A 144,179-nucleotide genomic window follows, 5' to 3' on the forward strand; every position below is an offset into this window, starting at 1 on the left:
TTGCGCGTTGACTTTACCTCTTCCTTCGTGGTGCAATATCATACATTACTTCTACTTCATTACCATCATGGTCGGTTGTTGGCATATACACTTCTATTATCACAATATCCACTGGTTTTGCATATAGTTTTACAAACATCAAGCGGTCACTGCAGCATTCCACTTTGGTTACACTTCTTGCTACCTCGTTCTTCATTGCTTTCGCTACACCATTCTCGGCCTTATCACCACCTGAATAGTATATTCTGTAATTTCCCGATACTATCTCATCTTTCCCTGACCATCTCACTTCACTCAAGCCCACTATGTTCACTTTACATGTCTCCATTTCTACTTTAAAATTTTCAAGTTTTCCCTCATGTCGTAGAGTTTTCCGGAATTTTGTACCTCAGGAAGAACCATTATATATATATATATATATATATATATATATATATATATATATATATATATATATATATATATATATATATAATTATGTTTTCCTTTTATGAAAAAGAATATTACAAGTGTGGATTTTAGGAAAGTGAATCACTACTGTACGCTGCAGAGTGAGAGAGAAAAGAATCTTACCTCACACGTTCTTTGAAATCCGTCTTACACCTGTCTTAACTTCAACCGAACACACTTCTTTGTAACAAAATGTTGGAGAATGAATTACTTGTGTGTGAATGAAAACGTAAAGAGAAGAGGAAAGAAAATATAGTATATTCTATTCTTATTGTTAGATCTTTCAGTATGCTGGAGTTTCTTGAAGGGAAAGGTTACGAAAACAATCCTAGAAGTATAGAATCTGAATTATCTTTTTTTTTAAAAAAAAAAAAGTTATTCAAATAAAATGGAAACAATTACCAGGGAGTACCCTTACTCGTAGAAAATTTTACGGAAAATGATAAGGCGTATAAATAATCTGCAACAACGCGGAAGCCATCTTGAACACTTAATGTAAAGCGCCTTAATTTTCTTTCTTCAAGCAGTACGGGTTGCCAACTGCAAAAAGGAATGAAATGAAATCCTTAAGTTTTGCTCCCACGGTTATACCGGTTAGGCTAAAGGAGTCGGTGATGATCAGCGATGAGTGAAATGAAGAAGGTGGGAGAACGAGAAAACCCACGAGCACGGTGTTTGTCCACCACAAAATCCACACGGCCCGAGCTGGGATCGAACCAGGGACCCCAAGTATCGGAGGTGAACGCTCTACCACTGAGCCACCGCGCTACCTTGCCAACTGCAGATGAGTAATTATTCTATCTTTTTTTTTCTTTCAGAAAATCAATTTATTATTTTATTGATAAATCATATTGTTCAACATGTACAAGGATCAGTTGCATCTGTAGTTGTATTTTTGCTGGAACATTGTTGCCAGGGCCCGCTATTTTATTTTAAAAATGTGTTTTTTCTGAATACAACATGCAGTTTTTGCTCCAGCCAATATTGATGCGTGTTAAACATTTGCATTAAGAATTACCGCGATTAATTCTTTTTCCTTCTCCTCGCAATTGATTATAAGCAATTTGTAATTTTTTAAATTGAACTTCTGGTCATTTAAAGTATTGCTAAAATTCAACGTGGGTTTGTCTCATTGGTTTTATTCCCAAAATATCTTCATAATACTGACTTTTGTCAGAAAAATCATGTTTCTGTCTTCTTACTTCAAAAAATATACTCTATCAAAATTTTGGATTTCATTTGTTTTGGGACACTGTATTTATGATTACATTTTTAAAAAACTGACACATGACTCTGCGAGAACTAAAAGTTCCAAATATTTGTGGAGTGTTTATGGGTGTTAGCAAGTGAATATCTGTTAATTGCACCTCTTTTATTCAATTCTTGTGTATCCTGTCTTTTCATATTATTAATCTACGTCTTCACTTTAAGTCTTTCATTTTTCTTTCCGATGAGCAGTTAGGAAAAGTAAGTAGCCAGATTATTCATACTCATTTTCTGTAGACAGAATTTCACAAGTACAAGGTAAATAGGATAGTAAATAGGGTAGTACATTCCTTTCAATACAACCTTCGACAAAATATTAATTATAATTTATTATGTGATTACGTTGTACTTTAGTGGGGGCACGGTGGTTCAGTAGTAGAGCGTTCATCCCCGGTTCTTGGGGGTCCCTGGTTCGATCCCAGCTCGCGCCGTGTGGACTTTGTGGTGGACAAACACCGTGCTCGTGGGTTTTCTCGGGGTTCTCCCACTTTCTTCATTCCACCATTTCATTCATTTCTCATATTCACAGTCTCCTTTAGCCTAACCGGCATAAGCCTGGGACGTAAAACAAAGGTTTCATGTCATTTTTATCTTGTACTTTACTTTTGATATATTGAGATTATAAATTAACATATTGTGAAAATGAAAAATAACAAATTAATATTTCAGCATTTTTACATGTTTCATGTCGAACAAGTTATTTCTGAATATCCGCTTGTACTTGGACACATCCTAATGCATCTACCTACATTTGCAGGCCATACTGTTTGATGCATCTATGCCAAGTTTTAAACATAAGTATTTTTTTTTTAAGATTTTCCTTGGAATTTCTTGAATTTTTATCCTATTTCCATAAATAAGAATATTTTACTGATACATAAAAATGGAAGATTGCGATTTTCTTGAAAAGTGATATAACGATTTCGTTTATACTCACTTACATCCTGATAGTTTGGCATAGGTAATAACTGATGAAGAAATCCACGAGGTGATTTTTTCACAATATAATAATAATAATTCAGGGAATTTTATTCATATTTAACGACACAAAATGACTGAGTTATTTCTCATGAAAAAAATAATACGGGGATTAGTTTTATCAGACATTTGTTTCTTCGAAAACAAGTACACATGATTTTCTATATTTCAACAACAGTTCTGGAATATAGTAATACTTAAAATTCACAGAAAGGGTGATTTACGGGTGGGTTGTCTGTGATTTTCAAGAGATAGTATTACTGATCATAGAAAAAATAAACGAGAATTTTTTACTAATTTACATATTTAATGACATGTAAAGATCTACGAAGTGTTTTTCACATTCCATACGTCTGTTCATTTCTACATATAGAGGCTGGAGATTACAATGTTCAGCGCATCAAAACCAATTTCCAAACATTGAATTAATAGATTTACAAGGTGGAGGTTTTGAATTTCGTTTTACATCAAAATTCAGTGGTAATTTATTGGAGAATAATAAAATCAAAGTCGGCATTTTCTCACAACGTGTCAAATTTTAAAGGTATTAATTGTTCCCCCCACAAGCCTTTGGGTTGTCAGTAATTTGTTTGTACGAAGCAGCATCTCTTGGCTACAGGTATGTGCAGCGCAACTACCGACAACTGTTAGCCTAGCTGCAAACATATTATTTCCCACGTTTACGACATATCCTGTCCATATGAGATGCCTCAACTTAACTATACTCAATACATTTCATTCATGAAAACAAGAGTGAAATTTCCTCATTATATAACTTCTCTATGTTTATTTCTTCGTTCTATTATGCTCTAAATATTTTCTCAAATCTATTTGCTTTTTCAAAAATCACCAATCTTATGCTTGCACCAGCAGTTAACGCCCAATTTACAGACAACGGATGAACATTTCTTAATTTCAATTTCTTCAGTATTATAAACATATGATAACAAAATAGTTTGTACGAAATTGTTGAGTAGCTCCAAAGTTTGCTAGTTAAGAATTTATTGTAAAGATGTTGAGTAAAGACAAAGATAGTTTAGAGCTCAGATAAATATCATTATATTCATTTTGCTACTAAATATATCTTCTGAAGCACTTCCGTTGTTAGGTTGTGATTACTATATTAACAATTATTTCGCTTGACTACAATAGCGTAGTTCGTTGTGTGTAACAATGATTATATTAGATACAGAGAACTGTCGCGAAGCAAAATAATAGTTATTATAGTAATGAAAAGCTAACAATGGAAATGAGTCAGACGAAAGGAATATAACAATATCTAGCTGAGCTCTAAACTACGTAGCTTTTGCATTTCATCAGTAAATTCTTAACAACACGACATTCGTGATCATTGTAGACACTGAGAACTACGTGATTATAGTTAATCAAAATACCAACGTACTAACTACATTCAAGTTCAAACTCCTAGTTTACTATCGGTTCAATTTCTTTTAGATGCTGTCGTATAATCCAGAGATTTTAAGGGCAGTAGAGACATAAAATCCAATCGTCTTTATAATTTGAAACCAAGAATAAATATTTAACAAATTGTAAACCTGAGGTTCAGCATCACTGAGAGTATCAAAAGATGCTCCTTGTACAAAAAAACAATAGTAGTACTTAATTTTCTGTTACATTAAACGAAAGTAAACTGAATATTACAATGGAATTATCTAGATTTTAAAAGTTGAATTCTTTTTTCTTTCTTTTTTATCATATTCTCGAAATTATTGTTCATATTGCTTGATATTTTTTTTTCAATCACATTTCAACACAAAGGAGATTTTAAACTCGAACTTATATAATAATTTAACACAGAGTAGGCTGCCCATGTTCATGAAAGTACAGACGAGAGAAAGCAATGGCCAAAAAGTGGAAAAATCTAAAGGGAAGCATTTTTCGTGGATAAGTCTGGCAAACTTATGACAATTTTGACATGAAAACAAGGACACTAAAAATTATAAACTTATAATTTATTATTATTATTATTATTATTATTATTATTATTATTATTATTATTATTATTATTATTATTATTATTATTACATAATTATGTGATTCTGTGTTCTCAATCTCGACTGAAGAAGAAATATATGACATTCATTTAAAGAAGTCAGCGATAATAATAAACGAAAAATATAACTACACCCACTTTAATTATTGGGATTTGAATCCTTATCTGATATTATATATATAGCTATAAAGACGAGGTCTCATTTCTCAGATGAGGAGTGATGAAAGTTTAGTTTAGTAGACCAAACTAACAATATAAACATAACATTCTACATATGAAAATGAAACAACAATTACGCAATTAGCTTAATAGGTTTATTTATGACATCTTACTGTATATTACCCTATTGGCTACCTCAAATACAGACTAGTACTATGCCCTATCTCCTTCAATATGTCTACACATATATCATAATAGTAAAAATTCTTTTTCTACGATAATAGACACTAATACAACTACCTCCTTTCTGATAAATAACGACTTCCATCTTCGTAAAATATCACTCACATAGATTCAACAAACCAATTGATGAAAAAAAAAAAACTAAAAATGAAATGAAGTTCTCCAATTCAACGATTATGCCTTTTAAGCTATATGAGATGATACAAAATGATCATCGTACTGGTTACTATGTAACTGTACTTAGAAACTATAACAACTACGACATCTTTTCTGTAACAGTTCATACATTATTAACAACAGATTAAGGGAGAAGAAAGGGAATTTAGGTAGAAGCTCAATTATTTCAGGTAATAACAACAATAACTTGTATGTTTGCTTAATATAATTTCCCAAAACTTTATCTACTTGCAAAATTAAATTTTGAAACGTGACTTCCTCCAATATTTTTTCACCTTGATATGCATTTAAAATATTCTAAGAATATAAAATAGACGCTTATTGTAAGTTTGCCCTAGATACCTAATGTGATATCAAAAGAACTTTCGGATTAAGTATCGTAATAATTATTCAATCTTTATTTTATGTACAGTATATTCTACAAAAAAAAACTTGTTTGAAATATATTTAAACAGTTTGTAATTTGTAAATGTATCATACAACAATATTGGACCGGAATGTGAGTAAATGTAAATTGATCCAATTTGAAGGCACCGTTTTCCTTGTTTAAAGCAATGTGAGAAAAAGACAGTAGAAATCCACAAGCTCCATACTTGAATTGGGAGCCACGGTGGCTCAATGATAGAGAGCTTATCTCTGATCCGTGGGGAGTTTGGTTCGATTCCCGGCCAAGTAAGTTTGTGATGGACAGCATCGTGTCCATGGATTTTCTTGAGGTACTCCCGTTTGTTCCCACTTTCTTATTCCACGAATTCTTCCATCACCACTCATTTGCATAAATCATCCATCTCGCATAGCTTAAAGGGCATAACGTGGGACGTCAAACTGAAAAATTTCATTTCATTTTTCATTCTTGAATTGTTGAATTAACAAAACTACGTATGTTGTATGATACTACATGTACAGCTTAATGTATACAATTTCTTGCCTTCCTGAAAACTATTATACTCATACATAGGTATCTGCTTCCATGGGCATTCAACATCTCCTTTTTTTGACATTGTAAAGATTGTAAAGTGTGCGTGAGCATTGGAAATGCGCATATACTTCAACATCCATTTTTATCCTCATGAGTGCACTCATAAAAGATGACAAATTTAATATAATAGTTTCAACTTGATAAAATTTCAAGAATCCAATACGTATCCTTTCCCATTCAGATTTGTAAACCGAATAAATAAACTAATCATTGATTCATGTTTCCAAGAACCAACACCAGGCGAACATGTTTTAGTACTCTTCTTCTTCCTTCTCTTCTTTATTGAGTGTCTGAAGAATATCCTCTCTGGTAAATGATATACTTGTAACATGTGGAAGATTTTGTAGTTTTAAGCTGAAAATATATATAATGTATTGTAGCTTTCAATACATCAAATAATGCACCTTCACAACAATATATTTTCAATAGCATATACATTGCGTCTGTTTCTACTCAGGGCCGAGAGTGCGGCGAAAAATATCGATGAGTGATATGGTAGTTGATTGCCAGCTAAGTCTGAGTCCTAAAGCACTTAGGTAGTACAATTGAAAGTAAACAATATTTGTGTTTTCCTTAATCTAATGATTATTTGGTAAGATGTTACCTTGGAATTTGAATAATCTCACTCGGCCTTGAGATGAAAGAAATGCACTAAAAAACAAATTCGACTGTGTTGTTTGCAAAATTAATAACCTATTTAGTTTCCAACATTGTTATTAAAATTAATATATTTAATATTATATTCGAAAAATAATATGAATAATTACCATTCTGTTAACTACATTTAATATATCGAAAAGAGTAATACAGGAAAATTTCAATTCAATTCACTAGATATATTTTGATCTTTTTGGAGGATACTTTAATACATTCCATCTCGACATGCATTTCCATACGACCAATTTGGAATGTCTATTATCACGTACTGGGATTTATTTGCCGAAAACCACCTTCACCTTTTCTTCCTCTATCTTACAATTTCCTGACTATCATTGGCACCCGCAGACCAAACAAAATGATATTTATTGGTTGATTGGACCTATTATATTCTACATGTTACAATATCCTACCAAGTTGTCATATTTGGATTTCATTTAATACTTACAAACTCAGATGTTCTATTTGTTTAAAATAGCTCTTGAAAATGAGACAAAAAGTTTGCAAAATTCTCATGCATTTTGCTTGTTCAACATTAATATAGTTTTTTCTTCTTTGTAGTGAATTACTTCTCTTGATTTGTAGTGTAATACAATATACTTGTCAACATGGATGTGAAATTTAAAAAGTTGTAAAAAATGGGCTAAAACGCGTATATTCTGCCATGAGATTGATGGTTTGAAAACTAAACAAAGAAAACATTTTTTTTCTGTTTTCGGTGAATATTTTTCTTTCGTCGCATTCATTAGTACTACATGGATATGGAAATTAAATGGATAAGTAAAAGAATTTAGAAGATATTAAGAATAAATGAAGTTTTCGAAGAAAATTAGGAATAAAATTGTGCTATTTTTATATGAGATATATTGGTGGTAAATATAATTAACTTCACAAGCTATTTAAAAGTGTATATCATTGGAAGGTAATCCCCAGTCAGATGGAAACAGTGTAACATGCGCGCCATGTAATTAACTCTGGAATTTCACGATGTGGAAGCATAGAGGATGACCCAGTATATGGAAACACAAGCCATCAAAGATTCAGCATCAAGGATTTTGAGAGCCTGTTGAAACTTCGTATTTAGGTAATGGATGAACATCAGGTATTAGAGATCGTAATTTGGTAGGTTTGGCAAATGAATTATAATCTCATTTGGACATAGCCCTCTGGCAGATATTTAATTAAAGAAGTCTCCCTCTTGTTCTAGTGGCTAGTACGTGGCCCTTCGGTATATGGGGTCCTTGATTCGATTCCTGGTGTGAGAACCCTTGCTATTTTCACGGTCCTGATAACTGTGAAAAGTCAGGAAGTTTTTTTCAAAGAAAAAGTGAATTACGGCTCGTATATACTGCAGTAAAGTTGGTGGTTCGAAATCCAGACAAGGAAAACATTTTTCTCGGTGAATACTTTTCCTTTCTTGCATACAATGGTAATAAATGGATATGGATATTAAATGGATAAGTAAGAGAATGTAGAGGTGGAGATATTTACAATTAATGAAGTTTTCCAAGGAAATTAAAAATCCAATTCTTTAACTTTTATATAACATGTATTGGTGGCAAATATATTAAGCTCACAAGCTATTTGAAAGCAGTGGGCCACAGCTGTTACAGTAAGAAATATAGTCAGAAAGTAGAAGTAGGATTTAGTTGCGTACACAATGCGGATATAACTAACTAACTCTATGGCCTATGGAACCCGCAGGTTCAATGCCGCGTTCACAAAAGCTCTCCACTGACTTCTATCCTTAGCTAACTGCATCCAGTTTCTACTTTGTATTCCAATCTCCGCGAGATCCATCTTAATATTGTCCTCCCATCTGCACATAGGTCTTCCTAATGGTCGTTTTCTGATTGGTCTTCCAGTCAAGACTTTGAAAGCGTTTCTACTTTCTTCCATTCTAGCTACATGACCCGCCCACCTAAGTCTCCTAGACTTGACGACCCTAACAATGTTGGGTAAACCGTATAAATTATGTAGTTCCTCGTTATGAAGTTTCCGCCATTCCCCATTCCCGTTCCTCTTAGGTCCGAATATTCGTCTCAGGATCTTGTTCTCAAATACTTTCAGTCTATGTTCTTCCCTCAGAGTAAGTGACCATGTTTCGCAGCCATACAGAACAACAGGCATGATTATCGTTTAGTATATTTTAAGCTTCAAATTCCTCGACAGAATTCGCGACAACAAGAGATTTTGAACCGAATAGTAACACGAATTCCCTGCTTTTAGTCGACATTTAATTTCTTCGTGAACATGATTGTCCTCTGTTAATATTGTCCTAGATATTTCAAACTACCCACTTTATCAAAGGTATTATTTAATATTTTAACGCATCTATAATTTGCTGTATTCCGGTCCCGACGCACTTTCATGTATTTAGGTTTCTCTGCATTTACTTCTAAACCCATGGTCTGCAAGCGTTTAATAAGATCTCTGCATTTCTTTCTATTGTTCTCCCATCATCCCCTATTAAATTTACATCATCAGCATATGCCATAATCTGGTGAATACCGTTCAACTGTAGGCCCTGATTGCTATCTTTGATTTTCCTTATAGCGTATTCCAGAACGAAGTTAAATAATAATGGGGATAACGCATCTCCTTGTTTCAAGCCATTTTGGACGTGAAAGCTCGTGGACAAAAATTTTCCTACCCGGACTTTACTTTGGGATTCATTTAAACAGATCTTAATTAGTCTAATTAGCTTTCTCGGTATTCCAAGTTCTGTAAGAACGTTGTATAATGTTTCTCTCCTAACCGAGTCGTACGCCTTTCTAAAATCAATAAATAGTTGATGTACCGGGGTATTGTATTTCCACTTGTTTTCGAGTGTTTGGCGAATGGCAAATATTTGGTCGATAGTTGATCCATTTCGTATAAATCCGAACTGATAATCTCCAATAATTTCATCTGCGTATGGGGTCAGTCTTGCTAATAGAATATTTGAGAGGATTTTATAGGATGTTGACAGAAGAGAAATGCCTCGATAATTATTACAGTCAGTTTTGTCGCCTTTCTTGTGAATTGGAACAATGATCGATTCTTTCCACTCTTGTGGTAATTCTTCCTTGTTCCAGATAAGGAGAATGAGTTTGTGTATCTTGTTCCACAATGTTTCGCCTCCAGCTAAAATTAACTCAGCTGCAATTTCATCTACACCCGGAGATTTGTATTTCTTTAATTTCTTTATAGCGGTTTCTACTTCTATTCGGTTGGGTTCTGGAATATACGGTTCTGCGGTGTGTATCTCCTTTTCTCCACGCACACTAGTTTTTGGTTGCGCGTTAAGCAAATCGTCAAAGAAATCTTTCCATCAATTTAAGATGCTATCCGTGTCAGTGAGAACTGTACGGATTTTGTAGCCAGCGTAATTTTGCCTGTTTTCTCTTTTCTGCTAGTTTTGTGCATTCCTGGTCGAACCATGGTTTGTTCCTACGTAGTTCCGCGTGTCCTAATTTTTCTTTTGCTGAAATTTTAATGCTATCTCTAATTTCAATCCAGGTATCCTCAACACTAGTGCACTCCGAATCTTCTAAAGCCGAGAATCTATTCGAAACTTCAATCTGGTATTTCTCTCTTACCTGGCTCTATTTTAATTTCTTTAAATTGAATCTCTCCGTTTTCGGACAATGAATATTACCTTTATTCAACGATAACCTCTCTCGTATTATTGCTGCTACCAGGTAGTGATCAGTGTCACAATCAGCCCCTCTAAACGACCGGACATCAATTATGCTAGATTGCCTTCTTCTATCTATTAAAACGTGATCAATTTGATTATGTGTTTTCCCGTCTGGTGATGTCCAAGTGTATTTATGAACGTCCCGATGTGGGAATTTTGTACTCTTCACGATTAGGTTTTTGGATGTTGCAAAGTTCACGAGTCTAACACCGTTGTCATTACTTTCCTTATGCAGACTTTCGTTCCCTATAATCGGTTTGAAAATATCCTCTCGCCCTACCTTCGCATTGAAATCCTCTAATAGAATTTTCATATGGTATCGCGGGAGTTGGTCAAATATCCGTTCCACTTCTTCGTAAAAACTGTCTTTTATATCGTCATCCTTATTTTCAGTTGGGGCATGTACATTTAAAACAATAATATCACACCACCGTCCCTTAAGAGTAATAAAAGAAAGTCTGTCAGTAACAAATTCAACCCGTTTAATCGCTGGTAATATACGTTTATCAACGAAAAACCCTGTTCCTCTAACTGGTGATTTTTATTTCCTTTTCCGTAAAAGAACGTAAAATATCCGGAATTCATAGATCCATTTCCTTCCCACCTAACTTCCTGAACTCCTACTACGTCCTTCTTGTATTTCTCTAACTCACTCGTTACGGATTTCAACGCGCCTGCCCTATAAAGACTCTTAATATTCCATGTTCCAAATCTCATGTCCATTTTCTTTCGCTGAGGTCGTGCCAAGTTATCAGTCCTTGTCCGAGGCTTTTGTGAATACTTCTGAACAAGTGCTTTTTTTTTTTACAGGATGAGGTTGTTAGCCCTACTCAAACCCCAAGCTGGAGGACCACTCCTAGTCGGCTGTCCGCGACTGCTTATTCAGTATATTCGCAGCTAACCTCTATATCTAGAGGCCTTCTCCTCGATCCGCAAACTGAGGACGCGCCATGCCGTGGTGACAGGAGCCCACGTTGCACGGACACAAGGAGTTTAAATCTCCCAATTTAGCAAGACATTCTGAAAAACTGGAAAGTTACTATTGTAAACATATCAGTGATTGCCATTTATTAATTAATATTAAACTCCCAACTTACTGGAATATTAATCAATTAGTAAACGTGAAACGTTTCCCAGAGTACGGAAATTGTCGTTATTTTGTAATACTGCTCTTTAATCTTAGTAATCTTAGTAATTAATTCGTTGTAGTCTTGAAATTCATGCAATGTTTACTTTCAGCACATTTCAATGTTTTCCTGTAGTGCTGTATAAAATTTGTTATTGTTTTGTAATTGTTATATCAGAATTTTCATTTGTATAATAACACTAAAACATCTCCTTCTCTTTCCGACGTAACAGATATTTGTCGACGTCAAGGATCTGTTAACAAGATATTACTATATATATCATCAACACCAGAGAAATATAGGCTTTATAAACTCAGGGAAACCAAAAAGATGTCAGTCAGCCGGGAGAAACAGTACAGATAGTCGGTATATCGAAATAGTATAGCTGTACCGTCCAAGAGTCTGCCGAGAGAAGTTAAACAGTCACAATGTCTGTTAGTGGTTGGTCAATCATACTACCTTTCTTTTAGTCTGTCAAATGTAGCATCCGACTCTCGAAAGCTTACACGAATCTAAAACATGGTCATATCTAAGCTAGAAAAAATCAAACATTCGGAGTTCAACACGCCTGACGTAGAACGAAAAGACAAATCGGAGTAGCCTGAAGGGAGTCAATAGAGAGTCCAGCAAAACCATAAAATGTCATCGGTACCTTAATCCGTTGTGTTTACTCCTTCTCAGAACCATTCTTGCCCCTATTTTTCTCTCTCTCTGCATTTTCTCAACTCTCATTTTTATGTATCTTTCTCCTGAATTTCTCAAACGAACGCCGCTCGAATCCAAGTACCTACCTTCAATGTAGTAACATATCAAGTCTCTTCCCTGGCGGCGCAGCTTTATTGAAACTTAATCAGTAATCGTAAGATTTTATTAAGATATAACGTTGATGTGTGTTCTGAAAGAATAAGAGATTAAGTGCTGGGCTCCCATTCAGGCCGGTAGATAGCCAAAAAAAAAGGGGGCGGCTAAAGTTAGGGGGGCCCAATCCAACCATAATATAGTTCATTTGCAAGCCTAAAGTGATAATTTTAGGGAGGGGCAGCAAAACTTTAGGGGGCTGGGCCTCCTAGACCCTCCCTAGATACAGGCCTGCCCCACTTTGATGAAATTCTACCGGTAACTGGACTCGTTAAATAATCAACATAACTTTAGATCGAACCTTATTCACAGTTTCTAATTTGAAAATTTGAGGCACTGAGCAAACAGCTGGAACAGAATATTGTTGTCAAGAGACAATCATTCATAACTATGAATCGAGTTTAAAATTCTCATATTATAATTAAATACTTCTTTTTCTTCTCTATTCCATTACCTGCTGTTACGTTTCCTCTTTCTTTTTGCTCTTTGCAAATTGGACTTTTCTTGCTTTAGTCATCATCAAATTGATCTCTTATTACATAAATATTACTTTCTAATTTAAAATCGTCGTACAGAATAAGAGCTAATTTCTCTTTTGAGACTATCCAAACAAAATTTCAAAATGGCATTAATTTGTTGAAGAAAGATTCGTAATTAAAGAAACACATCAGTAGTTCTGCTATCTACTGAACCCTTAATATTTGGCTTTGAAAGTAGTGGAAAGAATCCTTCGCTTTCCTAGCTTGAGAGTGCCATTATTGAACTCAGTGACATCGTAAACTATAGATTGGGCACAATTATCAGCCATTATATTGATTATTTTCATAAGTCACCTCTTCCCATGTCTATCTCTCTCTCCTATGCTAATGGGAGATGAACTTAGACAAACGGCATTGGAAGTGCAACTATTCATCTGAATGACACCGACAACTATTGATTGGTCATTAGTGCCGAACGTTGATTTTTTTAACACATCGCTCTTTCTTATTCTCACCTTTTTTCCATGCCAATAAGGGATTAATTTAGACTAAAACGGTTTGGAAACTTTCAAGTTCTTCTTAGAAATCCTGACAATTACGCATCGGATATTGGTATTGGTTGTTTTCGATTACTTTTATGTCACCCCTTTCCACCCTCACTCCTCTCTCTCTCTCACATGCCGAGGGGAATGAATTAAAACTTTAACGCCATAGGCAGTGCCACTATATATCTCAGCGACCTCGAAAAATATGGGTAATAATATACAGTCGTTTTCAATTATTTTTACATGTTACTCTTTCCACCTTTATGCCGAAAATTGTCAATCTAATATCGTAATATAATTTGGAGGCCTAAGATTGATGATATGTCAAGTATGATTTTAATTGGTTTAAGTAGTTATTGCGTAATTAGAAAACATATAAACCACATTCCTTTGTATGTGACCTATTAAATTCCGCGCTTATCATTTGAAGGATGTGAGGCAAGAACATGGTAACCCACAATTTTACTATTTTAAGAAATTAGAGGTTTTCTGCTGCACAAATCATTTTCAAAGTCGAAAATCTAAGTTTTCACGTAAGACTATACATGATGGATTTAACGGACAAGGTTAATCGAAGCGGTATGGGTTGCTCTCTATCGGGTGCTGCAACACGCAGCTATTGCAAAATTGTGGGCTACCATGTCTCTGCCTCACAACCTAAATGTCTTTGTTACGATATCATTAATTATATTATTAGGCTTCAGCAAAGACGCGTGGCAACTGCTGAAAAATATGAATACTGCAAGAGAATTTTATTTGCTTATTTCTAGTAAATTTCAGGAGTATAATTTAGTGCGAGAGCTTACACGTTCACCGGAAACTACCGCTTTGCACGTGCATTGCAACGATCAAAGTCTTTAACTCCTGAGATAAAGGAATGTAAACTTAACATTCGCTCCAATTGTCCGTGCTGTAGAAGCCTGGTAATTGAAAGCTCATTGAAATTATTGACTCTGTGAGAGGCTATTTTGTCGTTTTTAAAACTGAATAATGAGTTCGATGGTGGCTAAGTGATTCGCGAACGCCTTTGGCGTGGGAGACCCGGGTTCGATTCCCGGCAGGAACTCACGTGTTTCGGATTCCACGTTAATCAGTAGGTCCCGTCTCATATAGCCTCGCTGCTGAAAGGGACGTTAAACTCAAAATCCACTCAAATCAAAACTGAATAATGGATTTTACAAGCATTGAAGAGCAAAATTATGCTATATTATGAGCGACATAAATATAAATTATTTACTTTAGTACAATTGTTGGTAATAATTTCACTTGAAACAACTTTGGTCGTTGCGCAACGTCGCAACACTAGCATTAACCACAACTGTTTGAAAGGTGTATGTCATTGGAAGGTAAACACTGAAACTGCGCAACATATAAGCCATGTATTTAACAATGTAGAAGGATAGAGTATACTCAGTATGTTGAAACACCAGCTATGTGAAGTAATGTAACATCAAAGATTCGGTATCAAAGGTTTTCGAAAGCCGTTGAAATTCTTCGTATTTAATTATGAAAATCAGGTGTTAGCGATCGTGATGTGCTAACTTTGTGGTTAGCGTGTAGGGTTTAAATGCTTAAGTAATTTATGTTCAAACGTCGGTAAGTCTTTGTGATAAGCTTTAAATATAATGACTTGAATTTGGAATAGGTTTGATATTTGAAGAATCTGTAACGTGATTTTTATGGGTGCAAAGCAGTCGTTAGCCAAACAGAAATTTAGAACGAAATTCTTTGTTTAACGCATCATGCGTCTGTAAAAACAGCCTTTTATGCAAGACTCGTGGAGATAGAAACGAAATGAATATATTGAAATAATGGTGACTGCCAATCGACCGAATGCTGAAGTGGGCTAAGGTATATACTGAAGTAAGGTTGGTAGTTTCAAACCCAAAGAAAGAAAGCTTATATTAAATGGATAAGTAAGAGAATGCAGAGGTTGGGATATTGTTTCAGGGAGTTATAGGGTAATGTAGCGGACATTGAAGTGGGGTTGGCGTGTGAAAACTAACTAGTTCATGTCTTACCAGCATTTTCTTTGACACCTCGCGTCAAGTTGTAGTGTTCGCCTCAAATGCAGCGGCCAAGGAACTTAACTCATGCATTCTCAATCTCAACAGTTTTTGAGGCTGATGAACTTGGCACCACTTTTTGCACCTCTGGTGTTTTTGTTCAGATATAAATTAAGAGAATGTAGAGTGTTGGGATATTGTTTCAGGAAGTCATAATGTATATATTTCGGGGAGTAAAGATTTATACTCATTAAAAGTCAAAATCAAATACTGGGCCATGTCAATAAATGTCGCACGAGTGTCACGAGAATAGATATCGAAAAAGACGAATTTGTTGGCTGGTAAAGATGACACACTGTGTTTTACGAGCAGAAAACTAAAAGTAAATCTCTTTTAACCGAACGAACAAAATGATTTAATGTCAGTTGAAACTAGCGAGTAATTCCCACAAGTTATATTAGGGGGCATTAAAGAAGAATATCGTAATATTATCAACACCGCATGCAGAAATCTGAATCTTCGAGAGAACGCTATTGATAGCGACAGCGAACACTATAACACTGAGAACACTGTCTAGTACGACACAATTTTTTATACATGAATCACTCTGAGACACTGAGACTCGCACGCACCTTAAAAGTACGTTCATCCAGAACGCTCTTCAGGAATTTCACCATGTGGGCTCGAAGATCCGAATTATATAGCTGTTTGAAGATTCAATAACGCCAAGTTATGTAATACTCTTCACCGGCAAGTTACCGTGAATGGAAAAAAATCTTCTTGAGTCTGGATTTCTAGATTGGTAAGATTATCTGTTATGCATCGGTAAGATCGAAAACACACTGAAATTTATTTAACAAAGAGTTTGGGTATAAATGTCAAAAGAGATGCTTGTTAACCATATACTCAATGAACTTACAGACCCAATTCTTGTGGGCGTTGTTGCAGATTTTCTTGCTTCAAGGTGAGAAGAACCCGAGTCTCACACTGTCGTTGTAAAACTGACTCCAACCAGAAATGATTAAACAGCTGCAATAATATAAATTGTGATTGGCGTTGGATCATTTGCATCATGTAATATGATATGTGACAAAACCTGGAGCAGTAGTTGATGACTGAAGTAAGGCAGACTCAGATTCGAAAACCGTGAAGGGAACTTAATCTACTATATAATCCCTAGTATTGGTGCTACATAAATTTAAATAGTTTCTCTCGGTATGAGAAGGAAAGCCATTGGATTCGATCAAATAGATTTAGAGATAGACGAAATGAGAGACCCAATATGTTAGCTATCTATATGGGGTTAGTATCCAGGACGCCGTCTGCTGATTGAGCAGGTACACTAATACTGGAATAATGGCCATTTAGGACTCGAATTTGATGCCAGTCAGTACTCATAGGATTTTATCTTACGTAATTTTCCTACTTTGGAGCTTCTAAGATATTATCATATATCTATCACGGGCAAGGAGAATGAGAAATTGCTTAAGATTGTCAGCAGCTAGATGTTAATTAAACAAAACTATGACAACTTCATTGATTTTCGATAATCACCGCGGAACAGACGGTTACGTGTCGTATCCTTCGCATTATGGAACGGAACCATCGCAGAATTGAGTACAGTCAAGTGAGATAGACCTGCAGCAACACACACAGCAATGATATCAGCATAATGACCTTCAGAAATGTTGGCTAATCAGCACTCTTCAAGTTGCATATCGGGAAATGACATGAATTATTAACATACGGACCTTCAATGTTCACTACAGAGATCTGGATGGATTCTGCATGTGAAGAAACCCGTAAGAGAAATACTATAAAGGAACACAAATATGATGTCGACAGAGGGGAATGGTGAATAGGACTTCCGTCAATAAGGACGGGCATAACATTCTTATTCAGAAATGCCATCCGACACCTGACAGCCACGGTCATCTGTGTGAGTAGAGCCGCATAATCGGTGGTACACATTCATATTCTAGACAATCAGCAGCATTGACTCAAATTGATAGTAAAGCTGAATCAACAAAGGTACCAACAAGTCTTCAGCTTGTGGAATATACCCATAGGGATGGTAGTGAGGAGGCGGAAAATAGCACATACTGTAAGTGCTTTAATTCGAGAGTTCATGTTAGTAAACCGAGAATGAAATTAATAAAGTAAAGCAGTGGCTGCTCTTCGTGTAGTGCTACTGCCACTATGTTTATCGAGATCACGCTGCAGGACTCATAATAATAATGTGTTGTTAGTCAATCCATACATCCGCCCCGCCCGCCCGCCCATCCGTCCGTTATTTCGTACACTAACATTGAATGGGGGCGATTTTCTAAATTCTGTGTTTTGAAATAGATAGCTAGAGCGATTATTCTAGTCGAGTTTGTTAACAAAGTAGATATGTTAACTGATTAACATATAACGTTGATTTCTACTGTGGACATAACGGACAAGGTGTGTACCTTTAGCCCATATTCTATATATGTAAGCGAATTTTTGATTGCTGTTTTAGTGCAGTATATAGCTAAGGCAAGTTTATGAACAAAATTCGTTAATGAAGTTAATTTATTAACGTATTAGAGGATTACAATACTTTAAGGGAGATCAAATTTTTGAATTCTGTATTCTTGCAACAAATAGCTAAAGCAATTACATCAATCGAGTTCGTTAATAGAGTAAATCAGCTTACAGCGTAAAGTGACTATCTGTAGTCCTTCGCCAAGTAAACTTTGTGCTGGACAAACATGGTGTGCGTGTGTTTCCTCGGTGTTCTCCCGTTTCCTCCAACTTTCTTCATTCTACCATTTTATTCATTCCTCATCATCAGCGTCTCCTTTAGCCTAATCGGCATAACCATGGGACGTGAAACTCTAGCATTTCATTTCATTTCATATCTATATTCCTTATTCCTTACATGCAAGTGAATTTTCAATACTGGTTTTCTCAACGATATTTCGAGGAATTATCTCAACTAAGTTACTTAATAAAGGCAACCTATTGAAGAAATAACGGATAATGATACTGTTACTTTAACGATGGATATCATTATGTTATTGAATTTTTGAATGATGTTTCGCAACAGGTAGCTAGGCCAATTACCTTGACCGAGTTCATTAATGGAGTCAACCCACTAACACCGTAACTGGTAACGGCAGTTATCTACTGCCCATGTTGCATATATGTTAGGGAATTTCAAAATTCTGTTTTTGCAATAGGTAGCTAGAGCGAGTATCTCGGCCGATTTTATCTGAGGAGTCAATTCGTTAACAACTTAACATGTAACGGTAGGGTACACCTATAAATTGTATAACGGGATATAACATATGACTGTGTAGGCTGGAAATGAGTTTCCTGCAAGCAACAACTGGTGCGTAGTTAGATACTAGTTATTTAATCCTTCAAGAGTACTATCGAAGTCTTTTAGATTGCACTATAGAAGTGTCAAAATTGGAAAGAATAACTTTTGGGACGCACCTTTTCTCTTGAGTCAATTTTCGTCCACTCAGTCAGTATCCATCAGTTTATTCGATTTCAGTGAAATTGAAGAAGGTTTGCGATCTGTAGGAATTTTAGAATTTTCTGTGAGATTGTAAAGTCTTTAAGATGGCGATTAATATGCTCATTTAACTTTATGAGAGTAATATATGTCTAGTGGGGGTATCGTAAGTATGAGGCCACAATTACAAACATGAGCAGTTTCACAAGGTTTGGGGGATAAAGTGATGATTGAGGTTTTCAGTTCAGTGATCTCAGCTGAAGAGAGGACAATTTGCGTAGGAACGTTACAATTCTGCGTAGTCACGCATTTCCTAGAAATAGAAGGAAGAGAGGTAAATGGAAAAGGAAGCGAGGTTGGAATGGTCTATTTTAGACTACTCATTGGCTATGGAAATCTTTCTCACAACGATAAACTTTCAGGTATGCGTTTGGTTTCGAAAGACTGAACAGTCCCGAAAGAGGGTTGAATGATTACCTATACAGTTGAGTCAAGAGTCCTCAGCCGACTTCCCTGGCCACAATTGCAAAAATAGCAGCAGTCGCATTACATGACGTGTTGGTGTGCCTGAAATGCTCTCATTTACAACAGTAAAGAAAATTGGGAATATTCTGTAACTGAGAAGGAACTTTTAGTCTATAGTACTCAGCCCTTGCAAATTCCGGGAGCATAGGCAAAATGAAAGAATCAAGTACTGAATTGGAAGTAATTCATTTTACTCCTTACTTTAATACAAGCTACCTCTCCACGTTAAACTGCAAGTTCAGTTTAATCTGCTCTTCACTAGTGTTCACGAGATCCTAACATAAAATCACTCCCCGACTCACGTTTAGTAGACGGTGGGATTCTATTGATATGTAAATTAGTACATATTATCCAATTTATATAGCTTTGCAATATTTTACTCGTCTACCGTTTGCACTAACAAAGTGATTTGCGTAGTTTTTTAATATCTTTAATTTGTTTAGGTATAAAGGTAGTCACTTTGTTTATATCTAAAGAGAATGGATCTCTCTAAATACCACTCGGTTGGTTATACTATGCACTCGGTCAACCACCATTTTTTCTCTTAGTTACAAGGTATCAAATCGGCAATACTTCTCTTTTCCACATACTTTTTCTGTAGATTTACCTTCGCTCTTCTTAGCGCCCGATTTGGACATTTTCCTAGATGATAAGCCCAAACCTCAAAGAAAAGCTCGTTTATCCATAAAAATGTTATATTTTTAATATTGGTAACCACATCATCAAAGCCTTCACATGAAGGACTAACGGTAATCTAAAAAAAATTCCGCAAGCACGCCCTCACTAAAAGATCAGCTTAAATCAAGGTGGTTAAGAAGAATGGAAGGCGCATCAAACTGTCATGTCCATCGACAGAAACACATAGCCCCAGAAAAAAAAAGCTATAAGTGAACTATAAAATATTTGAATAAACTGAAATACAATCCATATGAAGAAAAGACAATAACAAAGAAATTAGTGCAATTATTATTAACGTTTTCTAATTTGTTATATATATATATATATTAAATATACATATACACGTTCACTTTAATAAGAAAAATCGAACGAAACATTCGACTAATTCACAAGTCAGGCCGGAATGGTGTACGTTCACAATTTTTGTTTAGAATTTGACCCGTCGCCATTTTGCATAGGGTTGTCGTAGAGAGTTGAGACTTGCTCCATTTTCTTTCATTTTTCAACAGCTTTCACACGATGTGCTACTTAAACCCCCTTGCTATTTGAAAATTTTGAGTTTGACCCTGTCTGGTATCCTACCGGGACCCTGAGGCCAAATTTTTTTTATCCCCAAAACATGTGTCCTTGAAAATGATGGTATACATGTTTGCCGAGTTTTCCATTTACCCAACCGTTTCCGAACAAATGACCCGGTTCAAACTATTCTGCCAGCTTTGTAGGTTTTACATTACAAAATATTTTGTAACTCAAGATATTCCGTCCGTTTGCACGTATAATTCCGGTATCCCTATAGTTATAACATATCAAATGCAAACAAAATTGTCTCGTTTGAATCTAAGCGGAGCCACTTCGTGACCCTCCCTTGAGAGAAGACATGCTAGAAGATGAACATAAAAGGGTATTAAGCGGATAATAAATGAAACTTTCCTCTCAGCCTAACCCCACCCAAGACGATGAAAAATATAAGTGTATAAAATGTTTCATATTATTAACTGAAGGTGATCGATATTGACAATGAAAAGACAAAGCTTTATGAATTTAAAAAAGAAATTGAAAAAAGTTAATACTACTTAAATAATGTGCAAATTCTGAGATAACTTACGAATCTAAATTAGATTTTAAATTCAAGAACTTACGCAGTACTTTCAGAAATTATATTGTATATTTTAGCCTCGAAGAATCCGTTAAAAGTTGATGACAACACAAAACTGTACGCCCCCATATTTTTGAAGAGAAGCCACTCTCCGGCGCTCAGCTTCGGAAGCAGAACATTCTCCTTCAGTCGATCGATCGAAGAACATGTTGGACCCCATAGAGTTGACCTAAATACATTTCCACTTGTAGGCTATGAATTGGACTAAGAATTAGTTTATGATACTTTTGTCGTGATAATGAAAATACAGAATTATAATAAGCACTAAATGTATTGAGACGCTAAACTTTAAAAAATCAAATTAAATAAATCTATACTTGGTGAGTTTTATTAACAATGTGAATATAAGCATACTGAATGGCTTAGTACTTTTAACCTGATTATTTAATGGTACTATTGTAATCTATAATAATAAAAGTAATAATAATAATAATAATAATAATAATAATAATAATACACAATTGCTTAATAATGTATTCATGTAGAATTAATACTAAGCCTATTTATTAATACAAACATTGATATAGTATTAATACAAAGCAGACTATTAAATAGTTTGAATGACACCACGGTAAATGAGACAAACTTACAACATAAGGTGGGATCCGAACTACATATAAGATTACTTACATATGGGAACCAACCCTTATAACAACAATATGTTCAAAGGCGCTAACTTCTATTCGTCACATGTTCGTTTGTTGTCGTCAGCAAAAATGAGTAACTGACTACAAAATGTCTTTCCCCAAGAGCCTCGGAGAGCCAATTTGGAAACATGTTACAATAACTGAAGAATACGTTAAGTGATATAAGATATAGAAACATGTACTCAAATAGAAATATTTCTGTTCAATATTTCATGCCTCACAGTTATAGCTGCATAGGCTAATTCTTCATAACAATAGTTTTCATTATGTAGGTAAATTAAATTAAGATGATTATGAATAATTATATCCATGATAGGCGACAATCGAAAGAAGATCGTTATAACCAGTCATGGTCTATGTGATTTTCAATCTTTAGTAGTAGGATGAAAAATTATTGTGTTTAGAAAAGATGGTTCCTATCTTTGAGCAGAATAACTCTACTGCACATTGTAAATTAGAGTTTGTTTTACTGGCATATAACAAGCAAAATGGACCAGCATAATTCACAAAATTAAAAGTCGATATTTTTCCCGTGTCGAATAGGTAAATTCAAGATTCGGGCATTTAGGGAATAAATTGCTGATGTAAATACTTGTGCATATGAAATTACTAATGTACTTCATCGAACGTCGTATCAGCTTCTTGTTGAGTAACATTGTTAAAATTTCTCCTTAGATGCTATGTTATTAGAAATATCACAAAATGTATAATGATTACTTATAAAGGTATAAACAAAACAAAGCACAATTATTAACATTGGCATGTGTTTATATGTCTCTCCCTCTTAATAATAATGACTAATTGGTTGTTCACCAAGTAGTCAATTATTTGTTATAAATAAGTTTTAATGGAGATGGCGTATTGCACATTAAGTTCTTCATTTTTCACTTTTTTTAAAAAATATACCATAAAATTTATTTAGAAAACCTTAAATTCAAAAAATACCATAAAGTTAGAAAACAATAATAAAAATATATTATATTGTATATACAAGGGTAAATTGAACTCGTAACTCCTTAATTGCACCCATCCATAATATATATACAAACGCACATTTCTGTTGTGATTAAGAAAAATCTATTATTTGTAGACTTACATAATTTTCCTTCATTACTATCAGTTATGAAATATAAATAATCTATTTACCAAAAGAGAAAGATTTATACATTATTTTTTGGAAAGATAGGATGGTATCCAGCCAGACTGGACAAAGTATCAATTTTTTGCGAAATTGAAAAAATAAAATAAATCTTTAAGTTTCACGTCCCACGTTTATGCCTGTTAGGCTAAAGGAGACAGTGATAATGAGAAATGAATGAAATGAAGAAAGTGGGAGGAAACTGGAGATGCCCGAGAAAACCGACGAGCACGGTGTTTGTCCACCACAAAGTCCACACGGCGCGATCTGGGATCGAACCAGGGACCCCAAGCACCGGAGGTGGACGCTCTACCGCTTTTTTAATAATAAATCTTCTTTATTGAGAAGCAACAAACAAAATACATGAACATATTAAGAATGTAAAAAAATATAATCAATTCATTTTTTACAAAAATGGTAAAATTAAACAAAACAAAAAGGAGAAAAAATAACAAAAAAACAAAAAACATGACATAATGAACAAACCAATGTATATATACATAGATGTCTGCACGGGGCAGGCAAGTAACATTATCATTAGTAGATTTTCCAGGAGTTATACCTACATTATCATGAGCTGATGTGACAAAGGTATATTACAGAGTTTTCTTCTTTGTTGTATTTTTTTAATATTACATGCGTGGACAAAGACTCTGTAAGAACAGTTAAATAGTTAGCAAAAAATTTCCTTTTTCGTGCAGGAGAGAGAAGGCTGGCCTGATATTTCAAATATTGGTTGTATAATTCTATATGATACGGCCTATTAGTATGCACAAGAAACATAATTGTCTGTATAGTAATCCAGATAATAGCATTGTTTTTAAAAGTCGGAAAATAATTAAAATCAGGCCACAAGATAAGTTCTGTTACAGTGAAGCTATGAGGTGAAAGACGACAAATTTTACTAATTAAAATACAAAAATACGTCCAGATGATTGGTACGTTGGAACAGCCATAAAACTTATGTGCTAGTGTATCGAGATTGTTGCAGTATGGGCATATATGACTATTTACAATACATAGGCCTATATTGTAAAGTTTCTCCAATGTTTCGTATACATTATTGACTATGAAATACCAGGTTGTACGTTGGTTGTGGGTGAGAAAGGAAGCGTTGATGTTTTTCCATATAGCATTCCAATTTTTGTGTGGGTGCTTTAAGACGACATTGGGAATACTAGGAACCCACAAGCGAACATAGCGCCAGTAAAGGTTGTTGACCGAACAAGTTTCAATGGGATCTTTTGCTAGCAAGGCGTATATCATATCAAGTATGACATCACGTAAATGAGGAAATTTGTAGTTCAAGGAAAGACGTGTACTGGCGCCTGAAGGTCTAAACAGTGGAAGCAGACATTGATAATAACAGCCGTAATCAAAGTCTCGTGTTCGCAGACAAGCTTACAACTTCTGTACATAAGAAGAGCACGTGCCTGTGCTTCTATGTGCAAAAAGCCTATGCCTCCTTCACGTGAGGGGAGGTAGAGTTGATTCTTAGCCACGCGTAAGATTTTGGAATGCCATAAGAAAAACAAAGCTTGACTGGTTAACTGGTTAGATATTTTAACTGGCATTGGTAAAATATGTGCAATGTGGCTGAAAATACTAAAAACAGACGTTTTGAGAAATAAGTTTCTACTAAAAATGTTCATGTTTCGCTGTCTGAGTAATAAGAAGACTTCGGATTTTATTTGCTGTAAGATGATATGACTGTTCTACGGTTTGGTTGATAGTATTGTACCATCATACACCAAGTATTTTGACACATTGAAACGTATCATAGTAGTTGCTATATGAAGCATTGTATTCTGGATGAATACATAATATTTTTGTTTTTCTGTGATTGAGTTGCGCTCCAGAAGCCTGTTGATACAAGGTTAATAAACGTTGTAGGCAATTCATATCGGCCGGATTTTGTAAACAATAATGGGAATCATCTATATAACTTTGTACAGTGAGTTTGGTATTGTAGACAGAGACACCAGGGAGTAAACGTTCAGTTGCGTACATAAGTGGTGCAAGGAACAAAGTGAATAATAAACTTGACATTGGTTCACCTTGCAAAATACCATTATTAATGTTTATTGGGTTACTTAAGCCACCATTAACTTTAATTTTTGTCAATCTATGTGTATAAATTCCTCGTACAAGAGAAATAAAGGAGGAACCAAAACCATATTTCTCAAGGACTTTGAATAAGTATTCATGGTTAATCCTATCAAAAGCTTGAGAATAATCCGTGGCTAAAACAGCAACGGGTGAAGGAGCAGTGGATTCGTGGTAGGAAATGAAATCTCTAAAATTTGATAAAGCCTTATAGATCGGGTTCTTTTGGCCTATTCTATATTGATGTGATCTTAGCATTTTGTCACTAAACACTTTTATTCGTGCAGTAAGACAGAATGTGTAAAAATTTTAAATCCGTACACAGAAGGGAATCATCTGGAGACAGCAATTTAAGTGATGGCAGTGATGATGTGTGGCAGCCTACTAGTGAAAATATGAGTAGATCATTAGTAGAAAACAATGTGAGGGTTAGATATGGAAATACAGATTTCTCTACGGCAAATGATAATGCTTTCCCGAAATCTCATGCTCATCAACTGGGTGAAGTTCGTATAGAAAGTAGTAGTCTGGTGAGGAATCAGCATCAATCTCGAAGGGACCAAAAACAGAAGAGATCAAGAGGAAAGCCCTATGTGAATAGAAAAGGGATAGTAAAACCTGGCAAGACTTTTGAAATGTTTTTCTGTTCCTGCAAAAGAAACACACGCTCCAAGTTAACCGAAGAAATGCGTAGGCATATTTGAAGTCATTCTATGAGTTGGGCTCGTGGAACAAACTGCAGTTATAATGTCTTCCACCAAAACAAAGGTTACTCCAGGGGAAGAAAATTGTGTACGTGCTGAATGGCATAACAGTGTGCAACACTGTGCTTTTAAAAACTCTTAGTATATCTAGCTGTCGTTTGAACTGGGCTCTAAAGAAGAAACTGTCACGCGATGGTGTGCCAACAAAACATCTTCGTCGAGTCCATTTACCCTATAATCGGCTTCCCAATGAAAGAATAAACTTCGTGAAAGAACAAAGCTTCTTTCCCAAGTTACAAATCCCACTATTCAATGACGAACAGAAATTATCTTCATCTCGATCTCAACCAAAGAAAAATGTATGAACTCTATCGTGCTAAATATGAAGAAACGTCAACAATCCCAGTATTTTTTACGAAGTATAAATATGTTCTTAAGACGAACTTCCCATTTTTGAACTTTCGTGTTCCTCGAAAAGATACTTGCAAAACATGTGACATGTTTAAATCCAACGACAACAGGGAAACAGTGATCATACAGTTGCTATGGAAGAATCCCATAAGCAGCATCTTCAGAGGTCTTCAGCAGCAATCGTAAAGATGAAAGAAATGACGGAGAAAGACAAACATGATCCAGATGTACTGATTTTTACGTTTGATATGCAGAAGACACAACCTATTCCATAACTAGATACAAATATAGTACATTACAAAATACAGCTATGGTTATACATCGTTGAAATAAATGTGCGGGTCACTGCGGTCACATCTTGCATTTTGCGATTTCTTCAGCAACAAAAGAATAAAATAAAAGATATTTGTATTCGTTCAATGACTCAAGCTGAGGACAGAATCGTAACAAGAATATAATAGCCCTAATGTTTTATGCCACGTCAGTTTTAGGATTCGACAGTTTGGAACACACATTCCTAGAATCCAGACATGGTTACTTGCCAAACGATTCGGATTTTGGAGACATTGAGAGAAAAAAGAATACTTGCCTATATCTGTTCACCCCAGAAGACTGTGTCACTTTGATAACAGACAGTCGGATGAAAAAAAAAACGTTTCTGTGAACCGATTAACACATACATATTTTGTTCAAATTGACTTGTCTGGTGCCTTAACCGTTCGAAAGCAATTCATACCCGGCCAATCAGTCGAATTGTTGAAACTTCGTCTTCTTAAGGCGACTAAAGGCAGCTACGTATTATGAACTAAACCTTCACCTTCTGCAGAACAGTGGATGGAATGGGATTTCAGTGTAAGATAACCAGGTAAAACGAAGATAATATCGTTTCATTCTGTGCACCCTGCTTATGCAGAATCAATTCCAATTCCTAACGCTAAGTACAAAGATTTGTTGACACTCTTGCCTCTTGTACGGTCTGTTCATCATGACTTTTTCAGCAGCTTACCCTACCATGGTGACGACTCGACACAAGAGTAGCTCTATTCAGATACGGTAGTAATTATGATGCTTAGAAATTTCGTGGAAACTGTTTGCATGATGTACGCAAAAAGTTCATGCTGTTCAAAGGCAAAGTGTTGATTTAGTTATCACGATTGAGGAGTTGGGTGGAAAAAGAGTCTAAATTCAAAAGCATTAAGGAATTCGTGCCCTTTCTCCTCTCAATTTCTCAATATATAGTTACGCAATTGTTCTCACAGTTTTGCTGTTTACTTTTCATATTGAAGGTCTATCCACGAAAAGTTCATTTTCTCGGCATTCATCAAAGATTAGGGTTAATGTGATTATCACAATCATCCGAAGAATTTGCTAAAATAGACCAGCTATCAGAATAAAGTATTTTTTTAAAAAAAAGATTAAAATTGAAATATTAAGGTTAACAATTATATTGCTTTCAAAGAAAACTCTTTACATAAGTTACTAAATAAATTTCAATGTGGTTGGCTTTTCCTACATATTACAGTTGTTATGCAAACTTTCTTTTCCATTTTTCTCGAAACTTTAAAAATGCTTGTTGGTCTAGTCTGCCTGGATACCCTACAATTTATGTGAATATACTCCCAATTTGTTACACTAAAATATTTTAAACTCTTTTACATAGAATGATGTATACTTTTATAGATATTGTATAGCAAACAGGACTTCTCATATTAACTACGTTCTACCTCAGATCTAAACAATCAATTTCGTCTGATCAATTTAAAAGAGGATATAACTTATTATAATTTTACCTTAAATTTAACAAAAGAAGTATTTAAAGTATGATATGCATATTGTTACTACTTAAACATGTACTGAAATTTATCACTTATTATCGAAAATACAATAGAACCATGTACTGTGAATTACATCCACCTCGAACAAAGATCCTTCGAGGAAGGAAACATTGAATTACTAGAAAGTAAGGGCGCTAAGTTCTTTAGTTGAATGTAATTAGGTACAATGAGAAGCTAGCGAAAGAAAATAACGGATCATTCATAATCATAAGCTCTTCCTACTCAGTGAGGAAAATATCAGTATTAAATGAAGAATAAGCCCTTTTCATTGCCAGACAATTTAGTCACTTTAATCGTAGATCTCCGGTGGTGGAGTTTGATGGTGACTATGTAAAATAATTCATTTAAGAGATTCCTGACACAGCTATAGACGCTTGCAAAGCCCTTTGGTGATAGCATGAAACAGGAAGAGATCTGTTCTAGAAAGGTCTCTCATTAAACTAGAATGTTCTTTTAGCCAGGCTAATGAAAGGTTCATACTCTTCTATATGAAAACTCCACATAGTAAAACATAAAAAGCATTTATTATTTCTCATAATTCAATATTATTGCGGTACTTAGAAGCCAGAATGGAGACTTTTAATTACACCATTGGTAATGAATGTACTTCGGCTACCCTCTGTCCAATTTCGTGACCCTACGTGCAGAAATCTGGGCAAAAGAACAAGGCAAGTCATAATCTGTTCCTTTGTTTTCGCTATCGCTAGCTTGCTGGTAAGTTAATTTCCAGCAAACGTTAGTAGTGATTCAGCGTCTAAGCCCTCAATCATCTACCTCCCCTGATCGATTTCTTCTATATTCATTCTCGTGTCTTAGCAGTAGTGAAAAAACTAAAAGCTCAAGAAACTAGCCTTAAAACATTAGTTAGTCGGCATGTTTATCGGGGTTATTAGAGCTATGAAATCTCTTCGCTTAAAAGAATCGTGGTACTAGCACTCGCCCAAGGCATAGGACAGATAGTTAGACATGTTGCTGGACAGTTTTGTGTTGTGAGTTTAGAAATGGAGAAATTAATTGTTCCATCGCGGATCTTCGTCTTAGACTTTTTTAACGGAATCTTAGTTTCTACAGCCATCTGCCTACTTCACCAAGGTTCCTATACTTTTTGTTGATGGCAAAAGGGCCTAATATGATAATTAGCTAATATTCAACGCTCGCTGCCACAGAAGCCATGATGCTTCTTGTTGAGATCAAACAAGACACTCTCTAACCAATGTCCAACACTAGCCATCCATTGTCTGGTTTATTCCCGTGACTTATCATTTCACCCAATTTATTCTATTTTTATTTAAATCATTTTTATAAAAGACCTCGTATTTCTTCATCCGCATTTATAGAAATTTACCTCACTTTCCCCACTTGACGGACTTGCTGTATTCCGGTCTCACGGGAACAAGTTCTGGTATCATGACAGAATTTCCATAGCGCTTCAATGCATGTCAACTGCATTAATTGAAAGTTGGATTAGTAGTTACTCAATGACTGCGGAAATAACACTGGCGAATAAGTATTCTGATTTTCAGAAATTGAAATAAAAGTGGTGGCAGACCCTCAGATGATATACTTGAAAATTAAATAACCTTCTATGACAGAGTTCCGTGTTAACAATTGCTGCATTGATCTTAAGGAAAAGATCAAGGGTTAATACATAAGTTCTGTGACCAAGACTTACTCGGTCTCACGAAAAGTAGCTTTTTGTAATTTATTGTATTTTCGCAAGTTTTCGTAGATCAGAAAATTATAGTTTATGTTAAATACGCCTTAGATCATTTCGTAAATTCAGACTATAACCTTGTAAGATTTGAAAGTGTACTTCTGGGTGTGGTCCAGTCATGTTACGCTACCTGTAGAACTTAAAACTAATTAATTTCCCAGTAATCTTTAATAACACTCATACCTATTGTTCTACCAAGGGAGCATCAGATTAGTACCTTCTTTCCATCTTCTATTCTAGGTGGTGATAACGTTCGGTTGCATGTGCTCAGAACTTTTTTATCCTGATGTAGTCCAACGTCTCGGCTGGACGGTGTCAATGCGGAATAATTACTCTAGCATGGTTAAAACACAGGTTAGTTTATGATGACGAATATAGACGGGAGTATATCTCTTCAATTCTCGGTTACAGAAGAACATCTAGCGTATGGCCTTCGAATATCTCAAATTGCTCTCTTCTTAGGTTGGCCGCCGGGAGAGTAGTTGGTAAGGATTAATTCCGTTCGATGGTGCCTCTAATTAGTAAGCCGACATCAAAGAAATACTCGTCACAAAGATGATATATAATATAACAACGTGCTATCCCAGAAGCAAGACCCACCAAACACAAGCCTAAATATATATTTTCTAGTTTGGTCGGCTCTTAGGAACTTACTTGACATCGACGAACTCATATTAACTGTTACGACAATAAATATGTTAGCTTCATTGAAGTGTCAAATATTGACAATTTTAGTTTAGTTGAATTTTCTGCTAATTCAACATTACATTTAAAACTACACAGTCTGATCCGTTTCAATCGGAATAACTTTCAGCTAGTAACGTACGTCAAACTGGGTTTCACAGAGAAACTAAACTGTACATGTATATTACTCTCACAGTTGTTGTGTATCAGAGTTACATTATGTCGACACATTCCAACTGAAAGAAAATTACTTATTAAATGATGATGATGTCTCATTCCAATCCAAAATGTACAATTTTTACCGCATAGTATAGCAGTGTCGAAATAATTGCTTTGTAATAGGAAAGCCTATTGTTAGCCTTTTAATTAGTCATTATGCTCAGCAGACTCCTCCACAACCCACACCACCAATAGAATCAAATCCCAGGAGAACATTAATGATGCCTACAAGATTTGAGGTAAACAAAATACAAGTTACAGCGGCTTGTAAAAAACCATTACCATAGTGGTTGTTAACAAACAATTATATGTGATAAATTAAACAGGGAATCCTTCAGTTCATCGCAAATTGAGGCGTTCAAGACCCGCAGTAGCAGCTGGTGACTGCTGGAATATATTTATGACAATGCAAGAGCATGGGTTTAGATAAATAGCTTGCAAAACGTTTATACCATCATCTACAGAGGTAATCATGAAAAGGATCAATGTAACATTGTGTGTAAACACAGAAAAAAAGCTTCTCGATAAGTTTTCTGTTTGTCACTGGTTTTTTATATAGAAGTAGATGTAAGGTTCGTAAGGTTGAAAAAATGTCAAACAATATCATCAAATGTCTTATCCCCAGCTTACGCAGGTATAACAATAACAATATATGGCATGACACCTACGTGTGGAACTCCATGAAGACAAAAATTCAAGCACATGGCTAAACACAGCTGGCCTAAACATGACAACTGCTACTGATATAAATGATGCTCCGTTCTAGATTATTTCCTTCAAAAGTTCAGATGTTACTGTCGTGGATTACTGTGCTTTTGGATATTTAAAACGGTGCCTTTTATCACATAGGGTTGAAATTGTAAATGGCCTATGGAAAGGAAGAATGGATAGTTCAGCAGCAGCGAGGTTCATTGCAAGTCAGTTTAGTCTAGGATGTTGAGACTCAAGAATTTGGGATTGAATTCACTGATTGAGCTGATATTCAAATCGGAAGTGATAGAAATCAATGACTTTCACTATAGAGCAAAATAGATTATAGATAGCCAGAAGTAGTTCTCTGTAATAGATTAAGAGCACAGGAATGCATTTCATCTTTAACTCCCTACAAAGACGGGAATTGTTCTAGGAGTAGATACATTCCCTCTATTATAAATCGGAAGTAGCTCTTCCAGTTTTAACGATGATCGCGACAGAATGAAAACGGCAATAGGCAGCAAGAACAGATTTTCTGGAATGATTTCAGCGTCTCAGGAACATATTTTAGCTCCACTCTATTATCTTTTCTGAAACCGGAAGTGCTAGAAATCTACTACCACTTTCGGTTCGATATAATTGAGAAAGCTTTCTCTGGCGTCTGAAAATGAATATCCGTTCCTTTGGCAGTGAACGTGTTAAGAGAGTCCATGACATCACAAGCACGCCATATTGTGGTATTGCCTATTGTGCGTATGTTTCGAAAGCACCTGTAAAAATGGCCGCACTATTGGAAACATAGACATAGGTCCAGGCTAATAGTGTTACCCAATTTCTTCATTGACAAGGCACCAAGCCCTGAATTCTATCGACAGTTGCACTGTGTATGGAAATTCACTCGTGTTCATTTGAGAGATGTATAAGTGAAGCAAATCATTTGAAGAAAAAGGATTGAAGTGTGACAAATTTTTCCTAGAATGGCCAGCGAAATCGTCAGAAATGGATGTTGTGCTAAATGAAGGACTGATCAATGGGTACGGAATGTAGACAACAGAGTAAAAATATTGTGGTAAACATCCATTACGTAACGCATAAGATATTTGGTTGCAGGGGAAAAGGGCGTTCAGCATGGGCGCCGATATTGCTAATCAAAGAGCCAAAGCCACCCGAATTATCTCCAGTGTTATCTGGAGAGAAATGAGTTCATAAAAAGCATCCTGAGGGATGATGTGACAGTGGTTCAATTTATGGCCCAAAGTCAGACGGCCCCTTCACTTACAGGAAAATATCAGTCGTTACTTTATTCCAAGAAGTTAATGAACACTGTACTCTAGTCTAAAATTATGGTCTGGTACTATACACGGGTAGTAGTCACTGACTGTCGCTATACTTGGAAACCAACGGTATACTTTTTAAGTTTTGAGGGAGTAACCATAGCGATACCACATAAACAAAGAATTAAAAATGTCTTTAATTAAACTCACAAGTATAGCGACGTATTAAACTATTTGTGAATGAAGCTTGTTGGCGCAAGGTCCAGATGCTTAAGATACAAGAAAATTATCCACATGACCTGTGTTAATCAATGAGCTGCTTCTGGACATAAGTGTGAAGCGTTCGTTCAGGAATTGTTTCTCCGAGGCGAAAAGAAAACACATGCCTCTGTTCTCATATTGTCAGTGACAAAATATATTATTGAATAATGTTCTCAAAAGATAATGTATTACATCATTCGATAGGTGACATGCTTTAAAATACTTGCTTCAGTCATTTAGAAAATACTTGAAAGAAATTGTCACCTGCAGTTTTCAAGAAAAATGGGTATGTAGTGCCATTCTTTACAAATGCGAAGTATGCCATTCCTTGCCAATTATAGTTTATAATTCTTATTCTGCTGAAATAGATTATTTGTTTACTCGTACTTTTCTATAAAAAATACACACTGTTAAATAGTATATTATGTGTATTGTCTAATGAATTTTTCTAACAGTGATACAGATACTTCCATCAGTAACACCCTTTAATGACACTCCAACTACTTGTAAAGGAATTTTACTGCTCATCAGTGTGAAGGCTGATATATATATATATATATATATATATATATATATATATATATATATATATATATATAACAAAAAAGCATAATTACCTTGAGCGGAATTGGAGCTATTTCCGTTTGATCATATATCGCACCACAGCCAAAAGCTCCCTCGTTAAGATAATACATATACGAACTCACATAATTGCCATCCACTACTTCTCTTACGGATAGTATTTTAGAGACCAATGTAAAAGCAGAAATCACAAAGTATCTACCGGGCTCTGCTATAATTTCAACACCACTCTCAATAGGGAAATATTCATCTAGTGCGTTGTTAATGATATCAGCATACTGGAAATGGAAAAGAATAAATACTTAATTTATGGTCCGTTACTTATGAAACATAGATTTAAAAAAATCACACTCAAAAATCACTTCTAACAAATCACATTAAAACTGATGCAATTTGAATGTGATAGAATAAAGAGAAATTGCATAATTGTCTCTATCAACTTAGCTAATCATATCATGGCTCATTCCATGTCAAATGAACCAATATCAGATTTTATGGTTGCCCTTACATCATGGATTTTCTTCATATTTTGTCTGTGGGTAGATACCTGTGAGAAATGACCACAGGAATATTTGCAGATCTTTATCTCTTAAACGGAACTCAGGAAAAATAAATGAAAATCTGGCATTTTCCGAGACTTCTGCCGCGGAAAATCGACATGTAATGTTAAAAATTCTTTAACTCCCTTATTTTTCGGCCAATTGAAGTGTTTCTGGTGTCAAATTAAAGCTAATAGTCTCTACTATTCAGAACTACTGTTGAATCAGAAAAAGTGGTTCATAGAAGAGAGATACAAACTCTGAAACACAATTTGTATGATTTTTATGTTATTTTTGTAAAAAATCATATCTGCTAAATCACTGAAAACACAACCTCCATATTTTTACCTCAGATTCACCTACATATGTATGTTCAATAGTGCAAAAATGAAAAGGGTGTTTTTTGTGGTTTGTCAGTAAGAAATTATAATGCAGGGACACGACTTATGGCACGTTATTAACATTTAACATTAACATGTTATTAACTATAGAAATGTTGCATTTTGTTGGAATGTTTACTACGTGGGTTACGTTTGGCTTGGTTGAGATGAACGCGTAACGTGCAAAAATTAATATATTGAAACATTATTTTATGAATACGGAAGGATATCATAAATATTGAAGGAAGTCAATTGCAATGACATTCTCGCTCACTCACTCCCCATCACACATACCCACGTTACTATTACTAGTGGGTCTAATGACCAGGTGCCTCACGTGAATTTCAAAAATTGCGCCGTATAGAGTGGATGGCCGCCATTTTGAAAAAGTTTGCCGCCATTTTGAAACTGTACATTGGATCACTTGATTGTTAGATACACTAAATTTTATACGTCTTTTGCTTCTATTCTCAAAATTTCAAGACAAAATACTGAAAATTACGACCTGGAGTGTAGATGGCCGCCATTTTAAAAATTGGCCGCCATTTTGAAAGTTGACATTGCTTCACTTTAATGGTATGCACAGTAAATTGTATGTGTCTCATGCTTCTATTCATAAAATTTCAAGTCAAAAACCCGAAAAACGCCCTATAGCGTGGATAGCCACCATTTTGAAAATCTGGCCGCCATTTTGAAATTTTACTTCTGTTCTATTCTATAAAGCAAATTTCGAGCGTCTCACGGTTCTTACCTCAAAATTTCGTGTTAAAAGACTGGAAATTGCGCCGTAAAGAGTCGATGGCTGCCATTTTGAAATTTTACTTTTGATCACCGCCAAAATCTAGACAGCAAGTTTAGGGTATCTCGTAGTCCTATCCTAAAAATTTCGTATCAAAATACCGAAAATTGCGCCCTGTAGCGTGGTACAGACAGACATACAAACAGACAGACACAGGAAAATCCAAACGCAGACCGAGTCCAAGTAGGAGCATCACTGACGTTCGGCAATTAGTTTATATATATATATATATATATATATATATATATATATATATATATATATATATATATATATATATATATATATATATATAATGTTACTGAGTGACTGTTATTTGGTATTTTGAAGTTATTCTAACAATGTTACAAATGGAACCAGGTGACCAGTGTTCGGTTTGCAGGCAGTATGAGGAATGTGAGGAAGTTCCAGACAGGAAAGTAACTTCCGTGTGTGATATGAAAGCAAGTGATGTGGAACTTATCAGACTTAGAGCCAAATGTTGTGACTTGAAATTTATTTGTGATTTCCATTTAAAGCAATATTTATCTCTTTATGAAGACAGGCAGAGAACATACATTGATCCTTTTCAAAATCATAAGAAAAGGGTAGTGAAAAGTTTAAAATCTGTTTCGCTGGCATTTTCCAGAAGATTTCAGATATTGAACTAATTTCTGGGACGAAATTGTGTATATCTTGCAGGAAAGCAGTGATAGCAAACAGCAGCAAATCGGACAGTGAAATCAACTTTGATTCTGATGACGCTTACGAACCAGATGAATCTGTCTCAGAAAAACTTAATAAAACGTATGAATTACTTAACTGTTCACCACTGAAAGCTACCAAAACAAAAGTGGACAGAAGAGGCACATACTTAACACATAAGGCTAGTCGTCTTGCTGCTAGTTTCACAGGGTTAGCAGCAAACGCTTTTGGTACTGAAGGGCCCCAGTCCTGTAAGAATGAGGTGGATGAAGACAAAAAATGCAAGGATTGTGAAAGTCTGATGGAGAGACTTTGCGCAAAGTTTTCTGCCAGCAGTGTTGATGAGAAAGTCCAAATATTAACCCTTGTCCCTGAATCATGGAGTATCCAAGACACAGTGTCTTATTTCAATACCACTGTGTATTTAGCAAAAAAAAGCAAGGAAAATATTACAAAATATCACGAAATTTTGAGGTAAGAACCGTGAGACGCTCGAAATTTGCTTTATAGAATAGAACAGAAGTAAAATTTCAAAATGGCGGCTAGATTTTCAGAATGGTGGCAATCCACGCTATAGGGCGGTTTTCGGGTTTTCGACTTGAAATTTTATGAATAGAAGCATGAGACATATACAATTTACTGTGCGTACCATTAAAGTGGAGCAATGCCAACTTTGAAAATGGCGGTCGATTTTTAAAATGGCGGCCATCTACACTCCAGGTCGTAATTTTCAGTATTTTGACTTGAAATTTTGAGAATAGAAGCAAAAGACGTATAAAATTTAGTGTATCTAACAATCAAGTGATCCAATGTACAGTTTCAAAATGGCGGCAAACTTTTTCAAAATGGCGGCCATCCACTCTATACGGCGCAATTTTTGAAATTCACGTGAGGCACCTGGTCATTAGACCCACTAGTAATAGTAACGTGGGTATGTGTGATGGGGAGTGAGTGAGCGAGAATGTCATTGCAATTGACTTCCTTCAATATTTATGATATCCTTCCGTATTCATAAAATAATGTTTCAATATATTAATTTTTGCACGTTACGCGTTCATCTCAACCAAGCCAAACGTAACCCACGTAGTAAATATTCCAACAAAATGCAACATTTCTATAGTTAATAACATGTTAATGTTAAATGTTAATAACGTGCCATAAGTCGTGTCCCTGCATTATAATTTCTTACTGACAAACCACAAAAAACACCCTTTTCATTTTTGCACTATTGAACATACATATGTAGGTGAATCTGAGGTAAAAATATGGAGGTTGTGTTTTCAGTGATTTAGCAGATATGATTTTTTACAAAAATAACATAAAAATCATACAAATTGTGTTTCAGAGTTTGTATCTCTCTTCTATGAACCACATTTTCTGATTCAACAGTAGTTCTGAATAGTAGAGACTATTAGCTTTAATTTGACACCAGAAACACTTCAATTGGCCGAAAAATAAGGGAGTTACAGAATTTTTAAAATTACGTGTCGATTTTTCCGCGGCAGAAGTCTCGGAAAATGCCAGATTTTCATTTATTTTTCCTGAGTTCCGTTTAAGAGATAAAAATCTGCAAATATTCCTGTGGTCATTTCTCATGGGTATCTACCCAAAGAAAAAATATGAAGAAAATCCATGACATAAGGGCAAATGGCATTGGTTCATTTCACATGGAATGAGCCTCATATTAGTATACTGCTAGTACAGGTCTAGCAGAAATAGACTCTACTCTCACGATTTCAGGGAAAACAACCACCAACGAAATTAGGTGTTTTAGCTTTTCCTTTGATAGAGGAGACTGAAAAGAAGAAGTAGAGGTGAGTAAAGAATGATTGTTAGTTTAAGAAAATGTTATTTAGTCTATATAGCAATATAGTTTGGGACATACAAACTTACCACAAGGTTATCTCACGTATTACAAAAATAAAATAGAAGTTGTCTATCACCTGATACCTTAAAAATGAAGCCTGAACAAAGCACTTGGTAGGATTTTTATAGTATCCGTTTGATTAAAATGTGTATACTAAAAAATAGGGGGTTAAAAATGTGCTCCAAACCAGAGTCTCTCACGAGTTTCTCCTTTTATATGAAACTCTATATACCAACTCTTTATTGAAGATATGTGGGCACTTGTCTCAGCTTACCGTACATCTCTTTCTTCTAAATGGAGATGGAGGGGTGACAATTGCATAATACTTTTGGCATTATTTGTGTAATCATTATGGAGATGCGCTGAACTGTTTGAAATGAATTTCGAAAAATACTTAACATTTGCCACGAGCTGGGTTTCTATCAGGTTACTATTGTACCCCACGGGAGGCTTAAAATGCATAGCGTCGTTCCAACTAGAAAACTTTTTATGTAACTGAGAGTATATTGTTCAGGAGAAAGAAATAAACTGTTTAAAACATATAGTTTCTAAGAATACCTTAAACTTTCGTATCTGAAATTAGCTCTGTCACATGTACAGTTAGTGGTAACAGCAATTTGGAAATCTACGCTTTACTTTTTAGCGAACACTATGTGAAGTTCATAACTCAAACAGGGAAAAAGGTCACATATCAGATTTTCTAGTTGGAGTGACATTTTGTATCTCCAAGAGTCACAAATTAGTCATATGTAACTCGGTTTATAAACTACACCTCCGGTGCTTGGGGTCGCTGGTTCGATTCCAGCTCGCGCCATGTGGACTTTGTGGTGGACAAACACCGTGCTTGTGGGTTTTCTCGGGGTTGTCCCCGAGCTTCCTCGTGGCTAAGCGGTTAGCATACGCGCTTTTGGCGTGGGAGATTCGGGTTCGATTCCCGGCGGGAGCTAATGTGGTTCGGATTATACGTTAATCAGTAGGTCCACGTCTCATATAACCTCGTTGCTGAAAGGGACGCTAAACTAAAATCAACTCAACTCGGGGTATTCCCGTTTCCCCCCACTTTCTTCATTCCACCATTTCACTCATCGCGCATCATCACCGTCTCCTTTAGCCTAACCGGCATAAGCGTGGAACGTAAAACTTAAAGATTTCATTTCATTTCATTTCGGTTTATAAACTAATTACTAGATATAACTTTATAGATATTACACAGTTTTCGGAAACTTTGCTTTTAGACGAGATTCTTAAATATTTTATTTTCCCCATGTTAAATTAGTAAAGTGAAGAAACATTTGGACTATTTTAAATTAATTTTTGAGCGTACCTAGTAGCACTTTGGTAAAAAAAAAAAAAAAAAAAAAAAAAAAAACTATTATAATCACAAAATATTTTTATGACAGTTAGTAACATTCTATATATTTGATGAAATCTTCTTTGTAATGGTGCTCTTACTTTGATCTCAGAATTCAACATTCTAATCCTCCCAGAACGAACATTGCCGTTGAGAATACTGTTATTCAAAAAGAAAGAACAGATTTCAAACATTTATTTCTTCCAAGCTACAAAAGATAGAAATATGATTCGAACGTTACTTGATTAAGAAAAGTTTACAATTTATTGTTAGTAATTATGGTGTGCATTCAGTATGAGCACCGTGTGTTACACGACAAATGTCAAAACGGTGGCTCATTTCTTGCCACACACGAATCAGCTGGTTTCTAGTTATCGAATTCACAGCTTCAACAATTCGATGTCCTAGACGCTCAAGAGTGTCAGGCATAGGACGGATAAAAACGCGGTTTTTACGTGACCCTATAGATAAAAATCACACGGAGTGAGATCTGGAGACCTGAGAGGCCACCGGCGATAAAGTTGATCTTCTGCTCCTCCTCTTTCAATCCAACGTCCTGGAATGGTGTCATTCAAGTAACGTCGAACATGGTTAGAGAAATGAGGCGGGGCATGATCTTGCATGAAGATGAAGTCATCTGAATCATCTTCAAGTTGGGGAAATAATCAATTTTGAAGCATGTCTAGATAGGTTAATCCTGTCACAGTTTTCTTCATGAAGAAGAAAGGCCCATAAACTTTGGTTACAGATATCGCACAGAAGACGTTCATCTTTGGTGAATCTATTTCATGTTGAATACCTAAAGCAGGATTTTCACTTGCCCAAGCTGTAACGTTATGGCGATTACCAGAAAGATGAAAAGTGGATTCATCGGAAAAAAAAAAATAATCGTTGAGCAAAATTTTCTTCTTCCATATCATCTAACATGCTAATGCAAAATTCGTACCTTTTATTGTGGTCGTCAGGATGCAATGCTTGCAATAACTGCAGTTCGTATGGCTTCATTTGCAGACGATGTTTTAGAACTCGTCATACCGTTGGTTGAGGAATGTTAAGTTCTTTGCTTGCTCGTGATGTGAATTTCTTTGGGCTCCTTTCGTAAATACGCTCGACATTCTCGTTCGATGTGCGTGGACGTCCCGTGCTTTTCCTTTTACAGATGCAACCATCTTCTACGAATTTTCGATGCCACTCGTAAATTTGCTTATGATGCGGTTGTTTATTAAATTGACGGCGAAATGCTCACTGAACTGTAAACTTTTCTTAATCAATTTCGAATCATGTTTCTATCTTTTGTATTTCGGACGAAATAAATGTTTGAAATCTGTTCTTTCTTTTTGAATAACCCTGTATTAATTCATTCAGTTTAGTACCTGCATCCAAACTTACAGCTCATTTAAACAATGCAGTTATGCTCTAGTCATATACAGGGTATATAATGTATCTAGATATAAAAAAGCCATCCAGTTGTAATTATTCTAATGCAAAATTGTCAAATTACGTCTAGTATTTGTTTATTTGTATCTCTGTACAGTATTTCCTACACATATCTGTTTAACAAGTCTGTAACCATAACTCTTAATGCGAGAAGCTATTGATGGCTAAAACAAAGTCCTCAAGACGAGATCTTTACTAAATTGCTGACATCAAACAATCAGTATAAATTTTACTATGTTCTAATACAAAGTACAAAATACACAAAGAAGCCTCGAGCTAAATATTTCTGTTTCATAACAGGAAGTACCGTACTTATTTGAAACTTGCTAATCAAATAAATATTTTAAAAGAGGCAACGATATGTAAATGGTGGCACATAATGTTTCCCACTCGAGGAGAGGAAACAGAAAACAAGATACGCACTTAGTCATAAGTCTCTCATTAGTACTTTACGAGACGAAGCAGTTCCAAATCTTGTCTCATAGGCAACACTAATTGTAAATCTGCAATTTTTTCTTTACTGTTATATTTTAAAAGTAAGTGATTTCTTATGTGACAAATTGGAAGAACACTCGACAGAAGAGGTATTTGCAGCACCTTTATATCAGAGTCTGCTTTTAAATTATATTTTATTCCCTCTCTCTCCTCACACCTGTGAAGTCAAAATAATGAGTTTGTGAAATGAAAGAAATGTGTATAAATATAATATTATAAGTGATAAGTGACAAATTTTGAGATGATATTGACACGACTCAAGGGCTTTTTCTACATTTCTAGCGATGCTTAATTTTGGCCGCGGTGGCTCAGTAGTACAGCGTTCACCTATGGTGTATAGGGTCTCGGGTTCAAACCCTGCTCCCGCCAAGGGAATTTTGTGGTGGACAAACACCGTGTGCGTGGGTTTCCTCGGGGTTCTCCCGTTTCCTCCCATTGCAATTTCTTCATTTCATTCATTTATCATCATCACCATCTCCTTTAGCCTAGTCGGCATAACCGTGGGACATAAATAGCAAAAATTTCATTTCGTTTTATTTCATTTGAATGCTAAATTCGTATATGTATTTTGATTTCGTCTTCTTACCTGGGTAAGCTCAAGTATAAGGCAAATATGTGCTGGAGATATGCCGCATGCATTGTTTTCTGGAATCATGTCCAATTTCACACAATCTCCTACATATTAAAGGCATGTGTTTAGTTCATTTAACATGATTAGTATAGTTTGCTTTGTTATACAACTTAAGAGATGAACCAGGAACTTTACGAGTGTATAGAGCGACACTATCAAACCCAATCTATCACAGCCATATATTGAAGAACAAGAGGCTACATGTAGCAGCAATTGGACTACTGGTATGCGTCAACAATACATTCCAGTTGATCTGAGATTTTACCACTTAACTCTCATTGAAATTAGTATTCTAAGGAGACAAAATGTTTAAATTATTCGAACACAGTAGTGGATGAACCATCTAAAATGCCTTTTTGAACATAGTTCACACTTGAGTCAAATGACCTATATACTAAATAGCATTTTGATTTAAATAGGCATTCATAATTGGGCAAGGGGTTACAAATACATCCTTGAAATACTTTTGTTATACATATTCTTCTTGCTCGGAGAACTGTAATTTAGCCAGTTAATTATGATTTTCAATTAATTTATCCTTAAGTTATACACGCTTTACGTTAGGTACCCATTAGAGACGAGTTAGATACGGGATGAATTAATTCAAATACTAACTTCTAGCAAAATTCTTACATTGTACTGGTAAATTAAAATAAAACGTTTAGATTAATGCCTCATGACTAGCCTATTTAGTTTAAGAAGACGGATAATTAAAGTGAATTGTTACGAAAGAAATGTTGGAGTCAAAGTGTAGGACTGAAATTCAAGTGTCACTTAGCCTCGTTTCCCAAAGGACACTAAATAAATCAAATAACATGTCAAACAATTTATAGTCGTATCAAGTTCAGATTTGGATGCCCAGTATTTTTTAGTTAAATTAAAGCCCAAGCAGAAAGTTTAACGTAATGTGATCGTAAAGAAAAATATTTATCACTTAACTTTCAAAACAGAAAATTTTGTTCAGTATTGAGTATTATGATATATTAAGATGGTATATCTTAACATTTTTAATATTTGTATTTAAAGCAAAATCTTTGGCAGCTTAGATTATATACTGATATAAAAATGTGCTACCGGTATTACCTTTGGAAGATTGAGTTCTTCAGTTTTGAGGAAGCCTCCTCCTATGTCCAAGAGGGAGAAATTGTAACCCACAGAAGATGCGCAATTGAACACTACTCGTGACGCAGCAATTGCACGTTTAAATGCAGTTGGTTCCAGACAACCAGATCCAACGTGGAAACTGACGCCAATTAAGTTCAGATTTAATTCATGCCCTACTTCTATTAAACGGCAAGCTTCTTTAACAGTTGCCCCAAATTTATCCTCTAAATGCAGAAGAGCAGATTTGGATTGACAAGAAATTCGAATGACCAATCTGTGAAAATGTAAAAATTATTTAATAATAATTTATATTTAAATTAAATTCCAATTAAAAGTGCAATTTCTTACTTGATCTAAATTATGTTATTCTATAATACTGTTCTTCAACCATCAAGCTAATTGCTAGGATTTTTGTTATACTAATGTTATGTATTATTTTCTTTTCTTTAACCTCTAGGTTGGATATGTATTTAATTAAACGTTACACACTTAAACTGGCCTTAAATTAGATTATGTTTAATTCTTACTGAGTATGGAACGCGAAACTATGTTCAAAGCCTCTTGTGCCTATATCGGTAACGTACGTATGTTCGGCGCAAGAGACACGGCTTCGATTTGCGATGGGAGTTCATGTGGTTTGGATTCCTCGTTAAGTTGTGGATCCAAGTCTCATGTAGTCTCGGTGCTAAAAAGGTAATAAATTCTGATCCAATCAACCAAGCATGCGAAACCACGTTTTACCAAAGGAAAATGTTTAACATTTTTACAATTAAATGTTCTGAGAAAACAATAGTTTTCAAATGATTTTTCGCCACTTTTATGTGTTTCATAATGAACGAATATTTTGATAAAGGGGTGAGGAGTTAACTTAGGAAAATAAACTAATACGATTAAAATGACAATATAACCAGTTACACTATGATATTACACATAAAAATTTTATTGAAGCTGCGACAATACTAAATAGAAAAATGAATAAAAATTACGATGTCATTGTTATACTTTGTCATGTGACACAGCTGCTATATATTTCTAACACTAAAGATTTCGTCATTAATTGAAGTGCCAAGTCTAATCTGTGGGGTCTACTCTAATTACGAATAATGCAGATACAATGTTGCCTAGTACACAATTGACACTGGTAACAACACGAGTTTTCCACGTAATATTCTCTCCATTTAACGTACTACATGCATCCCCGTTCGAATCCTATATATTAATATACAATATTGACAAACTGAGCATCTCTTAGAGTGTATGTGGCTTTTACAATTTCAATTATCCTCAACAAATAAGCAATGATTACTTTCAATCGTTGGCACAAACTAGCTTATCTACAATTACAACAGGTATAATACAAAATAGTCCAAGAAATGGAAGAAATGAGAAAAAAGAGTTTCCATCAAATATGTTGTATATATGTGTTTAAGTGTGGTGTGAACTTCAAATTTGCAAACTCATTTTGACAAGTTCATTTTGGCGCACAGCTAGGGGTTTCCAAACCAAAATGAAAAGGATATTCAAATTTATTAAAATATGAAACTGTTAATCTTGGTATAAGTGCATTGAATGTGTTATTTAAAAGTACTCAAAACAGCCCTATTCCTAGAAACAACAAATCCTCGTTTTTACGAAGTGACGTAATTAACAAAGGAAAACTCATCTACAACTTACGCAAAGTAACACGCTTAGTGTGTCAAGAGTGTTATTTTAGGCGTAATATTTATTGGATGCTGAACTGTGAATGGACACGTATAACAAACCCTCCGATATAACAAAGGACATAAGACTCACTCAAGCTAAATATTACGGAAAATTCATCGAGAACGATGGTAATAAGTTGTAAACTCATCGAAACTCGTATTTGATCATAAAAACGACATTTCTGGTAGGTTTTTGTACTAAACGTTCGCAAAGGCAGCGTAGCTGTCATATGTGGAACTGATAAGAGACTTCGAGAAACAACGGTAAGATTCAAACTAACTTTGTAACCTGTGAAACTTTGTTAGGTATGTTTGTGATAATTATCAAGTAAACAGGTAAAAGATTAAAATTACTTTTTGATTTAGCATATTTTCATAAACTGTCATATCTAGTGACATGTATACATGGTAGTAATAGATGCTGTACTCACCGAGGACTAATGTAAGCACTATTACCTATTCTTCACCTAAGTGGCACTAAACCAAATTCTAGCTTCTTTGTTCCGAAATTTGACATTTCAGATTTGGATTTACTTCTCCTTTAAATAGCTACTTTATTAGGACCCGTTTGGTTTAAACGACCTCTCTGTGATCTCTCATTAGTTGGTTTCTGGACAAACTATTTAGAGAGTCGGGTGCTGAGCGGAACTTATTTAGTGTTCCTGAAGTCGTGGCGGTCACTTGCCTACAAGTGGGTAGGAGTGGACAAAACCGTAGTATAATCAGTGTGCGAATTACATAATCTATATTGGGGGGGGATAAAATTAAGTCAAAGGACATAGTCTGAAGGTTCAAATTTCAAAATGAGACAATAAATGCCTTACCCCCCATACATACATATATATATATATATATATATACACCCTCCATTCCAAAAGAAACCGAACTTTTGAAAACAAATAGTACCACTAGTGCCATCTGTTGTAATATTTTACCGGTAGATGACGTAGTCCCTCATTGACAACTGGTATAAATGTCATGACATTTGGATGCACGGCAACAAAGTTATTGCGTTTCAACTGTCAGTGTGTTGTGTACATCGGTCGGAAAATGAGTTTCAAACAACGAGCTGCAATTGAGTTTTGTGTTAAACTGGGTAAAACTTTTAGTGAAACGCACCAAATGCTACAAAATGCATATGGTGATGAGTGTCTATCCTGTACGCAAGTTTACGAGTGGTTCAGGCGATTCAAATCGGGTAGAGAGACGCTGGATGATGACGAAAGATCAGGCCGTTCCAGAACCGGATTATCGGAAGAAAACATCGAAAAAGTGCGTGAATTCATCAAACATAACAAAAAATCGTCGGTGAAAGTTATTGAAATAGAATTAGGCATTCCTCAAACAACCGCATACCGCATTTTGACCGAAGTTTTGGGCCTTAAGAAGGTTAATTCGCGGTTTGTACCACACAAACTCACCGAAGACCAAAAAGTTGATCGAATTGCGCATTGCAAAGACATCGTTAAAAGTGCTCGGCAGGATCGAAACTTCTTGAAATCGATTGTAACTGGTGACGAGACGTGGTGTTTTGAATATGAGCCCGAAACAAAGCGGCAAAGTGCTGAATGGAGAGCGCCGGATGAATGAACACCCAAAAAAAAAGTCGCTTGGTGTAGTCGAAAGTTAAGGTAATGCTGATTTGTTTTACGACTCAAAAGGAATTATCCACAAAGAATTTGTTCAGCCCGGCCAGACAGTCACTGGAGAGTTTTACTTGGGCGTCATGAAGCGTTTGCTGGCAAGAATTCGTCGTATTCGGCCCGAATATCGCGAAATCGGCAGTTGGACTCTTTTGGACGATAATGCACCATCACATCGTTCGCGACTTGTAACTGAATTTTTGGTAAAAAAAAAAAAAAATCACATTATTCGGTTGCATCAACCGCCCTATTCACCAGATCTCGCTCCGTGCGATTTCTATCTGTTCCCGAAACTGCATTTGGCGATGAAAGGAAAGTGGCACGCATCGATTGATGCCATTGAGAAGGCGACGACCGCCGTCCTAAAGACCATTCCAATAAAGGACATGGAGAAGTCGTTTGACAACTTGTTGGAGCGTGCAAATATGTGTATCGATGCAGAAGGGGAATACATTGATTAATAAATATGATTTGTTCCAAAATGTACATTGCTTTTTTGTTTTTTTTAAAACGTTCGGTTTCTTTTGGAATGGAGGGTATATATATATATATATATATATATATATATATATATATATATATATATATATATATATATATATATATATGTGTGTGTGTGTGTGTGTGTGTGACATCTGTAATAAATAAAAGATTTATTAATTTAATAAATCTACCGACAATAACTATGCACATATATATTGTCTGACATACACACATCCCACTAAACCTTTCTGAACGTGTTTTAATGTTGTACTCACTCTTGTCAACGTAGCTCTCTAAGGTTTATTTAGTTAATAATTCGGCCCGAGCGATAGCCATGATCACAAGCATATGTTAATTTTTCCACTCATATTGAAAGCTTCCACTTTGCATTAATACATACAGGTTGCGAAAAGAAACCTACTTCAGTCTTGTGAAAACCACTAAAATTATCAGTTAAACCGGACATTTTATTATTATTATTATTATTATTATTATTATTATTATTATTATTATTATTATTATTATTATTATTATTATTATTATTATTATTTTATTTTATTTTATTTTTTTTTAAGAAAATCTAGATATTAGCCTATCAAATAAGAAATGGATTGTTGCTGGTCCCGATTTCTCACATCAAGGTCAAATCGAAGGCCAAATATTTAAAATCTCTCAATTCAAATTTCGAGCTTGTGCTTCCACTTCCCGCTACAGGTGTGCTCATCACGACTTTTTTTCTCCAAATATCGATTCCGTGATGGGCACAGGAAGTCAACACTTAAAAATTACTTTACTGTTAGGTTGAAGATGAGTTGATTCACTATGGGCTACGTTATTCAAATAAAGTAAAACATTACACTGAAGTTTTTCAGACAACATTAATTGCGTGGACAGCAAACTGTACAGCGAAAAGATGGAAAAATGAAGGGTTAACTTGAGAGAATACCTATATCTCAGATTTTGACTACAGTTTCAAAAGTTCATTTCTGTAAACTGTAAAAGCAGTGATTACTATGCTAATTATCACAAATTAAATGCAACTTTTGAGTTGCATACACACAACCTACTAGGGAATGAAGACCATATGCTAACAAAGAGTACACTGGAAAATGAAATAACATGTTATAACAAAAATTAAAATAAGATGATAATCGATACAAATATAGAGGATGAATATGACATATCCGAACTTCGCCAAGTATGGTAGAAGAAGCTATTTGTTTACTTCTTCTTGGCCAACCGCTAAGAACATTTATAAATCTATATGTGGCTTTGTTATACGCAATTAGTATATTCAAATTCACAAACGATGACGAACTGAAGGGTACAAAGGTACAGTTGCAAGTAACAACCATAGTCATAATAATATAGTTCTACTAAACAACGTTGAAAATAGTGGGTAATTAGGTGGTAAGTAGAAATGACCAAAACTGAACAGTTTACATCGATCATTTCTAGCAGCTAGAAGATTAAATTTACAAGAAATAACAAAAATCAATGAAATTTGGAGTTATACTAAGCATAGTTTGAGGGGGAAAGCGAGCATCCCCGGTGGGGATACTTCAGCTGACTTCTTTGGGGGGGAACAAAATGTGATTGAGGGGGAAAATCCCCCTCATCCCCCCCGGTATTTCGCACCCTGTATAATGACACCAGAACAGGGACCGATTAACAATAATATTGCATTAAGGAGTGCGATTTAAGTTAAGGTCATTGGCAAAATACATGCATAAAACGAAAGCAACTCGTTCGATGTCAATGAAAGTTTCACCCTTTGCTCGTCATAGTATCTCTCGAGCGTACGCTAAGTCTGAGTGTGTAATCATGAACGGGAAGCGAATGACAGCCGAACAGTCCAAGGCTGTCCGCGAGCGGCTTACCCAATTCTACGAGAACCAGTGCTCGCGTGACTATACGGCTGCTTTAAACCACTTTAAGTGTGAATATCCTATAGTACTGTGCATAAAATTTGAAAAATTATGTGGAGACTGGTGAAGCATCAAGAAAGAAGAAATCTGGTCGTCCAATTTCAAAAATATAAACAAAAAGTGAAAAGTGAAATTAGACGAGAACTTTTGAAGAAGCCTAACTTGTCAAACCGTGTTTTAGGATGAAAATATCAAATTTCTGAATTCAGTGTAAGGAAGATCAAGAAAGAACACGGATTCAAGGTTGAAACATGTAAAAGTGCACTCTTTTATACCGAAGAACAGAAGAAGCGCGCTAAGACCAACTGCCGCAAACTCTTCGACAAGAAACTCAAGATTGTGACCATGGTTGATGAAACTTACTATTACCAAAATTTAGCGTTGGCACCTGTTTCCAAGTATGTTTCATACATTGATAAACGTCAAGTTAGTCCTAGCAGGTTCGTAAAACCTAAAGACATGTATGCGAAAAAGTTTCTGATCTGGCAAGCGATCGCGGCAAACGGCAAAGTTTCGCCTGCTGTTGTTCAAAGTGGGACAATCAACGGTGACCGCTATTTAGAGTGTATTGAAAAGGTTTTGATTTCATGGATACAAAAAGAATTTACCTGACATGACATTGTGTTTTGGCCCGATATGGCGTCCTCGCATTATGTGAAAAAAGTGCGCGACGCGCTTACTGGTGCTGGTATCGAGTTTGTCGGCAAAAACGAGAACGCGCCAAGAGTTCCTCAGGCTAGACCCATTGAGCGTTTGTGGGCTCTAGTTAGACGCGAAATGGCTAAAAAGAATACGTTCATCAAAGATGTAAAAGACATGCAAAAAAAGTGGTCGGAAATTGCAAAAGAAGTGGCAAAAAGTATTGGACAAGCGCTTTTCAGGAAGTTTCGGATCAAGCTTCGAGAAATCAGTCGCAAGGGTGTCTACAGCGTCAAATAGCAAACTAGTTCTTTTTTCAGTTATCATTTGTTTATTATATTAAAATGTGTTTTGACTTTTCAAGAAATGAAAAAGTTATTACAAAAATTCAAAGTTCCCTTAACTTAAATCGCACTCCTTATTAATGATTTTTTCTTGCGGACGAGCAATTCAAAACTGCTCTGTGTGCGTGATATACCGTCTAGAGTAATAATTGTGACCCATGATACACTTATATGCGCTGAAAATTATATATATAGATATATATTGTAGAAATTTATTGTGGTGTTGTGTATTTTAGTGTGTAGTCATGTCAGATAACGAGAATTTAACAATAGAAACGTTGCTCAAGAATAATAATGAGAAAACTCTTCACCGTGCAATAATTAGAAAAATTAACACGTCCTCCAACGAGGTTACGAATAAATTAGAAGTCTTTTAGAAAAGTTGCGAATAAATTGGAAAATCTAGAAACAAACTTCAGTTAAGTTACAAGAAGATTAGTATAAGACTTCTACCGTTTTTCGCACAGATCTCAAAACAATAACAATAGAATTAGGTCAAAGATTTGAGAGAAAATGAAGTAATTTACATTTAGAACATGAAGAGAAAAATCCAAAGTGAGGTAAATAAAGTTAGCCGTGCATGTGCAGACAATTTTTCAGATCTTTCGGTTCAGTTTTAGGAAATCAATTTACACGAAAAGGAAGTAAACAATGTAAAAACTATTGTACACAGCAATGAAGTTAAAATTCATTCTATTAATTCTAAATTTTGCCAACTAGTAAAATTTGTAGAGAGGGTAAAATTAATTATGTTAATCAGGAAGTTAGAAATGTACATGAAGTCGTAAAACAAGAAAGTGAAGTTAGAAAGGGAAAGGTAGATGTCAGTGATAACTGAAACACTAGTCTTTTCCTCAATTATAGTGTAGGTTGTCTCATTATTCTATAGTATTTTCGTAGAAATTAGCATATTATTTTGTTTGTAAGTACAATGCCTGTCCCATGACTCTGTAACAAAATGTCATGTGATTGTGCTATAAAAATAGAACGTGGTAGGAGAAAACGGACTGCATATATCGTTTCAGCACCTCTAATTTAACTAAAGTCATTTGTTTTCAACTGAAAGACAGAGCATGATCTCAAATTTGTTTTACAGTGTTACCCTTAAGCTTTACAAGACATCATAAATACAAATACCCTCAATCATACACACGCACCCTAACTAACTTATAACAACTTCTACTGTGACAGTTGACTGTCATTTTCTTCTAACAATCGCAAGTTTATAATTATTACAAGAAATCTAATATTGCAATTATCTAAGAACATTATTAAGCACATGAAACAAAAAAGTAGCTGTAATTATTATAATAATCTTTCTCCAAAGTAAGTGGCCTATTTACGTATACTGTTCCTTCAAAATGAAAACAAAAAAAAAAAAAAAAAAAGGATCATTAAAATTGGAGCATTTATGCCAAAGTTAAACGTTAACAGGAAATGGCATCTTAAAATTGCCGTTTTATGCCATAGATGCCAACACATGAATAATATTCTAATTGCGCTTTGAATACTGGTACTTTAAGGGCGTTAAATCCAATGAAATTATATCTATACATATCCATCCATCAGGTCACGAGAAAAATTATTTCTGATTTGGGAAGTGAATATAAGCACTGTTGTATTCTTCGTGACTAACGGTTGTATTCCTCGTGACTCAATGAAAGTATGTCTGGAAATACTTTCATTGTATTCATTACCCTCAAATCAGCAAAAAAAAGGAACATTAAAAATTTATCAATGCTTGAGCAATTTTACGTATGCCATGAGAGATAGTCCTGTTAATCTAGATGTCCAAAATAATGTACAGATGTGTTATGAATAAAAGATTTAGTAATAAACCGTTAGCACTGACGCTTGCTATGCTCATCTTTCCCTGCTTTACGAACAGTTTGCAATCATGGCGTAGTTTGAGTCGTTCCGAATGTTGTTATAAAAGCTGTAAGCCTATCTATGAACGGAGCAGAAGAGAGTTTATGGATATGTTTACTTTTCCACATACTCCTGGACAAGTCAACACATTTTGCCCATTGATGTTCAGTTTTTGCTGAATATTATGCAACTGTCGTAGAAGTTCCGAATACTAGTCCCCGGTCAAAGTTCGCCCCTTGGAAAATAATCCACCATCACTATTTCTTGTAATAGTAGACCCAGGTCTCATCTACTGTTATGATTCAAGCATAAAAGGCTTCTGTATTTATCCGGAAGAGATCAAGATTGGTCCTTGAAATGTTGTTTCTGGTGAGGTTTCGATCAGGTCTCAGAAGTTTCGACCCCATCTTGCGGAAACCTTGATTATTCCCAGATCCTGGATAATAATTCGGCCAACGCTTGCAGCAGATAAGTCAACATATACAGAGAACGATACATATGCTGGAACTTAAATCCATTCCATTTATATGCTATAGGCGCCTTCCATTTCAACTCAGGCAAAAAAAAAATATAAAATTGTACCATCACCATCTCAGACATTGTTGAAACTTCTTTTATAGCAACTAGACATGTTTTTAAGAGACCCATATTTTTTTGTTTTGTCGAAAAAAATTTTCCCGTAAAGTAATGGGCCATCAAAGACGGGGAGTACAATTTATGAATTGTAGAAGACATGGAAAATGGTCAACTTCGGAGCCTCATCATTCGGCTATGGAGACAGATAGAGTCATAATTCTTGTTATGGTATGTACATACGAATATAAATAAACTATATTTTATTATAATTTGGTTTGCGCATGCGTATCTTTTTGTGTATAAATTAACAAATGAACGTCAATTTATCTGAAAGTCTGAAGTTTGCGAATTTTTTTCGAGCACTTCCAGTTCGAATTTTAAAATTCTGCTTTCGTGGTTGGTAAGACCTGATTACCCGCTTTCCGAAAAATATTTTGTATAGCTTCTGTGTGCAACCGTTTTGTCGCAAAAAATTCGAGAAATTGTAAAATTTTCAAAAATCGCCATTTTTGGGTTCCATTTTCTCGAAAACACCACCTTTTAAAATTCTGAAATTTTGTCAGATAGTTCAACTTTACATGAATAATAAACACACCAAATACCATTCTCGACCAATGCTTTATGAATTAACTGCAGCCTTTTGAAGTTAGCGAAGTTTCGTGAACTTTGATATCACAGTTAGCAACACTGGGAACAATAAAGGTGCAATGATTTGATGATGTTTGTGGTTCACATTCATTAAATGAAGAATAAAAGGTTTTCTTGACTGTTTTTTTTTTATTTTGTTCAAGAAGGCTCTCTGAAATAGTAAAATGGGCCTCCCCCTACTCCTCCGTTTTCTTAAACCGAAATAATCTGAGGTGGAAATTACGATTACGAAACGCAGAAATTTCAAGTTCACTTACTTAAAATGGTCTTCGGAAACAAAATTTCACCGATTTTTTTTATTTTTTACATGGACCAATCATTTGCTTGATTGGTGTTCTCTTCGCTAATAGCATGTAACCGCGCAGGTGCTCCAATAGGTGTTGGCTCACTCACAACTCATCCAGGAGTGGATCTAGGGGGAAGAAATTTTTTTATTTTATATATAAATAAAACCGATCTCTGAGTTTGAAGCTCGTAGCTCTAAGTAGCAGTTACCCTTCCCTTCCAGAAGTCTGTCCTGGATCCGCCCCTGCGTAGCACATTGTCGATAGTCACAAATACTGAAGGTCCATGTGGAAGCATAAACAGCACTTCATGTAATTCATGATTTATTCATAATATTTCTGCTACGCACCACTGGTTATCACACATATAGTATGTAACAAAATTCCTTTTTTGCATATTTCTTAAATCTACACTTTGAATTGCAGAAGTTCGATTTTGAAGGAAGCATGAAGTTAGTTCATGGTGACCCGTTATTCTCATAGAAATTTCGCCATTTTCCGAAAGCCAAAGATGACTTCACTGAATACCAGTTACCGGTCGCATAATTTCCCTTTTTTTCTTCCGGAAGTCGTCGAATTCAGTTCCAGGCAACAAAACGAGAGTAGTACCCGGAGTTTGTACTTTCACTACACTCACGAATTCTTCTGCGTTTTAGTGGGGGCGCGGTGGCTCAGTGGTAGAGCGTTCACCTCCGGTGCTTGGGGTCCCTGGTTCGATCCCAGATCGCGTCGTGTGGGCTTTGTGGTGGACAAACACCGTGCTCGTGGATTTTCTCGGGGTTATCCCGTTTCCTCCCACTTTCTGCATTCCACCATTTCATTCATTTCTCATAATCACCGTCTCCTTTAGCCTAACCAGCATATTCGTGGGACGTAAAAGTTAAAGATTTCATTTTTTTCTTCTGCGGTTTCAATACTGTGTATCTGTATTTGCCTAAGGTTATACCGCGTTGCCACATTCTTTACATCCCCCCCCCCCGTCAATACCGTCGCGGGGACCATTTCATGGCCGGTTTCACTGCAAAATTACTGCTTTATCGGACCTGTCTGCATCTCGAACATCTGAAAGCGATTTTTAAAGTGGGATACAGCACCATCAGAAATCACTGACACGGTTTGGGAAATTGTAGACACTTATTTTCTCGTATTCAAACCTTTTCTATCATGTGGTTCGGATTCCACGTTAATCAGTAGGTCCACGTCTCATATAGCCTCGCTGCTGAACGGGACGTTAAACTCAAAATCAAATCAACTCAAACCTTTTCTATAAAATATATTTTCGCTTTTCTTCTAGTATTTTTAGAATCTTGTCTATGGCTAGGAGTACATGAGCCGAATCGTGTGTTTTATCGTCGTTCATTACAACAAAACTGTCAATAGTTTCATATTCCGGTGATAACTCTGAATTTCACCTTGCAGAATAACAGTTCAGTTTTCAGCGAAGTTCACATGAAGTAAAATAGAATTTGTATCTTGAAATTTTATACGGTGCTTTTCGGTAGCAATTAATTCTCTTTGGATTTTCTTGATGTAGTCATGAATTACAATTCTTAGTTAAACAAGCAATGTACGATACGAAAACAGAAAGTGGCACAGTTTTTTAACGAGATTATTGTTTTCCCATATGGCATACGTAACACTTTCATTTTTATCAGGATCAATAATTAAATACTCCACACTTATTCCTTCCATTTCAGGACATTCACCACATTTTTGAAGAAGACAGTTGTCATTTTCTACGGATCATACTACTAAAGGAAATAGGTCACTCATGACAGCTTCAATAAGGCTGCACCTTTGATTTGTAGCAACGCAGTAGCAGCTAACTTAAAATTTGCACAATACACACACACACATACACACTTCCCTCGCAGGTTGCGGACTGGTCCACTTTAGTCGAATACTGTAAAATTCCGACATTCTTATGTTGGGATTGTTCTGTTTAAAAAGTCAGTAAATTTCTTTGGAACGCGTACGAAAACGTTTCGATGTTTTTAACTTTTTGTTCTTTTTCGATCACTGTAACGACATCGCACTTAATTGAGACTTTGTCTGGAGCATTCCAAATCATCACTGAGGTAATAGTTCAGGCTTTTTGTAGATCATCAGAATTAATTGGATGGCCATTTCAAGTAAACTTAAAATTTGTGTGTTTCGTAATCGTAAATTCCACCTCAGATTATTTCGGTTTAAGAAAACGGAGGAGTAGGGGGAGGCCCATTTTACTATTTCAGAGAGCCTTCTTGAACAAAATAATGAAAAAATAAACAGTCAAGAAAACCTTTTGTTCTTCATTTAATGAATATAAACCACAAACATCATCAAATCATTGCACCTTTATTGTTCCCAGTGTTGCTAACTGTGACATCAAAGTTCACGAAACTTCGCTAACTTCAAAAGGCTGCAGTTAATTCATGAAGCATTGGTCGAGAATGGTATTTGGTGTGTTTATTATTCATGTAAAGTTGAATCATCTGACAAAATTTCAGAATTTTAAAAGACGGTGTTTTCGAGAAAATGGCGCCCAAAAATGGCGATTTTTGAAAATTTTACAATTTCTCGAATTTTTTGCGACAAAACGGTTGCACACAGAAGCAATACAAAATATTTTTCGGAAAGCGGGTAATCAGGTCTTACCAACCACGAAAGCAGAATTTTAAAATTCGAACCGGAAGTGCTCAAAAAAAATCGCAAACTTCAGACTTTCAGATAAATTGACGTTCATTTGTTAATTTATGTACAAAAAGATACGCATGCTCAAACCAAACTATAATAAAATATAATTTATTTATATCCCTATGTACATACCACAACAAGAATTATAACTCTACCTGTCTCCATAGCCGAATGGCGAGGCTCCGAAGTTGACCATTTTCCATGTCTTCTACAATTCATAAATTGTACTCCCCGTCTTTGATGGCCCATTACTTGGCGGGAAATTTTTTTTCAACAAAACAAAAAAATATGGGTCTCTTAAAAACATGTCTAGTTGCTATAAAAAAAAGTTTCAACAATATCTGAGATGGTGATGGTACATGATCTGCCTGAATTGAAATGGAAGGCACCTATAATAAATTTTAATTCATGTTCAAAATCAGTAATAAATACAAAATTCAATTTCTATTTCATAGAAGTACAAAAGTACCAAGTCTACCTATGAACAGAGCAGCAGAGAGTTTATGAATGATGTTACTTTTCAAGATAGTCCTTTGACAAGTCTATACACTTTGCCCCACCGATGTTCAAGTGAAAAAATGAAATGAAAATGAAATCTTTAAGTTTTACGTCCCACGATTATGGTGGTTAGGTTAAAGGAGACGGTGATTATGAGAAATTAATGAAATGGTGGAGTGAAGAATGTGGGAGGGAACGGGACAACTCCGAGGAAACCCACGAGCACGGTGTTTGTCCACCACAAAGTTCACACGGCGCGAGCTGGGATTGAACCAGGGATCCCAAGCAATTGAGGTTAAAAATGTACAAGTGAGTTAATGCGTATGGTAAAAAATGATTTTTGGACGGTGTGTAAAATTTCAACTACGGCATGCATGATGTCATCATTAGTGTCAAAATGAGTGCCTTCCAACTTGTTTTTGCGCTTTGAAAAGAGACGAAAATTAAAAAGTGTCAAATCAGGCAAATAAAGTTGGTAGGGAACCAATCCCTAATCGCAATCGTGAATTGCTGCCATTGCAATGACTGATTTGTGGCTATGAGCGTTGTTTTTATGGAGAGGCACTCCTGCTATCAGTTTCCCACAACGCTTCTGACAAATATTATCACGCACCTGTCGAAGAAGACCTACATAGTACTCCCCAGTCACTATTTGCTAGTTGGAAAACTAATCTATTTACACTATTCTTTCCACTCCCAGGAAACTGTAGCCATCGATTTTCTAGCTGATTGAACTGACTTGGCCTACTTCTGAGGACAAAATGAAAGGTGTTTGCATTGCTTGGAACTTTCTTTCAACTCTGGTTGGTAATGGCGGACCTAGGTCTCATCTACTGTTATGAATCTAGTTCGAAAGGCTTCTGGATTTGTCCGAGAGGTGAAGGTTGTCCCTTGAAATGTTGTATCTGGTGGCTTTTGATCAGGTGTCAAAAATTTGGCATCCATTTCGAGGAAACCTTGCTCATTCCCAAATGTTGGGAGATAATTCGGTCAACGCTTGCAGTAGATAAGTCCACCGTCTCAGCAATCTGCCTGATTGTCATTTGCCGATAATTCATTCTGATTTCATGCACTTTGTTAATGTTCTTCTGAGACCTTCCTGATCGAATGTCACCTTCAATGGAAGTTCTCTCTCTCTCTCTCTTAAATTCGGCTGCCCTTTTGTTCACTGTGGCTTATGAAGCGGCACAGTCACCTAATGTACCAACAATATCGGCATAGATCTACTGTAACTTTAATCCTGTCTTTTGTAGATATTCAATAAAAGCTCTCGTCTTCAGTTTCTCCATTTGATCACACTTTGCTTACTCTTCTATATTTCTGGATTTGTGACAACAGAATAAAAATCACTATTAATACCAAATTTGGTATGACAACATAAGAAAGTACAATAAATATACTAGAGTGTTATATCTCTAATTCCAATATTTCTTGTTAGGTTTAGAACATTATGTAACAACCTTCGTATATCGTATTACTAGAATACTGTCAATGTTAACATATATATATATATTCATAACATTTCAAATACTTATAGAAATGAGGATTGCATAGTGCGAGCTGGATATAGGATTGCGGCTATAGGATGATTAACATATTCATTAATTCGTTTCATCATGCACCATTCATTCCTTTCATCATGCACCAGTAATTTGTATCACTCACTATTTATTAAATATTGCATCTATCCCCAAAATACTGAATTACTCACTGCAACCTCAATAAAATATTAATGTTTTACTATGAGCTACGTTCGTTTAAGAATTATCTAGTTAACGTTTTAGTTTCAATTCAAAGAAGTAATAATAATTAAGTGCAAAATAAGTAAACAAGAAATGTATCATGCTGAAAAAAGCGGGACGGAAACCATGAAGCAAGTCGGATCGGATTAAAAAAAAAAAAAAAAAACTATTTTTGCTTAAGATGCAGTAGAATACCCAAATTTTCCGTCGTTTATCTTATTTACATTCCTATGCCTGCCATTGTATATATATATATATATATATATATATATATATATATATATATATATATATATATATATATATATATATATATATACAGGGTATTCCAATAAGAACGTACCTGGCCTATATCGCACCTAATACTGCACATACAGCCTTCAAAAAAATTGCATTACCAAATCGTATGTGTAGAATGAAATAAAAATAGTAGCGAGACAAGTGGCGTCTCATGAATATCTCCAACGGGAAGCGACTTCAAAATTTGAAATCGAAAGTGGTATAACTGTTGGAATCGTTCGAAAGGACATTAAATGTCATGCAACATTTAGAGGACAAACTTTGTCATATCCTTTCCCATTTAGCCGCTAGAGGCGTTGTTGGAGACTTGTATCTGACTAACCGTAGCAGGCCTTTATCTCAGCTAATAATGCACATAGAGCCAAAAACAAACAATTGAACTACCAAATCGTATGAGTAGACTTCATAAAAATAGTAGCGACACCAGTGGCGTATTGTGAATATCTCCAACGGGGGTCATCTGCAAAATGTGACATGGAAACAAGGGTTGGTTGTGCCTCCATTGAAACAAGCGCACAATGGGAGAAACGTCGAGAGAAAACACGTTGTCATATTTCTTCCTCGTTGGCAGCAACACGGTCGCATTACTAGGTGAAAGTCAGATGGTGCGAGGGTGTCCCCAGTCACACCAGGTGAACGCCGGGAGGGTACGTGCAAGAAATGCCCTGGCAAACAACCGCCGACACCTTTGCATTACTAACTCTGTGACTAAGCGAAGGGTAGCCCAGACCCACAATGACGAAGACGCGCGACGTATCTTGTGTGCGTACGTACAATATGAATTATCTCCCAAATCCTGGAGCATGTGTTGTGGGCTTGTTTGCCGTTGTTTCGAACAGCACACTCATTTATCGTTGTCAGTGATTGTGTGGTTTTACTCTTGTAGATCCAGTAGCTAAGACGTACATGACCTTGCTCAAGACATACTATATGCAGCCTCGAACAAGCAATTGCTGCTATGTCAGACAGAGGGCAGAAGGAGCGATGCTGTAGCCAAAACAGGTAGCACAAGCGTGTGGAGTCCGAGAGTGATTAACTTCTGCAGTGAGTTAAAGTGGTCCGTGTACTGGACAAGGTGCCATGAATTCAGTTCTACTACCCCTGTGCATTACAAGTTCGTGACGGGACGAATACGAAACTTCCACAAGCAGTGAACCTTCTTTGATTGTGTTTATGTTTGAGTGTTTGCAGTAGGAATTGTCGGTAGTAAATAACATTCATGCGGTATACGAATTTGGAGGCATTTCAAATGCTCGTGATTTTAGGGGAGTCCCGGAATTATAGGACTGCAACTCGATTATACGCTGAACGCTATCCACAGCGACAAGCTATTTCAAACAATCTGCTGTTGAGATTAGCAGCACGATTGCGGCAGACAGGCAACATGCGTGGACGTTATGGTGTCCGGAGAAGAGTCGTACAAAATGAAGACGTTGCTATTGATATACTTGCATTGATGTATTGCAGTAAATCCTCATGTATCTTCTCGGCAAATCGTACGAGATCGTGGTATCAGTCAAGATGGTGTCCTGCGTATTCCATGGAAATCACATTTTCACCCGTACCACCTCTCTTTGCATCAAGAACTAAGTGATGCGGACTGTAATTTACGGTTTCTGTCCTGCAACTGGGTGGGTAATCGCGTGAGAGAACATCCGAATTTCATTCACTTCATTTTATGGACTGATGAATCGACATTCTGCAGTGATGGCAAGTGAATCTCCACAATGCACATTACTGGGCAGCGGAGAACCCTCACTGGAGGAGAGAAGTCAATCGGCAACACCGATGGCGCATTAATGTGTGGGGTGGCATTGTAGGGACTCAGGTCATTGGGCCATGGTTTTTTGCTGGTCATTTAACAGGTACAATGTTTCGTGATTTCGTGCGACACCATCTACACCCGCAATTGGAAAAAGTACGCTCCATATACGTCAGACGCTGTGGTTTCAATTAGATGGCTGTCCAGCTCATAATGCTGTCATGTGTAGGGAATAGCTATATGTTCTATTTACGCAACGCTGGATCGGAAGAGGTTCCAATCCACAGTTTCCTCCGCGGTTGCCCGACCTTACTTGTATGGACTATTTTTCCTGGGATCGAATTAAGGATCTTGTGTATGTCAACCGACCAACTACAATTTGCAACATCCAAGACCGCATTACAACCGCATTCCGAACCATCAACATGGCCGAGTTGGAAGCTGTTGTTCACAATTACGTACAGCGAATAAATAGCTGTATTGCTGTTCGGTGACATAACTTTGAGCATTTGTGAAAGCCAGGGGGCGTCGACTATACTCCGCAGAAGGTAAGCTAATTCTTTAGCTCTTTACTCATCTTAGTTCAATGGTTTGATTGCAACGCCTCAGTTTTCTGTCCCCATGTTTTGTTCCATGCTTTGGCAACAGCACATTCGGTTCGACTTACTTCGTTGTAACCAATAGTTTCTTCTTACGTTTTGTTATAGCATCGTACATTGTCCCTTATCATAGTTCTCTCCATTCACTGGGCTTCTGTCGCAGCCATACGGAAATCATTATCTTCAAATATTGCGTATGTCATTGGTTCCCTATTTAGAGCTTCATTCAACAGCAACAAATGTACCTCTGCTTACTGTTACAGTATGTACCCTCCCCCGTCGTGGTCTCTTGCTGACGCCATTGTTGTCGTCAATTACACGGTGTGATTCCGCGTATGTACAATTGTACGTCCCGTTTGTTTCAGACCAGTATTTACTCTTCCCTTTGGTTCCGCATGCAGAAACCCTCGCATCATCTGATTTTGACCTCGTAATGCGATCGTGTTGCTGCCACAGAGGAAGAAATATGACAACGTGTTTTCTCTCGACGTTTCTCCCATTGTGCGCTTGTTTCAATGGAGGCACAACCAACCCTTGTTTCCATGTCAAATTTTGCAGATGACCCCCGTTGGAGATATTCACAATACGCCACTGGTGTCGCTACTATTTTTATGAAGTCTACTCATACGATTTGGTAGTTCAATTGTTTGTTTTTGGCTCTATGTGCATTATTAGCTGAGATAAAGGCCTGCTACGGTTAGTCAGATACAAGTCTGCAACAACGCCTCTAGCGGCTAAATGAGAAAGGATGACAAAGTTTATCCTCTAAATGTTGCATGACATTTAATGTCCTTTCGAACGATTCCAACAGTTATACCACTTTCGATTTCAAATTTTGAAGTCGCTTCCCGTTGGAGATATTCATGAGACGCCATTGCTTGCTACCATTTTTACTGAATTCTACACATACGATTTAGTAATGCAATTTTTTTGAAGGCTGTATGTGCAGTAGAACATACCAGATATAGGCCTGGTATGTTCTTATTGAAATACCCTGTATATATATATATATATATATATATATATATATATATATATATATATATATATATATATATATATATATAATTCTTTCCTTACAATTATTCTTTCTTTTCCAGGACTTAGTGAAACACATCAGTAAAGTATAAGAAACCACATTATTATTAGGTTACCATTTAATAGTTGGTTGTGTGGGTACCAACGAATAACATTTCAATGAACTTCTTGCACAAACGGCAGGAAATATTTCGTAAGGGTTACTTCATGTATGAAATAAATCTGAAGACACATAACAAGCATATGCATTAAATATATCACAATTCCAATATCAGTAATACAATGTTCTATAAGTTCTCTTAAATTTGGTACACAACACAACTTTTGGAACACAACTTTTCCCACTGTATTATGATGTGTATTTCATTTATATTTGTCACATTTTCATATTCGTTAGATTTACATATTTGATTATATACCATGAACACTTGGAATTATATAGTAGTGATATCTATTTACAAATCCTGTGATTTTGCTGTCAATCGTATACAAAACACTTGCTTTAGTGAATATAATTATCCACGTTATTAACATACCTTGCAGAGGGAAAAATGGGTTTAATCTTACGAAGTTCACATTCGTTGTCAAAAGTCATAACATCAACTCCTTCCCTGCTAGCAAATTTAATATAAGACATTGGTTTCACTGCATTTGCATAAATAATTCGGTTTGGTTTCACACCTAGCTCCAAGATATCTGCCATTTCTCCCTGAAAATTTCAATGAAAATTACGTTAACAATAGCTTACGATAACTTGGGAACACGTAAATTTATCATGCACAAGTTCACTTTTAAAGTGTAAAATAAAAGTTAAAAGAACTTAGCTTAACAGTCAAGAACTTACATGTACGTATTTTTTTTGGAAAAATTTATCTCTTTGTAACAAATTCTTATCTTCAACTGAAATGATATAAAACTTGCGGTTGCGATTACAAGATTTATGTACTTCAAGTTTGAATCCCCGCTTACGGTACAGGTGTTGTGTGTTGTCCTTCCAATGCCTTATTACATCATTCATTCCCCGTCTTCTTCTTCAGCATCAACAATAGAATCATGCGACGTAAAACTTAAAAAGATGCACATATTTATACTTATTCAATCATTTTCTTCAGAGGACAAAATCAGGACGTAGCCTAGAAGAGAATTCTTGTTTCACATATTTTCTAATTTTTCTTTCCTTGTGTATCCCCTCTTTATGTATTTGTACACATGTCTATTTTAGTGTGTTAAATTACCCAACTTAGGTAAAAGATATCCATAAGTTTAATCACTTTATATTTTAAAACGTTCAGTATTTCGTCCTGCAAATACATTACAATTAATTACGGTACTTTCTTTTCAAACAATGAACAAATTACTACTGGAACTTTGTAAAGTTTGTGTATATCTCATCTATAGATACAGAAATTATTAATGGCTCAAAATTTCGAATACTTTCCATAAGTTCTATACTTACTGTATGTGCCTAGTTCTTTCTAGAAGTCACATACAATAATAATCAATTAAGCTGAAGACAATTACATATTTCAAATTACAATTTGAAACGTACTTGTCAAGAAAAAATGTAGGAAATTAAATTTGTATGGATCTGAAAGGTATGCCACTAAAAACCAAAATAGTTAAAGTTTTTCATTATTTACTTTTCTATATACTGATGTACTGTGTTTAATAAATATGTTGTTTAGCAGTAGTTTTCATCTACTACTGTTTCTTTTCTTTTAGAATACAGTGATGCATATATTCCTAACCTTAACCGTATAACTCTAACAATTACACAATATTAGGGTGGGTGCGCCATATATGGAATACGTTCCTAATATAAAATACCAGTCTATTTTGTCTGCTATGTGCTGCCACCGAATAGACTCTACGTAAACTTGTGCACTGTGTCAGCCTCCGTCTGCGCATGAGTGGCTTGCTGCCGATCAATAACATAACATTTTCTTTTGTTGCAGAATAGTTTTTTGAAGAACTTGAGTTTTTCGGACGTACATTTCCAGGCTGCTGAATATACGCAAAGAGGCATATATTATTGTTGAGTTTGTGATATTTAGATTACATATATAGTGTACCATAAGGGCATAAAGATTCAGTATACAGAGAGTCACGTAAGCGTATGTAGGAAGATAACTATCCAAAATGGCGATTTTCCTAATATGGAATGCCAGCAGGATCCTAATATGGAATATTCCTAAATAGGTTCATACGTGTGTGAACTAGAAGTGATGAAGAATAACAGAATTGTAAGTTATAATAGACCTGACATAGTTTTAGACCGTGCATCAGAAAATTCTCCTAGTTGAAACGTTTTGCATTTGTGTTGTCTGTCTACATGGTGTCCATAAAGTCTGGATACATGGGGAAAAGCACAATTTAGTCAAGTTAATGTTAATGGATAATATTTTCAACATGATTTCCGTGCTGTTCAATGCATAATTTGATGTGCTTTGCAAGATTAATGTGAACTCGATGAAATAGGACTGAATTGCCGTTGATTTCAGCATACCGACTGGTAATGCGTTCTGTCAGGTGATTTAAATTTCTCATCTTCATCGAATAAACTTTCTTTTTCAGCATATCCCAGAAAAGGAAAACAAGTGAAGAAAGGTCTGGCGAACGAGGGGACCACTTCACATGACCTCTTCTCCCAATCCAGGGAGGGAAATTGTCATTCAACCAATCTCTAACAGTTGCAACAAAATGGGCAGGGGCCCCATCATGCTGAAACCAGTCTGGAAGTCCCGCACTCAAACGCTCAATTTGAGACATCAGTTTGTCTTTCATCATGTTTAGATAAGTCTTACTAGTTATATGTTGATCAAAGAAGAAAGGTACTAGCACGGAACGGGGTTTCTCCAACATACTGCCTATTTCTTTAAACTTGGTGATTAATTTTCCGACGGCAGTAAAACAAATAGGCAGTAAAACAATGAGGGTGTCGAAGGTTAAATTCTTGCGCATTTTTGCGATACGATCATCCTTTTCGTCCACTTAAGAGTACCAACTCGACTCGTTCTTCGTTAGTCAGTCATTATTCAATCTGGAAAAATAAAAACAAATTACTAGAATTTCCTATTTGCTCAGACTTTATGGACAACCTGTATGTGGGTATCTGTTTGTGTGTGTCTGTGTGTCTCGCGATAACTCCAGAGCACATCAACCAATTCGAATAAAACTTTCACAGATTAATTATTTGTTCAAATGTCTCAACTGCCGTGTCGTATACAGTGTTAAGTGACAGTACCGGTTGAAGTAGTGAGTCCGCTACCACAATTACAGCCGCAGCATCGCAGCACACGTAGTCGAAAGCAAGGTGGACAAAAGTACTTACGAGTACTCCGCACAAAAACAATTTAGAAGCTGCTTCTACTTCATCACAACGGGCCTTTACCTCATCATTGCAAGTAATTAAAAAGATGTTTAGCTTACTAAGCCCCACCCAGCAAAATCCAATCGAAACAGCCAAATAAAAGGACTTCACACTACTACAAATTAGATAGTTAATACGAAGAATCAGTGAATGACTTGAAAGAAAGTGGTGACAGTTTAAGTGATCCTACTGATGATGTTGACGATGATGAAGAAAGCGGACATTGGGGTAAACTGTAGTCGCTCAGTGCAGGGGAGGGAGATTGGTTAAAATGCCCAGTTTGTAAAAGGTAATCCCACGAAATGTCTCCCGAGAAAGGTGGGGAAAAATATGTTTGTGACCGTTGTTCTGCAAAGTAAAATTGGTATCAAAATTTAGACGCCATAAGACACGCTAATCCAGTATGTTTGAACTTTTTCTTTTATATATATATATTTTTTTTTACTTTATTTGTCGCACGTAATTTGATTCCCGTTCTATTATTTTTATTATTGGTTGTAGCTAGTAAACATACTTATTCCAAGTTAAAAGATATTATAGCTACTCCAAAAGTTAAAATAAGTAGATATTATAGCCTATTACAGTAATTACAAACATAGACCTAATAATGAAGAAGTCAAGTCAAGTTCGATAATTATCTTTGTACTACGTAAAATTCTGGTATTTCTGCTGTTTTATATTTTAATTATCTTAACAATGTTACGTAATTTTATGTGCACTTGTCTTATAGACCTACCAAATGTGAGATATAGGCTACAATGCCTACAACACGACATTTGGATAATTCGATCATGGGCACGATCCCTGCTCAGACCACCCACCCTGAGTGAAGTTTTTGTGGTTTTCCTCAGTCCTATCAGGTATGCCGGGATGGTTCTTTTCTTGAGGTCAGGATCGAGTCCTTTCCAATTCGTAGACTTATCTTAAGGGCCGATGTGATCTCGGAGTTGGGCCTTTGCTCCTTTTCTTGAACTAATAGATAAATTTATTTCTTAAATAAGCAAATAAACTGCTCGAACGCATTGACCATGTTCTAATTATTCAAATGTCGCATTGTAGGCAGATGCGCATATTTTGTTCTAGTATTCCATTTTAAGAACAGGTAGTGTTCCATATTAGGAGCGGGGTGTGCCTAATATGGGAAATTGAGTTTCTTTCAATTTCGTAATATTGTAAAAATCAATATTGTTGAACAAACTTTCATACCTGTATTTTGTTTTACAAAGGTACCACAAGTATTATGATGTATAATATTTTTATTCTGGAATACACGTTTCTGAGAAATACAGAAGAAACAAAAAGTATTCCATGTTCGGTACCTTTACCCTATTTGCAAAGCACTGTGTGCAATAAGTGATCAAAATGACTTCGTGTTTTACTCCCGTTAGAACTCAAATATGTATAGTTTTAAAAACCATTTTATTATACTACATACAGTTATACATTTTTCCTTCTCCTCTCCACTCCGTTTCATTTTCTTCCCGAGAGAATTGAGAAAATCAAGGTCGAAATGTCATATCTTTAGAAGCAATGCAAACTCACGTATAATTTTCAAAAATTGCTTTGGTCCAATTCTGAAATTAATTTTATGAACCTAACTTTTACAGAGACGATTCTTAACATACAAAATACATATAGCTGCAGTATAAAGTAATATTCTACACTGATAAACACTGTACAATGAAGGCTATAGTCTCCACTTACTTTCTGTAATTTAATCGATACTTTAAAGCTTCAATTTACTCGTAAGAGAATTATTTTATAATGAATAGCTTCAATATTTGATGAACAGATAATTCTGAAAGAGTTACAATTCTAACAGTTCGCAAAATATACTCTTTGTACCTTATCAATGGAAGAATATCTTCTTCTACTGAAACATCCTTTCTGTTTTTATACTTATAATTGAATTTCCATTATTATTTCTTCGATTTCTATTCCTTAATTTTATTAAAAACTTACTTTAGAAGCACAATCAAATCCAGTTCCAAGTGCTGCTAATATTTTTAAAACTGCTGGACTATTATTACATTTCACAGCTGAAAGACAGAAATAAAAACAACAGTTTAATATTATTTTACAATCATAAATTGAATATACATACAGTATATTATATAATACGAGGCGCATATCAGAAAAGGGTTGATAACTTTAAAGTAGAGGTGGTAATATTGGTGAAATTGAACAGTGAAGGAGCATGTTCTAATACTCTCTGCTTGCAACAGGGGAGATGAATGTAATTTACGGACAAACAGTAATGAGTGAAGGGAGGATTATGTAATGATGCAAAGAGTTTTGGAAAGGATGTACGAATGTTCATTACGATAAGCATAGTGGAAGGCCTAGTGTTCAGACGAACTAAATGGTGAAACTCGTTTACGAGAAAGTGCGATCCAATTGCCGGTTCACAATAGCTGAAATCGATACATTTTCCAGAAGTGTCTGCGAAAACAGTGCGCCGAATTGTGTCTGACGAGTCGGGTTCTCACCAACTGTGTGATGTGGGTGTTAAAAATACTGACAGATCTCACAAAGAGCAAAGAATGGAGGCTACAAAAGATTATTTGGCCACTGGGAGAGAATGTGTATAATCTTTTCCTCATATTTTTCTATGCGTCGAAGGATGAAACCTAGATATCATAGGCCACCGGGGAGTCGAGGAGTATTCAATGCAATAGCAGCATTCTGGTTCTCCTAAACCGAAGAAACTGAAACAAACATAAGTTCACAGAGTCATTAAACCGTGTTGTTGATCCAAGAGGATCTGATTCTCGTGCATTTTTTGTAACCAAGACGAACAGTTGCAGCAGATTTGTCATTGCACAATATAGTAAACACTGAACAATATCCCATTCCAAATAGACGGAGATTAATGCTAAACTCTGGAATTCTTGTGATTCATGACGACGCTCGTCCACACACATTTGTTCGTACTGTTGAGACAATTTTAAGATTTTGACGGGAACTATTCAATTACGCCACTTACAGCCCCGGCCTTGTCCCAAGATTTCATTCTTTCCTTTCATCTGAAAAATGTAGCTTGCATCGAAGTGTTTCGATGGCAGTGAAGTAGTCAAGACTTCAATTGTGGTTTGGTTACATCCTCAGACGGCAGATTTTTAAACAGATGGTATACGAAAGCTTGTGCCAAGTTAGCAGAAACATCTGGAGGTTACTGACAACTGCGTCGGAAAAACTGCCAAGGTATGTACTTGTATATCAAGTTCAATAAATTTCTTCTATCATTTTCTCTTTTTTAACAACGTTCATTTTGACACGTATCTCGTACATTGCACGTTCAGTGAAGAAGAGATTTAAGTCAATTTCTAGTCATTTTGGATATATTTCTTCTTTAAGTTCTCTGTTCGAAGCTTCTTTCGGAGATTAAAAGATACAAAATATTCGTGAGCAGATATTGGAAGTGAGTTCTACAATAAGAATAATTATGTTACTTTATCATGCATTTAACCTTTTTCACTAAACTTTATGTAGCTTTCCGTGACAACTTTCGTAATTGAACTTCCTTGCGCTCTGAACGGCACGTACAGTGTAGTAAATTGACGGAAAATGTTTATCGGAAAGAAATTTGCTACATGTGAGAATCAACAGCTGTGATTTCAAATAACACAACAAATAAGACATACAACTGTTGAAGGGGTAGCAACAAGTTCATAGAGGCAAAACTAGTAGGAAAATGTGTTGTGATACCAAGAAGTAGAGACAGAATGTTCAAATTAAAATTAGAATTCGACATGAAAAGTGTTTCCTGCATGAAATAAATATTTCAGAAGTAATTGAAATAATATCAAGTATAAAACGACTTAAAACGTTTAAAACATATACTATGTCAATTAGTAGTCTACAAAATATAATACAAAATTTATTATAACTGGAATAAATAACTGGAACTGGAATAAAACTGGAATAACTGGAACTGGAACTGGAATAAGGTCAAATTACCTTGTAAAGTGACATCCACATTATTTTGTCAATCAATTTGTCATTATGTACGGGAAGTTTAAATGAAACGCTCTCCGATGGTTATGCATATTTTAGGATTGTTACTTTAAGTAGTAAAAATGTATAGTTGCTTGGTTGGAGTTAAGCGTCTCTATTTAATACTTTATAAATGCAGGGACGTATTCGTTTTTTCACTCGAAGTCATTGGCTGCTTTAGAGAATACGTACATAAGATTTGAATAGATAAAACTCCCAGCTTTCATGACAAATACCCCATATTCTGTTCGGAATGAAAGCGCAAGAAGATAATCAAATAGAATTATCTTAGGCTAAAATCATTGAATCTATGGACGATAGTACATTTTCTTCTCTCTTATCATAGAGAGCCAGACTCAATTGAATATCCTATGGTATTAAATTTGCAAGAATGCAAAATTTATATAGAATATCTTAGCGATCCTTTGGAATCCAGAGAGACATCGTGCAGGTTGAAAAGAAAAAACTTTAATTTTCTCCCTGGAAATTTTACAAAGCTATTTCCAAAGTTTATTGTATTCTAACACCAGAAAGTACACCACATCTGAAGTGAATCACAATAGGAAATCATACTATTTTTTATGCTGCACTCTGAGCCACTAAACCGTTACTATGTCCTTACTGTTTGTACCAGGCTAATTTTGGACAAATTACCTAAAAGGATAACATCTTTTGCAGATGACCTCTTGGTAGGGTTGTTTACTTTTTTAAAAAAATCTGACAAAAATACGAGAGTCATTTAACTCCAAGTGGCAACATAGTTGAGAAATGGAATATAGTGAATCACTCACCTCAAGAGGCTTACAGTCCTTCCATGTTGTCTCCGCCAGCCTGTTAAACCCTTTGCCAGATATCTGGTAATCGTTGAATACCTGTCAAAGTCTCACATTGTGAGAGTGTGTTGACAGTGCGCTCTAAGGCACGAACAATGTTGGGAATGGCTCTGAAACGTTTGCCCCTGAGAGGTTCTTTCATTTTTAGGAGAAGATCAAAATCGCAGGAGCTCATATCCCGGGAGTATGGCGGTTGCTCCAGTATCTCCCAACCCCATCGTCGTAACCGAGTCTGTATTGGATTGGCTGTATGGGATTTGGCATTGTCGTGTAAGAGAATTGGTGCAGACTCCAGGAGGTGTGGACTTTTGCACTGTAATGCTGGTCTCAAATCGCGAATGAGGTATGAAGCATAGTATGCAGCATTGATGGTAAGGCCCGCCCAGTGGAACTTTATGTGACAGGATAATGCCTTCGTGGTGGTAAGGCATTAGCATCATTACCTTGACGTTTGCTGTCTCTTGCCTAAGCTTTTTCGGTCGTGAAGATTCTGGGTGGCGTCATTCACTCGACTGATGTTCCAATTCAGGCTCGTAGGATCTTCTCCACGTTTCGTCACTTACAATAATGCGGTGCAAGAAGTCATCACCTTCCTCATTGTAACGTTGAAGGTGTAGGCGCGTACATTACCACCTGTGTCACTTTTGAACCTCGGTCAGAGCATTGGGTACCCATCTGGCTGCAATTTTCCGCATGCCAAGATCTTGTGTTAGCATACGAAACACTGATCCGGAAGAAATGTTCAGCTTCTATTCGAAATCACTAGAAGTCTAGCGCCGATCACCGTCAAGCAGTGTCCGTAGTCTTGCAAGGTGGATTTCGCCCATAGCCGTTCTCATATGCCCTCCACTGTGCATTTTGTCTGTTGACTGTCGTCCCGCCTGAAGTGCTCCAACCCTTCTCCCTACTGTCCGATACGGTAGAGCAGCTTCACCACAGGCCTCTACTAATCCTCTGTGAATAGTCATAGCAGTTTGCCCTAGTGCCACATGGAATTTCATAAACACACGCTGTTCTAGACGCGTGAACATTTCGTTATGGCGGCATTTCGCACAACAATTACTTTAACAATGTCTACTCGCCACACACACAGTAATATGTGACCGCAGCAGCGTTGAACCGACTCGTACACATCCACGGAACACACTGCGTTTCTAATTTGTCTCCTGCTCACACGACACTACAATCATAGCAAGGTTGCCAGTTCGAGTTAAATGACTCTCGTAAAATTCTAAGGTAAATATTTGGATCCAAGATGGACGGGATTGGGTAATAGGGGAAACTTTTTCACAAGGAACGACATAATTTATAAGGTTTACTTAACAATGTTAGGGCATTCAGTCTATGAAGCTCGGGTTGGCAGATCAGGTAGCGGGAAAAGAAGAAAACAGAAATGTTTTAAAAATTTTCACTGGGAACCCTATTAGAAAAAAATCATTGGAAAGACCTAGGTGCAGATGGGGAAAGAATAATTAAAAGGTTCTCGCAGAAATAGGAATACAAAGTAGAAACTTGATTGCGGTGGCTGAGAACAGAAGTCAACAGAGGGTCTTCTGAATGCGGCACTGAACCTCCGGTTTTCGTAAGCTGTAGAGTTAGTTAGATGTAGAATTTCCTTCACGACCCTCGTTTCGACTCTATTTTGCGTTAGTCAACTTATTTTACTCCAGGATAGATCATACACGGTATACTACTATGCATATTAAATAACGTCTCTCGTTATTCTCAGCTAGAAGTCTATAGCATATTTTAAATCAAAGCTTGTTTTACAGAACTTTCCCCACTTTTACTTCGATAGTGTGATAGTCTGAAATTCTTAAAAGAAGATATGTGTAATGAATGATACGAGCTCAGACTTATTGCCCTCACAAGTTGCATTTTTAAATTCTTTGAGCGAGTGGCGAACAACCTCCTAGTGTAATAGTTTTTACAGCAATTTATCTGTTGAACAACTTTCAGTATTGATTTCGTTCTGTTAAATTCACTACTAGTAATACGACTCATCTCGAATCCCAGAATCAAGAAACATTGCTCCATCTCACAATGTAGTTGTTATAATCTTTTTATACGAAGGTTTCTTATACAACTTGGCATTTCGAATTATTTTTAAATAGCTTGGTGACTGGAGTCCTAGTGACCATAATTAACAAACTGTCATACTAATTAACAATTCTGAATAAACGTCTGTGTCATATTATTTGTAATTACATATCAACACTATTCTATTTCAAATTCGAACTTCCGGGCGCGGTCTGATGTAATTTGATGTTCTCGTCATTTATTGCCAATCGAGATACCGTAGCAATATTACTCAACATTTTCAACTTAATTCAATCATCTTGTTTGTTTATTCAATGAATTATGCTTCCTTTTTCTGACATAAAAAGAAAAGAAAATTCAGAGTTCATTTCTGCTTCTAGGAAGCTTGCAATGTTGATCAAGATTTTCTCAACCATTTCTCATATGTTAAGATTGTCTGATTTGTTGAGTTGACTTTCGATTATTGCTCAAGGCAAAAACTACTTAGTCATACTCTTATTCATTTTTGTCCCCGAGCTGTAAATTTAATTCGTGTGTTATCCAACTGCAACTCGCATGCTGGTCGTTGGGAATAAGATATAATCTATTTAATTAAGATTTCCTTTAAAAACAAGATTTTAATATGTTAACTGAAACATATCATACGTATTGAATGTAATTATAGTATATGCTTGTTTTCAATCCTCTTTTAGAACTTCGTTAGAATGTAAATTCAGACTCATAGCCATTGAATTGCTGGTAGATCGCAGTTTAGATTCTATAAGTAGATAAGTCTGATCAGGTTTATCTTGCCGTCCTGGCTAAATTAAAATTGTATTAAGCCCATTCTGCTTCCGTTCTTTTGGTGCAGAGACATTGATAAACAAATTTCTTCTATCAATTCTAAAAAAGCACGAAATGCTTGCAACAGCAATGTTTTCAAGAAACCTTGATCAACACACCAGAATTCAATATCCAGAGATTTGAAGCCTAGAGGTAAGATGTTAAATAAAACACTTTTACAGAGCGGACTAATGATCAGTTGATCGAGTAATGTGGACAGACATGCATTTTTCTCGCAACTTGTATTGCTAAATTTGCGGACTTTTTACAAGTTCAGTTTCCTTAACAACTTTTCATACAACTCATATGCTATAAATGCTCTTCAATTAACCCAGGATTAATACATTTGTCACTACTTCATCGTCACCATTTCTTCATTGAATAACATCCAAGAAGCTGATCGTTGTCTTTTGCGTTTCTCAGCACAGTTTGAGACAGAATGGGAATACAAGAAATGAACGGTATGCTTTCGTGTGTTTCTTCGTGAATCAACACTTAAAGTTCTAATATACCGTGTGGTAGAATTTAGTGTAACTGGGATATGGACAAAATCTCGCGCCCGAAATATCGCCGCCCAAAATCTCGCCGGCCAAAACCTCACGGGGCCAAAACCTCGCCGCCCAAAACCTCGCGGGACAAAATCTCGCCGGACCAAACCCTCGCGTGGCCAAAACCTCGCAGCCAAAACCTCGCGTGCCCAAAACCTCGCAGGATAAAATCTCGCCGGGTCAAAACCTCGCGTTGCCAAACCCTCGCCGCCCAAAATCTCGCCACCCAAAACATCGCGTGACCAAAACCTCGCCGCCAAAACCTCGTGGGTCAAAATCTCGCCTGCAGCTTAATAAAAATTCAGTGTAGTATAACAATATCTGTTGCTTTCTTATAAGTAAAAAGAAAAAAAGGATGGAACAGCTTAGTGTTGTGAGAGTAGAGGCGCCGAATTCTACTTCGCCCCGGGGGTCGAAATATCTAGCTACGGTTCTGTATATATATATATATATATATATATATATATATATATATATAACTTTAACCCCTTAGATGATGTGTTATTGAGTTCAGAGTATCATCATTGAACACAGCGACCCCGAAGACTATGGGGACAAACATCGTGTACGTGAATTTCCTCTCACTATCTCCTTTCCAACATTTCATTCATTTCTCATTATTACCGTCTTGTCATTATTTTAATGTAATTATGTGTTATTAATAAATATATACATATAGTAATATATAGAACATTCTACATTGAAGAAATCGTCGTGGAGAGGTTTTATCCTCACGACATTTCTTCCCAGGCGACACTACGTCTCGCTTAATTTAGACCAGTCGAGATTCTGTGTCGCGAGATCATTACAACGAGGTTTTGGTCAGGCGAGATTTTGGTTATGGCGATATTTTGGGGCGCGAGGTTTTGGGTGACGAGGTTTTGGCCAGGCGAGGTTTTCGCCCCTCGAGATTTCGGCCCGTGACGTTTTGGCCGGCGAGGTTTTGGCCAGGCGAGGTTTCGGCAGTAGAATAGAGGGGGTTCATCCCCGTGGGAAACTTTTGGCCTAATTTTGGCCCTAAACTGACCTAAACCAGTGTGTTGCTATGCTAGAATAAGGAAGTATACTCTTGGAAGCCTACCAGATGTAAAAACAAGATAAAACATGCCTTTTTTCGTCTCCTCATCTTATATCGTTTAGTTATTTGAACCCCCGCCACCCCCTGCTCCTCCTGGAAAGCCGAATATGTCGGAGTCAAGTTTCGACAAGCCCTTAGTTATTATGTTCATAGCCTTTTACGGCTACGAAAATTTTGGTGATGGTAACCCACTGTTGCTATGCTCATAGTCTTGGACGCCTAACATAAGTGTTCTCATCTTATATTGTCTAGTTATTTGAACCCCCGTCACCCCCCTACTGCTCATGGAAAGCCAAAGAGCATAAGCGATTTAGCCCCTTGGACCTATTCCCCCGAAATGTCTGTAGGTTATGAACTGAAAGCATGATATTCAAATGATCGAAGCTTCTCAGCAGATTGTATAAAATTGGTCTTAGTTGCTAAGGTAAATATTATATTTCATGATTTTTTTAACACGTGGGATAAGAAACAATATATGAGTCTCATAACGAAACACATACCCATACATTCCTTCCCCAGACCTCCTGCCAATGGATTCCAATGATTGAGTATATTCTAATAGCGGAAGCTTCTCATAGCATATCATATTGTTTAAAAACGTAGGATGTGAAATGTGTTATATGGATATTCACATGATGATGCCTGTTATGACAAGTAATTAAATCACTTATGTAGAGAAATTAAAGATCAGATTATGCCAAATGAATTTGCTGCTTAGTTTAAAACCGTGACGAGAAATTGTAATATAACATATTCCCATAGCACAAAAAACTACGTCAACGAAATTTAGAATTGAAATACAGTCCCATATAGATACCTGTATAAACAAAATGAAACATGACTTTCCCAAGTCTTGATGTGAAAGATATTATCTTATGTATTGAAATCGTAACGAGATATGTTTTCAATTATGGTAGGCATGATAGAACTTGTTATGATATGTTTTTTGTAAGGCAAACACGCGCACGTGTGTGTGTGTGTGTGTATGTGTGAGTTTGTATACAGAGAACATTTGTGATTCAGTGTAAACGTGTGTGTGTGTAGGTCCTCTTCACTTCATATTTGAAATAGTGAGTGTGTTTGTGTGTCTTTGTGCGTGGTTGATCCGTTGGATGACTAGAGTTGTGAATAAGTGCTATCATAGGACGATTTTATTAAAATAGGTAAGTAAAAAAATATATTAAAAATATTACGGTCTATGATTATTCCTGAAAGAATAAAACAATATGTTAGGTCTCCATTTAACTATAAATGTACTTCAGACAGTGTATTTTCCATGCGTTTCCGCGTTTGATAGAGATGAAATTCTAACGTTAAAAACACATACATATAAGCGAGTTTGTATGATGCTTCTGTTCGCTGTACGTTGATTTCTGTGAAAATGATAAGATGGAATTCTTGAATGTTTTCTGACTCGCATTGCAATTAGATATCAGCTGACGCAAGAAATGTCTGTAGACTTGGTGTTTTAATTTTGATAATATAATGCATAGCTGTCTGTCTTTCTGTCTGTAAATGAAATCTTTGAACAATGAAATGAAATCTTTGAGTTTTACGTCCCACAATAACGCCAACAAGGTCTGACTGTCTTTCTGTCTGTAAATGAAATCTTTGAACAATGAAATGAAATCTTTGAGTTTTACGTCCTACGATTATGCCAACAAGGTTAATGGGAAATCTTTGAGTTTTACGTTCCACGGTTGGAAATCTTTGAGTTTTACGTCACACAGTTATGTCGGTTATGCTAATGGAGACGGTGATGATGAGAAATGAATGGAATGTTGGAACGGAGAAAGTGGAAGGAAATTCACGTACACGGTGTTTGTCCACCAGAAAGTTCATTTGATTGGAACAGGATTTTGAACCTGCGACGTGTTATGCATACGGTGTTTGTGCACCACAAAGTTCACTTGATGGGAACAGGATTTTGAACCTGTGACCCCATACACCAGAGGTGTACGCTCTATCACTGAACTACCGTCACCCCCAACCCCCCAGCTAAGATCGAACGAGAGAAACAATGAAATGAAATCTGAGTTTTACGTCCCACTCTTATGATGATTAGGCTAATAGGAAATCTTTAAGTTTTACGTCCGACAGTTATGTCGGCTATGCTAATGGAGACGGTGATAATGAGAAATGAATGAAATGTTGGAAAGGAGATAGTGAGAGGAAATTCACATACACGATGTTTGTCCCCATAGTTTTCGGGGTCGCTGTGTTGAATGATGATACTCTGAACTCAATAACACATCATCTAAGGGGGTTATTTTTGGGGGGTCTCCAGGGTTGATATCGAGACCCGTAAAAATAATTTAAAATGAACGATATTAGTGTCAAATACATAGTTTTCGGGGTCGCTGTGTTGAATGATGATACTCTGAACTCAATAACACATCATCTAAGGGGGTTGAAGTTGGGGGTCTTCAGGGTTGATATCGAGACACGTAAAAATAATTTAAAATGAACAATATTAGTGTCAAAAACATAGTTTTCGGGGTCGCTGTGTTCAATGATGATACTCTGAACTCAATAACACATCATCTAAGGGGTTAAAGTTGGGGGAGTCTCCAGGGTTGATATCGAGACCCGTAAAAATAATTTAAAATGAACAATATTAGTGTCAAATACATAGTTTTCGGGGTCGCTGTGTTGAATGATGATACTCTGAACTCAATAACACATCATCTAAGGGGGTTGATGTTGAGGGAGTCTCCAGGGTTGATATCGAGACACGTAAAAATATTTTAAAATGAACAATATTAGTGTCAAATACATAGTTTTTCGGAATCACTGTGTTCAATGATGATACTCTGAACTGAATAACACATCATCTAAGGGGTTAAAGTTGGGGGAGTCTCCAGGGTTGATATCGAGACACGTAAAAATAATTTAAAATGAACAATATTAGTGTCAAATACATAGTTTTCGGGGTCGCTGTGTTGAATGATGATACTCTGAACTCAATAACACATCATCTAAGGGGGTTAAAATTGGGGGGTCTCCAGGGGAATAAGTATAAAATTCACGTACAGAACGTTTATACATTAGACAAACACTTGAAGCAAACTGTGAACATACATTTGTTTCACTCCCCATGAAATAAGAAAAAAAGTTACAATTCATTTTAACTACTTAAAAGGTATGCTATTTTTTCCCTTGAAATTTCTGCTTTTTCCGTATAATGAATTGAAATTTATGTGTATATATACTGTTTATATTTATTTGGAATATGGTTATAAGTAACCAGTTCATTTCTTTTTTTATTTTAGGTTGAATACAAATAAAGATAAGTGTATCAGACTTTCCTTATCCTTGCCGATATTATTATTCCATTGTTAATAACTTATATATAGCCCTTTTTTATTTATTCATATATTCTTTTAAAGCGCTTTTATTTATATTCTATTTGAAATAATACTTATATATCCACTATTTACATATGCATATCGGAAAATTTTTCTTTTGCATTACGTATATACATCCGATTAGTAAAAATGGAAAAGAAGTGTACGCAAGAATTATTAAAAGAGATTACCGCATTTATTAAAGACATAGAAGAAGAAGAAGAGGTGATCGAAGTAAATTTAGAGACGCAAGTTCTTCTAAGAGAAATAGATGCCGTAATCGGAATAGAAGAAGAAGAAGAAGATTATGATGATAGGAAGGAAGAAGATGATGAAATGAAGAAAGGTATACAAAAGGAGGAAGAACTCATAGAAGAAAAATAAGAAGAAAAAGAAGAGACGATCATCAATACCGAAGAAAAAGAAGAAGAAAGAGATGCAGCTAGTGAAATTCAAATTGCATAAGAAAAAGAAGTATATGAAGAACAACTATTAGAAATATTGGAAAGTGCAGGTAATAGAATGATAACAGAAGAAGAAGAAGAAGAAGCTTCCGAACGTATTGCCCAAATTAAAAAATGGTTACAAGAAGGAGCAAAAGAAGAAGAAAATGTCGAAGAAAGAACAAAAGAAGAAGAAGAAGAATTGCTAAATCTACCGTTATCCCAAATAATAGGAGAGACTTACAATGAGGAAGAGAAGAAGAAGACAGAAGAAGATGAGTTCTACGAAACTGAGCTAGAAAAATGGATTACCAATTTATTTCCCAATCCTGAAAAAGAAGAAGAAGATCAGCAAGAAGTAATATATCCATCAATTATGGAAATATTAGCTGAGGCTAATACAGAATTTACAGAAATAGAAATCGATTTAGACGAAATAGAAAAAAGAATGGACGAGTTGCTATCCGTATTTGCAGCAGAACGAAACTCAGATGTGCAAGTAGGATTTGGAAATAACAGACGTAATGATGAAAACAATAGTTTTCATAATAGAAGAACGCAGAAGACAATACAGAAGATACAATATGGAGGGTACAATGTTAAGATTCCGCCTAGCCCCCGTGCGTGCAGGTGAAAACCCTTTTACTGCAATTGAAACAAGTCTAGGGCTTTAATAGATTATTTGCTACGTAATGTGGACCAGCATGATTACGTAGGAATAACAATTACAAATGAGAGAGAAGGACATCGCCTTTTTGGTTGTAGTTCAGAGAAGCAAGAAATCTCTCAGCAGAAGTTCTATGGACAAGTTATGACAAAGTACGGCAAAGTAATGCTGCATTTCTTATAAATGAAGATTGCATCGTAAATTTTCATCATGTGCGTATGCCGAGAGGACAAGGTGGATTGAAACAACATATTATGAATACCGAGCAATATGTAAAGACAAAACGTGGTATTGTTACAATTAAGAACAAAGGTACAAGGTGTTTAGCACATGCAATCGTCGTTGCCATTGGATTAAAAAATACAAGGGAAGAAATCAAGCCGAATACAGAAGATATGTAAAACAATATAAATATATAATTGAAAAAGAAGCAGAAGACCTATGTGAATCTGCTGATGTAGATCTCAGTCATGGTGGTGGAATTCCTGAAATTGGTAAATATCAGGAATACTTAAAGGATTATAAAATTACAGTGTATAGGGGCTTTTCAGGAAGTGATGTTATGTTTGAAGCACCACGAAGTGATAATGAAAGAACACCTTTAAACTTACTCTTCGTAGATAACCAATACAACGTCATTCAAAGCTTGACAGCATGTTTTAGCTGTAGTTATTATTGCGAAAGTTGTCATAAGAAATATGAAAACAAGCATGCACATTTGAAACATTGTACAGCTGTATGTTATCGTTGTCATCAGAAGCCGCCATGCGACTTTAAAGAAACCCATATTACTTGCAATGATTGTAATCGAGAATTTTATGGACAGTCATGCTATGACTATCACAAGTCAGCGCCGTATCAAAATGGAAGGCCTTAATGTTCCATTGTGAAATGTTGTGTCCAGTGTTTGAAAATTTATGTCGTAAAAGAAAAAGGTTCTCACGTATGTGGAGAAACTTATTGCAACATTTGCTATGCTATAGTACCACCTAATCATGAATGTTACATGAAAGTGAATGAAAGAAGAAAATCAAAAAAAGCCAATGAAAAGATTATCATGGAGAAGAAAGCTATGATTGTGTTTTATGATATTGAATGTACACAAGACACTAAAATAGATGAGGATGCAAACATATATGAGCATATAGCTGTCTTGGTTAGTCAGCATACATGTTACAGATATTATGAAGACAATGACATCAAAAATAATTGTATCGTGTGTGGAAAACGAGAAAATATATTTGACGGAGAAAATGTAATAGAAGACTTTCTAAAACACCTTCAACAGCGATGTCCAAACATTAAATCAATAACATGTGTAGCCCATAATTCTAAGGGCTATGATGCACATTTCATCATTAAGACCATGGTTGAGAAGATAAATTGGACTCCAGTAGTAATCATGAATGGAGCGAAAATTCTCTCTTAAAATAGGGAACGTAACATTCATTGATTCACTAAGCTTTCTTCCTATGCCTTTAAGTAAATTAAGTGGTGCATTTGGTCTTCAATCGTGCAAAGGATATTTCCCACACTTTTTCAATCGACGTGAGAACCAAACATATGAGGGTACACTTCCAGACATTAGATATTATGGAGCAGATACCATGAAAGTAGACGGAAGACGCAAGTTTCTCCAATGGTATACTGAACATCAAAACGATACCTTTAAAACGAAAGAAGAACTCATCCAATATTGTGTACAGAATGTTGAAGTATTACGTCATGCATGTATTTCCTTTATGAATACATTTGAATCTGAAACAAATGTAAATCCCTTACTTGAATGCATTACAATCGCCAGTGCATGTAATTTGGTGTATCGTAGAAATTTCTTAAAGGAAAATACGATTGGTATCATACCAAAGAACGGGTATCGATGGAGAGATGTCCAGTCAATTGAAGCAGTACAATGGATAGCTTGGGAAGAAAAAACAAGAAACATACAAATTACCAATGCTGCACGTAGTAAGGAAAAACGAATTGCATCAATGAAAGTAGATGGTGTATGAACAGATCCCAATACAGGAAGAATACACGTGTGGGAATATGAAGGCGATTTCACACATGGATGTATCTACTGTTACCCTAACGACAGAGATAAACTCATCTATAACAATGCTACAGATACCATGGAATTTCGATATGAAGCAACAGAGAAAATCCAAAAATTAAAAGATTTTGGCTGTGAAGTGCATGAAATATTGGGTTGTGAATTTAAAAAACAATTGGCAGGAAATGAAGAGATGAAGAAGTATGTTAGTAATCATCCGTATACAAAGAAATCACTATTAAATCCTCGTGACGCTTTTTATGGAGGACGTGTGAATGCCATACGTTTGTATCATAAAGCACAAGAATCTGAAGTAGAAACAATTCAATACAAAGATGTTATTTCGCTTTATCCGCATATTTGTAAGACTAAGAAGTTTCCAATTCGTCATCCTACTATCTATCTGCCTGGAGATTCAAATATTCCCACCATTGAAGAAGTTGAAGGATTAGTTAAATTAAGTGTTCTACCTCCAAAAAATCTCTTACACGCAGTTCTTCCTTACAAGTCAAATGATAGATTCATGTTTCCACTTTGTCGTATATGTTGTGATGAATTAAACCAGTCATCTTGTAATCACAGCGATGAAGACCGAGTTCTATATGGTGCATGGGTAGCAGAGGAAGTAAGAAGAGCATTAGAAAAAGGATTCAAAATAATAGATATTCATGAAATTTGGGCATATGATGTTGTTCAATATGACGAAGAAACAAAAAGTGGCGGCTTATTTGCAGAGTACATAAACACCTTCCTGAAAGCAAAAACGGAAGCTAGTGGATGGCTATCATGGTGTGAAACAGATGATCTAAAGCAGTACATTCAGCAATTTTATGAAAAGGAAGGAATACGTCTCAATGAAAAGAAAATTCAACATAATCCAGCACTTAGGAGTTTAGCTAAATTAATGCTAAATTCATTTTGGGGAAAATTTGGACAACGTGGGAACATGGGCCATGTAAGCATTATTAATGATCCAAAGGAATTATATGAGAAATTAACATCTCATGATATAGACGTTCATCAAATATTTCCAGTAAATGATGATATGATATATGTATATTCGCAATACACAGATGAAGTTCCTGTTTCACTACCAACAGTAAACGTCGTCATAACCGCATACACAACAGCACAAGAAAGATTAGAATTGTACAAGTATTTAGATCAACTGCTAGAAAGAGTATTGTATTTTGATACAGATTCAGTCATTTATACGCAAAAACCTGGTGAAACTACAATTCCAACTGGTGACTTTTTAGGCGATTTAACATACGAAGTACTCGATTATGGTAAAGAGGCCTATATTTCAGAATACGTCTCGGCTGGACCCAAGAACTATGGATTACGTATTTTTGATCCTAGTACGAAGAGAGAGTTTAAAGTATCCAATTTAGGGGCTTTTCATTAAACTATGAATCTTCAAAACACCTAAATTTTGATGTAATGAAGGAAATGATAGTAGCTAATGAAGAAGATGCGGAAGAAGAAAAAGAATCTCGTCCCACGGAAGTCAAAATTACCAATGAGAAAAAATTTGCCGCAGGAAAGACCATACTATTGTCAGCATGCCCGAAACAAAATTTTTTAAGATAAATTATATAAAACGACGTAGAATACGGAATTCATATGATACTCTTCCATATGGCTACACTACTTCCAACAAAAGAAGAAGAGAAATGTAATAAGGTCCTTTATAAATATACGTATGAAGAAAGAATGATCATACTCTTTAACATGGACACGACGTGGAAACATCCCTTTTCATGTATTGTTGCCGGACCAAGTGGATGTGGAAAAACTTCCTTTGTAATACGATTCCTGTCCAATTTATCACGTATGGTTAATACATCGTTTCGTCATATTTATTGGTACTATGCAGAATGGCAAAATGCATACAGAGAAATTTCGACAAAAGTACAATTTATTGAAGGATTACCTCGAACAAAAGACTTTTTACCTGAAACTGGACCACATCTTATTATTATTGATGCTCAAATGTGTGAAGTGAACCGCAATATAGTTGATTTCTTTGCAAAGGGTTCTCATCATAGAAATCTTAGTGTACTATTTATTACACAAAACTTATTTCATCAGGGAAAAGAAAGCAGAGATATGAGCTTGAATTGTTCTTATCTCGTATTATTTAAAAATCCAAGAGATAAATCACAAATTAAACATTTGAGTTATCAACTAACTCCTGAGAATCCAAAATTTCTTCAAGAAAGTTTCAACGATGCAACAAAGTTACCATATGGATATTTGTTTATTGATTTAAAACAGGATACGCCAGATGAACTTCGTTTTCAAACAAATATCTTTCATGATGATATTTATCATTACGTTTATGTTCCAACGAAATAGAAGATGTGTTTATAATGTTTGTTTTAAACTGTGTTTCTTCATTCTGACAATATGTTTCAAGAGTAAAACACGGAGATCTTCGTACGCTGAACAAAGCAAATCCTAAATTACGTAAAGCTATACTGGCCAATGCAGACTCTTTAGTGATTCGAAGTATTTGCGAATGTTGTTATAATGGATTAAAAGGGAATGTACCTCTTACAAAGACATAGAAAGCAAGATTAAAGCGATACAAGAGGACGCTTCGATATCTTGTGAAGAAAGGAAACTCCATCCAAAAGAAGAAGAAGCAATTATTAGTGCAACAGCAGGGTGGATTGCTACCGGCATTATTAGCTCCTATTTTAACTGGCGCATTATCAAGTTTACTATTCCGTTAGTGCAATGGAACACACAAAGAAGATGATTTTAGTTCCACCTGAAGTTCTTAATCGTATACAAACACCATCATCATCATCAGCAGCAGCAGCAGCCCTGGAGAAACGTGAATCTAATTTGGATCAAGAAATGCAAGAGATTTTACAGTTATCATTGCTTAGTGATGAAGAAAAGTGGAATCAATATAATAATATTCTTCAAAAATATTTACAAAATAATACGAAAACAAGAAGAACCTGTGACACTTTCAATTACGTCAACTAAATCAGAGAAGCCTGAAGTAGAAGAAGAAATATTATTATCTATACCCAAAATGTTTCGTAAGAGCTGAATTACTACTACATAGAATGAAACATGATGATAATATCACGTGGGATAGTAAAGGAACTGTTTACATCAGAGGTGATAAACTAGAAGGATCTCACATTGTAGATTTAATTTCTGATGTGTCGCGACCCCGGAAACACATAAATCCACTGGGATGGGAGAAATTGTGTAATTATTTATCTTCTAGTAACACACCTCAAGAACTTATTGGAAATCCAAAACGTTTGTCATATATTTTTAACGACGAACTAAAGCATCACCAACAACATCATCGTCAAGGGAAAAAATTCCTCTGAAATCGTTTCCAGAAGACGACGAAGAAGAAGCAGAAGAAGAAGAAGAAGAAGAAAAGGAAAAAGTAGTATCTCCTATAAGGAAAAGGAAACGTACCTGTAAACGTCCAGTATGGTCAACGTGGAAACCGTAAACAAACAGTTAAACAATATTTACTACAACCCTTCACATCCTGCATCGTTTTCAACTGTTAAAAATTGTGGATAGCTACAAAGAAGAAAATACCTATACATTGTATAAGAAGATGGTTACTGCAACAAACAACATATACGTTACACAAACCTGTACGTCGTCGTTTTAAAAGAGATTTCTATCTAGTGAATAACATTGATGATGAGTGGGAAAGTGATATTAATGATCTTCAATCTCTTCATAAATTTAATGATGGATATCATTATATTCTTACAGTGATAGATGTATTCAGTCGATATGCATGGGCTGTGCCATTAAAATCTAAGAGTACAAATGATGTCTTAAAAGCATTGAAACTTGTGTTCAAAGACAGAAAACCAATTACATTCCGAACAGATAAAGGAAGTGAGTTTACTAATAAAACAATACAGAAGTACTTAGAGGACAACAAAATAAAACATATTACAACTAAAAATCCTGATATAAAAGCTAGTATTGTATAACGTATTAACAGAACTCTAAAAGAAAAAATGTGGAAGTATTTTACAAAGTATCAAACGTATAATTATTTAAATGTATTACCTCTTCTTGTGAAATCATACAATGAAGGTTATCATTCAAGCATAAAGATGCCAACTGCAAATGTTTCTCAAAATAACCTATTACAAGTATGGCATAATCAATATGATAATAAAATAAAGAAGAAGAAGAATAATCCAAATTTCTCAAAACATCTTAAGATTGGTGATACAGTACGAATTAGTAAAACTAAACGTACATTTGATAAAGGATATATGCAAAATTGGACTTGGGAAATATTTAAAGTGAAGAAGATAATACCAAGAGATCCACTTGTTTATGAAATTGAAGATTTAAACAAGGAACCACTGGATGGATTTTTTTACAAAGAGGAATTACAACCTGTGACGTTATCAAAGACATTTTACATGGATAAAATCATACGTACAAGAAGAAAAAGCAGCAGAAAAGAATATCTTGTTCATTGGAAAGGATATCCTTCTTCTTTCGACTCCTGGATACCTGCATCATCCGTAAAGAAGATCGAGAAGTACAATGGAACCTGATGGAAATTTTTACGTTACGCTTCCTAGTAATAGTTCTATGGAATATTTTTCTGACAACACCTTAACATCATACACTACGAAACTTCATCAAAGAATGGAATTCCATGAAAAGTGGAAAGTGGCTATTGTTGAAATTCATTATCCTCATTCAGTATTAAATATTAATGAAGAAAATAATAATTTTTTTACAAACCTGCAAAAAGTGATGAATGGAAATTTATAACTATTCCTGTACGTTATTACACTGACATATCAGAATTGATAAAGATAATAAATACGTACAACAGATTCACAAATTTAAATATTTCTTATACTCTTGAGGGTAATACCTGTTTTATACGACGTCTTCATAAAGACATAGATGTAGACGTTGCATTATCACCAAGTTTTAGTGCGATGTTGGGGTTTGATCCAAACGTTATTTAAAGGATATGCAACAAGGCCAAAGCATTCCAAATTTACGTTTAGGACTTCCATCTACAATGTATGGTTATTGTGATATAATTCAATCTGTATTTGTTGGAGATACAGTAGCACCATTATTACGAATCATAAATATGAATCCTGTGAAACATACATTTGGAAGTAGTGTTATAGAAATTTTTAATCCTCCACATTATGTGCCTATAGCAAAGATGCATTTTGAACACATCAAAATAGATATAAGAGATAGTACAGGCTCTTCACTGGCATTCACTTTCGGAACTGTATGCGTTAAACTACATTTTCGACCAGTGCGTCAACATCGACAAATATGAATAATTCATATTTACAATATTATCAAAAACAAGCTCTTTCTGGAACTGGAAACGTTTATGTTGGATCCCCTTATCAAGTTGGACATGGCATTGGAAGTTTCCTTGGAGGATTATTTCGTTCTGTCATGCCACTAGTAAAACAAGGAGCTAAAACAGTAGGAACGGAATTATTGAAATCTGGAGCAAACGTTATTACTGATCTCATCATCGATAATCAACCTATTAACGAATCCTTTCATCAACGAATGAGTGAAGCGAGATCCGTCTTGCAAGACAAAGCAAAAAATAAACTGAAATCTATGCTAGGATCTGGATATCAGGGAAGGAAAAGAAGAATTACACATCATTTCATCTTTAACCCTTCATCATTACACATCATCAAGCGCAAGAAGAAGAAGGGCAAGAGGAAACGTACACAGAAAACAAAGAAAAATCAGTCTTATAAGAAGAGGAAGTTATCACACGATATCTTTGATTAAATCATCACCATCATGGCTTTCTTACATCATCAATCCTGCGAGTGTGTAAAAAATGAACTAGATATTTTTTCTACAAAACCAACGCAAACCAATATATTGGATGAGCATGTTATTACATACAAACCAATCAGTTCACTAGCTGATAATGCTCCTATAGAGTTTGTTATCCCAGGAACAAGTGATGAATACATAGATCTACCACATACTCTTCTTTACATCGAAGCTCAAATCGTTTAGCCTGATGGATCAGCATTTGTTGAAAGTGATAAAGCTGTGGCTTCCATTAATGACTTTTTAAATTCTATGTTCAGTGAAGTGGAAGTGTATTTAAATAACAAACTGATTTCATTTCCATCTCATAATCATCCATATCGATCATACATTGAAAAACTGTTAAATTATGATGATTCTGCTAAAAAATACTCATCTTCAATGTGCATTCTGGTTTCAAGATACTGCTGGACATATGGATGCAACATCTAATGGTAATATAGGATTTCAACAACATTATGAATTAACAAAAAAAGTGCAAAATTCGACATGCTTGGACATCTTCATTGTGATATTTTTAATCAAGATAAATTTTTAATCCAAGGAGTAGAATTACGTCTCGAGTTAATTCCTGCAAAGCCAAACTTTTGTCTCATCGCTAGTGATTCGTCTGTTGAGGCTAAAGTAATATTTTAGACGCTGCTTTACATATTAAAAAGATTAATGTTAGTCCTACAATAAAACTAGCACATAACAAGCTTCTACAATCAACAACAGCCAAATATCCTCTCACAAGAGTGCAAATGAAGTCATTCGTCATTCCAAAGGATCTTCAATCAAGAACAATTGATAATTTATTTATGGGAGTATTACCAAATCGAGTGATTGTGGCGTTTACACAAAATGATGCCTATACAGGAACAATAACTTCAAATCCATTTCATTTCAAACATTTTGACATCAATTTCTTCTCTCTATACATTGATGGAAAATCTGTACCTTCAAAATCATTACAACCAAATTTCGAAAACAACCTCTATGTTTCCTCATATCATACCTTATTCTGTGGATCAGGTATTCACTTTTCCAATCATGGCAACAATATTCCTCGCCTTGCCTTTCCTCAAGGATACACTATCTTTGTTTTCGACACTACTCAAGATGGAGAAGCCAGCGCTGTGCAGCATTGGAAGCTTATACGTCACGGCTGTGTTCCTCTTCGCAGGAGGGTTGGTGGGGTTTGGGGATTCAAATTATTAGCCAATACACGACAAGAACACGAAAAACGCATGTTTTATCTTGTTTTTTACATCTGGTAAGCGTCCAAGAGTATACTTCCTTATACTAGCATAGCAACATACTGGTTTACACCGGTTTAAGCCCCGTGGGAACGTTCCCACGGCCAAAATTTTCCCACGGGGATGAACCCCCTCTGTTCTACTTCGGCCCGGCGAGATTTTAAGCAGCGAGGTTTTGGGAGGCGAGGTTGTCGCCGCAGGTTCTGGCCGCGAGGTTTTGTACCCAAACCAGTGTAACTTTCTTCATGAAAACTTTGTCGCTTCTTTCGGATTTACATGTCCCTACATTAGTAAATATTGCATTATAATATAATTAGTAATTATCTTTATATTTAACATCCTCAAGTACTTTGTCAACAAGTCGTTATGTTCTTTTCTATTTTGAAAATAGATTAAGATAGGCATGTGCAAGTTGGAACAAAGGGTGGGCCAATCACAGTGAACTTACTGGCGTCGAGGGTCATATGAGACAGTGAACATTTTAAGAAGAAATGAATAGCCATTCAATGGAGAAAATTGTTCGTCGTACTCTAACACCTTAGGCCCACAAAAATTGTTATAACTGTAACCAAATATTTAATACTAAGAAAAGCAGAATAATTTACTATTATAGTGGGAAACTTGACCTTCCATATTATTGTGTACCACAATGTAAAGAAACATAATATTTAATTGGATTTTAAAATTTGTATAAAACAGGCAATGTATGAAGTGGAGGCAGTTTGAATATTCTTTAGGATTCATAATCCAATGGAAAATTTAGAGTGCCTTGACTTCTACAATGCAAATGACCGGCTATGACTTCTAGAACTAGGAAGACTCAGAAAGAATGTGCAAGAATGTTGACATGACGGAAAAATCATATAAATACTACCGGATTCTCTTCCGGGTAGGAGAAGTTCTATTTTGACGTCGAAACTCTGCGAGTCAAATTATTCACAATCAGTTTTGTCACTCCGTCATTCTGTCCATCAGAGGTTCTGCTCGTCATCGTTACCAAAAGTAAGTGATTATGCATTGTCTTCTCTAGTCTTTAAGTCATACCAGTCCACATCATGCTCTGTAGTTATTCAGTCATTCAAGATCAGTTCATTAAATTCTTATTCTAAATTATTTCTGTGTTGTCGAATTTTGTCTTTGAAATTCTACTCCCATGTTTCTAATTCTGAGCTACGCTATCTACGCCCCCAAGACTTGCATTAGTTTAAATTACTTCTTGGAGGAACTGGGTGGATGTTAAGGCCATTCAGTAGTTTTCATGTATGAGAATTGTTTGGGGTTTGCGACCCAGACAAGAGGTCTCCGTTCGACATGCCTCCAGAAGTTTCTAACTGCCTTTTACGTCACAAAACCGGTCACGTTTAAGGTAGATTGCAAACCTATTTTTAAGGTTTTAGCATGGTGGAGTGCGCGGTCTTTTGGATAGTGCTACAAGCTATTTTGTATGTTGAAATTCACTGTTCAAATTGATTTCGGTATCGTAATGTTTCACCAAGAGCGGGAGTGTGCAATCATATTTCAAAGTGTATTTAAACGTTTTAGAATTTAAGTGCTAAGGTTGTATTTAAGGTGGTTTAGGAATTTAAGGTTATATTACATAGAGTACAATGTTATATTAGTTATTTAAGTTAAAAGATTATTTTTCTTGCCTTATTTTGCTCATGCCCATTGATGAGTTAACAGAATTGTTAGATGACATACATTTACATGTAGTGAAATTAAAGAAAAAGTCAGCGCAAACGCAAACAAGATTTCCACATAAATATAATACTAGGCTAAACAGCAAAATGAATCAAGGAACGAATACAGAAACTCCGGCAAACAATTCGGTTAAGGTTGAGATTGCTCGAGATTTGTTGCCTATTCCGAGGTTCGATGTCAAAAGTGGTGATGATATACGTTTATTTATGGAAGAATATGATGACGTATGTAGGATCAATGGTTGGGACGAAACTAAGAAAAAGGAAATGTTACCGTTAGCATTTACAGGGCAATTTAGAAAAAGGTTACGGGTATTTTTACAGAGACAAAGTGAAGAGCCACAATCTTATGACAATTTAAAGACACTTATTTTTAAGGAATTTGGTAGATCTACACTAGGTTTAGACATAGAAGATCAATTGCGAGAAAGAATACAAAAACCTGATGAACCAGTTACGAACTTTGTGTATGACATGCTTTTGCTGATTCAGAGATTTGATGACAAGTTGTCAGAGGAAAGGGTGATTGCTCTTATAGCCTCTGCATTACAACCTTATTATTTAGAGCGCATTGGAGTATATGAATTTACAACTGTAGAAGAAATGTTAGGTGTTTTAGTTAAGCTTGAGAAAAATAAAGCTCGTGTACAGAGAAGGGAAAAACGCGAACGTAATACTTCCGTTACGAAACAATCTTGGAAGTCCGTACTTCCAAAGTTGAAAACTTCATTAACAGCAGATTCTTCCGAGGTCGAGTCAGATAGTGAAGTAGAGGTGAAACCGCTGAACAATCAGGAAAAGAGGAAGAAAAAGAAAAAGTTAGTTAAGCAGGAGGCTAGTGATCCGAAAGTGCAGAGTCAATCAAGTAATCAGGCACAAAGTCCAGTTAGCTCCGATCAATTGCAGTCGTTAGAGAAAAAGTTAGAGAAATTAACTTTACAGATTAGTCAGCAACAATCTGATCAGAATAACAGTAATAGTAGTAATAAAAACAATGGTAATAAAAACAGACAGAATTTTCAAGGAAGAGGGAATAACTTTTTCAGACAAAATAGAGGAAATCAGAATCATAACTCTAGTCAAAGAGGAAATTTTAGAGGTCGATTCCGTGGTAACTATAGAAATTTTAGAGGCCAGTCGAGAAATCAATTTTATCCTAGAGGTAATTTTCATAATTACCAGTTCCAAACACCTATGTATGGTAGTAATTATCAACATTATCCGACTCAGGCACAAACACATCCCATTTGTTCTGTTTGTGGTCATGGTTTTCACACAGAGGATACATGTTTATTGCGGAAGCAGTCTTTAAACGCGTAATGTCTGTAAATGTGGGAGGTACATTTACAGATAACGCAGTATTCGGGAACAAGGGTCACGTTGTAAAATCCTCCATTACCACTCAAAACAATATGATTTTAATGCCAATACTAATAGAAGATAAGAATGCTCACGCTGTGTTAGATTCTGCTTCACAAATATCAATAATTAGAGAAGATTTAGTTTCACCAAAGGCTAAGATTTTGAATATTGATACACGCATAAAAGGAATTACTCAAAATTCTCTTTTGATAAATAAAATAGCAATTGTTCGTTTTAAGATTAATGGGAGAACATTTCATCACGCTTTTCGCGTGTTAAACAATTTTTCCCAAGACATGTTGTTAGGGAATGACTTTTTAGTATCCCAGAGAGCACAAATAGACTTGAATAGAAATGTTTTGTTGCTACGTAGATTTGGAAAACCTCCTAGGTTTGCTATAAGTGATAACAGAGATATTTCAAAGGAATTATCACCACAGGCTAATAATTTAGTTTGTAATAGTATGAACCCTGCGTTTGTTTTGGTTAATGATGTTACTATTCCGCCTCGAACGAAACAATTTGTTGAAGTAAAATTAGCGAATTCAAAGACAGGAAAAGAATGGTTACTTGAACCAAACAAATCGTTACAAGACAAGACAGGAATTTTGATTCCTAGGACAGTTTTATCTCCCAAACAACACTTTGTACAAGTTATTAATCCTTTTGTGTCTTCAATTTCGTTAGCGAAAAATGAGATTTTAGGGTATGCCGAAGATTTGGCATATTTAAGTGATTTTCAATGTTTCAATGTACAGTCAGAGGATGTAGATTCAGAACAGTTGTTGAAAGATCAGAAAATGTTTGATAGTACAAAACTAGATGTTGGTACAGAGGTTAAACCTGAGATTAGAGAACAATTGATTGATTTATGCTATAGGTATGCCGACGTGTTTGCTTGGTCAGAGGATTCTATAGGGAGAATTAAGAATTATGAGCATGTAATAGAGTTAAAAACACAGGTTCCTTTCTATAGAAGACAGTATCCCATTCCTGCGGCCCTTAGACCACAAATTAGAGAACAAATCAATCTTCTTTTAGACCAAAAAGTTATTGAATATAGTGAAAGCCCATATAACTCGCCCGTGCTGTTTGTAAAGAAGAAAAATGGAGATTTACGTCTATGTTTGGACTCGCGTCTCCTTAACTCTCACGCAGTGTTACAATCCGTCTCTTTACCACCAATACATGACATTTTATCTACTATAGGAGGAAGACTGTACTATTGTTCGTTAGATATCAAGAATGCATTTCATTGTGTTCCTTTGGCAGAACAATCTAGACCTTATACAGCTTTTAATTTGCCTCAAATCGGGTCATTTCGTTATCGTTCAATTCCCCAAGGTTTCTTAAATTCTCCAGCAATATTTAGTAGAATTATGTCCATGTGTTTAGCGAACGTTTATCCTGAACATGTGATGTGTTATATGGATGATGTCCTGATTTCAAGCAATTCTCAGGAACAGATGATTGAGATTTTAGAAAAAGTGTTTCAAAGATTACGTAATGTAGGTCTGAAGCTTTCTGTTGAGAAATGTAAGTTTATCCACGATAAAGTAATAGCGTTAGGACATGAATTATCCAGGTTTGGTTACAAAATTTCGGACAAGATCATTAATTCAATCAAAACATTTCAGATACCTACATCAACTAAAAAATTAAAATCATTTTTGGGACTTACGAATTATGTTAGGAAATTCGTAAAGGACTATGCAGAAATAGTGGACCCTCTTCAAAAACTGACGAGAAAAAATGTGAAATTTCATTGGACAGACGAACACCAGAGAAGTTTTGATAGATTAAAATCGGAATTGATGAAGACACCCATATTGAAGCCGTACGATGCGAAGAAACCTCTAGCTTTATACACAGATGCTTCCCGAAAATCTGTGAGTGGAATTTTGATGCAATGCGATGAAGATAAGAAGTGGTATCCAATAGCCTACTACAGCAGGAATTTGCGAGACAGTGAGAAGAATTTGGACATTTATTCTTTAGAGTTACTCGCAGTGCTAAGTGCATTCAAAGCGCTTAGAGTATTCTTAATTGGTCGAGAGTTCAAGTTGCTTTGTGACAATAGGTCAATTACCTACTTGAAAAATACTCCTAATTTACCATCGAAGTTAGCGAGATGGCAACTACAGCTAGCAGAATATCAGTATATTCCTATTCATGTTAAGTCTTCAGACAATGTGGCAGATGTACTTTCCAGGGAAACAAATAATCAACCAACAAAAGAGGACTTTGATGTTGAAGACCTGAATACATTCATTTCATTCAAGGAGGACGTTGATGTCGGCAAACTTCAGAGGGAGGACTCTTTTTGCGGTCCAATCATCCGAGTTTTGGAAGGAGAAGAACCGAAGGACGCGAAGACGGAAAGACAATCGTACTACTTTGAGATCAAGGATGGACGCCTTTTTCGTAAACAAAAACATCCTGGAGGAATTAATTATTTATTATGTATTCCTTCTTCTTTGAGAGACTATGTTTTTGACTGTGTTCATTCTTCTAATCTAGGAGGGGGACATCTAAGTTTTTCAAAAACGTATTCAGCCGCAGTTAAGAAAGTTTACATGCCAGCCTTAAAGCAGTACGTACAGAAACGTTGTCAGCAGTGTATATCTTGTCAGGTGAACAAACGAAGATCTGGTCGAACACCTCTACATCCACAAACCTATCCAGCATACTCTGCTATGAGTACAATAGTGATCGACGAGTGTGGGCCTTTTCCCTTATCGGCTACACACAGACATAAATACATTTTAACAATGGTGGATGCTTGTACAAGATATTTGGTGACTAAAAGTCTTCCTGACATTTCGGCAGAAACGATAGCTAATGCCGTTTATGAGGAAATAATTCTCAAGTTTGGTATTCCTCAATTGATTTACTTAGATAGATTGACATCTCACAAATCGAAGATCATGGAAGAAATGGCAGAACGATTCAACATCAAGTTGAAATTTGCGAATACAGCTAGTAGCTATACCATTGGATTAGCTGAGAAATTTAACGACAAAATACAAACATGCCTTCGGCATTTTGTAAACAAGAAATCAAATGACTGGGACACGGCTTTGGCAAATATAACATTTTGTATTAATACCCACAAACATGAAGGTACCCGTTTTTCGCCTTTTTACCTTCTTTTTGGGTTTGAAGCGAGAACGATGTTGGATGCGAAGTTAGATCTTCCATGCAAGTTCGTGGAGAACGAAGTCCGAATCAAGAATGTACAGGATGCGAGGGAGATTGCAGCGAAAAATCTTTCTAAGAGATTTGAGTCGCAGAAACAATACTTTCAGAGAAAATACTCCGATCAAAAATTTCATTTAGGACAGAAAGTCCTAATCCAAGATGTTAACCCGCAGAAAGGAGTTCCGGCTTGCTTTGGAAACAAATTTAGAACGCAAGGGACAATTGTTGAAAAATTGAATGAAAATTCGTATCGAATCCGCTATCGAAATTCGAAAAATGAAGAAGTCGAGGATTCATTTGACATTAGAAGACTACGTCCGTTTTACGAAGATTCCAATTTCCAAATGAGAACGTTAGTGTAAAAAAAACAGTTTATGAAATATAACATTATCTAGTATAGGTATTAACTGGTGGTGGCCTATCTTATTACTTTGCGTTTTGATATGCTTCAGCGAATTCTGGACGCTGAACCTCAACCAAGTCCAGACAATCGACGGAAGTTGACATAGAAATATGTTAACATTTTCTAAATTTCAATATCAAAACGTAATTTAATAATCTTCAATTGTGTCGTTTTCTATTCTATCCTTTTGGGTTAGATTAGGAATTATGGATTTTTCTTCCACACTTAGAGAAACGAATCAACATTAGAGAAAAAATGATCCTGTAAAGTAAACATTAGATTAGAGAACATCCTATAAATAAATTTTAAATCTGAGATTTCATTTTCAACAAGCCGCTTAGTGGAAATTTTTATTCATTTCAGATGAATTGGATTTCCATGACTCTGATTCTTGTATGGTCCATGAGTAGCTACTGTGAGGTAAATCTTGACCCTCAGCAACAAATTACTTTAGCAGAACTAGGCATTGCTATTTCGCAAGCAGGCTTTGCAGTTCATGATGCAGAGAACATCTATACTACTCTTCGGATTCATTTGGATATTAATTTCACGTTACCACACAATGATAGTTGTACAGATTGGACTCAATTCAGGCAAGAATTATTGGAACATGAAAGAGAATTTTTTGCAGAAATTAGAGACGTTATACCATGTGCTTTCCAATTTTCGAACAATTCAGTTCATTGTGTACCTAAACAACGTAATCGGAGATCAATTGTATCTTGGATACTTGGTCTTACATCTTTAGGTCTTTCAGGTTATAATTTTTATCAAACCAGTCAATTAAAGGCATCTGTAAATGCGTTACAGGAACATGATCGTTTGTTAACAACTGAGGTTCAAAATCTCAAGAAAGCTTTTAATCATGAAGTTAAAATTGTACAGAATTTAGTTTTAACAGTCAAACACACTATTCTGAAAATGAAATCACAGATAGAAGAAGGATTTTGTAAAGTAGTTAGCATAGAAAACTATTTGCTTGCAATGTTTACGTACTATCAATCACAGCAAAGGATTATGAAAATGATATCTGATATTCTTCAAAATAGAGTGACTCAAGAAATATTAAATTCAAAGCAAGTTTTAAGTTTAGTTAAAAACCATGCAATTTTAAAAGATACTTTGTATGTCCATGATATAGGTTTATTTTATTCAATTTCATCTGTATTTTTGGTTAACTTCAATTTTGAAACACTGAATGTTGATTTAGTTTTGAAAACACCAGTAGTAACACCAAACAAAATTTCAAAATTGTTTCAAGTTTCCAATTTAGGAATGTTACATTCTGATAAGCTTGTGAAATATAATATTCCAGAACAGGTATATGAAAGCGACAACAAATTCATGGAAATCAATAAGCTGTTATGTAAATGGCATTCATTTTTATTTTTATGCGAGACGTCTAGTTTACGAGTCACTTCTCCATCGAAATGTTTAACGAACATGGTTTTCAATAAATCATTTACTGATTGCGAAGTTCAAACTATTCCACATAAGCTTGAGTATAGTCATCTTTATACTCCTGCAGGATTATTAGTTAATTCTCTAATACCAGGACACATTACAAAAAGAACATCTCATAATGTTCTTCATACTGAACCATTAGTCTATGGTAACAACAAAACACAATTTATTTTGTATGAAAACTTTGAAAACATCTTTATAAAACACACTGTATTACCCTCAAGGCAAACTATTAATGTGGTCAACACGAATGTTGTTTTGACAATAAATATCTCAGCTCCACATTTAAATGTAACGTATGCAATTAAATCTTTAGATCAAATCAGTGCTGAATTAGAATCACTCAAACTCAATGAAAATAGTTTGCATATGCTACATTTTGACAACTTGCATAGCATTTTTTCAATTGTAATCCCGATTATGTTAGTTTTGTTTCTTGCTCTATTGTTGTATTTATTTTTTAAATTGAGAAAACTAGAGAAAAATTACGCTAACTCACATGCAAACAATCTTGAAGGTAGTAATCATTGAACTACTTACCGAACTATGTGTATTTATTTTATCCTTATCAATATATTTATGTATTTAAGTTTATTATGTATATCAGTAACAGCATACATACCTGGAAAATATATTTAAAAAAAAAAGAAAAGAGAAACAAAATATTAGTTTTCTTTTACTTAAATATTTCCAAATATTAGTAGAAATAAGTTAGTAGTGTAAGTTAATAGAGATAGTTCATAGGAATGTGGGCATTGTACCTTGCATGATGCACAAGTACACTTCCACACCTCATTCCAAAGTTCAGTATTGATTTTGAGTTTTTTAAGTTTTCTCTAAATAATTTAAGATAGAATGACTATGATAATAATTCATATATGTAATTAATTTTTATTTGAATTAACTCAATTCATGATCTAAGGCTACCAAGGTGTGAGACGTCATGCTAAATTTGTTAGTCTTATTTTCATGCAATCATGTTAAGAGTATGTTATTTTTGGTCTGCGTATTAAAGCGCAGGGAACATTTAGTTTTTATTGGAATATTTTATTAAGGATATACGATATTAATAGTAAGACTAGTGTATTGAGGCACGAGATTCAACCTCTCTCCCTATTTTACAGGCTTGAGACTGTTCAGGATTTACACTATCCTGAGCTAGGTTAAGATTGAATAACGTACCTTTTGTATATGATGCTTATAGAAACTTCATAGTTGATCTCTAAGGTTCAGACAGACGGAGAGAACACAAAAGAAAGTAGTTGAGAAATAGGAAATAAGTTTTATTATTGCTTGTAGTTGTTATAGATATTATGTTATTTTATTTCGTTATGGTCAAAATATTTAGTAGTCCCTTCACTCTCTTTCTTTTACAGAGAATGGACGGACAAATTATTTTTATCATCGAAGCCACGACATTAGTTTGTATAATTATTGCAGTTATATTATTTATAAGACTGTTGTTCAAATATGATTGCACCTTCTCGAAATGTTGTATGCGAAACTTGGCAACACCGCAACCCACTGGACCTCACGTACCTCATTACGTTTCTAATCTGTCATTCGACTCACGTGACAATGCGTTTATTGTTGCATCTACGTCAAATTCATTACATTTATATGACGATGTCAATATTTCTATTCCTAGTAATTATGTTTCTAATATTCCTCTATCCAGTAATAACTTTACTTCAATTTCTTTGAATAAAACTCGCTTAGCCATTTGCGATATGCAAATGACTATTATCTAAAACAGAGCATTCCTTTACCCTATATATCCTTCCCAGGCAATGCAGGTCACGAATTTTTTTTAACAACTAAAAGCAACATGACTGATTGATTAGAGGATGATTTCTACAAGATAATTATAGCAGGACTAGTTATGAAAAGAAGTGAGGATGGAAAAAGAAAAGGGAAACAGTGGTTTCACTTCGATGCACAACACCTCTGAACTGTAATTGAATTCACGATTTTTTTTCACTGTTGTTCACAATCCACTAGAACTTTAAAAAACACAAAGGACCCATCACTATATTATGTTGAAAGCACCAATAACACAATAAAATAAGAAACACCGAAAACAGAAACTATTATTTTAACAAACTTTGTACTATTAACTGACTTCACACACAGACAAATAAAGACAAGATGCATTCAGCACCAGCTCTGTAGCATCTTACGAGGGGATTCTACTAATCAGTGTTATTCTACGCATCTCCAGTTTCCCCCCCCCCTGCTTCCGCTGTCATTGAATACTACTACGCTGCATTTCCGCTATCAACTGTGAATATTAAAGAGTGTTGCTAACTCTAAATATCCTAGAGTTACTGAGTGAAGTGATTTAATTTACCTTTTTGTATTATTTACACATACTTAGTGATGAAATAAGTGAGTGAGTGCATGTCCCTAAACAATATATTTTAGTGTTGTGTGCAAGCGCTTATTCCAGTGATTATATACTTCTTAAGTTGTGTATATCCACATACTTTGAGTGATTAAAACTTGGTGAATTTAAATGCAGTTGGCAACGCGCTGTGAACATTCTTGAGAACTTGGTCTCTGAGCCAACAACAGAGAATAGCCATTCAATGGAGAAAATTGTTCGTCGTACTCTAACACCTTAGGCCCACAAAAATTGTTATAACTGTAACCAAATATTTAATACTAAGAAAAGCAGAATAATTTACTATTATAGTGGGAAACTTGACCTTCCATATTTTGAACTAGTCCTCAATAACAGGAGGTACACTGAATGTTCCAACGCGAAAGATATTTCCAAGGTGAAGATCAGTTATTGAGGAAGAATTGTCAATTCAATTTAAGACATTATTTAATTAATACAGTTTCAATGGGTTAGGTGGGTCGGATAAAACAATCCAGTTTGCACAGTGTTGTCAGGAACTGAAAGTTTGTCCATGAGCTGTTGATACCGCCCTTAGAACTGGTGGTGCAGTTATTGAAACATCAATGCTTTCCCAAAATATCATTTCAGTGTAATCTTTCGCCTCAAAATTCAGACTGGGAATGATGTTATATCTAATGGAGTTATGAAGTTTCCCTGCTTCGTGTTCTCGAGGACTAAGAATCTTATGTAATGTATCTTGTCGGACAGCAAGTCGACCATCAGTCATCATGGCAAGAACATTCTCTGGGATTGCGAAGAATGCATTCGTCTGAATGGATGAACGGATTACAGCCTGGTATTCCCTTCTTAAGTATCTAGGCCTATGAATGGTCTCAAAGACGTGACGAAGACCATCGGCAATGGAAGATTGTTCTGACACGATATTTCATAACCACATAGACTGTAAGTATGAATGTCATAATTGCTTGAGATATCTGGAACAAGTATCTCAGGTTTTTACTGTGTTTTCTGTGCTATTCTGGACTATGATTAGGTAAGCCAAATTTTATTTGAATGGCACCACTGGAAGCTTTTCACGTCAGATACTTTTGAGCCTATGAGACCTGTGTAAGAGTAGAACTTGAATAAGCGCCTTCAATATGCGTGAAGAGAGCTCGGAACGGCAGTTAATTAAAATGCAAGACACAAATAGCCCATTGCATAGGTTATCCTGTTAGTTCCTCTAATTTTCGAAGAATACCTCCGTTCCAACCAATTAGTGTTTGTTCCACCACATCCAAGAACCTCAACTTCATCAAAGCCAACTTTGAGTCGGTTCATGATGTACTCGAAAATAGCCATGGACTCGTCATGTGCAGAGCCAGAGGATGATGTCACGTGACCAACGATAAATGCTCTTCTCTAATGATGTCTGTGTGTGTTTTAGTGTCATCCTTCGACCATCAAAGTAGAGGTTTTAATGGAATCATCATTTCTAGAACTTTCTTTTAAATTCCGAGCAACTTTATGCTTCGTACGGCTTATTTTGCTCCTGCCCACAATTAAAGCAGATGTTATGCCGCTAGATTGTTGAGATGTTATAATTCCAGCCTTTAAAGCTACCTGAAGTACAGTTGATGTTATATGTGCCCAGCCCTCTCGCTTAAATTGTATCTTTGAGCAATCATAACAGTTTTAGTCAAATCTAGTTTTGGTTTAGATGTTCCGTCTCTGGGTTTAGCTTCTTCCTCAGAAGAGCTATCCTCTGCTTTGTCTTCAAGATATGTTTCATTGTCACTAAAATTTTAGCTGTCATATGAAGCAGATGATTGAAAAAGGAAACTCATGTCTACGCCTTTTACACGAACGTTAAGCGCTTTTCATCATTTGTCTTGTTACTGCTAAATCAACTGACTTGATGCGACCAATTCTGGGACCTCTTTGAGCAAGAAGGAACTGGCGTATTTTCTGTGAAAATAGTGGTTAGCAAACTATTATCTGTAACGGATAATTCATATAAGCTGAAGGCAACAGTAACAAAATATAGCACTTGAGGAATGGCGCCCAATTCGAAGCGTATCCGACTCGATCCTGACTGCGACGCTGAGTTAGACAGATCGGGACTGGAAAAGATCGATTTGGTATTGTGAGCTGAAGGAGTCGGAGTTTCATGATTCAAAATAACAATGATCTGCTACCGCTATGAATCACCAGTCGAAAGAAAAGACAAGGACAAAAATAGCTGTAGAAATGCTTAATCGTACTGAATTTGCCCCCTTTTCCGGCCCCAGAGGAGGCACCTCTATCCCACCGCAGGGGCATATAACTGTCATTTTGTGACATGAATGTGAGTTTTCATAGCATCTGGCATGTATAAAGCGAAAAATATGTTTACTTTAATATAACAAAACTAATGAACATTTTTTTTTTTTTTTTTTTTTTTTGTAATTTTCAGTGAAATTTTTAAAGTTTGAGACAACAGTTCTCACAGAAGATATTATCCGACATGAGAAAAAATCTACATTTGTAATGTCCATGTGGGTGGGCCACTTTTGCCAGGTATTACATTTCGCTCCGAAAAAAAAGTAGCAAACAACCCACCCTATTACAATAGTGATTGATTTTGATACAATATGACGTATTGTCTTAGAGTCTTGTCAATCATTCCACTGTTTGTGGTTAAAAACTTGTCAAGAATGAACTGATATCTCCCCTAAATTAAAAGTGTTTTGAGAAAGTATCCTTTCATATATATATATATTGTATGTGTGTGTTTGTGAAGGTGTGTGCGTGTGTGTATATGATTGTACAGTATATAATATTATGTATATGTATATAATTATGAATTAATATATTCCAAGCGTATGAAACTTCAAAGCTACCTCGATGCATGGAGTCAATATTAATGAGAAATTAATGAGTAAGATTTATCTCTCTTCAAAAAAATAATAATAAAGATTGCTTCACGAAAACTTTCATTTAAAAAACTCGATTTGGTGGAATAAGGCAAAACTTTTTCTGAGGTTTCGCAATCATTTCAGTGTTTTGGTTTTCAATCAGTCGAGATTTATGCAACTAACTTAGCTCCTACACTTTATCACCCGATGATTTACGAAATGCGTTAACGGAAAACTTTCGTAAAAGTTATTCGATTTTGATAGAAGATTTTTTAATGTGTAGTATTAAAATTAGGCTTTTCCAGAAACTCTATCACTTGTAGCCGAAATCACTGAATAATGAGTGATATGTGTATCTCCACCAAGGGCGTCCATTAGGGGGAACAAGGTGGGCCGCTCGCACCCTCTAGAGGAAATTGTAATATCGAAAACCCAACAGAGTTTTTTAGAATAGTTACAGAAAAATTTGAAACTATCTTTCAAATGGTGCTTATACTTGTCTCCTCTTGGAAACCACATCATGAGCGCCCTCGATCTCCACCATGTTTTTAAAAACCTATTTCTCGCAACTTTTTGCCTTTCACGAAACATATTGAAATTGGTAGAGAATAACGTGATGAAGATATCAAATTAAAAAATAAATAACCTGCGATAAGTTCTGCAATACACAACATCGCTAGTTAAATTCAATATGGTGAGTTGTGTTGCAATTGTGGAAGAGTGAATGCTTTGTCGTAAATATTTAGATAATAATTGCTGTGGTGGTATAAAGTTCATAGGTAAAACTAACATAATGTAGCGTTAGGAGAGTGGATAGTAATTATTCTAAGGATAGTAAATGTAGAAGTATTTAATGGCAATAACTAAGCAATCATTCCATAAAAAATATTAATACTGTAGCCAGGGGCGTCATTTAGTGGGGAAGGAGGAGGCAATTGCTCCACAAGGTTTGAGGAATACATATACCTTAATCAATTGCCTACCAATATACTAGTACAAAACGTGAAAGTTTTATGCCTGTGGTGCTCTTGCCCCGCTCAAGCTAAGACTGAAATGATGCTACTAACTGTAGGAATCGTTAGAGATGACATAAAGTAAGCAGGATTTCACTTCACTAACAATAATTACCACTTTCAACTGAATGAATTATACTTCATATATTAAACATAACACAGCTGTAACGAAGAATCAAAATATTATCTTAATTCTACCATGGCAGACAAAACCAGAAGATCAAGGTCAAGTTCGAGCACTGCGCTGTTAGAACGAGCCTACCGTTTCAATTAAGAACTGCGTACAGACAACAACAAGGAACATCTTACTGTCCTTATTAATTTGCGTAAAGAAGTATATAATTATAGTATATACTGTATAAGATTGAATTGAGTAACAGACAAAAATCAAAAGAAGTGTTCTTTCCAGTAAACTACGTTAACAGAACTTACAAAGTTTTTTTTTTTTTAACACTCATCACTACGATAATCAACTATACAATAACTATCTTTCTTTACTTTAAACGTTTGCTGTGTTATTTTGATAATTGTTGTTACATTTAAATAAAAATCAAAAGAATAGACTAGAACTTACCATAGTAAGGGTAGACTCGAGGTAGACATTTTCTCCACTCTTCATATTTCTGTACAATATCATCCATTACACCCAGATAAAAAGGCTCTTCTTCTAGCTAAAATGTTTGGTAGAATTTGAAATTGTAGTGTTGCCTTAATGATTTAGAAGCTCAGAAAATACATTATTAACTAAGGATTAACAAGAACCACCAGAAGAACTTAGATTAACAAGTACGTTTTGTTTCTCAGTTGTGAAATTAGAGTAGGGTTCTAAAGAATACAAATTCAATATTGAAATGTCATCCCTTATTTTGTGCCGGCTCAGTTGTCCGCTTTTGTTGGATTCCTAGCCATGTTGCTATTCCTGGTAATGTGCAGGCGGCTTCTCTGGCAAAAGATGCAGCTCTTCATGGTGTTTCATTCGTGATGCTCCTCCCTTGCATTGATCTTTACCTGGTGTTCAATTCTCGTCTTCTCCAACATTGGCAGTCGGAATGGGATCTTGCAGTTACCAACAAACTGCATGCTGTTGAGCCACGCCTCGGAGTTTGGACCTCTAGTTCCCGACAGTCTCGTCGAGAAGAAATAGTTTTAACTCGACTGCGTATTGAACACGTAAGTTAACACATACATATCTTTTTCATGTAGATGCAGTTCCACATTTTTTTTTTGAGTTCTTTTATATATTCGTCATCTTCTTGTCGATTGTCCTGTTCTGAATCGGCATTGACTACGATACAAGCTTCCAGAAGATCTGGACTTGCTGCTTGGTGACGACACTCATTTGCTGGACTGCTGTTACATTTAGAAGAGCTTCACATTTTGCATGCCATCTAATTTTAGCTTATGTGTGGATATTTTTTCTTTAATTTTAATTAACATATTTCTAGTTTTATTACTGTTCCTTTTATCTTAATTTGTTTTTCAGTTGTTTAGGTCTTTGCGAGGTTGCAAAAAGACCCCGCTGCGGCGCACCCAATAAATCACTTACTCTCTCTCTCTCTTACAGATCTGTAGTGCCTCCGTACAATTGAAGGAAAGCGAAAGGAGTAATCTGTTCATTGGTAAATTTCTATCTTTTCTGATCTTAATAAAAGATACAGAAAATAAAAGTCTTCTTAAGATGTCGGATCGATGCCAAGAAACTGTTTGACGCTGTGTATTACCGTTTCTGTTCTATGGTGATCAACGTTGAAAGCGCAAATGGTTGATTTCTATCACTTCCGGTTTAGTGGGTTAATGAAAGAGAAGGAACCCCTATTCTCGATATCTCTTATTGTTTTTCGTCTATGGAAATCAATGGTAAACCCGAAATACTACCAAATTCTACCATTTCCGGTTTTAAAAGTGCGTTATCGTTGGAGTGGTATATATTCCTGAGACACTTAATTCATTCCAAAAGAACATTTGTACAGTTTTTATTGTGTATTGAGGGTTAACGGAAGAGATGGAACCTAAATCACTAAATTTTGGGAAGCTAAATCGATACTACAAAGCAGATTTTCGAATCTATTTCCATTCTATGGATATCTACATTGAAACCGTGGTAAAGTGTTACTGATTGTTCTAATATTTTATGTTGCAACGCTGAAGTCATCCCCCACCCCCCGTAAAAAAATATTGTTACCTATTACCGCTTTTATTCTATGGCAATCAACGTTGAAACCGGAGGTAGTAGTACATTTTCCGGTTTTACTATAGTAATACGTGTAGAGATAAACCGTTTCCTTGAGACTCTGAATAGATTCTAAAATACCAATTGTCGCTATCTATTACACTTTCTGCTTTATGGTTATTAAAAGGAAAAAGGAAACGTTTAGTCTTACTATTTCCAATTTCAATATACGGTTATTGCCGGAGATGGACTCTATTCTAATGACCGATTTAAAAATCAATTTTAAAAAACCGATTCTCGATATTCATTTCCATTTTTGCTCTATGGAAATCGATTTTGAAACCGGGATTTCTAGTCAAATTAAACCAGTTCAAGTTCTGATAAAATATATCAGATCATTACGGCATGTTTTTTTGCGACACTGAATCGATTTCCAAGAGCCGATTATCGTTATCTATTAACATTTTTTGCTCCATAGCGATTAACTTCGAAAGCGGAGAGGATTAATGTCTATAGCTTCTAGTTTGAATAGAGGGTGATTGGTGGATTTGGAACATAATATTGGGATGCTCAATCGATTGCAAAAAAAACTGCTTCTCGATATCTGTAACTGCTACAAATAAATGGATGGGCAGACAAAGCAGCTTTACAACAGTGTTTCTTTCAGTAACTGTGTTCCGGGGGAGCACACTACGTATTCCGGGGGGAACTGCTGGTACTATTCTATTTATATTATATTATAGACGTATTATTTTGGTCTCCGCTGGGGAGGCATTCTCAGAGCTCCGGAGGGCAGTGCCCCCCTAAAAACATGTCTGGAAGAAACACTGCTCTACAAGACTTGCAACATTTATACATTGCGTATGTTGGACGGCCAGTTACACATTAATGTCTAATCAAAGTGAAGCATTCAAATATTCAGGCTTGTAATTAACCAATTAAAAAATAACGATTTTATTAATCAATTGAAAATTTTGGTAAGGTTTAATAATCAATTAAGGTTTCCAACAGTTAATATTTAACTGCTAATCGTTAAATAAAATTAGTAACGATAAAAAAATAGTCCTTAATTCTTTTAACGGGAACCATATGAAATTGACATTTTTCAAACTTATTTTGTCACTTACTTCAAAAATTTTATGGTAGTTTTGCAAACCTGATTTGCCTTATATCGCAGGTCCTTTCTCCAAGTGCATATTGTGAATTTAATTTGTTTCGAAATAGTGTTTCACGTTGCTTTTCTTTAAAGATGGTTAGTTAAACTAGTAATGTTGCCAAGAGACACAGTTCAGATTTTGAGAATATCGTAGATTTGTGACGGTCATTATTCATTCCCTCTTGTATTACACACACAATTGAAGCTTGAACCAATATTTGGTGTTGTTTGAGATTATTTTCCCTTTCCATTTTCGTTTTTCTTTGCAGTGTAGGGGTCACATATAAAAACATTGTGTGTTTTGAAACATTGTTCATAATCTCACTAGGCTATCTCTGCTAAGACGAATAAATGATAATGTAAAGTGTGAATATCATTGCTATTTACTTATATGAGCGGGAAAGGCAAAATAATAAATTAAAAAAATGAAAGACATGTCGAATTCGCTGACGTGTAAAGATCTGCCAAACGCAACTATTACCTCGTAAAATTACTATTTAATCTAATTTTGTATTAGACTTGGCAAAAACTTCAATTTTTTAAACAAAGATAATATAATGGCAACAAATTATGTTCAGTTTTTAAGCACTTATTATTATTATTATTATTATCTGCTTTTCAGAATTTTTATTATTTTATATTTTTAGCACTTTTGTTGAAGTTCATTAATATTTTTTTAAACTTTTTATTTTCTATTTTCTAGTACGTTGTTGAAGTCGATTATATTTCTTTTACATTTATTTTATATTTCCAGGTTTTCGTTACCTCCAGGAAAGTAGTTAGATATCTAAATTAAGGAACAACACTTACACAAACATGAACATACACATGATATTAATACATCATCTGTTGAGAAGTTTCAGGATAGAACTTAGATCTTCGCTAGATCACGGTAAAAATTTATATGAAACCTGTAAGAAAGCATACTGTTTCAAACAAAAAGACAATCATCAAAATTGATGCACCTATTTCAAAGTTAAGAGTGATCATACATGTAGGTATTGTTAACAAGTCAAAAATTTCATGGGTTACTTCTCCAAAATGTTATTTATGCAGTTTTATCTACGTTTAATGTTAGGCTTATTTTTTAGGCCTAACAACACCTAAACTTTATCCCATATAAATAATATGTACAAATAATTTTAAAACCAATTAACAAATACCAGAGTGCGCTTTAATACCTCCCACATGAACTGAGATAAATTACAATGCATATATAAATTTTAAATATAAGAACCAATACATATTATAATGCTGCAAAATCTATCAAAAACACAATATAATACAGAATAGTCTATATAATTCTTTTTCTTCTTCTAACAATAAAATTTTATATTGTCATGAGCTGGCACCTATTACTGCAATATATTCCAACAATTATTAGAAGAAGTTATTTTTTAACATTTCCACTAAACATTACAAACAAAATACAAAATTGTAAGTAGAACTTTAAAAGTTACAGCTTTTTAATTTTTTGCAGGACTTTTGAAAGACTATATATATATATATAAAATATGTTTTATAGTATAATACGATATAAATATATAATGTATAGTAAATCATACCAAAGGGATAAGTGTAATCATCAGCAATAGTTTGGACTTCAGTATTACTAAATGCACTAAAGGATTCACATAACTACCTCACAATACGTTCAGTATAATTAAACCAAATATTAGATAATTATTATTAGAATTAAAACAGAAGATACTACTATATTAATGAGTGTATGTAACAAAAATATAATATTGTTTCACCAGTTTACTTTATTGTGAAAACAAGTTAGAGACGAAAAGTCACGTGTGTATTTTTGCCAGTGATGTGAAACGGAAACTTATTCCCGATTTGCGCGGAAAATTTCCTGTTCTTAACCCGGCAGTTCCCAGTGTCACCTACAGGTGACACTACTTTGGATGCATGTAATTTAATTTCTTTTTTTCGAAACTTAGTTTCGATTGTCAAAGGGTGAAGAACTGTCCTTAAACAAACAAATGAGTGGCACTGGAACTCGACGGACCTCTAGTGGACACTTCTGCATTGATGTTTCCAGAATAGCGTCACCGAATGTTAACAAGATGAGCAGGTGTGACCGAAATGACGCTTCTACCAGTCATAGAAGGTGAGTGGGTGTAATATAAATGTTATAGTATTTTTCTTCAAGTATTAGTTAGTGATAATATTTGTTTTGTAGAAAAGAAATCTAAACTCTAATTTATCTTATGACCAGTTGAATTTCCGTTGTCACCTACAGGTGACACTGGGATATAGAGCTAGTTTTTGTATTGAAGAATGTAATGAGTACTACTATCGTATAACCTGGAATATTGTGCTTTTGGTGTCTGTGTATGTGTGTGTGTGTGCAAGAGAGAGGGAGAGAGAGAGAGGGGAGAGAGAGAGAGAGAGAGATGTACGTAACTTATTCACTTGTGGCAATAGAAAGGGTAAAAAAGGACCCACCTTCTATATTACTATTTGTGTTAGGTAAAGTTAATCTACTTGTGTGATAAAAGATAAAAAGTCAAGATTGCTGTTTGGTGATATTTTGTCCCTTGTACAGAAGAAAATACACAATTAGTTACCTTCTACATTGTTAGAAAAAATTTAGTCATACTTACCGTCAATAAACTAATAAATTTAGTTTTCATTCGGTGCAGAATTTTTTTTTGCAAGGAATATGCACCTTTTGTAGAGCTTTTATTGCATTTCGTTTACATTCCTTTCCTATCCTCAACTAAAAGAGACTTCTCAGCTTCCATTCAACCTAATATCCAATGAATATTTGCGAATCCAAAGCAGCCAAAGTTTGGTTCCGAATATATCTCTTGCTTCAGTCGAGAAAAGTACCTAGCCCACAGGCATTTCATATTATGTTGGAATTTAGAGAATCGAATTCATCTGATATTTTATACAAAATAACTGTTTGTTGCAGTGATTGTAAGATTACTTTATTCAAAAAATCTCTTTTTTCAGCTTGAAGCTCCATGAAATTCTCGACTGTTTGGAAGAAAAGGAATCTGATCTTGACCTACAAGAAATAGTTCTAATTCCTCCCGAAGATGACTATAACACTGAAGAAGACAGTGGAGAGTAAGATGTGGCTGATATGAATCGACTACCGCCAAGAGTTTTGAGGTCTTCTGTTGAAGTAAACATTACTTCACAGCAAGTTGAAGATGAACACACAAAATATGCTGACAGGGAGAAAAGTGTTTATAATAGTGGTGATGTACCTTACAAGAAAGGGAAGCAAACGAGTAAATCAGTGACTAAACATTCCAGTTTTATCTCCGAACGCAGAGAGTGGTCCGGAAGACATGAGGTATTCCCAAACCAATGTGGACGGGGAGACAAAGATGAAGTGGTTTCTCATAACAAGGACTTGATAGTTTCTCCAACGGAGAGCTTTGAACTTTTTTTTTATGAAGTTATTGAACACATTTGTGAAATGTCAAATAGATATGCTTCACAAAACAATCACGCACACGACGTAACAACTGATGAGATTAGGGTTTATATTGCGATTCTGCTTTTAACAGGTTATCTGACACCAAAATACTTACGTATGCTGTGGGAAATCAAGGCTGATACTCACAACAAGATGGTTGAAACTAGTATGAGAAGAAATCGATTTTTTGAAATTCAAAAGCATGTTCATCTGTCAAACAATCTAAATTTCCTAGAAAATGACAAATTTGGCAAAGTCAGGGCATATTTTACAATTCTAAATAAGAAATTTACTGACAATTTCAAAAAGTAAGTTCTTCTCATATATCTATAGATGAAACCATGATTACTTATTTTGTCGCCATGGCACCAAACAACATATCCATGGCAAGCCTTTGCGCTTTGGTTACAAAGTGTGGTCTGCTGCTACACGCGATGGATACCTGATCACATTTGAGCCTTATCAATGATCTAAATCTGCTCATTTACCCCAGCAAGACGAATTCGGTTTGGGGGCTGCTATTTTTCTCGAGATGGAATCACGTCTTCCTAGTGAATTAGGTCCTTATAATCTGTATTTTGACAACTTTTTTTTACATCCTTACCCCTTCTAACAGAACTTTCAAACCGTAACATTGGTGGAACAGGGACTATTAGGGAAAACAGAACTCAGAAATGCCCTGTCGAAGACACACATCTGCTAAAGAAAATGAATCGTGGATCCATGTCTTTCAAGTGTACCAAAGACATTACGATTGTCAAGTGGAATGATAATAGTATAGTGACTATTGCGTCTAACTGTCACTCCCCAATCGCAATTCCGAAAGTTGATAGAATAGGAATGATCTAATCGAAAAAAAAGAAAGATTCAAATTTAATGCCCGTCAGTTATACAAAAATATAACAGATACATGGGAGAGGTAGATAGGTTTGACGAAAATGTTCACCGTATGCGCATACGTTACCGGAGTAAAAAATGGTGGTTCCCTCTGTTTGCTTTCGGAATCGACGCAGCGTGCCAGAATGCTCGGCTAATATTTAGAACAACAACCACTGGGAGTCGATTTACATATTGTGATTTCAGGAGAGCAGTAGTGCAAGCCTATTGCCAAAAATATGGGAAACGTGCAAAGAAAAGTGTTGTGTGTGCATCACCTGTTTCATCGAGAGTTTCATTGGAGCAGCGAAATAGTGGAAGAGTTGAAGATCACAACCGTGTGGATTGTCCCCAAAGAAGATGTGGCTTCTACCACAAGAGAACTGGAATAATGTGTGGAAGGTGCGAGGTTGGGTTACATCAGTATTGCTGGTGTAAGTTCCATAATGACAATCGATGATTTGTTTTCCAAATTAGAACGCAAGATTGGAAGAAAAGGCAAACAAACTCTCAGTTTGATGGCGTTCAAACTGTTTCATGAACTGCTTTGGTTTTTGAACTTGAATTTATGCTGGCTATTTGTTATTTTTGTTGCATTCAAAATTTATACACGAGAAACATATATACTTACAATAAAACTTCCACTCTCATTAAGTTTAGCATGGTGTTAGTTTGTACACGTATTGCCCAGTGTCACCTGTAGGTGACACCATGGTACCGGGGTACCGGGGTATGAGTTTCTCAAAATAATATGAAATATGTATTAAGGAGTGCCTAAATAAAAACTTTTATTTGCGAGAACATTTTATCGTTATAAATAACGCTATGGGAATTGCCAGGTTAATTAATGGTGGTGGTATAAGAAATGCTATTTTTATGTGACCGCAGAATTTAAACTCCTGTTTCTATTTAACTCATCCAAACCAACCCGAAAATCACTTCTTATTTTGTTGTTTATTATAAAGTGTATATGATGTACGTTCTTATATATTTAAAGTGTAGCGAAAAACAATGCACTTTATTTATTGCATTCATTTACAGAAAGTTTACTTCCCTACAAAGCGGGGCTTTTCTATAGACATGGCTGGGTAATTTGAGTCCAAATTTCGTATAAGACAGTAGACAATATTATATTAGATTATATACTGGGTTACTGTTTAAAACACATATATTAAACTTCTTGTTGCTAACTATGGTTATTTTTCGAAAAAAAATTGAAACATGATACCTCCCAAGATGACAGGTATCATGTGACGAAAATTTGGAACACCCTATATATATAAATAATTTAGATATTGTAGATAGATATGTATTTCATGGTATAAAATCTTATTTTTTTGGTCGTATTTCGTGTCATTAGGAAAAATGGTGTCTTGGTTAGGTTAGTTTAGTTCGTAGAAGTGTAGTATATTGAATTTTTGTGTCATTTTGTATATTTTCTTGTGTTTTATGATTTTTGTGGTAAAAACTTCATATTTTAGTGTTTTTCATGTCTTCAGAACATTTTCCTATCGAATTCTGAAGTTAGGAGTCATCTATAAAAGTTTCATAATTTTCTACGTAAATTTTTAATAATTTCTGGTTTCTATATTTTCGGCCATCTTAACATAAATTCTTAAAAAGTCCTTTAAATCGAACATTACTTTCTTCTACATGCATCATCTGACGTAAACGAAGAATTATCAGGTGTCAAAAGTTAATTGGTCGGTATTTTTCATCTTAAATCACGATTTGTTCATCCTATTGTTGTCGAGATTTATCAGCCAATCCCCGTAATCATCTTTGTGAGACAGACGCCTTGAAGAGTAGCATCCATAGTGGATGGTACGGATTTTATTAGTGTGAATAATTTTCGGCGAAATACAAAGATTTTGGATGATTTTAAGTGAAAAATTAACTTCGAAAGAAAACCAAAGTGGTGAATACTAAAAGTGGTCATAAAAAAACCACAAAGGACCGAGTGACGGAGCGAAACGAGGACAAAATAGCAAGTTGGTGTTTCGGTGCTGAAGGTTTCATGGCGCAGTAACGCTATTGTGATGAAGTTGGTATCTTCGGATAAAATTTTTTTGTAACTACGGTTTTGTTCGCACTTAGCGAATCGTAGAAAATGAATACGTAAAGAGGAATACCCGTCTCCAAATGCCTAGATAATAAACTATGGGTAGAGGCAGAATACTGGAATAAAGTAATTTCCTGCAGATTGTCCAGGTTCGATGTCCGAGGAGTGGAATCCAAAATGTTTTTGATGTAACATTTGTTCTAAAATATTGTGTTCGAGTTTGTGAGTATAACAGTGGTTTGGAAAGTGTAAACAGGAAACCAGGTTAGTGAACCAAATTCATATTACTTTACAGTACAGTTTGACGATCAAGAAGTTATGTTAGTGATAGCTACCATTTTCACGATGTGCGAGTAAAGAACCCCGTTCCCTACAGAGCTACTTTTCGATCATTCACATGTAAGCCAAACAGTTTCTCTTTGGAAAAGGGGGGGTTATCAAAAATGTACATAACATACAGTCTCTTATTTTCATATGCAATGTAGAAGGTAACTAAATCCATAGAAATTTCGATCTCTCTCTAGGCTTGCATAACAAAATTTATTTAATATAATCCTGTACCAAATTAATTAGGTAGTACCATAATGATTCATACAAGAAAAATTTGAGAATTCGGTAGTAACGCGTTCTAAAATATCTATAGTGTAGTAATATTTTGTACACTCTCGAAAGAAATGAAAATTTATTGTGTGTACAGCTGCACCACGTCACTGATGGTACGAAGTTCGTATCCCGTCTTCGATACTTTTATTTAAAAACATCAGTTTGCTGTTCACCTTGAAAGATTTTTTTTAACGCTAATTTTAGACATAAAATGATGAAAATTAGACTATGATAAGATATCCGTTTTCGCTTACTTTCACGTTCCTATACTTAATATGTGCATATATATCTATATAGTGTGATACTTTGTGTTTTGTTTATGTATGTACTTGTGAGTAGGTTAAGATTAGGTTAAGTTAGGGTAAGAATGTAATGTTGATGTGTGCAAATTTAATGAATGTTGTGATAGCAGTTGAATATTCCTGCTTGAATAATTTGTAATGAATAATTTATGACAAAATAAGTAATATAGCACACACAAAACTTGAAGGGGCAGGATGTTTAATTCCCTGCAATATATATAAAATATAAAACTGAATGCTATGATTCATAATGATTCTAATAAGTAACCGGGACGATGTAGTAACAATTTGGATTTTTTTTTTTAAGATTTGAAAGCGAACTTTTGTAAAGATGATTTTTTTTTATTTTGTGGTAAAGAGCATGTAATAACGTTCAATATAGTAAATGTAATACAGATAGAGAAGGTGAGCATGCGTGCAGCTGAACAAAAGAAATGTAGCATAACTGTATACATTACAATTTTATTTTATTTGTTTATTTTAATTAAAATTTTCTTGAGATACCCATTAAATGGATAAAATATGAAACTTAATATTTTCATTTCGAATAAATACAGAGAAACCCAGTAGTTTAGGGAATTTTAGGTACGTTCAAATGGTACAAGGGTAGATTCAGTAACAACGGTCTGTAATAATTATAGTGAAAGATCAACTGAAAGTGAAACGGTACAGATAGCGTTTGAGGGGAACCCAAAAGTAGACATAACAACCTTTTCAAAATTTATTTTTTATTTTTTTATTTTTTTTTCTTTCTTTCGGTCGTTGTGCAGAATCAAAGAAAATTTTCATACATTACCCCGTTTGAGTTCAGCGTTCTCACATGATAGTGGAGTGCAAGAATGTTTTGTGGGTTGCCAGGCGCACTTCTGTGGGGGCCCAAACAGGTCTGTGACTGGTTAAACTTGCAATGCATTTGGGCACACTTCAATCAAGGGAAGGCGAACGTCATACAATACATAAGTCAGATGCGTAATTACATTTTCTTTTATTTATTTATTTCTGGGTAGATACAAACATATTTTTTTAAAGCCAAGATTTATTATTTTATTTATTATTTTTATTTATTTATTTATTTACTTTTTGTTGGAGAGTTACAAAAATGGCGCCTTTTCAGCCAGGATTATGTCTGGTTTTGGAACTGTCAAACTTTATTTGTACCGAAAGACATCAATGTAATGCAAGCCTTAAAAGAGTGAAGATGTTAGTAAAATAGTTTTGTGTGTAAATAAATCTTAACTAATTTACGAATAACAGTGTATTAATCGAAAGCCTAGGTTAAGGTTAAAAAAAAAAAAAAAGTCTGAAATCATAGTTACTTACCTTTTCTCGAGAGTAATGTGGTTACATGTGAGTGTTCGGAAGGTAGTCTCTGGGGAACAATGTGAAATAGAAAAAGAATAATGACAAGTCAGAAGTCTAGCACAGAAACTCATGAAGTGGAAGAATATATGTGCTGCCAAGAGCAAATAGAAGGATATAGTGTATTTTGCGATGGTTGTCGCTTGTGGATACATGCAAAATGTTATGATCTTTCCGATGAGGAAGTTGCAAAATTAGATAAAAGCACAGACCCTTGGTTGTGTAAAAATTGTGAGTTAAATAAGATCTCACGTGTCAATCTTCCTGAGTCTTCGGACAATTGTGATGATATCGATGGTCGCACGAACGAAACTCCCTCAATTAGTGCGCGCGAAAATGCAAGTGTAGATCAGGTGCCGACTGAGACAGGGTCTTCAGTCAATATGACTGCTATGCTAGAACAATTTGCACAAATGCTGAGTACAAATTTAGACAGAAAAATCGAACAAATTAATGAAAATGTAAATGAAAACTTTGTTAAGATGAATGATAATTTTAATGAAAAATTTGAAAGGTTCAAAATTGAGATAACTCAATCTGTTTCTGAAAAAGTAGAATCTGTGAGTAGGGACGTTGAAGAAATTCGAACGGAAGTTAAGGACCTTCAGTCCACATTCAGTAATTTTCAAGGACAGGTGAACAACAAAGTCACGGAAATAGAGAAAGAGTTGACATTGTCGGAAGACACTTTGAATCGTAGATGCGATACTCTTGCGAAAGAGTTATCACATCTGGAATCAAAGCAAAAAGATTGCTTTCGCTTACTTGATGTGAAGGTGCAGACTTTAACTAACCGCGTCAATCGTGTTGAAGTTAGATCACGTAAACGGTCGCTCAAGCGTGTGTATACTGGTTCCGCTGGATCGGACACGTCAGATTCCGATATCCAGGTGGAAGTTCCGGTATCTTCTACTGGAGAAACTGGAGCGGTCACCACGATGACGGTGTCTGTCTGCCATTCAACGGTCAGTGATACTGTGAATGTGGGTTCAATAATTAAAACAGGTCAATTGACATCGATTGATGGGAGTACGGTACGGATCAATGAAAGAATTGATGGAATACCGAGTGTTGTAGGAATTTCTTGTTTACCTGTGTCCAATTCTGTTAGTAATGCTTCGCAAGGTTGTTGTAGGTTAAGTCATTCGCCTCTTATGTCTAGCCAGGTTGTTTCCAATCCGGTTTCCATGAACGTTGGAATTCCGGAGGGTGTCTACAATCATACGGTTTCCTCTGCGCCAGAAACATATCATTTAGGACAAAATTGTGTAACTATACCCTTTTCGAAACAAAATTCTCAACGGGCAAAGAGTACCGTACTTGGTTGTAACACTCTTCCGAACGCCAACTATCGCAATGAAACTTTAATAGGTAATAGACCGTTAAACTTTAATTTATCCGAGATAAGAAATTTACCAATTTTTGCGGGTGAGTATGGTTTAGCTGGATCCTTTTTAGTAGACCTTGAACGGACTTTTGAGTTGTTAGCCGTTTCAGAGCGTAGTAAATTATTACTATTACCACAGTGCCTTACGGCTCGAGCAAAAGCGTGGTATAGAACGATAGTAGACAAAATTCAGTGTTATTCGGACTTTGTACAACTTTTTAAAGAAAATTTCTTGTCGAGCAAGATGGAAAGAATTCAGAAAAAGTTTATCCAAGGCATGCGATATGATAAGAACAAATATCCAAGGTTCACTGATTTTGCTTGGAAAGTAATTGATGAATATTATACAGCCATTCAAAATCCCGATGAGGCAGAACTGTTGGAAATTTTACTCGACTGTCTACCAGCCAATGAATCAAAGCTTCTGAGAGCAGTGGAACCTAAAACTATACATCAGCTGATCCTGAAACTAACCGAAATTGAAGGTTATCCCGAGAACTCAGAGTCTGTCATTGAACGGAAGTGGAAAAGACCATACGTGCGTCAAGTTAAGATTGCCAAGAAGTCAGAGAAGAACTTGAAACAGATGAAGGATTCCTCGTCCCAAACAGAAGAGGAAAACAAGAAACAAAATCTGTCGAATGATTCACAGAGTACTTCAAGTACTGGTAATAGAGGAAGAAGAGCCTCCTTCAGATCGAATAATTGGCGAAATAGGAATTATCAAAATTGGAACTCGCAGGAAAGAGGCAATGGAAGACCACGCTTCAAACCGTATATCGGGGAGCAAGGACAGATGTATCGATATGGTGCAAGCTCACAGTTTAACAACCTGAGTACATCTCAGCCGTACATGACAGGTGCAGGAACTTCTGGTGGAACGCCAACCTATCCGATGTACTCGTCAGGTGTTCCTCCTGGAGGTGGAGCAGTACCCAACACTGTGCCTCCCCAGGCGGTGCACATGGCGACGGCAGCGAGTTCATTTCCGTCTTATCAGGAGTTCGTGCCAACAAGAGAGAGTTTGGAAAAAAATTGTTTAGAAACTCAGCACAACTTCAGACGTTAACTGGTAAAAATGTTGGAACACAGAACTTCGACAATTTAAAATTGTTTCGCTGTTCGGAGGAGAAGCGAGCAGAACTTCTTAACGAAACAAGTGAGGTACTTGATAAAAATTGAAAAAAAAAATGAAAAGTAAAGTTCTTGTAGATGTAAGGATTAGATTTAAGGAGTAGATGTAAGTATTCTGAGTATTATGTTCTAAAAAAAAAAAAATTGTATTCCTTTATCAATGAAAACAATTTTTTCTAAGGCACCCGGAAGATGATACCTCCCAAGATGACAGGTATCATGTGACGAAAATTTGGAACACCCTATATATATAAATAATTTAGATATTGTAGATAGATATGTATTTCATGGTATAAAATCTTATTTTTTTTGGTCGTATTTCGTGTCATTAGGAAAAATGGCGTCTTGGTTAGGTTAGTTTAGTTCGTAGAAGTGTAGTATATGGAATTTTTGTGTCATTTTGTATATTTTCTTGTGTTTTATGATTTTTGTGGTAAAAACTTCATATTTTAGTGTTTTTCATGTCTTCAGAACATTTTCCTATCGAATTCTGAAGTTAGGAGTCATCTATAAAAGTTTCATAATTTTCTACGTAAATTTTTAATAATTTCTGGTTTCTATATTTTCGGCCATCTTAACATAAATTCTTAAAAAGTCCTTTAAATCGAACATTACTTTCTTCTACATGCATCATCTGACGTAAACGAAGAATTATCAGGTGTCAAAAGTTAATTGGTCGGTATTTTTCATCTTAAATCACGATTTGTTCATCCTATTGTTGTCGAGATTTATCAGCCAATCCCCGTAATCATCTTTGTGAGACAGACGCCTTGAAGAGTAGCATCCATAGTGGATGGTACGGATTTTATTAGTGTGAATAATTTTCGGCGAAATACAAAGATTTTGGATGATTTTAAGTGAAAAATTAACTTCGAAAGAAAACCAAAGTGGTGAATGTTAAAAGTGGTCATAAAAAAACCACAAAGGACCGAGTGACGGAGCGAAACGAGGACAAAATAGCAAGTTGGTGTTTCGGTGCTGAAGGTTTCATGGCGCAGTAACGCTATTGTGATGAAGTTGGTATCTTCGGATAAAATTTTTTTGTAACTACGGTTTTGTTCGCACTTAGCGAATCGTAGAAAATGAATACGTAAAGAGGAATACCCGTCTCCAAATGCCTAGATAATAAACTATGGGTAGAGGCAGAATACTGGAATAAAGTAATTTCCTGCAGATTGTCCAGGTTCGATGTCCGAGGAGTGGAATCCAAAATGTTTTTGATGTAACATTTGTTCTAAAATATTGTGTTCGAGTTTGTGAGTATAACAGTGGTTTGGAAAGTGTAAACAGGAAACCAGGTTAGTGAACCAAATTCATATTACTTTACAGTACAGTTTGACGATCAAGAAGTTATGTTAGTGATAGCTACCATTTTCACGATGTGCGAGTAAAGAACCCCGTTCCCTACAGAGCTACTTTTCGATCATTCACATGTAAGCCAAACAGTTTCTCTTTGGAAAAGGGGGGGTTATCAAAAATGTACATAACATACAGTCTCTTATTTTCATATGCAATGTAGAAGGTAACTAAATCCATAGAAATTTCGATCTCTCTCTAGGCTTGCATAACAAAATTTATTTAATATAATCCTGTACCAAATTAATTAGGTAGTACCATAATGATTCATACAAGAAAAATTTGAGAATTCGGTAGTAACGCGTTCTAAAATATCTATAGTGTAGTAATATTTTGTACACTCTCGAAAGAAATGAAAATTTATTGTGTGTACAGCTGCACCACGTCACTGATGGTACGAAGTTCGTATCCCGTCTTCGATACTTTTATTTAAAAACATCAGTTTGCTGTTCACCTTGAAAGATTTTTTTTAACGCTAATTTTAGACATAAAATGATGAAAATTAGACTATGATAAGATATCCGTTTTCGCTTACTTTCACGTCCCTATACTTAATATGTGCATATATATCTATATAGTGTGATACTTTGTGTTTTGTTTATGTATGTACTTGTGAGTAGGTTAAGATTAGGTTAAGTTAGGGTAAGAATGTAATGTTGATGTGTGCAAATTTAATGAATGTTGTGATAGCAGTTGAATATTCCTGCTTGAATAATTTGTAATGAATAATTTATGACAAAATAAGTAATATAGCACACACAAAACTTGAAGGGGCAGGATGTTTAATTCCCTGCAATATATATAAAATATAAAACTGAATGCTATGATTCATAATGATTCTAATAAGTAACCGGGACGATGTAGTAACAATTTGGATTTTTTTTTTTAAGATTTGAAAGCGAACTTTTGTAAAGATGATTTTTTTTTATTTTGTGGTAAAGAGCATGTAATAACGTTCAATATAGTAAATGTAATACAGATAGAGAAGGTGAGCATGCGTGCAGCTGAACAAAAGAAATGTAGCATAACTGTATACATTACAATTTTATTTTATTTGTTTATTTTAATTAAAATTTTCTTGAGATACCCATTAAATGGATAAAATATGAAACTTAATATTTTCATTTCGAATAAATACAGAGAAACCCAGTAGTTTAGGGAATTTTAGGTACGTTCAAATGGTACAAGGGTAGATTCAGTAACAACGGTCTGTAATAATTATAGTGAAAGATCAACTGAAAGTGAAACGGTACAGATAGCGTTTGAGGGGAACCCAAAAGTAGACATAACAACCTTTTCAAAATTTATTTTTTATTTTTTTATTTTTTTTTCTTTCTTTCGGTCGTTGTGCAGAATCAAAGAAAATTTTCATACATTACCCCGTTTGAGTTCAGCGTTCTCACATGATAGTGGAGTGCACGAATGTTTTGTGGGTTGCCAGGCGCACTTCTGTGGGGGCCCAAACAGGTCTGTGATTGGTTAAACTTGCAATGCATTTGGGCACACTTCAATCAAGGGAAGGCGAACGTCATACAATACATAAGTCAGATGCGTAATTACATTTTCTTTTATTTATTTATTTCTGGGTAGATACAAACATATTTTTTTAAAGCCAAGATTTATTATTTTATTTATTATTTTTATTTATTTATTTATTTACTTTTGTTGGAGAGTTACAAACATACGAAAAAAATCTATTTTTAAAAAGAATTCTCAGAAAAAGGAATTGTTTGCAAGCTTTTTTCCATCACGTCACGCATATCTAAGAATTAAAGAATTAAAAATTTGCCATTAACTTATGAGTTTTGCAGTCTTTTCAGTTAAAGACTGCAAAACTCGTAAGTTAATGGCCAATTTTTAATTCTTAGATATGCATGTAAAAATAATCTAAAATGAACGATATTAATGCCAAATCCATAGTTTTCGTGGTCGCCGAGCTCAATGGTGAAACTCAAGATCGTGTTCACTGTCACATTTAGTCCCCATCAGCTAAGGAACGGGGGCCATAATAAAGGGGGTCACCGAGACATGTAAAAATAATCACAATGCCCGATATTTGTGTTAAATCCATAGTTTTCGCTGTTGCTGAGATCAATGGTGATACTTTTATTAGCGATGTCTTTCAAATTCAGCCTCCATTGCATGCGGTCTTGGGACACCTGCGGGGAGGGGAGTTACGTAGACATGTAAAAGTAATCGAAAGTGACCGATATTAATGTGAAATCCATAGTGTATGAGGTCGCTGAGCACAATGGTAAAACTCAAATTCGCATTTACTTTCAAATTTAGCCCCTATCAGCTAAGGAACGGGGGCCGTAATAGAGGGTCATCGAGACATGTAAAAATAATCCAAAATGACCGATATCAGTGTCAAATCCATAGTTTTCGCTGTCGCTGAGACGAATGGTGATACTCCCAGAGACGTTGACTTCCAAATACAGCCCCCATCGGCTGGGAGCCAGAGGCATTTTTTGAAAATTGGAACCAGAGAATCATAGGGGACGTTTACCGGGATATGTAAAAGTAGTAGAAAATGACCAATATTTGTGTCGAATCCATATTTATCGGGGTCGCTCAGATGTATAGTGACAATCCCGATAGTATTCACGTTCAAATTCAGTCCCCACCGGCCATCCCAATGAACACACATCTACGTAATTGGATATACATTCACACAAAATAGATCAAATTTTAGAAATGTTTCTTAATTGTTCTTTCGTGTTCAGTTTGTTTACATTGATATTTTATCTGATCCGTGCGAAGAATGCGCAAAACAGCTAAGTAGACCTGTCGCTATAAGTCGCAGACAATAGATTTTATTGCCCTCTTAATTGCTTTATTACCTAACGACTTTTGATGTCAATATGGCCGTGTTGGCCTTGGGGAGGTTTCTGGGGGAGGTGGTTTTATTACCCTGTTTGTTAGGTGGTTAGATGGGTTCCTGGAAAAGGTTGAGTATTAGGAGGGATGGAGTAGTTTCTAGAAAAGAGGTTGAAGGACATGTATCACGTGATTTTGATACGGTTGTTTCTAACACCTATGCTATGATCAAATTAATTATTTTTTATTTTATAGGAAACTTATTCTTATTTATATTCTCCTAATAAATTAGTCGGAACAATTTGTATTGGTTCGCTTGCTAAGCAAGCTCCTTATTTATTGGATCGTTTTTTCATTCTTACGCTTCATTAGAAGCTCATTCTTATTTGCATTCTCTTAATAAATTAGTCGGAACAATTTCTATTGGATTGCTTGCCCTGCAAGCTCCTTATTTATTGGATCGTATGCTAAAGCATACACGTTGTTAAATTTGATTGTGATCATATTAATTAATTTGACCATTTGCATAGCAACTTGTATTTTGATGAATCGTTTTTCATTCTTTCGCTTCATTAGAAGCTCATTATAAAAATATTATGTTCGAACAATATGTGAGCATACTAGAAAAGCTTGTTGTTATAAATTGGAGGGAATAAACTTTATTCATGCGGGACACATTGTGGATTTTCCGTCTGAAAGACGTCGTGTATAGAATATGTATGTATACTTCGGTACGATAAGCAATGCTGGTACATATACAGAGCGTGGTTTTTGTACGTCTTTCGCTGGTGAACTTAAGACATGAACTGAACTTTTCGCGCGCTTTTTGGAAACTCGTTAGGCAAGAGGGAAATATGGCGTTGTTGGGTAACAGGTGCGTGTTAAAACATGAAGACAAATACAAAGGAAAACCGACGACGCGTTTAGTACACATCACAGAGTGCCGACAGAGTAATAAAAACAAGTTTGGCGCCAGGGTAGGTGAACACAAGACATTGTCTGCGAAGAATACAAAGAGGATTGAGGTTGTGGCAGGTAAACATGTTGAATCATGCCCATATGCTAATTGGTAATAGAAAAGAAGTTTTGCGCGGCGAATGATGAACACGTGATTACCTTGATATCCTAACCATTTTACATACATCCACCCATTTTTACGTTTCAATACTTTTTCAATAAGATATGTTTTCTTTGAATTTATAATTACTTTTTGTAATTCTTCTGCATAAAATATTCCTTTAATTTCTTCACCGTTCCAATCTTTTAATTTGTAAGTGACAGGATCTGACTTTATACATTCGTCAACAATAAATATTTCTTGTGACCATTTAGGTAAATATCCTTTTTCTAATTTATGTTTATACTTACTAACACGAACATAATCACCCGAACTAAATTTACAAGTTTTATTTTTCTTATTCTTTTTATTTCCGTATAATGTTTCCCACACTTGATTCACATTGGAATCATTTACTTGTGCAGGTGCCATTTTAATACTTGAATGGTATGAATGATTATAATTTTTTACAATTTGATCTAATACATTAATATAACGATAAGTATTCTTTGCAGTAAAATAACGATACAATCTTTCTTTTAATGTACGTATAAAGCGTTCTGCTAACGCACACTTAAGTTCGGAATGAACACTATAATGATTAATTTCATATTCTTTAAACAATTGTTTTTCATGCCGATTATAAAATTCACCACATAAATCTGTTTGTACGTTAAACACAGGTAACTTGAAATTTTTAAAAATTTTTGTTATTGCTTTTACCATTTCAGGACCTTTCTTTGTTTTTAACGGAACACAATATGCATAACGTGAAAAAATGCCAATACAACATAATATATATTTATAATTATTATTATACTTTGCAATATTTTGCATATCTGCTAAATCCATTTGTAATGTTTCATTTGGTGCACTAACATAATACTTTTTACGTTCAAAAACTTTACGAGCTGCTGCATGTAATGTATAAGCATCTTGAGAAGCTAACCATTTTTTAATTTTCTTTTTAGATAACCTTGTTTTGCGTTGTAATGTTTGTATACTTGATAAAGAATCAGGATTTGAATAATCATAATATATTTTTGATAATTTTGTCATTTTACATACTATATTCTTTCCAATGTTTAAATAAATTAGCTACTATTGCAGGACTAGGAGATTTTCTTACTTTACGAATACGTTGTCTACTACTACTACTACTTTTCACTTTTGATGCTGGTGTGCTAATAGGTGTACCAATAAATTCTTTAGGAACATTAAGATCTTCTAATAAATTTTTAAATTCATGAATACCTATAGGATTTCTTGAATATTTTCTTGTACGAACAACATCATTTACTAAATCTATAATATTTGAACCTGGTATTGTTTTTTCATGAATACGTACTGTACCAGACTTATCCCACTGAATTTTATTACAACTTGTCAACTGTTTTAATAATAGATCTGTTTTCCTACGAAGTGTTTTCGGTACTGATTGAAAAATGTCTGATACAAATGGTAAAATAGAAGTATTGCTATCTTGTTTGGAAGTTGATGATGATGATGATTTTTCTTCTTCTTCTTCTTCTTGAATGATAGGTAAAGTAATAGGTTTATGTGAAGAAGATGTATACTGTAAATAACGATGCAAAGCTTGTTGATATAATTTCCACTTTTGTTGTACACTAAGATCACGACGTTTTAAGATGTTATTCACTTCATCATCTAAACGTGACTGATGTGAATCTATGGATTTAAGATTCGATTGAATTTCATGTACAGCATTTTCAGGAGCTAAAATCATTTTACGTAATTCTGACATACTTAACGACTAAAAATACTGCTTCCCACTGCTGCAAGAAGTGGTCCCAAGATTAACGGTAAAAGAGCACCACCTTTCTGTAGTAACAACTTTTTCTTTTTATTCAATGCAGTACGTTGCTGAGATAGAGCACGTAAGATCTTTTTATGTCTACGTAAACGTTGCTTCTGACGAGAATTTAAAGGGATGTTTCCTTTTGTTGTGTTCTTAGCTACTTAAGATATTGTTCTTATTACATTTTGTAGAAGCATTTTGTAAAATTTGTTTTCGTTTGGTATTCTTGCATTTGCACAGAGCACGGAGCGTGCTGTAGTGTTGTTTCACCTTCAACATCTTGATGCAGACTAAACAAAAATTTCTGTATGCATGTCTTTTACGTTAGCGTACACATACATGATTTCATTCGGAAAAATATTTGTATGTATTCGCAGCGCATCGTTTGTTTTTTGTGTCAAGTCAAATAATAAATAAGTGTGAGGCTCTCGTGTTACTTCTTCGAACACACTCACGACTTCTTTACTATACCGAGGCATAATTTGCCTTGCTAAATATTGTATTTGTAATTTATCACGTGGATTTTTAAATACTATAATATAATGCGCATTTAAACTAATATCACGTGCATGTTTTCCTTTTGGAAATAAATTTTGAATAATAAATATTACAGTTAACTTTTTGTGATGTGCATACTTTGTAAATAAATTAGCAACATCGCCATTAGTTTCTGACATTAAATCATCAAGTATTAATAATGAAATTTCTTTGATTTCAAAATTATTCATGTCAGGTATTCCCTCTACAAAACGTATTTTTGCATTTGCATCTAATTTTGGTATTACTGCACCATAACACCAAACAATATCATTAAACTTTTTACTAAACATTTGATCATGTTCATTAAGTAAACGAATTACAAAACAAGATTTACCAGCCCTTGAAGGACCAGCGATTAAAATAGTAGAGGGATGTTGAAACTTTAACATCTTGTAATCAAATAAATGCATACAATAGAGACTCTGCTTTATATACACACTCACACTCATACATTGAATATCAAGTTTCCAAGGGAATTTTAATATTTTTACAATCGTTGATTGTTCGGAGTATACATAGTAAACGAAATGGATAAAAATCACTGGGATATAAGATTAAAGCTGGAGGGAGTAGTTTATACATTGTTTGCACAGCAAACGAAAATATATAAAAAAAGAATAAAATAAATTAAGAATAAATTAAATAAATTAGGAATAAATTAAGAATAAATTAAAATAAATTAAAAATAAATATTTTTTACATTCGATGATGGTTCGGGGTTTTATTACACGAAAGAGACATTCATACAAGTCACATTCACTCATTCGTGGGCCTATAACCGTAAGGAACACTTGCACGTTTTCGTATTGGTTCATCGTCGGTTATGTCAGGTTCGTCAATCCGTTTTCGTTTTTTGTTGACCTCACGGTATGTCTTTGTCTCTCTACAGCTAAAGATACGGAACCCCGGTCTACGAACGATGCTATTTGGGTTTTCTATTACTGTGGACTCTAATTGTCCAGACACTAATTTATAGAAACTCTCAAAGTTAATTTTCTGAGAGGTCCTATCATTAAGTGTTATCCCCCTAATTTTGTATATATGCCGAACATCCCCTTGGGCGTTTGTTAGCCGCATAGCATAATTTTTATAGCCTAGACCAATAAAGGTTGTAAACTCCCAACCTTCAGGAATTTCATTCGTCAGATCACCCAAATAGTTTCCGAACGGTAACAAGGGTTCCTCATCTTTTTTCTGTAAGTACATGATACTGTCAGTGTCACAGTAGATTACTCTGTCAGGTCCTACAGTCGTCAGTAGTTCCTAAAGTCTAAGTCTAGCCCACGAAGTAATAAATGCGGCTAGTATCACATTGGAAAACTCCAACGGAACGTTTTCATTTTCAATGTCTCTGTACGTGAGAATGAGATGGTCATCATCAATGGGCACCACACTTTGAATTTCATACCTTGCCGTCCTCATCACTAACGATTATACTCTGCGACATGTCTGTGCGTTGCCCCCACTTTCCATACAATGAATTGAGGTATAGTTTCGCACATTGCCTCAATACCGGGTTCATCCTAATATTGTCATAATTTAATCGTATGCCTTCATGGGCATAATATTCATCGATATATTTTTGTTTGTCTTCTTCAGTGGTACAGTAAGCAGGAAAACCAGAGGCTTCCTGCTTCATCTGAAGGAAGGAATTCACATAGGTCCCGAACAGCCCTCCTGAATTCCCCTCTTCAGGATCTAAGAGTTCAAATTCCCATATCTCATGTATATCGATTATTTTGTAACCTTTTTTAAGAGCAAGGTGTAACTCTGGTGTGCAAAATGTTCATGTGAGAGCACACTCAGCATCGCTATGGGTACATTCGTTAGTGTTTTCTTCTTCCATGCATGTGCGGCAAAGGCCGAAAAGTAATCGACCTCCCGCAACGTATGGTAAGATCGGAAAGTAGATGTCCTTTGCAGGGACGATTGTGCATTTGACTACACCGTGAATACTTTCCACATCTGGAAAGTCCGGTCCCGTGTGAATCTTAGGTGATTTAACCGGCATAGGTTTACGTGCCATCACCCAAGGGTATAACGATGTTACATCGGCGTAGGAAATTTGCTCATCACTCGCACAATTGACGTAGGAACGAAAGACCTCCGTGCGACCACCGTTGTAACAGTTCTTAGGAATAAGAAAATCAGGTAGATTAGTACAACGTTCTTGAACAAACTTTTGCACTTCCTTATCCGTCTTTACCTTATTGTCCCAAGAACATTCCCATATTTCGTATAGGTTTACACCTATACTTTTCAGGTACCTACGGCGGCGCATGGTTTGCTCATATCGTTTCTCCATCGTATTGTACGAGTCCTGGGCATCGTGCAAAACCGCGTCACGGTTAAAGGGGAAACAAAGGCGGCAGGCATGGAAATAACACCCGTAAAAGTCGAAGGCAGCGTTGAGTTCTCCGTGCCATCCATCGACCTTGTACCTACCAATATACTTTTCCCCACCTCTCCTAGCATGCTGGATTTCTATCCCTAATTGGTCTTCCATATACATAAGCCATTGCATAGCTTTTGTACTATACTTGGTCTTATGATGAAATCCCAACGCGGGAATAATAGGAATAGTATTCTCCGGTAAGTGCAAGGTACGATATGTCCGCATTGCAAGACTTGCAATGGTAGATGATGTTATGAAACATTGCAAACCCTCCGTTTTCTCTTCGATGATATCGCTAAACTTAATGACCGCTTCTGTTAGAATTCTAAAATCATTCTCACAATAAGCCAACATATCCCTCTGCAGGTTAAACTCTTCGCCACTTTCCGCACGTTCTTAGTGCCAGGCTTCCAGTTGTTTTCTTTCTTCTGTGCTTCGCCCTTCAGGGTCATAGTACTCAAGTGGAGGGTAGGGACCAACATAATTTTGATTCTCTTCAGTATTAAACAAATATGGGAAATCTCCCTTCTTTAAATTTTGACTAAGGCCTAACGTTTTTGGTAATTTGGATAATTTCACGCCAATATAAAGGAAAGAGTCGCGAAAAAAGATACGATTACCTATGCTGATATTAAAAATCTTTTGACCCTGAATAAGGACACTAGGTACAATATGCTGGTCTTCTATTAGAGTTCTAAGACAGAAGAGACCATCGTAGCGACTACCATTATGGGCGATTGCCACGATCTTCTGAAAGACAGGACGCTCTACTAACACATGGTTAATAAAACCCGTCATTGTCTTAAAAGAAAACGAACGATTTCCAATATTCTCACCGCACGTTTTACAAGGCTCATCGATACCTTTTCTTATACAGCCATGACAAACATGACGACAACACACCAGTACAACTTCGTGTTCCCTTTCACCGCGCTCATTCGGTGCCTTCAACATCGTCTCTACATCATAGGTGATGTACATAAACCTTTTTGTATGAACAGGTCGCTGTCTCTGAACAAAACATGTATGGTTTGTATCAACATAGGCACGGCAGGTTGAACAAAAATGTTCACCACACATGTGATCAGATTTTCGCCCTCTCTTATCAAAGATGACGCCGCAATTGATGCAGAGCTTTACATTATCACATACAGATTTAGCCGATTTATTACGTGTCACATGATTATTAAAGCATTCACCTTCAGCAAACTCTCTATTGCATGCATTGCATTTAATTCTGTTTGCAGTATAATCACGTTCGTGAGTATGTTCGCAATAAGTACAACGAGTTTTACACTTGTGTGTACGTGACCTTTCACCATAAGCTTCCAAACAATAATAACAATACTTTCGTGCCTTGAGGAAAGTTCTAATGTTACGAATAGGTTCGAAATGACCAATAGTGTTACCTCTTCGATAAAGGATAAAAATCTTATTTTCTGCAGGTTCTCCCGGGTAACGTACTATATATTCCCGGTTATTCTTTTAGTGCTCCTCATAAACTACGATTTGATACTCCCCTTTCAAATATGCTTGAAAGAGGTCCTAATCGGAAAAGTCACAACCTTGCTTACTTTCAACGTTAACCCCTGCCATCTCGCAGAGAATTTCTGCTTTAAGAAGCCATGTATCTTGGTTTCTTGTTCTTAAATTATACAAATCATGTTTTGTACCGTGGAGCTTTACTTGGCCCCATACAATGGCCATAGGTAGACAGTAAATATTTCTATTTTCAATGCGAATTAATCGCTTTTCAAAGTAATCATGGTATTTTGCATATTTGTCAACGGCGCTGGATGTATTATTTCTTCCCTGGCCGTGCATACTCTCAGCTATATTGAATCGAAACAATAGTTCTTGCCCCAAAAGGAACACTTCATTCGAATTTAATACACGTTCGATTGAAGTGAGGACAGTCCTAGCAGAGAAATTGCCCTTTCTTCTAAACGGAACGTACACTGATTTGTTGTTGGTACTATTACTACTCTCTATGTATAAGCCAATGTAGTCCGAGGGGCGTGCGTTGGAGATCACATGTTCCAATGCAAAACTAATTAAACTTTCGATATAAGCCTCTGGGTTATTAATGTTCCTTTCATCACCCACAGGTCTGACGGCAATTTCATGTCCCGTAAGATGGAACTTACGAAACCTTTGTCTGCTTTCTCTTACAACTTCGAAATTACTATTTCTTTGATTATCCCCGCCATTATTATTATCACTACCATTACCACCTGTACTACCACTATTAGGACTACTAGTAGTACCAGTTGTACTATTGTTGTTTATGTTGCCATGTCCAACCATTGGTGGAACATTGGCATATGACGGGTCAGGCAGAGGAGTAAAAAACATTTGGTCCCCATAGTCATGATTATCCTGTTCACAGTATTCAGGATTGTATACAGGATTTTCTCCCTGGACTTGTTGCGTGGGTATAACCACAGCATTGTCCTCGTTTTGAACCAAACTCCTCATTTCTTCAGCTGGTATTTCATCGAAATTTTGAGTGCCAATCCCATTTACTTCATCTAAGAAAGCTAAATCTTCATTTGTTAATTGATATAGATTATTAGGACTCAAGTTATGATTTTCTTGAGGGGGCATGACTATGGCATTATTTTCGGATGGGATTAAGCACGGTTCCGAAACAAACCGCTTGCCAAAATCAAAAAAGTCCGATAACTCTGTATCTTTTATCCTATCCACCTGACCTTCCCCACATGATAATAAATAAAAGAGTTTTGACTGCGCCGATTCGTAAGTATCATATGTACGAAAATATCCATACAAAAATAAATCTATTATATCAGCACTGCTTACGCAGTGCTGGAGAAGTAATGTATCATTACCTTCAAAGGCACGAAGGGCGCGTAGGAGTGCATCGCATCTCCCCGACCCCCGATATCCCAGCCTGTTCAATTCCATGATGGCTTTCCAGGTACTGAAGACCCTCGGGTAGTCGTTGAAACCGCGCACCAATTCCTGGAGATAAATTTCATCAACCATATTCAATTCTTCGGTTGGGCAGAAGAAATCCATCTGAAAGAAATAAAACAAAAAAACTATTTTGAGTTATCAAGTTGACATTAATATATCACTTGAATATAAAAGAGAGAGAGAGAGCCCATTCAATTACTTTCATCCTATAGTTATATTTTAATAATATGTACATAAAAAGCAAACTCTTATTTTCAATCTATAGTCAAATAATGATATATAAATAGATAGCAAATTGTTCAATTTATGAAAAATCAATAAAATATATTCACTTATATTGAGTTGTAAACTATTCTTTTAAAATATCCACACACAATAACTCTCTCTCTGTTCATTAATATTGGTTAAATACAGCTCAAATATGTATAATTTCTTTCTTTTTTAAAAAAACAAATCACAATAAGTGAAGAAATACACACCTTTCAAGCCTTAGTTGTTCGTTCACAAAACCAGAAAAAAGAAGAAATGTTGACTCTGCGGCGCTGTAAGGCTGAACAACAATATGTCTGGGTGTTCTATTTGTGCTGCTACCACCACTCAAGGTTCGGCAAAGCTTCAATGTCTGGAATACAATAGGCTTGAATCAATTTTTTTATACTTTATTTAATACTATTAAAACTATATAGTTAATTAATTAAGATGCGCTAAAGCTTGTCCTTGATCTTACACGTACGCTACCGTGAAAGGAAATTATACCTCCACACGCCAAATGCATGTTATATCATGTCCTATTATGTATTGCACAACCACTACTATTAGTAACACCTAGCGGCAGAAGTCATAATTAAAGATTAGTTGTGCGTTGAAAGTTGAGCACTGCTGACGCGTGTGTAAGGGAGTTCCGTATATTTCTCAGGTGAGTATAGCATATATGTTTTCAATGTATAATAAACCATAGCACATATTCACTTCATTCAAATACACATGCTTGTATATTCTGTTGGTCTTAATATTCTATAAAAGTATTGAAAATCAAACGCGTATAAGTAAAACTATTGGGTTAAATAAGGAATATAAACCCAAGTCTTTCAGTGACAGAACGAGTATTTAGTTAAGTGGTGCCGTACCGCATCATTTCTGGGGTATGAAGTCCAGTCTTTCAGTGAGGAATCACTACCTCCTCACTTCAGGGGGATGACCCCTCTACTAGTACTGCTGCATACGTTTACATTGAAATCCTAGTGCCAAAAAGACGGGGTAAAACCACCATGTCTCTCTCACTGCGAAATCCATGTATAAAACAAGTAACGTTTAGTAATGGGAGGCATTACTCTTAAACACGGGTATAGTCCCCCTCTTCCACACGCAAAAAGAGCGCGTTCACTATTTGGAAAAGTTATGAGGGGAATTCAGTCTTAAACACGGGTATAGTCCCCTCTCCCCCAAGCAAAAGAGTGCATTCAGTAATTGAAAAGTTATGAGGGGGAATTCAGTCTTAAACACGGGTGTAATCCCCTCTTCCCCACGCAAAAGACCGCGTTCACACTGCATTGGATTCTCTTTCTGCATCCCTAACAAGATATTTCGTATTTCATTTCATTTTACAAAGCCAATATTTATTTTTCTCACTCATTACCTTGCTTAATATAGAGTTAGTATGTACAAAAAAGCGTGTGACTACCATATGATTAAGATTCTGAATACTGCAACACATGTTAAAAATACGCAAGATCATATTTCTTACATTTTTTCAAATATATTCCCAACACTTATTCAGAAATAAAGAACATCTACCTTAAATTTCTCTCACTTAATTACATTCGTTTATTCGTCATGTCTTGGAAAAAGAAACATTTGAGTATTCACTACGTTTCGGGATAGACAAGTTATTCTAACACGAATGCAAAGGGGGAAGTCCACCGCTATGATCCGAAATGAACCAATGAACGTAGTTCTTTTCTTTCGAGTCTAACTGTGGGAAAGAAAAGTCTACACATTTACGTAAAAAATGCAATATTCACATGTATCTTGGGAAATTGTATCCACTACAACTGAGAACTCTTTATATAAGTACATTTTTTCACTATAAAACACTTTTGCTCAGAACTGAACACTTTTGCTCAGTTCTGAACACTTTGTGAATATATCTGTACACTTAATACTGACTGATTTTCTAAATATTAGGGATACAAGCAAAACAAATGTCTATCTTTCTGTTGAACTTAATTATTTTACACTAAACAATATATTTTGAACATTATCTGTAGTAAATATTGAATATGTATCTGTTCTAAAAGTGTTGTTTATGTGTAAATTGCTTATTTTCCGAAAAGACTTCCCAATATGAATACAGATTCACGACAAATCATTCAGTCACAATGTATTTATATAAAATCTACCATCAAAAATATTGGACAGTACGCAATTCTGTTTAATCACAATTTCAGTTATAAAGATTCAAAGAAATTACACACTTGATTTTTGCCATAAAGTCCATCAGTGGCGGGTCTTAAGGCATATTACCAAAGGTTTCTAAAACTATAAAGTATCTCATTGGCGGTTCTTAAGGGACGTCACCACGCATTTCTAAAACCTCCAAAAAATCTGCAGTAAACTATAAGTGCATCCGTCATTGGCGATTCTTAAGGGATGTCACCACGCATTTCTAAAAACGCCAAAAAATTCTGAAGTAAACTATAAGTCCATCCGTCATTGGCGATTCTTAAGGGATGTCACCACGCATTTTTCTCTAAAAAGATTAACACTGCCAAGATATTTTCTCGTATAAAGTTCCTCCACATATTCTTAACTATAATAATAATAATGCTAGTTCCATTCTTCACTCTTTCCCGTGGTTAACTTGTCCAAAACGCAACCAAAACGGAATCAAAACTCAAACATAGTCTTCAAACAAAAGTTTAATTATTCGTAAAACAATTCATGAGGCGCTAATCTCTTTTTTAAAAAGCAAATATTTCGTTCCTTCGTGGGGTGGGGCAGCCCGTTCAGGAAGCTAACTTTTCCCGGTGTTGGCAAACACTGTGGGCGTTATGCCCCATGTATGGATCCCCCGATTTTTGGTAAACACGGAAGGTGATATAAGTCAAACGCGGTTCCCCAATTTTGGCAAACACGGTTGGGCGTTATGCTCCATGTATGGATCCCCCGATTTTCGGTAAACACGGAAGGTGATATAAGTCAAACGCGGTTCCCCCAATTTTGGCAAACACGGTTGGGCGTTATGCCCCATGTATGGATCCCCCGATTTTCGGTAAACACGGAAGGCGATATAAGTCAAACGCGGTTCCCCAATTTTGGCAAACACTGTGGGCGCTATGCCCCATGCATGGTTCCCCCGGTTTTGGCAAACACGGAAGGCGTTATAAGTCAGACGCGGTTCCCCTGTTTGGGGGTGCTATGGTCCCTCACAAGTTGAAACATATTGGCAAACTCTTAATTCGTTTCTACACTATGTTAATTATTTTCATAAGAAAAAACAATATGTGTCAATTTTCTAGGGGGAGTCCCACCATTCGATACTTATGCAAATATATCTAATCAATTATAATGATATAAAACTTACATGAATATGATATCTTCTTCTTTGAACAAGACAGAAAAAAATCCAGAAAAAACACTAAAGAAGCAAACGCAAAAGCCCTCGCAAGCAAGATTGTCAATACAGGAAATGTGTACTGCATTTATATAATATATTTTTTATTTATTTATTAACATAAAGGGAATGGAATAGGGGGAGAAAAAAATAAAGTAAATGAATTTGCGTTGTAATACAGCATTGCATCACTCTACAAAAAGAAGAAAAGAATTTTGGTATTTCGTTTGTCGGTATCTTCCCGAATCGAAGGAAATATTTCTTTCTTTCTTTTTCTATAGAGGTAATACCAGGGAATTTTCACACAATGCCTAAAGTTTGAAAAACATCGCCAGTATGTCTGAATTCGTACCTCAAAGACGCCAAATTGTCGTATTTTTCACGGCAAATAGTTGTTTACCAAGCAATAAAGAAATAAAATTCGTTAGCTGGGATCAGGCGGCGATGTTCCTAGATTTTAAAATTTCGGCTTTATTCAGTAAACTATATAGCTATCATTTTCAACATCTGTTTCAATAACTTGTATTTTGCCGAAAAGAACAGCACAATTATTCTATGTGGCAATACACAGAAACCGTTCTACAGGTTTTTTTTGTGTGTTGTTTTGCAGTACTCAATATGAGGTTATTCCCATTGAGTCCAAGGCCAGTCTGGCAACCATCAGTTTGTTTGTTTGTCTGAATGGGCGGGGGGAAGGTTGTTGTTTCCAGAACCAACCACCAGAAGTAGTTTGAAGTAAACATCCTTTGTGACAAGAAATGTATGTCAGTTGTCGCGGGGTGGGGAGAGGGTAGAAACCTGTTCACACAAGACATTGATGAGACCAAGAGAGGCGGGGGGAGGGTGGGATCTTCCGTTCACTCAAAACTAGTGGTAATGATTGGTAGGTAACTATCTCGCTTTGGTTAAACATTGGAGGCGGGACAAACTGGTCTTTCCTGGCCAATCATATCGCAAGGTTGTTTGCATAGGGTTCAAGATAGCTAAGTTTCATTCTTCCACCATTCAGTCATGCAATGGAAGTTGAAGAAAGAACAGGAGCTTGCGTATCTTCAGCTCTGCACTGAGCTGCGCTGAAAAATAGCAAAGTTAAGAACCCAGCAAGCTAAACGAAAGAAGTGCAGTTCGCAACGAAAAAAATAAATGAAAATAAATAAATATTTCTTCCTTTCCTTCCCTTTTTTCCATCTTAATACTTTACTCCGTAAAACAAAGCACCATTAAAAATCATTGCTAAACATTGGAGCTTAAAGGGTGTAATCATATTCATTATTCATAATTTTCTAGTTCAAATAAGAGTGTTCAATTAGTTACGAGCTTTACAAATCAAATCATAATTAAATTAATGGTGAAAAAGCTTGTGGGAGCTAGGGACCGCGTTTTAAGCCATATACCGAAGTTCTAATTATCTAAATCATAGTTTTAATTCTAATTTAATTATAATTTCGATTCAAGAAACGTATAGGTTCATGTTTAAAGCTAGAAACCGCGTTCAAAGCCGTGTCCTCAATCAAGAATCGTGTTGGATCATTTTCAAAGCCGTATATCAATGTTCTAATTATCTAAATCGTAGTTTTAATTCTAATTTGATTATAATTGTTAAAATTTCGATTCAATAAACGTATAGGTTCATGTTTAAAGCTAGAAACCGTGTTCAAAGCCGTATCCTCAATCAAAATCGTGTTGGATCATGTTTGAAGCTAGGGATTGCATTCAAAGCCGTATACTAATGTTCTAATTATCTAAATCATGGTTTTAATTTTAATTTAATTATAATTTTTAAAATGTCGATTCAAGAATCGTATAGGAGCGTGTTTCAACAAGAAAGAAGGTCATTCCACTTTTCCAAACAACCTCTATTGCACAACTAATAAAACCACCTCCCCCAGAATCCTCCCCAAGGCCAACACGGCCATATTGACATCAAAAGTCTTTAGGTAATAAAGCAATTAAGAGGGTAATAAAATCTATTGTCTGCGACTTATAGCGACAGGTCTTCTCAGCTAGTTGTTAATAACAATCCTATGATGTACTGTCAATACCGTCTCGATTATACCACAGCTTTGATTGATCGTAGGTTGTAGGTAGATAACAGAAGCTACTGTGATCTAACAAGAGGAGAGATCTAAGCAGCTATGAATTTTGATATATCCCTCAAGGATCTTCTGGACATCTAAGAAAGGATATGAGCATGTTAAAGGATAATAAATATTCATCCAAATACAATAAATGAAACCAACATGTTCGTGATTTATGTGCTTGATTGAATTTTAGTTTAGCGCTGAAGCTATATAGAACAAGGATCTACAACCAAACCTGGAATATGGAGCACATGATATCCTACCTTAGTCTTACCTGCAAATTGTAATATACGGTTTTTTATTTTATGTAATGCATTTTAAAAATGAACTGCCCCAGTTTGCAATTAAAATGATTATAGGCTGCTATTTGATAACTAAACATCGGATTTTTATGCACTAAAAATTAATGAAATATGCACACAACTATGCTGTTAAATGTATTAAAATATGTACTTAATATTGTACTAATAATGCAATAAAAGAATGCATTTTCTAACATGAACCAAAATTGTGACAAAGTTTTGTATGTGAAATTTAATATCGAAACCTTTATCTTTGTAGGTGAAATATAACTTTACATTTCATCGGCCTCTCTTCAAAATTTATTTTTATGATAGTTTCAGTTTATATATTCCTAACATTTTAAAACGCACATTGATTATGAGATTAAAATAAACACAGTGATATGAGAACAAAATCTCTATTTTTTTTTTGACAATTTGTATATTAGAACGCAATTCGATTATACGAAATAAAATGAGCCTTACTTTTGTACACGTTTCCACTGTACAAAAAAGTGTTTTTTGAGGATTTACTCTTTCCTTAATTATAATTACAGTATATAAGGTGGCATTGTTCGTGATGACGTACGGTATATAAGGTTCATTGTTTGGTGTCAGTTCGTGGCATTTGTAGCCTGAAAATGACCTGTTAACAATGATAGATGTTACTGAACAATATTTATATAGAGAGGCAAGTTTAGTATCAATACTTTCTGGCAAGTTGAAGTTTAACCCTTTAAGGTATATTCCCATGTCTTCAATTGTTTTGTAGTCGGAGTTTCTTGCAATAACATCTCTCATTTTTTTTCCACGGAGCGCCCGAATTTACCAGGGACTGACTGGAGCTCGTGCCGAACTTCATCAACTGAAGCTAAGCATTCACTGAGAAGCATTCGTTTCGTCTCTTGTTTCTGATTTGATATATGCACAATATTATTATGTCTTTTATCATTATCAAATTTCTCTTAACGTCTTGGCAATTGTAAACGTATTTACTCTGCTCTACTTGCTAACATTATTGGTCCTTCATAAACTAGATATTCTTCCATCGTTCCACGCAAAAAGCCGTTCTATTGTATAAACATATAAATGCATTGAAAATTCAAACTAAATTGGTTTTGTTCCATGCTATAAGGAAACATCTGAAACATAGGAAATCCATAGAATATGTTGGATATGCTATTAAGCACTAATATATGCTCTAACCTTTGAAATATGCAATTATATGCACTATAAAACTTAAAATATGAGTTGTATTATTATTATTATTATTATTATTATTATTATTATTATTATTATTATTATTATTATTATTATTAGAAATCTCTACAGAGATGCCCATAAGCAAACAAAACATGAATTTGTATAAAAATCCGATGTCTAGTGATAACATATGTGTTTATCATGTGTAGATTGGGAATAACATACACTTTTCTTTTTTTTTACCAATTTCAAATCGACCCGTTTATCTATCTATATTCAAGCATAACTTCAACATAATTCCATCTATTCTATTTTCTAAAGTAATGCTCTTTTTTGGTAGTTCTATTTTAATTTCATAACAATAGTCTACAAAGTTGGACTATAAAACTCCTCAATGACTGACAGTATTCCTACCAGTATACCTGTTAGGATAGTAAAATTACTTTTTGTATCTAAAAGGAGCAAAGTATTACTTCACATCAACTAGAGTTAATCAATGAATGCCGATACTACTCTTTCCATAGCCAACCTTTATTTCGTTTATACTTCAACCACAAGCCGATAAACTCCCTGTATTCCACAAAGTATTCCAATAACGTAAGCCACCTTGGCATTACATTAAACCTAAAATACAAATCGTCACTCTAGGCTCATCTACCTAAATATAAATATCTTAAGCCACTTATGGCTCCAATCAAACACATAAACAACTACAGCCACTTATGGCTCTTATTCCACATATAAATAACTTCAGCAACTTATGGCTCAATTTGTGACATCAATTCCATTACACATATGAACAATCACACAGTTACGCTCTTAATTTTTTTAAACCATTGTTCTTCTTTCGTTTACACTATCTATATACTAACTTTTAACACTTTTCACTCCCAACATCTTCCTCGGTATCACCTAATAATGAACAGCACCATCTGACTCCCAACAATAATGCTGCATATCCCATTGTTTTATGTAAGATCAAAACACCACTTAAAATTTCAACATTGTTTTTTTCTCCAAGTGCATATTTCAGACTTACACCCTTATTACATCAAACTCCTCAAGTTTAATTTTAATTGATTAATTTTGAAACTAAATTTTAATTTCAATTCTTACTTTCTTCTGGCGTTAAATTTTACTCTAATGTTTTTTTCTTCATATCCTTATTTTTCAATTTTAATCCGTTACATTTTACATTGATTTTCCTCAATTCCTCAATTCTGTAATTTGCATCAAGGGACACTCACGAGCTCTACTCTAACTCACTTATGACATGCAGTGTTTGCCAATACCAACAAACATATTTTTCTTTCACTGTTACTGTCATTTTTACTGTTTTATTTAATTTATTTTCTTGGAAAACATTTATTAAATGCAGATATCTCACAGAAACTGAACCCCCAAAAATTAGCCAAACATTTTACTTTATATTTCCCTATTATACCATGTAGGCTAAGTGGGATAGAAGAATAATTTAAATAAATAATGTTGAAATGTTTAGTTGGAATAATGAAGACAACGAGTCCCGAAACTTGGATTATCTGTGATCTTACCATATACAATTCTAATTAAAGTTGAGTTCTTTGCTACCTAGTAAAGATATATATGAATTAAAATCTCACCAAATACTTACATCAGATTCAGCAATCTCTGTAATAATATTGTTCACATCAACGTCTTTATAGACGTAGATTTTGTCTTCGTTCTTATCGAATTTCATTTTCCTATATTTGAACAAGGTGACTGAAAGAGATGGTGGATTCAATATGTTATTCGTACATTATTTTAAAACAAATTTTGAATGTAGTTTCAGTTATAATAAGCTGTTTTTTATATCTCTATGTTCAAACAGTTGAGAAAAAATTATATTCTTCTGTTGTATTTATACTAACCTTAACATGTATGAATTATATTTTCATAGACCTTGGTTTGGACGCAGGCTATATATAGTGAAAATATAACTTACGTTTTTCAAGTATATCCGTTTGCTAAAGCATAGGATAGAAAACACTTAAAAGATAGATAACATTTATATTACTGTTTGAAAGAATATTCATTTAATAAAAAGACTATCGTTCAAGTTGATTGTGGGTAAGTCTAAATTTCGAATCCCGCTTGCACATATTTCAAATTACACTTTTGATACTAACTTGAGAACTATGCATCCTATTAAGGGTTAGTAATAAGTATTGTAATTCTTACACAACCTAAAGAGAAAGAACGTGTACACACAGTAAGTTGAACATCAAAATGGCCCAAGAAATAGTGTGGCAACCAAAGTATTTAACACCAAGGTCCCCACTCTGTCAGTATTTTTAGTCAGCTTTTGATGGCAGGGAAGATGACTGCTTAACAGTATCAGAGCTGTGAACTGTAACTACCTGAGTTCAAACTCGGTCATAACGCCATGGCAACAACCCAAAACATTTCACATGCAAAAGAGAAAGGTATAGTAAACCACAACACATGTACTCCTTGGTTCTAGAAATTTCATGTAGGATGTAAAAATGTCGAAGGTACAGCAGAACCAAAAAACAGATTTTGAAATCATACGACACCCATTGAGAAAAACCCACCCAGCGGTACCCGACAATTGTCAAACTATTTCGGCATGTCCCAGATCACAGTAGTGCGTTACCTTCACAAACTCGGGAAAACCATCAGCAACTACCGCATCGTGCCACATGAGTTAACCGCAGCTCAGGCTCAGGGAATAGGTCATGTATTCCGACAACTGCGTGGTGCGCTTTTCCTGAAACGAATTGTCACATCCAACGAAAAGTGGGTCCCTTTTTGAAATCGAATGTGCAAAAATAATGGTTGAGCAAGTGTCAACTTCCAGAACCGCTCGCCAAACATCATAATCTCATTCTATGTGTGTAGTGGAACTACTAAAGGGTAATTCACTTTGAGTTCGTTCCTAATGGTCGTAAGAACAATGCCTCCCTTTATTTCAAAAAGTTAGAAAGAATCATGCTGCACTACACCAAAATATGCCGAACTAGTGAAACCAAAGAGCTCCATGCCTCAACATGATAATGCAAAACCAGAAATAAAAAAAAAAAAAAAAAAAAACAGAAACTGATGGCTGGCATAAAGTCCTGACCTAACCCTTTCAGAGGCAAACTGTTTCGGTCCAAGTCACATTTTCTAAAATCATGATGTTTCACCGACCAGCATAAGGTGGAAACAGCAGTAATTGACTTCTTTACCTCTACGGAAAACACGTGGTATCGATGTGGAACCAAGGAACTGGCAGGAAGGTGAATATTAACCTGCTTTCATTGTATCATAATGAACATAGGTATTATTGTACCATAATATTGCAAGAATTATGACTTCTTCTAGTATTTTAACTACATTTGTGCATGAGATTACAAGAAAAACTATTTCAATGTTAATTGTAGAACGTACAACGTCCTTCCGGTAGGATGTAATGTCCTAAAAGTCCTATCATATTTATCTATAAATTAGAGTATTTTGTGTATTTCAGCAGGAAGAAAATTCTGGTGGAAAGAGTATGAACTCTAGTTGCAGCGCAGAGAAAAACATGTTGGTATGACTGGCAGGACGGCAGCTCTGTATAAAATTCTTTCCGAAAGAACCGTCTGGAAGGACGTAGGCGTGTACGTTCTATCACTAAGTTATTTATATTCATTTATATCTTAACTTTGAGATCATTTTTTCTCGTAGCTCTATGGACAGACACGGCTGTAAGTAGTTTCATAGAATTCAGCGTTCTTAAATTAGCATGAAAAGCATAATTAGAATTTTACCCAAATGTGGGCAATTTTCACCATTAGCACGAATGTTAATTCTTTTCCATTATTAATTCTAGTTTCATTATAAGTAAATAAGGTACTGAACTTTCAAATTCTAATACCAATAAAGAAGTCTGGACTGATCCAGCATTTGCAGAATGTGTAGAGAATGAAAACATTTGAAATAATTAATAATACAGGTCCGCAACACACAACAATAAAGTTGCGACGACCACTTTTCCCCTCGAATCCACAAACGGAAGCAGATCAAAGAGTAAATTGTAAGTAATAATCGAATGTTAGCATAGTGTAAGTTTATCAGAATTATCGAACAAATTCCAACAGTTTTCTGCCTTTGATCGCGGAAAATTATGTGACATCGTGACTGTGGATTTGTGATCTTGTTAGACAGCGCAGCTGCAGTGGTATAAACATGGAAATGGTGACTCCACGAAGGTAATACACAAAAACATGTAGCATTCAGTGACCACTTTATCACTGATGAGAAAGGTCGATCGATGGTTCTGTAGCGCTATTATGTCGAATCAGATACGATTCAACCTAGTCTGAGGGAGCAGGTAATATGTATACACAGTGGCGTATTTACGATTTTGTTTCGGGGGGGGGGGCTTTGCTAACTTTAGTCCTGGAAATGTGAAAATTCTCCAAGATATTTCATTTTCTTTAATATAGTAAATAACATTTTGGGGGGCTTAAGCTCCCCTTAAATACGCCACTGTGTATACACATCAAATTGCTATGATTCCCTTTCACTGTGATGCAACATAAGTGAGCGAATGTCGCGAATGAAGTACCGAATGACATGATATCTTCCCATCTCGTGTTTGAAATTTCTGTAGCCACAGAATGGACGACGCCTCTACCTTACTCCACATAGCCACGTCGCTCCGAAAACAGAAGTGATGGTATAGAGTAGTTGAATTTTATACCAACTTAACATCGAATCGGGATTGACAATTCGTTGAAAAACGATGCAATTAAAACCAATCAAGAATATTTGGCAAATTTAGCCCCAATGTGACATGGATGGAAATAGTTGAATAGATCGAGAGATTTCTTTGAGGATTTGCTTAACATACGGCCGAAAACTTACGTTATTGAGGAGAAAGATATGCACGCAGCAGAACCATATATGATTTTTCAGTTCTCAATCAAACAAAAATAGAAATGGATATTAAAAAATTAAAGAAATACAACTGTTCGGGCGTAAACGAAATTCCAAATAAGTTCATTTTTGCCGGAGCGGAAAATTGTGGATTGAAAAAGAGAGAATTGTCAGAAGGGTGGAAAAAATTAATCACTGTTCCAATTCACAAGAAGGCATCAAACTAGTAATAATATAATAGAGGCATTTCTCTGTTTGTCAACATCCTATTAAACCTTCTGTTAGGAATATTGACCTATATGCAGATGAAATTATTCGAGGTTATCAGTTCGAATTTAGGCAAAATCAATCAACTATCGACTAGATATTTATCATTCGACAAATACTCGAAAAGAAATGGGAATAAAATACTCAGGTATACCTATTACTCATTAATTTTAAAAAGACCTATGACTCGGCAGGGATGGAAACATGGTACAACATTCTTACTGAATTTATAATACTGAAGAAACTAGCTAAACTTAAATGAACCCCAACGTAAATTATCCACGAACTTTCACGTCGAGAATGGCCTGAAAGAAATAAATGCGTCCTCGTTTTATGTTGGAATATACCATAAATAAAATCCAAGATAGCAAACAGACCCTAGAGCTAAATGGTATTGACCAGGTTATGTCATATGCTGATGATAAAAATTTGATAGGACATGATAGGAGAATAATAGCAATGCAGATGTTTTATTAAGCGTTTGCAGGGACATAGGTTTAGAAGTAAATGCAAAGAAACTAAATACATGGAAATTCCCTGGGATCGTAATACTGAAAATTATGGATAGGTTAAAATATCAAATAATACTTTCGACAAAGTGAATACTTCCAAATATCTATACATTATCAGATCGCAATCATATCCACGAATAAATTAAATGTAGGCTGAAAGCTGGAATATCGTGTTATTATTTAGTCCAAAAGCTTTTATTTTCGCGAATTCTGTATAAGATTTGATGTTAAAAATATATCAAACAAATAACACGTTTGTTGTGTTGTATGGCTGCAAAACATGATAGATTACTCGGAGGTAAGAACGCAGACTGAAAATATTTGAAAATAAAATCCTGAGGCAAATATTCAAACTCAAGATGGACGGGAATGAGGAACGGCAGAAACTTCATAAAGGGAACTAATAACGTCCACCAAACATTCTTAGGTCATTAACTCCAGGAGGATTAAGTTGGCAAATCATGTACCAAGAATAAAATAGAGGTGATTAACTGGAATTTTTAACTGGAAATCTTGTCGCAATACGACCAGGAAGGTGTAAGGAAAACTTAGACGCATATGTGAGGACAATATTAAGATAGATCTCGCACTAATAGGAATACAAACTATTAACTGGATCCGCCATATGGACAGAGCATTTTTTCCCGCACATACACAAAAACTTAAAACACAACTGCATTCGCAAAAATCTCTACCAAAAGTTAAATACATAGTGTTTTGTTACTACAAGTATTGACCCAATTGCAATTAAAGGCACTTTTACGATGGTTGTATATTAGCAATGTAAAACTAACGTAGTGAATCTCTACAATACCTACAATACACCTAAAAAATTTACAAATTTGTGTACCGAAATAATCCAACTATTACAACAGTACTTAGTAACTAGTTTATTAGTTACCTTATTAGCTATTTTGATGGTGATTGCAGAAGAATAACTAGTACAGTTATGTGGGTCTTCTGGTGTCAGCTGTGTGATTTTAGTAGCGTCTGACTTCTGATTCTGGTATATATGGTATATATGCAATACATCTTTATCCAATGCTTCGATAAGGGCATGCAGTATAAACCAATATTTAGTTGCAGCCAACTTTGAATATCTTGAAGCTTTAACAGTTACGTAAGTAAAATATCGTTGTAGCTGTTTTCATATAAATAATTACCAGCCTTAAAAAATTTTCCTGAAGAAACGTAACAAAATTTATTTTAATCTCAGTAAACTTAATAACCTTACTACTAGTGATATTGCAGTGTACGAAAACTTTGAAACAAGACGCAGAAGCGTACTGTCCGTAAAAGTTGTACGTACTGAAAGTGACACTTTGCCTCTGACGTAAATAGAATATGATGTTAAAGTAGGTTATGGCCCCATCCTATTGATAATTAAGTGAACCTTACCTAATCCTAGATTATGCAAGATATTTTTCTCCTTAATCTACGCAAGGTGAGCTCTCGAGGCTCATGGGAATTTTTA

General features: G+C 35.4%; 1 protein-coding gene across 1 annotated transcript; it reads right to left on the minus strand.

The window, feature by feature from the left end:
- Positions 1-6,517: 6,517 nt before the first annotated feature.
- LOC145661031 (ornithine decarboxylase-like) lies at positions 6,518-70,097 on the minus strand. The gene is made up of 7 exons (XM_081726468.1): positions 69,995-70,097; positions 67,089-67,165; positions 62,293-62,465; positions 43,004-43,298; positions 33,773-34,015; positions 21,453-21,661; positions 6,518-6,620 (listed from the first exon to the last, which is right to left on the minus strand). The coding sequence occupies exons 1-7, from the start codon at positions 70,095-70,097 to the stop codon at positions 6,518-6,520; spliced, it is 1,203 nt and encodes a 400-aa protein (XP_081582594.1).
- Positions 70,098-144,179: the final 74,082 nt, after the last annotated feature.

This window comes from Thermobia domestica, chromosome 9 (genome assembly GCF_964235325.1).
Source record: "Thermobia domestica chromosome 9, izTheDome1.hap1.1, whole genome shotgun sequence".
NCBI classification, from domain to species: Eukaryota; Metazoa; Arthropoda; class Insecta; order Zygentoma; family Lepismatidae; genus Thermobia; species Thermobia domestica.

What these genes read in the sequence shown, in the direction of transcription:
- LOC145661031 (XM_081726468.1), bottom strand. Translation starts at nt 70,097, where the DNA reads ATGAAAGAACCTCTCAGGGGCAAACGTTTCAGAGCCATTCCCAACATT. An exon ending in TAGCTCCAATTCCGCTCAAG is followed by an intron (nt 21,662 to 33,772) that starts GTAATTATGCTT and finishes TCCAATTCATAG; the next exon opens with CCTACAAGTGGAAATGTATT. An exon ending in ATAATTTCTGAAAGTACTGC is followed by an intron (nt 6,621 to 21,452) that starts GTAAGTTCTTGA and finishes ATATATTTTCAG; the next exon opens with CTTAAAACTACAAAATCTTC.